Here is a 143,123-nt window from a genome sequence, read left to right on the forward strand (position 1 = left end):
TGATTCATCCCTATGATTTTAATAGGCAAAAACTACACCTGCAGATGAAAACCTTGTTAAGAACTAGGGTGATTGAGACTAGGATCTATATTTTGCGGTTAGGCTTCCATTTTGACATTTTAAATATTTTACATTGGCTTATCTGAGTGAGAAAATAAGCCCCTTGGACAAGTAAGACGATACAGATAATTTGGTTTAGCTTTTTACAAGATGAGTTGCCCATGTATATTCTCTGTTTCCTTGGATACTAGAGATTTCATGCCACAGTTCATCCACACATACATTTTCTATTCTGTTACAGCACCTGGAACAGGAATGAAAAATCCTCAGAAATTCTTAAGACATGAACAAGATTTTCAGGTGTAACCTCAAGCAGGAACCTCTTAGACAGGGTCAGATAGAAGAGGACAGGGAAAGCAGAAAGTTCATCATCCACATAGGTTTCTCAGTGGTAGTCTCTCTTGCTTTTCTAAGCAGGTAAGACTTGCATGGGAATATTCTCCTTTCTTCACCATTCTGAAGCTGCAGTTGTTTTTGCTTTTGGCATCTCCCTGACTGACAGCTCAAAATATAATGAATTAGACCATGTGCATAGTTTGGACTAAAAGCCAGTCCAGGGCATTTTCAAACCAGATTTCATAAGCCCTTGCACAATCATACTTACATGATAAAAATCATCTTCAATGCTGCACTTAGGTATTCAGGTGGATTTACTAATCTTACAAACCAGTTCACAGACAAATTCACTCTTTCCATTCACTTGTTCAGCCTCTGAATATGTGCCTAGCATTTTCTAAGTCTTTTGCAAGTCATGAATATTTTTGCAAAAATTGACAGAATTCTGACTAATTCCAAGTTAGGTGATAATAATAACAACAAAGCTAGTTTAAATAGTCTTACAGAATTTCATGAAATAACCTTTAACAAGACTTGTTTACTCTGGATGAAAGGGCAGACCTAGAAAAAACCTGTTATGTACTTTCTAAAGTGTTCTTCCACCTGTAGGTCGTGGTTTCTTTGTGTTTAGCAAACCGAGATGGACTTTTCCCATGTATTTGTTGAATTATTTTGGAAACCCAAACAACTATTATAATTTACAATATCTTGCAGCAAGGAGTAATACAAGTTAATTGTGTATTTTGAGAAGAGCTACCTCCTTGTGCTCATCTGGAACCTACCTATGTTTATTTCAGTCAAAGTTCCCAAGGTTTTGCGTTGGAAGAGCCCAAGAAAAACGGTCAACTCCTTCAAGTCACTCAAGATTTTATAGGTGCTTGAGTTCTGCTCCTTTCCAGACTGAGGTGTCTTAAATTGTTCAAATTTTTATCATAGGGAAGCTTTTGTCTAGCATCACAAATCTTGCCATTCTTCATTGTGACTTCTCAGTTCTTTGACTTTTTCTGAGCTGTTTCAAACAAAATGTGGTGTCCAAAATGCATATATATCATAGATATATACACAGTGGCATAATGGCATTCCCTGTTCAGTCCTTTACCATTTTTTTGAACAATTTTTTAACAAATTCCTTCACTGCTGTGACCATTGCTGAGAACTCAGCTGATGTTTTCATTGGATGCACCTCACCTTCTACAAGCCCTTTCCTCTTCCTGTTGCCAAAGAAGAGGAGACACAGTTCCTAATTTAACTGCCTCACTTCAGTCTCTAAATTAATGTGATGAATTAGGTATTTAAACCTTGTCTGAGAGAAACTGTAAAGAAACTTTTAGGTAGAATATAGCAGAATGTCATTATTTACTTTCAAATCCTGGGAAGGCACTGGACATTTTGTGCTGTTCTCTGAATACTTTTGTTTTCTTCTTCCAACTGCCAGTTCAGATGCGCAGAGCTTTCTCTCCACCTCTTCGCATTTCCAGCTTCCTTCAGAGGGAGGGGAGTGTGTATGAGCTGTGGGGTGTCAAGTTCTGCACTGGTTACTGAATGGGGAAAGCAAAATGCCATACCAGGTGACACAGGATTTTGCTGAAGTGCTGAGGTGTGTCTTATTTCCTTTTTCCCATCAGTGACAATTGATGCTTGGTCTCAACGTTTTCACTGAGAGTCCACCACTGACACCTGCATGTCCCTTAAGCCACTTGAGGATTTCACTGACACCGAGGGATATTCCCGGGGAGGCAATTTGGCAGACTTGGAGCTACTTTGCAATGGCAACATCTGCCTAATGGGGGCAAAGGCCAGTGCAAATCAAGCCATCGTAGCAAAAGACCGTGGCAAAGGTTCCTAGCTGAATTCCCAGAGGTATTCTTGCCCACGATGCAGTAAGGTGGGCTGGTAGGGACCCACCAACAACTACGGCAGGTCTCTTGTTTCCAAAAGGCACCAAGCCTTGGAACGGCTCATGGGGTAGTTATACCCTAGAAAATGCTCTAGAAATCACTTTATAATTAGGCTTGCAAAATCTTATTTTTATCATTTATACCACAGAAGAAGTCCTAACAAGGATGACAGCCCCTGCTGCAATAGAAGACTGCGGGCTTGCGGTTGAAGAAGGTTCCTGCATTGAGAAGCCTGTTTAAAGGCAGGATCATTAACTCCAATTCCCTCTCAGGAGAGTGGCTTGTTTCATGACTAATGCTCAGCACAGTTAAGTGGCACAGCTAGAGTTCTTGGCAAAGCAACATATGGTGTTTTCAAGCATTGTAGATGTTTCATTGCATATGTTTCCCACTCTGTTACCTCGCGACACTCCAGGGCACCTCTTTGCTCTGTTTATTATTGCTGCACTAGCGCTTTTTACCTCGTTTTTCAAATGTTGATTATTTACAATGTTGATATTAGACTTGCATAATACAAAGATAGAAATACCTGTGTATACACCACTTGGGGGATTTCTTGTAATTGAGACTCCAAACTACGCAAAAGCTTTTCGATGCTGGACTCTGCCACCACTTTCCGTCATACTGTGCATGCTACTCGTGAGTCGGGGACTCTTTGTGTAAAGCCTTTGTTTTATGCCAGCTAGAAACTCAATACACTTTTTGACTGCTTGACAAGTGTCCTTTGGAACAACAGCATTTTCATTTGCACAAGTAGCCTTTACATAAATAAGCATAGTTCAGAGGCAGGAAGAAAGATACATAAACACAGAGAGCAATAAAGCCCAGCCATGCCAGGGGGACTTACCAGTTAGTACACAGTGTTTATTCAGGGAACCACATTTGTCCTCTCTGGAAAAGCCATTGTGATATTTTCTCCAGAGTCTAATGAGCCAGTCCCAGAACAATCCTGTGAGTCATCAGTTTCCATTTGCACAAACCTGGTGTTAAATGAAATGAGAGAGAGGCAGATAATCTGTTTACGTTCACAGGACTGATGCTAGAGTGAAATGCAGTGCTTCAGAGGGGATCTACAGGGGGGCAAGCTGCACGAACCTGGACTGCTGAGAATGGAGGTGGACTCACCAAATAAGCCAGGTGGCTGTAACATTAGCTCTCTTCGCAAATCCGTCCCCCATTTATTTCTTGGGGAACATTGAAAGAGGTCTTTTTGCTAGGGTCTTCTTGAATCTACTAAACTTTCCATCCTCTGAACGTTTAAAAGAACAGCTTGTCATATAGACCAAACAGGAGCCTATGACAGCAGTACTAATGTTAATAGGCATGCTGCCCTGGGGAAAATGAGGACCTTTGTTTTTTCAACAGTATGTGGCCAAATCATTGAAAAATGATTCATGCACAATAAGAAATCTGGCATGAAAAATGTAAATACACCTAGGCCAGCACTCTGTGCTGTAAGCTGGCTGCTCCACCCTGGTTCAGCAGTGTCACCCAGCTCACAGCAGCAGCGTGGCACCTCACGTGCAGAGAACCCCAGCTCTGCCTTTGCCTCACCATTCTTGCTCCCCACAGAGGCCATTTCACAGAGAAGGGCCAGAACAGAGGCACCCTTTTGCCCCAGAAATCTTCAAGCTGCTGACATTGTCCCAGGATGGCCCTGCTACCAGCCACAATGCGCAGAGACCTTGAGTCCGATCTACATTTTGGTGAGGTAAGACCTACCCAATAGTGAGCAGAAAGCAAAACTGGTCCAGCAAAACTTTGATCTCTGGGTTTCGCAGCATGCGTTCTGGATATCAAACCCAGGAGCTTCATGAGTTGGGACAGTCAGGACAGTGTCTCAGTCTGGGCCGCTGTGCGATGTGAGAACCTGAGGTTTCTCTCTAACCTCTATAGGGGTCTGGCTGGCCATCACCCCAACCCTAGAGAAGTCCAAGTGGCTTTCAGGCCCTCTTCTGATGACTTTTAAATCTCTCAGCATAAAATAAAGCAAGCAAACACTCACATTTGAGTGAAACAAAAAAAAATTTACATGTTGTAATGGGTCACTCTAGTCATATAGTGACTTCTACGAATGGATCCATTTCCAAGGGAGAACAGCTGAAGAGTAAATCATAGACAACTAAATCAAATGGAATCAAATGCAGTAAGATATCGCTATTGCTGGTTCAAAGTCAAACTGACCTGTAATTTTTGACTGCTTAAAAAAACCCATACAGTCCTGTTCCATTCGCACTGTTGCCCTTCTTTACAAAAACAACTTTTGTTGAATTTTCAAATACAGAAAAGGCGTAATCTAGATTGCTTAGTCATTGCAGTATGTGTTTCTGAAGTTTATGATTTTTTCTTGATTTATGTCCATGCTTGCAATGATTTGTGGGTTTAAAAAAACCCCTACCTCATAATTTGAGTTTGGTGTGCACTGTGTCAGGTCCCCACAGAAGAAAGAAAAGCTAGATAATTTATTTAACTTTAAGCTGATATGAACAAGTCCAGTACCTTGCTTATGTTCCCTGATATTTGACCGAAGTTCATTTTCTGCTCGGGCAACACTTTATGTCAACTGCTTGCTTCACTCACTAGATAAGATTGGCAAATGATGCGATATGATCAAAGCAAGGTAAATTGGGCAATGGTGATTGTCAGTCCGCATTCTATCTGATAAACATGTGTTTGTACTTGTGCAAAGTTCATTTTCTGCAAAGCTGAGCTTTGTAGCCTAACAGTATTTCATTCTCCCACCTCACAAGCACAGGCCTTTTTTCTGTCCTGCATGTAAATACGGAATGTATACGTGATATAAGCAAAATCAGTAATCAGGTCAAGAGCATCTTCATTTGGACCAACTGGTGACCCCTGTTTTGGCTTCAGAGTAGGAAACAGAGTAGCAGGTCTGCAGGGAGCACGTGAGCAGTTCAGCTTACTCTGGAGACTATTTCCGGGAAGGATTAGCTGTATATGTGCCCATCATAAACGATAAAAGTGTCTATGGTTTACTAAGTATCAGATGTTGGAGTATTACCCTGTAATAATAATAATAATAACAACAACAACAGCAAAACAACAACAACAATAATAATAATACCATAATAATAATAATAATAATGATACCACATTAATAGTAATGATACCACATTAATAGTAATGATACCACATTAATAGTAATGATACCACATAATAATAGTAAGGCCTATAAATAACAGATGCTGGAAGAAGCCAATACAAAACTGGCGCCCCATGAAAAAGGAACTGGCATTGACAGAATGTGTAATACCTATTTGCACGCACACATTCAAGCCTTGCTGGCTTTGCCTGGCTGATCTGTTTTAGCACATTGAACATATTTTTTTTCTGTCAGTGTCAACAGCTCTGTGGTGCACAGGTTACTGCAAGACCCGGTGATCTCCTAAATGGCGGGGGGTTTTTTGCCAGGTAAGACCATCAGCCTTCCAATGTGGCCCAAGCCACACTCAGCAACTTCTACACCATTTTAGAAAAAGTCCTTTTCTGGGTGGAAACACAGGAAAACACATACTTAAAACTAAACACTAAACAGACACTTAAGATCTTCTCCTGTGGAAAGTCTTCATGGTTTCCCCATTAGCTGAGAATGTTTCTTTTGTTGGAAAATTATTTTTTAATTCCTTCCTTTTTCTATAAAAAATAAATACATCTAGTGATGAGTAAATATGTAGTCACCCTGGGTAGGCACCTGAAATGTTCTTTACAGAGCTGTAAGCCTCTTCAGAACACGTACGGGCTAGACGGCAGGGCAGTACCTACCAACTTGCTCTCACAGGCACCATCCGTGGGGCTCTCAGAGGTAAGCTCTGCACTGACAGAACTCTGCTGGCCACACAGTCAAAATGTCTGGGCAGACCAAACAGGCAGCAAGCATTTACAGCTTTACTACCATGAAATTTCAGAACTGATGACTTCTTTCTACCTCTGTGACTTTTTCACCAGTGGAGAGTAGTCTCCCAGTATTTATACTGGAAAGGGTATTAAAGGTATATGGGAAACACAACCTGTACATCTCCTTTTTTAAGTTGTAAGTTGGTCACTCTTCATTATCAAAAAGACATTTCACCATAGTCTGGAGCTGCACAGGCAGCTCTAATAGGTGAGATCGTGTCTGTAGCACCGTAGGCTTGGCTGTGTGTCATTTCAAAGGTACAGCATTAAAATGCCTTTCTAAAGAGACATCAGCATTCAGCCCTTAGAAATGTTGCAAGACTGAAGTCCCAATGCAGTTGCACTCTTAGCGATTGCAAATTAATTGGCAAGTATTTTCAGATTCATTTTAAAGTGTCTTCCCATTAGGAACGGGACAGAACAGTATGTTGCTTTGCATTTGGGTCCAGGTATCTGAAGGAAAACTTTTTTTTTGCGTGTGTTTTCTTCTCTTATTCTAAGAAATGGGATATCTACAGACTTTTTGAGAAGAAGAAAGTGAAATTTTCTAACGAGAGAAAGTAATATGCAAAATCAAGAAAGAAATTACCATAACAATATACATTTGCATTTGCAAATATTGTTCATTTCAAGTTGCTTTATAAATCCTAGCTTTTTCTCAGGCTTAGTCTTTGTATGATTATGTCTAAAGCTTATGCACATATTTCCAATACGGTCCCATGAATTTATTTGCATAGGAGATGCACAGCGCGTATCTTTACTCAGCACTGAAATCACAACTGCATAAGGGGAAGCCTGATATGAAAACAAAGGGATTATTATTATTACTCTTTGTCAAAGTAACGTTTCTCAAACATTTCCAAGCTATTACTTGTGTCTAAGGATCTGTTGCAGTAAAGCCGTGAGATGACCATCATTGAGTCCAGAGGGTATGGGATCAAGCCTTCCTAATACGTTCTCCTACACCACAACATTTGAGGCACCACTTAAATAGCCCCAGCTCTTTTTTTTTTGCCCTGACACTGCATCTGCCTATCTAGTCGTCAGCTTTCTTTGTGGCTGCGGTCTATCCATTCCGCAGCTAACATTAAACTAGCTCTACACAAATCAGAGAAAAAATTGTTAGTGTAACACATCACAATTCAGCAGCTGAGCCTTTAAATAGGATTTCTGGCAGATCTGTGATTGCCTGAGACACATCCTGCAGCAGCTGCACTGCTGTAGGTAGCAGAGCCTTTAATCGTATGGTTGCTAGCTAGTTGCTACCAGACCAACTGTGCAGAAGTCGACAGAAGAACATCAGCCAAAAAAGGTGTTGATTAAATCAGAGTTAGCCCACTGCATGCAGGAAATGCTGGGAGACCAGAGAAATGGAATATATATCCAAAAGTTAAAAGCATGATACTGGCTGGTCAAGCTGGAAGGAGACACTCGGCCTATTTGCAGCTTCCTGGGTCAGTATTAAAACTGAGCTGAAGTAAACGATTATATGTCTGCCATGAACTGCACTCAATCCAAAGAAATAAAAGTAATCCACGTGAAACTAATGCTCTTTTTTATTCGCCATAAGTAATTTATATTTTACTTTGGAAAGTTCGGTATAGTGTCCAACTTTCTGCCCTGCTGGCCCTCAGGCTCCGAGCTTAAAGAGACAGCCTGGGCTGCTCCCTGCAGCAGCGGACAGACCCTCTGTGTAGAAATTCCCCTTGATATAGAAATCCATTTTTTCCCGCCACTTCTTTTCAAAAATTGAGTTGCTTCTTGATTTAACTTCTTTTTGTTGTTGTTGTTGTTTTTTGTTTTGTTTTTTTTTTTTCCGAAAAACAAGTCAGGAAGCCTGCTTCCTCTTTTCCTTTTCTTCCAGATGTTCAAAAACGCTTAGTAATTTTTACAAATTCAGGCTTTCATAGTTCCTTTGGAAATGCTGAAAATAGCATAGGAACAAGAGATACAATAATTCTCATTGCTTCCATTACAACTGTTAGAAATGCATCAGAACTTGCGTTACTGTGGTGGTGCAGAAGTCACTTGTCAGCCGGTTAGCCAAGCCCTCACAGAAAGTAATAGCAAAAAATTATTTGCTGTTTGGAAGGGAGTCAAAAAGAGAAATTTTTTTTTTCCAAAATCTTTTCCCACAGAAGCCCCAGTGAAAGAAACACGCATCAAAGTGCAAAGGGCTTGTTCTCTTTTCAAAATTTCAGAGCTCCAGTTTCCCTTGGGAAAATTGTCATTTTTGCAGATTAATTAACCCTTTGGTAAAGGACCTGCATACTTTATCTGCAAAGTCAGTCCAACCATCATTTAAGTTAAGGGGTTTACTACTAACATTAGAAGACATGCAGGATCCAGGTGCCTGGGCTGCAGTAGGGTGAGAGCAGCCTGAATGCTTCCCTGGGTTTCCCATGGACAGCCCTTGGACAGGCCCTCATGCCCTTCTCAGTCCTAATTTTCAGGTTATTTCATGTTTGATGTAAGTTCTGAGGGCTGAAAATGCGCTTTCACTTGACCAATACCTGTGCCTTGTCTCTCTCAGGAAATTTTACCATCCAAACATTGGCTGGTCCACAAGCCCAAGCAGAAAAAAGCATACCTTCCCTGGCAAGACTTGCAGCATAGACCAGCTCTATGCTGGTTTGTTAGAGCCTCTGCTCGTTGCTGCATTGCAGATAAAAGCAAGAAGAACAGCACGGAGCTAGAACTAATGGTATTTGTGTTCCTCCTTGTGCGCCCAGCTAAAAAGATTTCACACCTCATGAGAAAAAATGCTCTGAACAATCAAGGATAATTTGAATAGGTTCTAATTTAAAGAATTCCTACTCTAACTTCACAGTTGACTATTTTTATTATTTTCTGCCCACAAAACGGAGTATTGGAAGTATATGAGGGCACTGACAAGTTTACGCATTTGGAGAATGTTATCTCCCAGAAGAACAAAGTTTACAGGGCTCCAGATGGTAAAATAAAAGCTAAATCTTTTCCTGTTAAAGAGATCAATAAGCTAAATTACAAAGATGTCACTCATAGCAGAAGTTACATGATGCAGAGGACAACAATGGAGTCCTTTTCTGCAAACATCTGTTAGATGCATTGGGCTGCAAGGGGATACCTGTCAAGCATGTGTACTTATCATGTCTGCAGTCCATTCATCAGCTTTGTCAGCTATTTTTGGCTTTGCAGGGGGGCATCCCTGCGTCTACAGGTGGTCACCATCCCAAGCACAGATTCCCACCACACTGCAGCCCTTCAGCAGCCTCAGGGGCAACTTCTGTGTTTGTCCTGGTGTAAGCTTCCAGGTGACAGTGGGCACTCTGCTGCACGGTGGTCATTTCCCCATGAGCTTTGTCTGTGTTTTACCAGCAGCCTTTCCCTTTCTTATTTCCCTCTCAGCTAGCCCCTCAGAAGCTTGTTCATGACCACTAAGGAATTCGCCACATGCAAGAGCAGAGAACAAGTCTTGTCTTTTCCTATGAACTACCTCACATGACCCTAATACCATCATCTTTCTGGGACAGTAACTTCTGTTGTTGACACATTTAATGCATTTAACATTTCATATATTTAAATTGTGTGTATTTAAATTTATTTTAGTATATTTTTAAACTCCAACAATAAAAAAAAAACAAATAAAAACTAGAAAACAGAGGTCCATGTATTTATATAGATAATTTGAGCTGCTGCTCAAGCATTGTGATATTTGATGTATTTTAGAGCAGACATTATAGCGCCACATCGATTTTGTCTAGATGCTGTGGAAAAACAATTAACTGCACTAATATTATTCTTTAAGAAAAGTTTCTGGAAGACATTTAATACAGTGACAAAAGCCAAGAAAATTATAATGCCCTCAAGACTACTGAAACGGATGCCTTGGACAGCAGAATTTAATGTTCCTCTTCCTGATTCACATTGTACTAGTCCAGGTGTTATATTCTTTTAGACAGAAAGAACTTTAAAATGTATTTAGAAATGCAACTTTTGCTGCTATCAGCAAGAGTGAGAGGCCTGTACATTTCTGGATTGTGACCAAAACTTTCATAAGGTGAAAATACAATCTATTGGTCCAATTCGACATTAGATGATTTGATTACTTTCTGTATCAATATCAGATTACTTCTTATTTTTATTTTCCAAAAGGGAGCTAGGATTTTTTTTCAGCTTTAATTTTTTATGTTAATCTTTATGTTGGATTGTATTTTATTCAAAACATAAACACCGTTATGCTCTGGTTTGCTAATAATTTAAGAAATTATGAAGATAACAGCAGCTAAGCCCCCTAATTCCATATGCACCAAAAGTGTTTACTGTCTGGTTTATGGCTATGTCATTAATATTTTTGGAATGCACGGTGTTCTGGAGCAGTTCTGCAAGCAATGCATAAAACCTCTAATACTGATCCATCTCTGGCTTTTAGACAACTGGCTTTTGCTCAGTCATTTCAAATGAAAATGTAACATTAACCACTTTAAACCAGCTTTTCAATTATACCCACTATGAGTACTGCTGCAAATGTAGGGAAATTCATCAGTAGTGCTATTACTAGTCTTTATAATTAGGGGAACATCTACTTTAGTTTAAATGGGGAGCATCTGGCTTTGGAACAAAAGAGCCTAAGTTAGTTGTACCCTCTACGGTGTGGGTTTAGGTAGAAATGACATCCATGATTCAGCCCCTGATTAACATAGGCTTTCAAAAGACTTGCACATGACAATATGCCCAAACCCACTTAAAAACTATATTTCTGTACTTGGTAAGGATATTAGTTGTTTAAGAAAAAGACTTTCGATCCTCAGATGGTCTTAGCACGTCATGGCATATCTGAGACTCGGTGGCCGTTTTGCAAGTAAAGTGTGAATACTTCTTTTACAAATAAAGCCCAAAATTTTACCTCCCAATAGCTCTTAATCACTGTAATAAAAGATATTTGAATTTAATTATGTCTCACTTTCAGTAGCAGGCCAGTTCTATAAAATAATGTAACACACTGAAATGTATATGAGCTTAATGCAGACACAGGTTTGTAAAGACAGATGTTACTTCCATTATACAGGTGCATGCACAGATATTGTGGGGAAGGGCACGTTCTAAAATGCTACAGAAATACTGAGAGTTTGGTGCAAACACTTGACAAAAAGGGCAGTTTAACAGCCTGTCCATTTTTGAGTGGTTTGTGCGTAGTTTTACAATCTGGTACTGGAAAATACGTCTGAATACTCAGGGCATCCATCTCTGGGCGCTCAGCTGCCACGCCGCCGCAGCAGCTGTGTGCAGGGTTGCCCCAAGCCAGGACAGCATGGGGGAACTGCACAGACAGTGCTCGTGCCTCCCGGTCAATACTCAGCGGATGGCATACAGGTGTGCAGATGGTCAGAATGAAAATGTCCTCAGGACCACAGCAGGAGAGAAAATGGCACTTACTGACACAAAACAGGTAGGTTTGATGCTTTTTGGTGAGCTCTGACGGCAGCTGCCATCTCTGGTTCTTCCCTCAGAGAGCTTTGCATACGCGAAGAGGAACGCTTAAAGCACTCTGTGCTGAGAGTGTCACATAAGGCAGCTACAACGTAGGTCTGGGGTTTGCCCATTCAGTACAATTTTGTATCACATTTACTTGCAGACACTGTCTTTTATGCAACATCTTTTTGGTCAGCTGGAGGTTAAGTCAGAAGAAGTGCATATTGAGAGTGTAGCCTGATTCACTAACAAGCACACTTAAAGCACGCTATGATTGAAACCTTCAACATTTTTGTGTTATGAATAAAAAGCATTTGGAAGAACTTGAGGTTTGTGTTTTGGATTAATATTAATTCCTGTGCATTCAGTCTCAGGAGCTGCACTAGGGTTACACAAGCAGCTGTAGATTCCCCTGCTGCTCTTCTTTCCTCCAATTGCTGACTGTGACCCAAGCAGTTATCTTTCTTTTTCTCCGCTTGCTCCTCTTTATAGAGAGGATTTCAGTCTTTCTGGTATACCAGACATAGCATTATAAGGGAAGCACCTTGATATTGTATAATAAAGAGAGATAAGATACAGCTGTTAGATAAGGAATGACAGCTAAGCTTATTTGAAGAGTGTTTATAACCAGAACATATATATGTATCAGTAGGTTCCCACAAGAATGTGTCTTGAGGCTAGCAATCAGTGCTGGGATAGGGATTGTGTAACATTTTCCTCAGCACCTTGGAATCTGAGCCCACAAATATTTGTCAATCGTGACAAGTTATCTATGCATGTACCTGGTTATGGGATTTGGCACTTGGACTAGGATTTAATTTTGATGGAGACTGCATGTGACATGACACAGCAGACAGGCATAGGCTCACTGGGTGTCTCCATGGCCATCAAGAAGCTCCTGTTTCCTGCAGGTGGTCCAGCAGCAGTGGTAGGGCACTGTCAGCACCTGCTGCTTCATCCACCCAAGTAAAATCTCATCTGATAAGAGCAAAGCTATGTAAAAGCTGCATGAAATGTAAGGGTTAAAATACATTTTGGTCACTTTTCATTTGGATACTTCTGAGACTAAGTTGTGATATGGCACTTAGAGCCAGATTTGAACGCCCAGCATTTCCTTTTGACTTCATGGCTGTGGATGCACCTCTGTGCCCGTACCTTTATCCTTGCAAGAATCTCTATTTGCGCAAACATGATAGAAGCACTTGTGGTGTGAAAAATAACCTGTCACACAGATGCTCACATTGCATCGATTGTACCCAAACAGAGACTGAGGGCAGGATGGACAGGAGAACCGCAGATGCTGGTATGTAGGTAAACCATGGTCCCTGTGGGCTTAAGTCATAAAGCTAGATCCCCATCAAACTCGGGTGTTTCCAGGTATGTGGCCTCCTACACTTCCAACAAGTTTCTCCCCGAGCTATTTGCCCTAAGCCCATAGCTGGGGAAGAGGAGAGATATTAGCTGTTTAGCTTATATAAGTAAGTTTTAACTAGAATAAATTACTTAAGAGTTATAACATGGTGCGATTTATGCTGTTTGCCTAGCTTTACTTAGCATGAGTAGCCAGATTTGCTGAAGCCTTTAGGCCACCATAGAGTTAATTTTCACAGCAGCTGGTCCAGGGCTGCGCTTAGTCTTTTAGTGTAAGAAAAATGTTGATAACACACTCATGTTTTGGTAGTGTTTTCCCTAAGTCTGGGACTTTTCTGCCAGGGAGCACAAGTGCACAAGAAGCGTAAACCAGGAGATAAGGAGGCGACAACCCTCAGCAGAGACATCAACAGGATAAGAGCAGTCAACAGCCTGCCTGGACACAGAAAAAGAATTCCAGACATGTCAGAAGATTCCAGAGCAAAAATCACCATTGGACTAAGAGATGCGCAAAGAATGGGTGAGGGGTGGGTGTAGAGATCGCAAGGGTGTCATTGCCCAGGGACTTCTTTGTTCGAGGTCCCTCTCTGGAGGCACCCAGCCCAGGCTGACCCTGCTGCTGGACCTCTCAATTAAATTACTTATTTTATAAAATCTGATGACTGAGACTCTGCTGTGGGAAACCCAGAGTGGAGCCTGAAGAAAGAGGGATCTTGCCCGAGAGTGAGCGTATGTGTGTGTGAGGAGTGGGAAGGGGCACCTGTCAGCTCCTGGGGGTCACCCGCTGCAAAGGGACCCTGGTCCGAGATGGGAAAGACTACGGTGGTGTGTGTGCCCCTCCTTGAGTGTGGTGGGAGTGCTCGGGCAGTGGCTTCTCCTTAACAGGATGTCAGCTCTTTGCCACCAGGGATATGGGTGCATTGAGAAAATCCTTTTGGGTCATTTCAGCCAGCTTCGGGAAAAGACACGAAGTGACCTGAATGCATGGCAGGATCCAATGCCACAGGCACAAAAGTAGAGTGTTAGAAGGATTGCTTTTGTTTTGAAGAGGTACTGAAATGCTAGTATGTATATGCTGATGTGTTTAGATGCTTCCAACACAAAGATCATGCTAAAGCCACGCATCTCTCTGCCGTAGACTTCTCCAAGAGGGGGAACTTTTCACATCACCTTACATCAGCATCGTCAGAGAGCTGGTGTGCCTAATCACAAGCTCCTTTGCCATATGAGTTTTCCCTGGGTCCTAGCAAACAGCGCGCTCATTTGAGTGCTCAGTGTATTGCTGTGACAGAAAAACATCACGAAACAAACAAAAACCCCAAAAGGTCAGGAAAGGTCTAGTCAAAAAGAAGGACAACTCATCTTATGCTTAGCTGGGATCAGACAACTCATAGCACCCTGCCATAAACACTATCCTCAGCGCTGGAGGATACAACTGAGACACTAAAGGTTCTCAATAGGGTGGCATGCCCTGACAGCAAAATCTGACTTGCAGGACTGGTCAGGATACAGATTTGCTCTCCCTAAAACAAGACATAATTAAGGGGAATAGCTCTTGACAGATGTCAAAAGGGGATGGATGGAAGAGAGAGAGCATATCAGTCCTACTGGACTTCTCCAATAAAACAAAAAAATGACTCTGAAAAAAAAAAATTAACTTAGCTTGGAAATGGAGAAAATTGCCTGAGAAGTTCTATCAGAGCATATAACAGTTTGCTTAATGGTGTGGTTGTGCAGCGAAATCGTTTCCAAGGAGAATGTTGAGCTTGAGGGATGTTTTCCAGCTTTATCACATACCAATCTAGAATGTGCTACCAAATGCACTATTGTATGCTCACGGGTTTGATACTTCTCTCAACATAGATTCAGCTAAATATTTGTAAAGGGTGCCAATCTGTATTTTATTTTGCTTAAGTAGCAATTGCCATTTGTTTACTTATAGGGCACTGACACTGTATGTTCATCACTTTAGAGACATGTGCCTTTTGACAAGAAAAAAGCCCTGACGTCCTATGGCTCATTGTGTGTTCCCTGCCCTGGGGGTACTGAAGTGACCACTCAGCTCGAAGGCAAGGAGAGTGGCAGGGGCAAAAGTGTCTTTAAGCAATCTTTTACGCTGCCTCAGTTCTGGGGGTTACCCATCTGAGTGGAGTTCAGAAGTGTCCTGTGAATATTTATGTGGGGAGTGGATGCTGCCTATGACTCGTACCCACTGGAAGCACAGGAAAATGTGGAAACCTGTGGATGTTATTATCAGCAGTGCTACAGAACAGCCTACACCATCACACACCTGTTTGGCACCTGGCTTTGTAAGCATACTACTCTTAACAGCATTTAAACCACCTGCAGTCTCACCTTGACCTTTAGCTTTTGGACCATGCTTATACACAGCTAAAACCACCTAATTATCCTGGGCTGTCTGCTGATGAATTATCCTTGCAAATTCCCCTACTAACAGCACTACCTGTTTGTATTATTCTGGAACTATGCAATATACTGCGCTACATATTTCTCCCCAACCTGACAGAGAGCTCTGTAACATATAGCCAGGCCTCTCACCTCATGCCTCTCATCTTCCAAAAGTATGTATGGCAAGCTATTTCCTCTCACAGGAGTAATCAGCAGCATTACCCTTACTTGCACACTTCAGTAGGGGAAAAAGCTCATTTTATGGCTTCCTGCATTTTCTTATCAATTGCCTGAAGCATGGCACAGTCTGCTACAAGTGCTTGTTTGTGAGGGGAAAGCAAGAGCACCTCATTTTCTCTTCTCATTTCTGCCCCACAATGTTGGGTTTTTCAGCCAAACATATTTCTGTGGATGATCTAAGGGTCTGCTGTGACTTGCAGGCTTGCAGTCCATGTTACCTACCAAGGACAGGATATAATACACACACTCTACGTATGTTTGCATGGGTTTTTTTCTAGATCATATATTTTACAGGTGTGGCTAGCAGCAGGACAAGTACAAATGCAGAGATGATTATTTATTTGATCTTGTGTGCTGCAAAGTGAACAGTTAACCAAATGCTGACGACGTGCAATTCTCAACACTGTCATTCCTATGGCGCGCAGCAATGCCGCAGCGCTACCCATGCAAGGTCCCCAGGCACTACACCCCAGAGTGCCTGGTCCACGTTAGGGACAGGCGACACCTTTGTGACCTGCCTCAGGTCCCCCGAGCTGGAGGCTGGAGTGCTGAAGGCAGGAGTGGCATCCTCTGCATCCCTGTCACCGTTCCAGGCCCACTGCATCACCATGCCTCCACCATGAGCTATTTCACTCCAGCTGTCTCCAGCGCCTTGTATATTTGATATCACATTATGCATGTAAAAAAATTCTGCACCTACATGCAAGTGACTGTTTCATACATCTTGATAGCCCATTCATTGCCACTGAAAATAACAGCTTGTTATTTTGCTGTTCTGACAACAGGCAGGGACTAATCAAAAGTGCTCTGCTTTTTATTTCTACTTTGAAAGGGGCAAAAATCTGATACCCTAAGAAAAGCAAAAAACCCAAATAGGAAAGAATAAAAAATACAAGAACATAAGCTAATTACTGATCACAGTTTTACACTGGGATACTTACTGATTATGGTGTTTTCAACCCCTGTTAGGACAACACGTGTCTGACACTGAAGGTTTCCCACAGAAGAGTACTTCTAATGTTCCTGGGTCTCATTCTCACTTTTGGCTCATTTCAAACCTTTTCTAATTTCTGTCTACTGCAGACAAAAATCAATAATGGCCATGCTGATCCTTCCAAGGTAGTTACGCAGTGATAGTAATCCAAGGAAAAAAAAAAACCTGTTGTCACTTTATGTTCCTTGTTGGCCAAATATATACAGAATCAGCGTCTTCAAACACATCTGCAAATCATCTACACAGAGTATTTTCCAGGTTCCCATCACTGCCTCAGCTTCCTGAAGCTATGCTGACAACCACAACACTGGTGTCATGGAGGGCCAAAAGGTATTGCCACAGACACAGTTCTGTAGGGGTGGTATGCAGGCTACCAGATCAGTCCCTCCATATGTAACAGGTAGTTTGTCCTTGCCCTGTTGTCTCATCTGATTCTGCTTCTAAAGTTTTTACACTGGGGCTCTTCTGGCTCAAAGTATTGTTTTAAAAACCAGGAAAATTAAAAATGAAGACAACAGTGTAAATGAAGGACTTCGCAGCCTTGTGAGCTCTCTGTTTTCTCTCACACTGCTTGTAAATGCTGCTTCTGTAGTATTTGTGGTTGAGTCCTGACCACAAGAAGTCCTAAAACCTGAAGGCAGTGTTACAAGCCTGAAAAACCTGTCCAAAACTTTAGCAAAAAGCATCAAGTTAGACTCAAATGCTGTTTGTGTCAACTTGTTCAGACAGCAACATTTCTACTAACTTCACTGGGACAAACGTTTGGCCAGGACTGGACAGAAACCAGAAGTACTTATCCCAGCATCCTACACCTTTGAGACTGTACACTCCAGATGAGAGACATCATGCAAGCCAGCAAGACAATGTGTTGAGGGTCTTCCCCATATCCTTTCCTCTAAAATAGTACCAAGATCCTATCTTACACCCACAAAAATTTACTGCATTTTTGCTGAAACGCTTATTTGACCTAATATTGTCACAGAGAGCTATATTCTCACACACATAGTGTCATGATTTACAGTAAACTGTTCTGAGACCAGGTGTGAGATTAGAGGCAACGTTTAATATGGAGGGTGTTTCTCTTTGATAAATGGCTGTTGGTCAAAGAATGCTCAGTGAATGTGAATAAAACCTGCTAGCCAACTGCTAGTTTTCACTGCAAGAGCAGAGCTGTGAAACCCACAATGTTTACCTCAGTGCTACTGAAATCTGGAATAATCTGTGAAACTGGGGGTGGCTTTACTGTGGCCATGAAAATAGCAATTGTTCTCACTATTTCAAGTTTACTTTTCAATCTGAATTTGCTGTAAATTGACTGTTTGTTTATATTTTCTCTTTTTAAACTACAAAGATTTGTTTCCATGTTAACTAGCAGTGAGGGTCTTGCATGTTTCAGCCATATATCCAGAATAATGGATGCAAAAATTATGACTGTGATTGATTGACATATGTGTATTGCTGTACTCATTTGGGTAGTTACAGTCCCAAGTCACACACATGCCCAGTTAGCTGCTTAAGCATAAGGACTTACAGTAACTACAAATAAAAAAAGAAGTACAACATTCAAAATGGTAGCTTTTTCATTATGATTAAACATTTAATTCTGATTACTAATTTAATCACTTAACTCTCATAGCTACCATAGTGAGCTGTAGGGACTAGAATTGAGAAAAATAAAAGCCATCATAAAAATTTAGAGTTTGAATGTGCCCACTATGAAGTCAGTGCCAAGGCCTTTAAACACTTCCAACTGTAGCAATGCCAGGCCATACACTTGTGACAGGCCCAGTGATTCTCTTTCTTTGTCTATGGCAGCTTTGCTTTCATGCACAAATATCCTTGCACTTGCTCCTAGCACAGGTCAGCATTGACAGCCAGCCATTTTCCTCATGCACCTAGGAACCCCGGTCTTTTCTGCAGGGCACACTTCCTTAGAGAACCTTCATTATGTTGGTAATGAATACTCATTTATCTGCCTCTGACTTATTTGAGGTTTTTGGAGTACTGCTGGGAGTGGCTTGAGTTAGTAGACTCTCGGCTTTTATGTGACAGGAGGAAGGAAAGTTCCTGACAGCCTGAAGCAGGCAGCCAGTTTTTCACTGAAGCCACAGAAAAGGCCCATGAAAGGAAACGCATAAACAAGTTAACAACACTTGGCTGCATTAATAACCCGTTACGGAAAAGTAGTACAGGAGCTGATAAATTAAAAACTCATGATGAAAAAGAAGTGGCAGAGACAGCTGCTGAGTAAGGTCTTGAAGCCCCAGCACGACTGATGCTGTCAGTAGTGTGACCTATGCAGTGTGCCAGTTTCAAACTCACGCAGCTGCTAAGGTTGTTGATTGAATATACAAATGTGTACCAGGGAGAGCATCCAACTTTTTGCTGTGTTGAGGTTTGGCCAAGCCTAGAACTTTCTGTGATTTTGCCAGAGCACATTTCTGTCCTCTGCTTGCCAGATCTAAGAAGAAAGGTATTTTGGAAGACTGGGAGTTGAATTTAGGACTATCACCTTCATCACATTCAGAATGATTTTAAGAAAACCTTTGAGGCTTAAGTAACACATTAGGAAATATTTGTATTTTGCTGGCAAGCCTGCTATCTCTTTGTTTGTTTGTTTCAAGTACAGTAATGGGAAACATTTTCCTTTTATAACAGGAAAGGGAGATGAACAAGGAGAGAATTACAGAAAAGCCAAGAATGGGAGATTATGTGAAAATACGTGAGGAAATTTTAGAGAATGAGAAAAAGAAGGAAAGAATTGGAGGTAAAAAGGAAGGATTGGGATGAATAATTCAAGTGATTGGATTCATTTGTCATTTACACAGTTATAAATCAGGAGAGAGTAAAGAACACTAAAATGACGTGCTCCTATTCATTTGGGACCCTTGGATTTGTTACATGGATTTGTTCAGTTTTTTTTCATTTTCCTTTTGGTCTTCCACTTTACTCTTGGTGTAAATCTAGACTAGAAATGTAGACTTCAATCAGGGTTCAAAGAAAGGTTTATTTTCTTGAAAGATACAGGCTGTGTTTTAAGGGAAGGGAAGGGAAGGGAAGGGAAGGGAAGGGAAGGGAAGGGAAGGGAAGGGAAGGGAAGGGAAGGGAAGGGAAGGGAAGGGAAGGGAAGGGAAGGGAAGGGAAGGGAAGGGAAGGGATGGCTCCGGTATGGGGGCAGATCCTGTAAAGAGGGATAGAGCCAGCTAAAGGTCTGAGTGCAGGCTATGTTACCTATAGACAGTAAAAGCTTGCTGTTGGTTTCTAGAAAGAAAAAATACAAAAGCTATGCCTTTAGTAGCTATCAGGTGCTTCTCAGATGACACCTGGTGGACAAAAACTAAAGAGATGAAAGCAGTGCAGAACTGTACCATCCCTGCTCACATCTGCACTACTGCACTTACTCTTGCTGTACCTATTAGGTGCCCTCCCTACTCTCCTTGTCCCCTGCCCCCCAAGATTGTATTATCACAGTGTCTCAGAATAAGCACATATCATCCATCATCCATCAACCTGTAATAGTGCTTTTTTTTTTCACCTGCTTCCTTTTTGTTTTTTTTCCATATTCTGGCTGAGGCCCTGTGTTGGTTTAATTCTAACCCATGAGTCTGAGGCTAGACCAGAGCGAAGACATTGTTTTCAGAAATAAAAATACAAGGAAAGCCCATGTTGTTAGAAGCAACTGGGTGCTTCTATAGTCTAGGATATGTAGGCAATTTTATAAATGCCCTCATAAGTGGATAGTTGAACCCATAGGTATAAAGGCTTTGATTTCTTCCGATCATTAATTTAATCTTTCTCTTTTAAACTACTTCCAGTTTGCTTCTCTAACACTGGGTGTCTTTTCTGCTTGACACTTTACAACTGCCCTCATGTGTTCTTGTTCATGACCCAGAGATAAAGTACCAATAAAAAAAACCTACTGAGTTCACCTGGAGAAAAACATCTACTTAGGAAAGCCTTTCTTCTGGGGATCCACATCCAGTGAGTGGATGCTTACATTTCCTGATAAGATAGGTGGTTTCCTGAAGGATCTCATGGATATGAATACAACTACTGTGCGGTCTTTTTTCTCTATTTGTATCTCTTTTCCTGTGTTTCATGAAAATGGGAGATACTGCTGAACCAACACTGTAACAGATGAGGCCTCTTCCATAAAGAAAAGTGGCTGTGATCAATTCTTTGATTGCTGGCATTGTATCTTCCAGGTTAACAGGTTTTTCTCCTGACATTTGGGCTTTTTTGTTCTGTGTATCCCTAGTTCCTTTAAATTTTAACAGCTTTGGTTTTTTGCGGTGTATTTCCACGCTTTATTTTTGTGCAAAATCTTGAATGCTTTTATGAAGCAAAACACACACGGAAGGCAGGGATTTGCTAACTTCAAACACGGAACTAAGCTGAGAAAGAGAGAGTGTGGGAGAGGTCAGGATGTAATTACCCTATGTAATTATCTAGCTTGTTTCTTCTGGATCTAGATTAGCTCCTTACAAAAAGCACGCAGAGGCTACCCAAGAGCTGTGGCATTGTATTTGGTCTGGCTGGGATGGAGTTAACATTCCCCACTGCAATCCACATTGATCTGGGCTTTCTGTTTGTAACTAGAAGGGTGCAGATGCCACCCCAGTTTTTGGACTACTGCTGACCAGTACTCGCACAGCATCAGGGCTGTCTCTCCAATACTCCCCCCTAAAGGCCACTGGGCTGGTGTGGGCCAGAGGTTGGGATGGCACACAAATGCGACAGCTGACCAAAGGGATATTCCCATCACCAGCATATCCTGTCTTAGATGGGTTCTGCTCCATACAGGGAATTAAGTAATGACCTAGCCAAGCTGAACGCTCTGTACCACAGTACCACAACTTGATGCCTGAACGCTGCAGGTGCTTAGAGCCAGAACTAGCCAAGCCTAGCTCTGCTCCAATACCTGAAATACCTCTGCACATGGTTTCCAAGGCATCTTTGTAAAGTCCTCAGGCACTTTTGTAAAGTGCCTCAGTTTGTGGCAAACAATAACATAGATTGACCACCCAGAAACTGGTGAAATAGCAAACAGTACCTGAATTACACTATGACCAGAGCCACCTTGTTAAAACGCTTGCTGAAAACAGGTGTTTGCTGTGGAGCAATCCCTGACCAGTTACCAGTTTGCTGATCCTAATAACAGAAACCATGAAAGGGCTGACAGTCACCAAAGAAAAGCAAATACAAACATGTTCTAGAAAACACACTTTTTTTCTCTTACATCCACTAGTGAAGGACAAGACAAAGAAGACTTTGAAACACTGCTGTGGAGGGAATGCTTTTACAAGCCATTTCAGGTAGCAATGTGTGAGAACAATCCTCCTTAATTTATGCTGATGGCTATTTTCAGGTTTTGAAATGTTCTCCTTTACTTGTTAATTCCTATTCAGCAAATACAAAGAAATCAAACGTAAGCACAGTCATAAAACATAAAGAGGAAAAATATATCAGGAAAGTGCTCCTAAAAACATCAATTAGGCAATAAAATGTCTTCAGCTTAGGCCATTTGGTTAGCATCTGTGAACACTTTTGTGTTCTGCAGCTGGGAAAACACCAGTTCGTAAAATCTCTTTAGCTAGCAAAGCCACTGCATGAATAGATTATTTCTATTCTGCAGAAATGTTAATTGGAAACTCCTTAAAAGTTTGATTGGTATATATGAGTGAAAAACAAGATCCTGAGAGTCCCAAAAATCTATTGAATAATGTGAAACTCTTTATGACCATGTGACCCAGCTTCTGGATGCGGGGAAGGCTGTGGACGTTGTCTATCTGGACTTTGATAAGGCCTTTGACACCGTCCCCCACAGCATTCTCCTGGAGAAGCTGGTGAATCATGACATAGACAAGTGTACTCTTTGCTGGGTTAAAAACTGGCTGGATGGCCGTGCCCAGAGAGTTGTGATTAATGGGGTGAAATACTCTTGGCGGCCGGTCACCAGTGGTGTCCCTCAGGGGGCCAGTTTTGGGGCTGGTTTTGTTTAATATCTTTATCAATGATCTGGATGAGGAGATTGAGTGCACCCTCAGTAAATCTGCAGACGACACCAAACTGGGTGGGAGTGTTGATCTGCTTGAGGGTAGGAAGGCTCTACAGAGGGACCTGGACAGGCTGGATCGATGGGCCAAGGCCAATTGTATGAGGTTTAATAAGGCCAAGTGCCAGGTCCTGCATTTCGGTCACAACAACCTCAAGCAACGCTACAGGCTTGGGGAAGAGTGGCTGGAAAGCTGCCCAGCCGAAAAGGACCTGGGGGTGCTGCTGGACGGCCAGCTTAACATGAGCCAGCAGTGTGCCCAGGTGGCCAAGAAGGCCAACAGCATTCTGGCTTGCATCAGGAATAGCGTGGCCAGCAGGAGCAGGGAAGTGATGGTGCCTCTGTACTCGGCACTGGTGAGGCCTCACCTCGAGTCCTGTGTTCAGTTCTGGGCCCCTCTGTGCAAGAGGGACATTGAAGTGCTGGAGCGGGTCCAGAAGAGAGCTACCAGGCTGGTGAGGGGTCTGGAGACCAGGTCATATGAGGAGAGGCTGAGGGAGCCGGGCATGTTTAGCTTGGAGAAGAGGAGGCTGAGGGGAGACCTCATTGCCCTCTACAACTACCTGAAAGGAGGTTGGAGAGAGGTGGGTGCTGGCCTCTTCTCCCAGGTGAATAATGACAGGACCAGAGGAAATGGTCTGAAGCTGCAGCAGGGGGGGGTTAGATTAGATATTAGGAAGAATTACTTTACTGAAAGAGTGGTCAGGCCCTGGAACAGCCTGCCCAGGGAGGTGGTTGAGTCACCATCCCTACATGTATTTAAGAAACGTCTAGATTTGGCACTTCAGGGCATGCTCTAGTGGCAGAGATTGTAGGGGTTGTTTGCTTGGGGTTTTTTTTGTGTGTGTATGGTTGGACTTGATGATCTCAAAGGTCCTTTCCAACCATGAAGACTCTATGATTTCATGATTTTCTGTCAGGATAATGACAATATAGTCTGGTCTTCCTGAAGGAAGCCATCAATACAAAACCTTAAATTCCAACATAAATGAAACCGGAGACAGTAACAAGCGTGCTCCACGAGTTGAGAAAGGAAAAAAAAAAAGTGTCAAATCATATATGCAAGACAGTTAATCAGCCATAGCCAGACAACAACCACGCATGGCTCTTCCCAATGACCACCAGCCACTGGGGGAAGAGCAGGACATAGTGCTACCCCACAGCAAGCACCACTTGCTGCCATACATGTGATGGATCCCCATAGGCAGGGCTCCCCGGCGGCCCACAGCTCAGGCCAGTGCTGCCCACCGGGCCTTCAGCATGTCACTCTGTCGGGACACCTGCTTGTTACACCCAGACTGTGGCCCCGGCTCTTCAAGCCACCTCTTAGGATTTAGAACAACGCCGGAGAATAGCCTGGGCCCTCTTGAGGCCGCTGTCTTCTCCAAACGCTCACCGCCTCAAGCGCACTCTGGGGAGAACCTTCCGCAGCTGCCGGCAGTCTGGACAGCACCTTCCCCCTCCAAGACGGCGGCACCTCTCACAAAGGCACCGCTTGTCTCAGGCATACGCGGGGCAGACCCTCTGCGTAAAACTCCTCATTCTTTCTGTCGAAATCCCAGGAATTCGGGAGGCTTAAACCGCCGGCGCACGGGCCGCCCCTCAGCGCCGCCGCCGCCAACATGGCTGCCCTGGCAACGGCCGTCGCTGCGGCGGCCGCCGGGCAGCAACAGGTAAAGGCCGGAGCGCGGCGCGGAGCCGCTGCCCAACCCTCCGGCGGGGGCAGCCCCTCTCTGCGGGGAGCCCACCTCAGCAGGCAGCCCCTCTCTGAGGGGACGCCCTCTCTGCAGGGACCTCCTCTCTGAGAGAAGCCCTTCTCTGACGGGACCCCATCTCTGGGGGCAGCCCCTCTCTGAGGGGAGCCCCTCTCTTCAGGCCCACCGGGCGGCAGCCGCTGAGGAGTTCCAACCTCGTACGAGGTGTAGGGATAAAGGTTAAAAAGAAACGTGTAAGAAGCAGTGCGGGTTTGCCGGGCTGGCTGCAAAATGGTAGCTTCATAACCTGAACGGGGGATTCCATCATCGGCGTTCCTAGCAGTGGTTACGTTAAGGATGTTCAGGGTTGCTATCACTAAGCATTGGCACTTTGCAAGGGACATTAAGCGCATTTCGGAAGTTAAGCTAGTGCTTTTCTTGAACGAGATGAAATGGGGGTAATCTGCCTAGTGTAGATTACCTGCTTATGGTCAGGTAGGGAGTAACTCTGACTCATCAGACTGATTGCCATCAGCAGCAAGGCAGTTGCCTTGATTTAGTATTGCAGTGCGGTGAGCTGCCTCCGTTACAGCAAGCTGATGTTGCAGTCTTTCAATTTTTCTGTTGAAGAATACATTTTTTTGTACAGTCATCAGCTTGCTGTCACTCATTGCTCCAGTTTTATACCTGTGTGACTTAAAAATATTTAAAGTGTGCCAGTATAAAACTGAAGTAATGCTGTTACTCTGCACTGTGGTGTTGTCTGCTTTAAAATAATGAATGAACATTTTAAAAAGAAATATTGGTTTTTTAATAGTATTTTATTTTATTACATACAGAATGACAGCTGTTCCAGTACTGCAGGTGCTGGTCGACAATTTCAGAACTGGAAGATGAAGGATGAACAATCTAAGAAAGCTGAATTCATAAGAACTGCAGAAAAGCTAAAAACCCAGTAAGTTAAGCACATCATAAATATATTTTCATGATGTTCTGGAGGTAATATAACTGAAGGTTCAAGGCAAGAATTTATGGTAGTGAAACCTCTAGGCTACGATTCCCTTTCCAGGAGCTCTGGCAGATTATTGTGGCTGTTAAAATAGTTCAGGATAGGCTCGTGAGCTCCAAGTATACTGTTGCTGTAATTACTATTTGGACTTTGGTCAGTCATCTTCTTTGGATGACTAGATGCAGGAAAAAGAAAGTGCACGTGGCATAGTTGAGTTTTCAGTTTTACCACTCAGCTGTGCTTAGCCTTCTAAGAACCTAAAGCCCTTAAGACATACCAACAAAAGGGGAATTGCGGCAGCATTACAACAGCTTCCTCAGAGGAGATTGAAAGCACTTTATCTAGAATATCCAGGCCACTGCTGTGGAAAATGGGGGTTCACAACATCTCAGGCACAGATGTGATTTAAATCTGTTTCCTCACATCTTGAGTAAATGCTGTAACAACCACACTGGCAGTTGAAAGAACAGGAAGGTTTCTTCTTGCACGAATGAGCTTTAGTAGACAGAGCTGATGCAGCCACACGGATGAAAGAGAGGTTTGTAGTTGTGAATCCTGAAGGAACAGTGACACTTAAGTCTCACAGGAGTGTTTATGCTGTCTGACTGAATCAGCTCTTCCTTGGTTGTTCTGGATCCTCAGTTATGGCTCAAAAATTGACTGCTGGGTAATGTAGATGTTCCCAAGCAGCTCCAAACAAGGCATGCCATTTAACTCTGGCACACTGTCCTTCTGTAGTTGTTGTGCTCTAAAGGCTTCTAGTGCACTGTGTGGGGAGATTTGGTACTTGGGTCTGGTCTGTGAATTCTAGTGGACAGCAAAGCATTTAAACTGTGAACCATAAACTGCACTATATAGGAGTTTGAACCATGTAGCAACAATAGTCTGCTGAAGAACTAAGCTGCTGCCAAGAGACAGGCTTTCTTGGGCTGTCAGTAGTGTTGCTTAGCATTGAGAATCCTACCAGATGTTTCTGTACCTTAGTAAGAAGGCAAAAGTCATAAAACTCTCTGTACTGTACATAATGCATAGTTTAAGTTATTTAAATGCTAATGAACTTGAATTTGAATCTTCAGTTACAGTAGCACTATTGCTAGTGTTAAGGCTGAGAGCATGTACTTGTTTTGTTTGTGCTGGAGCTCCATCTATGTGTGCAACTGCATTAATACAGCCTGACTCTGTCCCTGCGCTTTCCAATGAAAATTCTCATGAGGCTCCCTGATAGTGAGCATACAGATAAAATTTCAGGCTATTTCAGTGTGTGGACCACTGCCTGTCGGCAAGGTAGTTTCCTTCTTAACGCATTTCTCTTGTTCAAGTTCTTGCATTACTTCAGTGTGTAGTCTTATAACTGCAGAAAGATTTTCCTTGAAAACAGCTGTAGGAACAAACCAGTGATTTGTATAAAATCTAAGACAGTCCTGTTGACGCATCCTCAGCTGGATTCTAACCTTTGAAAGTCTTGGGGCTTTGCTAAGTATTTGTGTCTTACTCAGTGTGGCAACCTTTTTTTCCAGGCTTGCAAATACAGAAAAAGACAAAAATGGACATCTTTACAATAGGAAGAGTGATTTCAGGGTAGAATACAGCATACTAGAGGAACTGGAACGTACCATGACTGTCAGCAGGAAAACTGAAAGTAAGTGGGATTTTATTTGGGTTTTTTGTTTGTCCTTTTTTTTTAACTCTACTGTTGTTTATTTAAACAGGAAATACTACTGTTGTTTGTTTGTTCCCACAAAAACATGCAGTCCAGGTCTTGGCTGCAGGGAGTGACAGAGCTTTTTGCTGGTAAAGGATGGCAGTAGTGAGAACAGCTGTGTGAGGTGTGACCAGGTGGACGATCTGCTCAGCCTGGTGGCAGAGCTACAAGTAGAAAGAAAGTAGAAAGGTTAAGGAGCATCAGGGAGTCCAAGAAAGAGATAGAGTAGTGAAGCCATACTCTGCCTTCCCTGAGACAGAAACGGAATAATCACCAGGAAAAACCCAAGATCAAGGGGATCTTGTATCCTGCCCCCCATACCCCGACAGGCTGAAGGCTTAAATGAGAGGAGTGAATGGAGGCAAGTAGCAAACCCCCTCCTTGCCCACCTTGCCTTCCCAAGTGCCTCTGTAGAACAGGTACAAGGCTCTGGATGTAGAAAGACAGTGGATGATGATGTGGATGACAGTCCATCTTCACCAGAGGTGCTGCCAAGGCCTACTCCCTGTATCACAACCACCTCCACAAGGAAGAAAAGATGGGTTATAGTTGTAGGTGACTCCCTTCTGAGGGGAACAGAGGGTCTGATATGCCAGTCTGACCCTCCTCTTAGGGAAGTGTGCTGCCTCCCTGGGGCCTGGGTTAAGGGCATCACTAGGAAACTTCCTAGCCTGGTACAGCCCTTGGACTGTTACCCATTGTTACCCTTCCACGTGGGTGGTGATGAAGCTGCAGGGACAGGGGAGCAGAACAGAGCTGGTAGATCTTGAAGGATGCTTCCCACAGAGTGCAAGAGCTCTCAATCCCCAGGTGTAAGAGATCGGGAAAGGAGGGCAAGAGACCATCATGGCTGAGTCAAGACCTGTTGGTCAAACTAAAGGGCAACAGAGAGATGCAGAGGCAGTGGAAGCAGGGCCAGATATCCTGGGAAGAGTATAGGGACACTGCCTGGTTGTGTAGAGATGGGGTCAGGAAGGCCAAGGCGCAGCTAGAGCTGAACTTGGCAAGGGGTACAAAGAATAATAAAAAAGGATTCTACAGGTATGTCAGCCAGAAAAGGAAGGTCAAAGAAAGCTTACTCCCCTGATGAGCAAGACTGGCGAACTGGTAACAACAGACGAGAAGGCTGAGGTCCTCAACAACTTTTTTGCCCGAGTCTTCCCTGGCAACCTCTCTCCCCACACCATTCCAGTGGTCAGGGACTGGGGGGAAAAAAAATCCCCCCACAAGTCAGGGACTGGGGAAAAAAAAATCCTTCCTACTGTAAGAGAAGATCAGGTTCAGGACCACCTGAGGATTGGTGACATGTGGTGTCCCTTGGGGGTCCGTGTTTGGACCAGTACTAGTCAATATCTTCATCAATGACATAGTGGGATCGAGTGCACCCTCACCAAGTTTGCTGATGACACCAAGCTGAGTGGTGCAGTGGTGAGGGATGGGATGTCAACCAGAGAGACCCGGACAGGCTCAAGAAGTGTGTCCATGTGAACCTCATGAGGTTCAACAAGGCCAAGGGCAGGGTCCTGCACCGGGGTCAGGCGACCCCCTGTATCAATACAAACCGGGGGATGAAGGGATTGAGAGTAGCCCTGCTGAGAAGGACTTAGGGGTGTTCGTGGATGAAAAGTTGGACATGAGCCAACTGTATGTATGTTTGCAGCCCAGAAAGCCTACTGTATCCTGGTCTGCATCAAAAGAAGGGTGGCCAGCAGCTCGAGGGAGGTGATTCTGCCCCTTTACTCCACTCTGGTGAGACCCCCACCTGGAGTACTGCGTTCAGCTCTGGACCACTAAGCACAGGAAAGACATGGACCTGTTGGAGTGGGTCCAGCGGAGGGCCATGAAAATGATGAGAAGGCTAGAGCGCCTCTGCTATAAAGAAAAGCTGAGAGTTGGGATTGTTCAGCCTGGAGAAGAGAAGGCTTCAGGGAGACCTTATTGTGACCTTTCAGTACTTAAAGGAGGCTCATAAGAAAGATGGGGACAGGCTTTTTAGCAGGACCTGTTGCAGTAGAACAAGGGGTAATGGCTTTAAAGTAAAAGAAGGAAGGTTTGGACTAGATACAAGGAAGAAACTTTTTACAATGAGGTCGGTGAAACACTAGAACAGGTTGCCCAGAGAGGTGGTAGATGCCCCATCCGTGGAAACGTTCAAGGTCAGATTGGATGGAGCTCTGAGCATGTCTCAGCTCATTGCAGGGGAGGTTGGACTAGATAACCTTCAAAGGTCCCTTCCAACCCAAACTATTCTATGATTCTAAGTGGTTCAGTAATCAGTAGTACAAAGAGATTAGTTTAGATGGAATGTGGACACTGATACAAGTGTGGTATTTCAGCATGTGTACTGATTATAAAGAAGACTCTACAATTCACTTGCAAAATTCAGTAGCATAAACATTTTAAACCTTCTGTGTTATTAACAGTTTTCTTTTAATCTTGAATGTAGCAGACAAAACCTTTGGTGGAAAGTTACTGGTTTAGAAACCTGGAATCCATTTTGCGTGTGTATTGCAAAATCTAATGTAGTCTAGCTAAGGTACAATAAATACATATTTACCACAACATAAGTTTTTCACACACTGATTGCTGCCTTTCAATATATTTCTAAACAGTTCTGTGTCTGCATTTTTCAAATTCTTGGATAATGAATTCTTAGTTTAAATAGTGCTGTGAGATGGTACACAGTCTGTCCTACAATATCTGTTCCACTTATGCATTAATGAAATACTTCAGGAAAAAAAGTGACTCCCTGATCACAGTACCTAGATTCTTTCAAAAGTAATCAAATAAATCATGCTATGCTTCTGATATAGAAGATCAAAACAAAATAAGTCCAAGAAGGGAAAGGACCCATAAAGACAACTAAAAATATGCTCACCTTACAAATTTGGATGTGTTTTAATGTTTGTCTTCTAATTAAGGAAATATCATACCCTTTACATCTTGCAATCCTTAAGAAATTTAAATATTTCTGAGGAATGACTAAGCCAAAACGTTCAGAAAATTTTCCAGGATAAAAAGGGCGCATGGAAGTATGGATGGAGATATTGTTGTGAGATAATAAAGAGGATAAAGATGAGAGGTGTAAGGCGCTACTTGTGAAGGAGTGTTACAGTATGATCTTTTAGGGTGTGTACTAGAACCCCCAAACTTGCCATTTTCTATGTTCAGGTCTTTCAGTATGACCTATGTGCTTTTACACTTTCTGTGGTCTCAGCAGGAACTAGTAGGGTCATGTCTTAGCTACATTTTGTTACATTTAACTCTTGGACTCTGTTTCCCTTCCTTAACCCAAATCTTTTAGGATAGAAGATACAACTCCTTAGTGCCTAAGATGTATCCAGAACTTCATTCTCCTCAGAATTGTATTTATGGACTGATGAGGAGCCATGTGGTAACAAAGCAAATAAGCGGATGCATGCTTGGAGTACGTGAAAACACCGATTCTACTTTAGTTAACACAGCAAATAAGTAAATCTTGTTGAAGTAGTACTGTGCTTACCAAGTTTCATTGCTGAGTTCCATTGCGCTTCATTGCTGAGTGTTTTGACGCCTAGGTCAAAGTCTCCCTCAAAATTCTAGAGGAGGTTTCATCTGCATAGGCAATATTCTCCAAACTCTGGACACCTGATTAAAGGTTTGGGGGAAAAAAAAACCAAACAAACAGCCTCAAACTGATAGGTAGGACTGTCCTGTTGACCCCTTTAAAAATAGGAGCTACTAATTTAAAATCTGTTAACACTGTGTGGGGCAATACATGGCCCATGCAGTTACAGTCGTGTTAAAATGCTTAGTATTATGGCAGTTTCTTATGATAAAACAGAATTTGTGTCCCTGCTTAGATGAAATTGCCAGTTTATTTTGCACACTTTATTGCTTTTGTTCTTGTATTGAATTTAATGTGTAAAGAAACTGTTAGAACTATCAGCAGTTTATTTTAACAGAAGCAAAACTCCTGCAGCAGCTATCAAAAATACAAAATAATGTGAAGAGACTTCAGCGACAATTAAAAGATGTGAAGCCTACACCAGAATGTAAGTCGTGATAACAGATTTAAAAACATTTTCCTCTATAGACAGGTTTCCTGCACAGTTGGGCTTGTGATTCTTCTGCAGACTTGGAATATTCTTTCTCCAGTCTGTTTGCTTTTGCAGGAATCTGGGAAGAGAAGAATATAAAAATGTAAGAAATGGTGAAAGATGGTGCCGTTCTGCATGGAAACAGAGAAACTGTCTCTGTCTTAGAAGTGGTGTGGGTTTGTTTCTTTTCTGTATGTAACTCTTTGGCTTAGTAAAATTAGTATTCTAGTACCTTTCATCTGGTAAGAGGTCACAGGGTAGGGTCTCCAGGTAACTCATTTTTGGTTGTACACATGCCCTTAAGGGTAAATTGGAATATTCTGTGGAAAATGCTGAAACAACTCATTCATTTGGATATTTAGAAACTTTTGGGAAATAGGCACTGAAAGAACCGTTCTTCTGTGATACTCTGCTGCCTCGTGTGAAGCTCTGGCTGAAGACTTCCTATTAGATGAGAGCCAGATGCACCTCACTTCATTTATTCAGTGTCTGTTCTATAAAAAATGCATTATCTTCTTAAACTGTCTGCAAAGATAACAAGAACTAACAAGGCATGAAAGCTGAACTAAGAGTGTACATACAGATATACATATATATATACAGATATAACTGTACCAATTTAGTTTATTATTTTTTAAAGCCAGGTTAGTTAAACTATGCGTTCAACATGTGTCCACAGAGATGTTGAGCTGATTTAAAACAGATTCTAAAACTTTTTTCTACCATTGCAAAATAGATCTTCTCTAGACGGCTTCTTGCTGTCATTCTCCATATCAGGACTATAGCATGGTGACTGTACAGAATAAAGTCTTACTTTGATGTTTCTTTGTCAGCTTTGTGAAAGTAGTGACCTGTAGGTTAAATAGGGTTGCTACAGCCTGGTATAAATCAAAGATTTGAGTGTACTTCTTAAGTCATTAATTGCATTGTTATAAAAAACAAATGTGGAAGCTTTTTAGGATAAGGCTGGCTTTGTAAATTGGTTGAAGGTTACTCAGAATGAGACTTGTTTAATGGAAATAAACATTTACGCTGGGATTTGGATCCAGTTAGCTAAATCACTGTGAAATCACACCTTTTGAATAAACGAGAGTCTCTCTTTTAAGGCTGTTTGAGATGGAAATGCATACTTTTTTGTACAGGGAAATAAAAGCGTCCCAGAGGTCTCTGCAAGTGGCTACATTTCTGGGTAGTGCTGAATTACTGGTAAATACTGTAGACTTCTTAAATGATATGCTCTTTTCTTCTTTTCCTTTTTAGTTGTTGACAAGCTCAAGGAAATGATGGAAGAAGTTGAAAATGCAATCAATGCTTTTAAAGAGGAACAGAGACAAATGTATGTTTATACATGCTTCAGCTACAAGAAAATGTGCTTTCATAAGACACAGTGAAAACTTTGCATTAATCAAGTAAACAATTCTTTTGATTTACTCCTTTGGTAGTGATTCCTGTGGTATGTAAGTCAAAACTCAAGCTATCAACCTTAGAAGCTTGATAAGCAGCCTTTTAGAGAGGCTGTTTATATAGCTGTTGCAGTGATACAATGTAATAATCATTTCCCTATGAAAAGGCTTTTCAGAGAAAGGCTGCAGAAGAGATTAGATTGTGGGTTTTTTGTTCTTGCTATTGTTTTGTTTTTTAAGTGGGTGGGTTTTTTACTTCCCTTTCTCTCTGCTGGTGTCAGGAGGGGATTGAGTTAGTTGTTAGTTGAGTGCCATAAACACTTTCAGTAAAAGGGTAACAAATCTGATTGTGTAGTGCTTTATTATGGGATCATTACAACCGTACTGTCATCTGTGTTACCATTTCAGTTTTAATCTTTGAAGAATAGCTTTTCTGTGGTATTGAACAATTCCAAAATTCATTTTCAGTGAATGAACAATGAATACTGGACTTATTTTCTTACATTTCAGTGTTCTCTTTTCAGATACGAACAGCTTTTGAAGGAGGAAAAAACCGCCATTAATGAGCTCAGTGTCTTTGAGAGAAAAGTGGAACTGTGGGCGTTAGGCAGCTCAACAATGGAAAAAGCTTTGAAATTACCATCAGCCAGGATCTCAGTTGATAAAACACTGGAAAATCATCTACCTGAAGAAGTAGTAGAGTTTGAAAGATTTCTTCAGCGAACAGGAGGGAGGCAAGGAGGCTGGGATGATTATGATCATCAAAATTTTCTGAAAGTATGGACAAAACACAGAGGAAGGCTGTCTTACATGGATGAAGCCCTTGAGTATCTCTGTGGTAGAACAAAAGAAGATATTGAACAGCATTGCAAATGGTATCAAGAGTTTCTAATTTTAAACGAACGAAAGAAAGAGGTAAAATAACCCTCTAGGGCTTTTAAGGCTTAAGAAAAAGTACTTATTTTTAAAATGCATGCATTTCTTATTTTTGTATTTGCGCCTCTGGTGGTAGTGCTAGGTGGATTTCTGTTACAGCTCATGGTATCTAACTTTAGCATCCTCAACTTTCCAAAAATACTTGTCTTAAAGAATTACCAATAAGAATAGACCTAACGACACACTGAAGTGGGCTGCTGAGACGAGCGAGGGAAACAAGCAGTCGACTCAATATGAGTGATAAAGCAAGCTTCAGCTTTATTGCAGCTTCATCAGACTTTTATACTCTTATACTTAAATATGCCTATTTGTCTTACAACTATTGGCTGTGCGCTAAAGATTACATTATTCATCATACTCCTACATGCAGTTTCTTGGGTCCAGGTTTGTTCCTGTTCTCTCACAGTCTACTTTCTCAAAGTTGTTTATCTGACTTAAGGAAGGTCAGCACGGCCTTCAGCATCTTTCTTATCAGCGTGACTCGGAATTCTCCATGCAGGCAGGCATAACTTACTTCTGACAGTCCTGCATGGTGCCGTGCCTGTTCTCATATAGCCATTCCTCAACAGGCTGCGTATTGTCAAAGTATATTAAAAATGCTTTTGATGGCAGTGGTCCAGCAAGTTAGATGCCAATCCCAGAGCAGTAAGTAAGATCCTATCTGAAATTGCAGTACTTGTTACATCTGTCCCTAAGAGTGTCTGTCCCACCATATAGGCAATATACCTATGCCATACTGACATAGAAAATTACAATTCCTTCAAGAACTATCCATCCAAGTAATAAAAGATATGCTGACATAAAAACCAAATTATAAAACCATAGGTGAAATTGTTAATTTGAAGAAAAAAATTAAGACCTGAAATATGTTTGCATTAAAAAAAGCATATTACACCAGCATTCATAACTACCCAAAGTTAATATGAATGACATAATTTAAATAATTTTAGCAGGCACATATTAAACCTGCCTGTGTGACCCATAAAATAGAAAAACAAAATTGTGAGAAAGCAGATATAGGTGCTTCTTTGCCTTAAGTTTTGCCTTTAGTAGACTTCTAATTCCTATCTGCAGTTTGTATCCTCAGAACATATGTTTTCATCAGACCAAATCAATGGGAATGCGTAAAATTGTAATGAAAACTTGTTTGTTTTTTTTTTTTTTATTTCCTGATGTTCTCTTGCAGTCAATTAAGCAGTGGAAAGAAAAGCAGCAGCAAGAAAAAGAAGGAAACTTGAAGGAGAAAGAGAAAGCAGAAAAAATGCTCAACGAAGAATGGCTACAGCGTGAAGAAGCACAGAAGCAAAAAGCAGAAGAAAGAAAAAAACAACAATCAGTAATTGAAGCATGGAAGAAACAGAAAGCAATAGCATTTGCAATGGAACAAGCATCGCAATTAAAACTAGAAGAAGAGAAGGAGAAAAAACAAGGAAAAGAACGCCAGCGCCAACTCCATATGAAGTTACTGTTGGAAAGCTATACCTTGCAGAAGAAAGAGAAGAATGAACTTGAAAAGCTTGAAAACAAGAACAGAGAGGAAGCTGAAAAGGAGGAAAGGAAAAGAATTGCTGCAGAAGAAATTACTAAGTTTCAAGGGCGTGTGCGTAATTACATCTCCAGTTATGCATGTTGTTGTTTTAAATTCGCCTAGTTTCTCCTACAATATAATGTTAAACACTTTTAAAAATCCATGTTTCATTCATTTAAATCTATTTTGATTCACTATAAATAACAGGATCTGTTACATACAAGAAACAGTATGAAACTTTATTTTAGATAAAGATGTTCCTTTTCCTCAGTATCTAAATTCTATGGGATTATTCAACCCCGTATTTCTTTCTACATATGGAAGTAGTTTTATTTACTTCAATGTGAAAATGTTTGGGAAAAACAGCCTGGGCTCTGTTGCACTCTGTGCTATAGAAAACATCAGGAGAGTTGATCGTTGTATGCAGATACGAAATAAAAAGAGATGTTTGAAGATCCTGCAGGTTTCAGTAGCTGTAAGGTTAAGTCAGATCCCTCATCAATGTAAATCTCATTACTGGAGAACTGATAATTGTTTTCAGAGTTAGAAGAGGCTTAGCTGAGAAGTAAAATTACTGAACAGAAGGTTGCTTCTGTTCTACCTTAAACCAGGACAACACTAAAGTTCATTTTTATAAACAGAGATTAAACTACTACAGTCCATTTTTTTCAAAACTGCGTAACTATAATTTGTGTGTGCAGGACAAGCTATAGCAATTATCTACCTGGTGTAACTTTATTCTGTACTATGACAAAATAATTTTTAAACAAAAAAAAATTAACTGTGAAAAAGCTACATATACACTTTCATACAATTTGTTTCACTTCCAAAGAAAAGTTTGCTTTTCCATTTGTTGTATGTTTCAGGATCTACATAAACTGGAGCTAAGGATTCTACAGAAACAAGCTAAAGAATTAAAGAAAGGAGAAAAAGAAAAAAGGTTGGCAAAGTTAAGAGAGAAGGTAATTTACCATTTTTTTTCCTTGTAATCAGAGGTGTTTGCAGCTTGGTTGTTTAAACCACCTTTTTCCTCAGTGATCTAAAAAGCAATTATTTTTATGTACCTAGATGGTTGTAAAGGAAAAAAGAAATTTAAATAGTTACCATGCTTGTTATCAGGAAACAAAAATACAGCAGGTATAGTTGTTCTTTTGTTTAAAATAAATTTTTAAAAAGTGCAAGAGAGATTTAATCTTCTGGCAATACTTGTTCTGGGCAAAGCCTGTAACTTGCACAAATACGCTGCAATGTAGGTGGGGTTTTTCCTAATTTTTAAATGGTTTTCTACCCTTGGTTAAATAAGGAGGCCGTCTGTCAGAAGAGTTTTGGGAACATTGTCTGGGTTTTGAGGCTTTAGCCTTTTAAATTACTTGATTTTGTGTTTCTGCTGTTGCCTGTGATAGTGTGGAGGGAGAAGTCCCTTTCTGGCTGTCCAGCCACATTCCATTTACTCTGCAGCTATTCATACAATGAAGATCTAATGAATGGACACAATTCATTCTGTCATCAGTGAAAAAGAACAATTTTTTATGTTCTTTTGTTTGATTCCGAGGTGGAGATTCGTGTCACCAGTGACCGCAGACGTACCAAGGGCTGGGAGGAATGCACGAAAGGGATGGCACCAGCAGCCTCTGAAACATTTCTACCTGTTCCCAGTAGGTGAGGGGAGAGTGATGGGATGCGCAGCCGTGACAAAAAATAGTTACCTATGAGTGCATTGTGCTTTTTTGCCCTGTTTTTAGAGCTGCCCCAGCCTGGAGACAACAGCCGTAGATGAGCACCTGTCGCAGGATGACGACTGCCTCGCCTGCACAATGGCCAGCTGTCCTCAGGACTTGTCACAAAATTCGCTTGACACGATCATAGAATCATAGAATCTTCATGATTGGAGAGGACCTTTGAGATCATCAAGTCCAACCATACACACAAAAAAAAACCCCCAAGCAAACAACCCCTACAATCTCTGCCACTAGAGCATGCCCTGAAGTGCCAAATCTAGACGTTTCTTAAATACATGTAGGGATGGTGACTCAACCACCTCCCTGGGCAGGCTGTTCCAGGGCCTGACCACTCTTTCAGTAAAGTAATTCTTCCTAATATCTAATCTAACCCCCCCCCTGCTGCAGCTTCAGACCATTTCCTCTGGTCCTGTCATTATTCACCTGGGAGAAGAGGCCAGCACCCACCTCTCTCCAACCTCCTTTCAGGTAGTTGTAGAGGGCAATGAGGTCTCCCCTCAGCCTCCTCTTCTCCAAGCTAAACATGCCCAGCTCCCTCAGCCTCTCCTCACATGACCTGGTCTCCAGACCCCTCACCAGCCTGGTAGCTCTCCTCTGGACACGCTCCAGCACTTCAATGTCCCTCTTGTACAGAGGGGCCCAGAACTGAACACAGGACTCGAGGAGAGGCCTCACCAGTGCCGAGTACAGAGGCACCATCACTTCCCTGCTCCTGCTGGCCACGCTATTCCTGATGCAAGCCAGAATGCTGTTGGCCTTCTTGGCCACCTGGGCACACTGCTGGCTCATGTGAAGCTGGCCGTCCAGCAGCACCCCCAGGTCCTTTTCGGCTGGGCAGCTTTCCAGCCACTCTTCCCCAAGCCTGTAGCGTTGCTTGAGGTTGTTGTGACCGAAATGCAGGACCTGGCACTTGGCCTTATTAAACCTCATACAGTTGGCCTTGGCCCATCGATCCAGCCTGTCCAGGTCCCTCTGTAGAGCCTTCGTACCCTCAAGCAGATCAACACTCCCACCCAGTTTGGTGTCGTCTGCAGATTTACTGAGGGTGCACTCAATCTCCTCATCCAGATCATTGATAAAGATATTAAACAATGATGTGTACTACCCTTGTATTTTGTGAATGACGGATTTAAAACGTCACTTGCGTCAGACCGGCGGGCTCTGAGTGACGGCACATCTTTCCCTTTGCCTTCAGAACTCCCTTCCCGGCAGGCTGACACCCGCTGGCGGCCACGCACGGCGCCGGCAGCGACACACGTCGCGACCACCGACCCTCCTCCTCCCCCGGGACCGCGACCGGGGCGGGGACCGGTCTGCCGTCACGTCCCGTCGCGGGGCGTGTCCGGCGTCGCGTGTGATGTAGTCGGTGCGCGCCGGGGCCGGGAGGCGGCAACATGGCGGAAGCGGCGCCGCAGCTGCCGTGTTTGGGGGAGCCGGAGCCGGAGCCGGAGCCAGAGCCGGAGCCAGAGCCAGAGCCGCAGCCGGAGCCGGCGCCTCAGCCGCAGTCGCAGCCGGAGCCGGCGCCTCAGCCGCAGCCGGCGCCGCAGCCGGAGCCGCAGCCGGAGCCGCTGGAGTTCCTGCGGGAGCGGCATGTGCGGTTCTTCCAGCGCTGCCTCCAGATCCTGCCCGAGCGCTACTCGTCCCTGGAGACCAGCAGGTAGCGGGGCCGGGGTCCTCCCACCGCTGAGGGGCGGTAGGTGGGCCGGACCGGGGGTCCCCCCCTTGGGATGGGGGCCGGGGTCGTGGCGCTGCTCGCCCTCGGGCCGTGCGGTGGGAAGGCCGGACAGACCCTGTTGCCTTTCGCCCGGCGCCCGTCTCGGGGAGGCGGCGGCTCTTCCCTCCGCGGCGTTGCGGGGAAATGCCTCCCGGAGGGCTGCCCGGCCTCCCCCGGCTGTGGGCAGGCTGCGGGACCGCACCGGGCGGGCGGCAGTGCCCGAAAGGAGAGCGCTCCCTGCGGTCTGCCCGGCAGCAGGCGGCCGGCAAAAAATACGAGTTGGGTGTAAGGGTTTATTCTGTGCTGGCGTAAACTCCCCCATATCCACGAGGGAAGACTTGTTTAGGCTTTTAATCTATTTCCAGTCTTGCGCTTCACTCTCTTAATCCTCACTGCGAGCCAGGGAGTATTAAAATAAGTGACTTAAACCTTTTGTAGCAGCATGCCGAAGACTCTTGGTGGTGTAACAGGAATAGTTTAAATCTTCATTAGCTAGTATAAAAGTTAAAATACTACTGAAATACATTCCTCACTTTGAATTAGAGGGACGTTTGTCCCCATAATGGCTTCAGAATGCATTTACTTCAGATTCTTAGAGCCTTCATGTAAGGTAGTCAGTTGCATCTGGGGCACAAGGGGATCAATAATTTGATCGTCAAGCTGCACTTGAGAAAAACTTGGAGACATGTAGAGGGTTCAATCTTTTACTCAACCAATATAATCATTAGATGCTTTCACTTTGTAATCTCCTGCAGGTCATGCTGTGAGGAATGCTTAATTTGTTTGATCAAGTCTTCCTGCTAAATCAAGTTTCTTTTTCAGTTGAGAGTACAAATGCTTGGCAAAAATGTGTGAGGACTAGTATGGATAGTGCTGACCTCCGTGTGGAATAACACATAACTTTATATTAAAAAGGAAAGTTAAAAAATTTTATTTCAGATGTAAATCATTTATTCATTAAGAATTAGCAAATATTTCGGTGTACGTCATCAGTTATTTTAAATGACAGCAAGAGGAAGCCTAGGCATGCCGTACTTTTAACTCTTTCTAGGCATTAAAGTTACAATAACGTGTATGGATGCATTAGAATCATAACACAAAGGGCTAAGCTCGGCCACACGGACATGGAGGAAGGCTAAAGAAATGGGGTTTGTTCAGCCTCGACAGGGGGAGATCAGATCAGTCTTCCAATACAGAGAAGCAAGTTACAAAGAAAGATGGAGGTGCACCCTTCACAAGGGAGCAGGGTGACAGGGCAGGAGGCTATGGGAATGAGTTGCTTCAGGCAAAGTTGTCCGGATGTAGAAAAAATGTTCTTCACCATTGGAGCAGTTAACTACAAATAGGTTGCCCAACGAAGCACTGGAGTCACCCTTGAAGACTTGGCTTGTCGAGGTCCTGGGTCATCTCGCTTAAGGCTTTGCATTCTGCAGAAGGTGGGACCAGTGATCTCCAGAGACCCTTAGCGACCTAAACATTTTTGTTCTGTGATTTACATTGCCAAGCTGTCGCAGGTTGCCACTGAGCTGAAACGGACACTCTAGTTTACATGGGGTCTTCCCCAATTTTACTGAGTAATGCTAATAATAACGCTAATTGTTTTGAGAACTCTTGAGAAATTAATGAGCTGTCTGAACTTAAATTTAATGTGTGGTCATCGTAGCCACAACACATTAAACAGCCAGTGCGGTGTGTTGTACATAATGGCGGTGCAACACTGAAAATACAGTTTTCTGAAAATTGGAACTGCCAGTTTGGAACTATTTCTGGATGCCTTAGTTTTTGGCTGATGAGCAAAGTCTAAACCTTCAATTAGAATAAAAATTGTGGTCATCTATTCATGCATTTTTTGAAGTCATGCTTTTTTTACTGAGACAGAGGTTTTTTCATTTCTCTTACACTGTTTTTTTAGATCAGTGTTCTGCAGATGTACTTACATGTCTGTTAACAAATTCTAAATGGGATTGAACCGTAAATGTTTCTTCCCTGGTTTGACCTTTAGGGTACTAAGTTTGCCTCTTAGACAATTTTCAAGGTCACTGAGTTCAGCAAGCCTCCTGAGCTGGTACTTCTGCAGAAAGAAGTGCTGTTACCCTTTTATTCTTAACCATTCTTGTTCCTACATTTGTGGTGTTCCATGGCTAATTACATATGGAAACTCAACTAAACGAAGAACAGGCTTGTAAAAAAAAATAATAAATCATCAGTGAGTTAGTTTTGGTTCACGGCACTGCAACAGAAACAACTGCATTTTCCACACAGCACTGGTGCTTTTTAACCGAAGCTGCAGTTTGTCAAACACTAAAGGAGTAGGTACAATGATAAATCTGTTTTCACATTATTTGCTCAACTTACTGGCTCAGAGCCTTCGTAGTTATTTTTGTCTTTAGTTACTGTATGCAGCATCAGCAACGGTAGTTTTTAAGCAATCTGGTTGATAGTGTTTCATACGTGGTCAGTCAGTACTGTGAGGTTTTGCAGGAGAATGTAACTCTCCTCGTCTCTGAAGTCTTTCAGATTGTGGTACTTCAGGGTGCTCTTTAGGCAGTTAATGGTGCTCTTCATGGGGCTCTATTCAGGTGCATGCTCATTCAGTTTTTCGAATCAGTCACTTTAGAAATGTTTTCTGAATTCTGCTGAGAAACTGGAGTCTTTGTCCATGTCTGAAGATGAAGAGTTATGAATCTGTCATCAGAAATGTGTTTACTTGCTTGTCTTGGGGGCGGGGGGAACTAAGACAAGTGATACGTGTTTTGTAAGCTTTCAGTAGGTCAGTTAACAGATAAATTTCAGCTGTAAACTTTCATGGTTTACTTCCTAAATTAATACACATGCAGTAAGGTAGTAGAAGGCATCAAGAAAAGATGCAGGGAAAGTGATGCCAAACTTGGGGGCTTGTCTTTCAAAGGGCTACCCTGTGTGGAAATTGCTGTACGTGAAGTTTTTATGCTATGTGTCAGCTGAGGTGCTGCTAAGAGTTGTCTTTGTTAGTCTCAGAACATGTATCTGTTAATTTTCTGTGAGGCAGGATGGCATACGGAATAACAATTCAGTATTTAGATGGCTGTATCAGGACCTGTCTATGTCCCGTGGTGCCACATGTTCTTGCACATCATATGTGAATTCCAATACACTGCACAGGCTGTTCCTTAATCATGCTGGTACTAATAACGCAGACAATCTGCGCTAAATAAGTAAACTGAAACTTAACTATATGTAAGAACACTTTTTACGTTCATTTATCTGATATATGTATTTTTAAGTATAGTCCGTCATGTATGTACAGCCTTGTGGTTTTGGGCCTAGTTTGCAACAGTTTCTAGTGCTGGAGTTCATATGTTGTTTCTGCCTCATTGGAGGTAGCTTAGCTGTGTAACATAGTGTCAAAAGGTCTTGAAGTAGTTACAGTAAAAGATTGTCAAACTTTGTGAAAATCAGAAAATATATGCACGGTTTCAAAGAAATAGTTTAGTGTAACAGAACAGTAAATTCCTTGGTTTTTTTATAAAAGTAGTGGTTTTGCTTGAAATAGTGTGCTGTTATCCAGAGTCAGATTTTGGGTTACACAGATTTGATCAGTGGCAAAAGTTGATGTAAGCCTTGAAGTGTTGATTTTACACTTTGAAAGACAATTTTTTAGTCATCAGATGGCTTAAAAGATACTCTTGTTCCACACAGAAATACCTTTGTGTGCAACAAACTTTTTTTGTCTCTATCTACTCAAAAACTTTATTTGTAATAATAATAGTAGAGAGACATATTAAAATCCAATGATTAGAGCAAGTTTAAACTTTATTTTGGCCGTGAATACTTGCTGTGATGGAGCTGTACACTATTCCATGCTTGATATTTTTTTTTTTTTTTTTTTTTGTGAGGACTTTAGAGTTGCATGGAGGGATTATTTTTGAAGGAGTGTTCATGTTCAATATTCAAGCAGATCATAGATTAAACCCTCTTTTTTGTAAGAGCGGTATGAAAGGAAATGCAAAAGCTGAGGGTCCAAGTAAAATCAAGTAACTTCATCCTAAGTCACCATTATTCAACTGAGCTGTGACCACTGCTTGTGCTACGTAATCTTAAATGATAACAGTTTTGAAGCAGAAGTTGTTGACTTAAATTCGGCTTGTGAATGGCTACACGATGATTGTAGCAGCCGGTCAGCCCACTGGTAGGAATGTCACCCTTTGAGGCCGTGCCATTTTATTGACATCAGTGTCTGCTGCATCATTTGGCTACTGTGTTTTAATTAGAAGATTTCTTCTGGATGCATGTTTTGGGCTGACTCACATCACCATTTTTCTTTGGTCTTACTGTTTGTGGTTCTGATGCAGAACCACAGGCAGACATTAAGTGGCTGTAGAGGCTTCTGTCCACATCTGTCTCCTCATCTTCAGAGGTGCCTACTACTGATGACCAAGGTGGTTCAGCAGCTTGTGAGGTAACTGCAAATTATAACTTAGTCTCCTAAGGAAAGCTGGCATTAACTTTTGGTTTTCCTTAGTATGCTGAACTAGCTTCTGCCTGTGTAGCAGCTCTTTCACAATCCATCATTGTATCTCGTGAAAGGAGAGCAGGAATTTCTAGAAGGACAGGCAGATGCAAGTGTGGGTGGCAAAATATACATCCAGCTAATTTTAATCAGTGTCAGAACATCCAAGGTACCATTACATATACATTTTCTCTCATAGAAAGCTATCTCAAGTTCCTAGCCCAGTGCAGTTGCTTTGGTGCTTTGTCAGAGCAAGTAATGCAACTGAGGAGCCATGCTGTAAGCTAGGTGACTGCAATGATTTGAGGCAAAACCAAAAAACCTCAAAAAAGGTTTTGGTTAATGGGTATGGTAGCAGGTATTTATGGAAGGAAACAAACTGTGGGCAAGAAAGACATTTGGCATGCTAGATACTGCACTCCTTTATTTTATACTTAGATTTGACGTGCTTAATTTTAAATGTTTAATTAAGTTAGTCATCAAACCTCCTTTATACCAAAGGACAAGAAATGAAGACCTCTAGATGGTAATTCTTCCTGTATGCCTCTTTATACATTGATTGATTACAAAGGAGGCCTTGCTGTTTGACTCCTAACTTCTAAGCGTCTGAAATTGGGTTTGGGACACAATGACAGACAGCTTACTGCAGTTCTGGGTTACCTTGCGCTTACTGCGTATTTAGGGGATTGTTCATGTAAGAATTTATCACAGAGAACTAGTGTTCCGTATGTTAATAACCTAGTTTACTTTCTAGTGTGTTTTTTCAGGTAATCAGGCCCTTAGGTTAATGTCTGAATTGGCGTATCATTACTATATAAAAGGAGGGGTGGCTTATTTGAAAAGCCTTGTTGAGACAGAGAAATGTTTACAGCACAAAGAATATAATTTTGTCTCGTAGATAAATTTCATGTTTTCTGAGCTAAGCTCTATGTGTTGCACCACTGTCAAAGGCTGAGAATTCATGGATATTTCTGTTTCTGCAACCGTTTGTTAATTTTCCCATGATATTTTTGGTGGGAAGTGTAAGTCTTATCTTTTTCTTTTAGGTTGACAATTGCATTTTTCGCGCTCTCTGGTCTGGATATGTTGGATTCCTTAGATGTGGTGAACAAAGATGATATAATAGAATGGATTTATTCCCTGCAGGTCCTTCCCACAGAAGACAGTGAGTGATTTTTTTAGTTTTTTTTATTGGTATTAACATCTTTACTTTTGCCTTTTTTTCACCTGGGGAATAGTGGATGGCTCTTGGTTTTTGTAAAATACAAAGTTAACCTTCCTGAAGTGCTGTCCTGATAATTTCAGATGGCAATATCCAGCAAATCCTAGAAATAGTCCCTCTAAAGAAATAAAGGTAGAAAAAGTGATTAGTTTGGCTCTTTTATGTATACAAGGTGAAGCTGTGAAACTAATTTGAAGATAAGACAGTATAGAATAGTAATGAAGTTGCATCTTTAAGCATCTTGGAGGAATGTTTCACCTAGTTCTAAAAGAAATTCATATGTTATATGTATTACAAGTCTAATAGTGATTATTATTGACTTCCATTAATTGTAGCTATGCCAGGAGCTCTGAGCACAGGTGTGGTTATTTGGTATAACTTTTGGAAAATGGGAGGTGCAAGGTTAAGAAGCAAAAGGGATAAACACAGTTCCTGCTTTAAAATGAAAAATCTGTTCCTTAGATCTGCGAGTATTAAATTTACCTAAGGTTTTTAGGAGTAATGCTGTTGCTGCATCCCAGCTGTCCTCAGATTGGAAGGTGCATAGCAGATCCAGGCTGGGGAGAGTGCACATGGGAAGCATCCCTTTCCTGCTGACTTGGCAGAAGTCATGGAGGTTCTGTTTCTGTGTGCCAGGTGGTATTGGCAATTTTTTCCGTGTCAGTGCAGGTAAATGGCTAATAGCAGTCGAGGAGGTGGAAGGGAGGGAGGGAGATGTGGGCGAGGAGGCACTGGTGTTGTATGACAGGAGGTGCTGGCATGTTGAGTGCTGGTGTGGGATTAGCCCCAGGCTGGTCTCTAGAGAAGAGATAATTCCAGTGCCCATCTGTAAAATCATGAACATACTTTGTATGTTGGATAGCTGTAGAAAGAAAATGGTACTTCTTTATAATATCTAGTCTAATTATATTAGACTAGATATTATTAGACTATTAGACTGCAAATTAGGTCTCTTTCCTCAAAGCGGTTCTATAAAATAAAACCAGTATTATGAAGTAAGCATATGAAAGTCAAGATTGCTGATGCTTGATTTTTACAGTAGTAAAAAGATCCCTTTTCTTACTCTGGCAATTTACAAACCATCAGGTCCACCCCAGGCATTAGCTCTAATAGATTTGTTTTTTCTTGTGTTGTACTCCCGACTGATTATGGAAGATTAGGCGTTTGGATCACATAATTATTCCCACAGTGTTTTTAATGCTGGGAATGTTCCGGTCCCTTAGCATTAAAATATTTCTAGGGTTTACATGCTTTGTTTTTAGGAATTGCACACTTCCTGGTTTTTATTCCAGTTTTCATGAGTGTAGTCTGAAAGAACAGTGGAGTTTGCAAGAAGAGAGATTAAAAGAGGCATCTTCTGTTTGTCTTTGATAGCATGCAGTAATTCTCAATAAGGCTTTTTTCTACCTAGCCAATGTTTGCAATAGTCTCATTGCCAAGAGCTTCCTAGAGAGGGCAGTATAAATCTCAGCATGCAGGTGTGCAGGCTAACAGTCAGGGCGTAGCTGAGATGTACTCTGCCTTTTTCTAGCTATCATCCCATCATAAGATTACAGGACAGTAGTTTTGCAGAGAATGCTTTTGACAGTGTATCCTGTGCTTTTAGGTAATAAATCTCTGCTTTTTACTGGAAGAACAAACTTCCCTCCAATCCTGCATTTTTATATCACATTGTGAGAACTCTGTTGTTCTTAAGCTCTCTTGCTTTTGGCAATAACACTACTCTATCTGGTCACTTAATCCCCAAAACTTCAACATTGTTTATATTCCACTTTTACTTCATCTAATGGACAACAAATTATGTAAAATGTAAATGATACCAATAGCAGCAAGTTGGATACTGCATTACTAAATGTTCAGAAAGGAATGTATACCTTCCCGTGATGTCTACTTGTAATAAAATGCATTGATTTTTCTAATTTTTAATCCTGGGTGTGCAGTATTTGTTAACTGGCAGCCTCCCAGCAGTATAGCTCTGACTCCCTCTTTTGGCTTTTTGGAAGAAGTGGCATCTTTACTCTGCTTTTAAAGAAAAATTCTATTGCAACTTCTTTGACATGCATGCTGATAAATCCCTCTTTCCTTGGAAAACTGATTTTCAGATGTTTATAGTATAATGCTGTTTTATTACGTAGTGTCTGGAATGGTGAATTCCAGTAATCTTGCCTTAATTAACTGCATTGTACTCTATAAGTCTTCATTACTTTTGGCTCTGGGGCTGAAAGCCTATTTAAAACTTACATTTTAAATTGGAATATATTGTTACAGAATCTTGGTTCTCTCTTTTTGATCGCATTACTGGCTTTAGGCTTATTCCTAAAATGAGCAAAATGAGAATTCCTGTCATTCTTATCAGAAAAATAAAAATCTATTTAAAACTTACATTTTAAATTGGAATATATTATTACAGAATCTTGGTTCTTTCTTTTTGATTGCATTACTGGTTTTAGGCTTATTCCTAAAATGAGCAAAATGAAAATTCCTGTCATTCTTATCAGAAAAATAAATTTCTCTGCTGATCATGTTTGTCTCTCCAAAGCTTCCATATCCATAGCATTTTAGTTCATTTTTATTTAAACCAGTTTTTTAAGATGGCAAATTCAAATTATTTTGAGACCTACTGCTCCCTTACTGTCGTTTTTCCAATGGACAGGAGGCAGAACAGTTGATGCTCTGCAAACTCAGTATCTGTTCATTTTTATCAATAACTGTTCTAGTAAGTATACTGGCTGTGCTAGAATTCATTTTTTCCATGTGGCCCACATGCTGCTGTGTTTTGTTTTTGTGACTAAAACAGCATTGGTAAGACACCAGTGTTTCAGCTATTGCTGAGCAGTGCCTGCACAGTGTCAAGGCTGTCTCTTTTTCCTCTGCACCCCTTCTGCCCCAGCAGATGCAGCCAGGGGATGCAGCTAGGACACCATACCATCTCACACCATGTTCAGCAGGAAAAGCTTGGAGAAAGTAGGAAAAAGGGGGTGATGGTTGAGGTTGTGGCATTTTTCTTCTTGAGTAACCCTTAGATGTGCTTCTGGGAAGTGGCTAAGCACCTGCCTGGTTGATGGGAAGTAGTGAATGAATCCCTCCTTTGCTTTGCTTGTGCCCACAGCTTTTGCTTCACCTATCAAACTGTTTCTGTTTCAATCTGTGAGTCTTCTCTCCTTCTCTCTGTTTTCTTGCCCTCCCATGGGAGGGGGAAGCGAGTGGGCACTTACCTGCTGGTCAGCCCACTACAACGGGGTGTTACAGAACCTGATAGAAAATTCAGAATTCGGTGATTTAGAATACTACTTAGAGTCTCACAATAACATACTGTGATAGTTTTAGGTAACATGCTTACATTTATTGATATGTGATATGTCTGGATAATGAAAGCTTCAGTTCAGAGGTTTGTAGCCTTTGAAAACAAATATATTCTCTGTGAGCCTAATGGAAGCTAGGATTAAGGTCTGTTAGGATAAGATTCTTCTGTGGGTTTTCTTGCAGGTTACATTACAACACAGTTCAGCACTTCTGAAAGATAGTGAATCCAGAGCTCTGTACTCAAGTAAACTAATTACACAGAGACAGTGGAGTCACACTCCTTGGCCGTATTCATCCACCATCCTCCCTCATAGCGACACTGTCACTTGTTTGACCCAGCTTGGGAGCTGGTTTGGCTTGTTGAAGTGGCAGAAAAGCATGCATTTATTATCTAAATAATGCATCTATTATCTAGTGTTAGCTTTGTGTTGTTGGTGAACTTTGTTGGCTGGGAGTGCTAGTGCCAGCCCAGTAAGGGAAGAAGATTGTACTTTTTGACAGCTGGATGCTTTGCTATACTAAGAAATGGCACCAAAAGGAGGGCTGAGACATATTTCATTTGTGAGTCTGAACCCCCGGGACCCCAGGGCATAGCATTATACTACATCAGGGACCTAAAACGATCTTCTGTCAAAGTCTAAATTTAGATTTGTAATAATGCTTCTTTTTTCTTCACTTGTGTGTGAAGTATTTTTCAGTACTGAAAAAAATGGATAAAATGTCATCGACTGTTTTTGAGGTTATTGTTACATGTGAGCTTTCTGATCATGAGTTTCCTGAGCAGAAATATGGATTTGCCTCCAACATAACTTTCTTTAGTGGCTAAATTTGAAGGATTTATCTGGATGTATAAAGCACTTTCATTTTAGAGAATGCAACTTGGCATTTTATGACATATCGTAGTGTTTTGATTTATAAGAATAATTCTTTTTTAGCTCTAGTTCAATAAGAATTGCTTATGCTTACTTTTATCTGCATGTACTGACTGTTTCAGCCTATGTTAAAGCTGTGATTATTTTTTTTTTATATTAAGATTTTGGTGATGTATGTAAGGTTTCTTCTGTACTTGGCAAAATGAGAAAAGCCTTGGAACCAGAGTAATGCTTAAGTAACCTGAATGGGAAGAAGTAGTGGTAAGAGTTATCAATCTTGCCATGCAAGACAAATCATAAAATATAAATAACAAAAATTTTCTGTCTGTAACAAAAGAGCTCTCAGGATAAGCCATCTGTGGTCACCACGTGGAGCTCTGTTACATGTCTTAAGGACTTTTCTAGCTGATGCGCACATAAGTAACGTGGTTTTCTTCACAGGAAAGTCTCAGCTCTTGGTTGAAGTGTGGGGTCTTTTGGTTTGGCAAAAGGGTCAATTTTCTTAAGTTCTGTTGTTGAATGGGAAGAGTTTTTCCAGGCGTGTTTTGTTCAGCTTGCAGTAGTCATGCAGTGATTGATGGAACATTTATTACCTTTTGCTCTGTCTTAAGCGCTTTCAGAAAGTGGTTAAATATGCATAACTCTGAAAGCGAACACTAGGTGGTACCATTTCATAACTGCAGTTATACTTGATGCTTTAGGAGACTGCTGGAGCTGAACTGGTCACTCCAGTAGTTTTTTACAAGGGACATGAACTATGTTTATATCCTTTTAATTAGGGTATGTTTAATTTCTAACTCTATTGCTGCTTCTGACAGGCTGTTTGTGGTTCAGGAAAGTAGGCAAGAGTCTGATTAGCACTACTAAGCTACTACATAAGATAGGTAGTACAAGTACTTTGCAATGAAATAGTAAAACCAACCTCACAGAATGTGAGGTGATGTTCATAAACTGAAAGACAGTGTTTTTTCCCTTATTCCTCTTTGGTTCCCATTTGGTTTTGAACTCGTATGTTCACAGGAAGCTAAAAAAAAAAATTGAGACATGACACCAATGTGCCATAGTCATCTGGTTAGAAATGGGCTGTTTTCACTTCCTGTTTTATCACTTCCTTTATCAGCTCAGCATTCTATTTTTTAATTCAAGAATTGGAAACTGGAAATTTAGCAATTCACTTGTAACGCTGAAGGTCTAGGAAGCATCTATTGCATGCACATTAATGATGTGGTTTTGTTTGGAGGAGGGGATAAAACTCCCTTTAAAGATTATGCAGTAGTAAGGACATCGAAGAGCTTCAGTTTCTCCTAGGAGCCAGTGCATAAAGTCTAGGATGGTAGATCAGAAGTCACTGACATAAAGGCTCAAAATAGATTTTAAATCAATGGTAGCAATAAAGTTAGAAATCCAGTATTTTAAAATTACCAATTCTGGGTTTTAGTTGACAGCAGTTTAGTAGTACAAGAAAAGTTTTAAAATATTACATGAAAATTGAACACCTGAACGGAAAAATAGATCCTGATTTCATTCATGTACTTTACTCTCTTTTTCGTAGTAGCTGTCAAGTCAGAAGCCAAAGTGACCCACTAACAGCACACTGCATGTGGGTTTCATACCTCCATTTCTACCTTGATAATGAATTATAAGCTACAGTCTAAAAGGCCAGTGGTGGGCATCAGTCTTTCTGGGATGAATCCTTCCGTCTAACAACTGGCAGCTGAGTTCTGTTTGACTGTAGAGCTGTCCTAATTGTAGCACTTTCATTTGCAGCAGGCCAGAACAGCTGTGTGCCAGTGGGCTAGCAACTGTTTTCTGCATGAAGAGTGTCTATATTAGTGCTATTTCAAAGTGAATTTTGTAGTTTACTTAAGCATTTAAGACACAGATTGATTTTTTTTTTTTTTTTTTTTTTTTTTTTTTTTTTACTGAAGATGGACCAAGTGAATGATGATTTTTTTTCTACAATGTTAGCTGGGAAACCTGGTATTTAAGAAGTAGGAATTCTGTTTTTCCTCTTACTGATTCATCCACATTTCCTTATTTTTCAAATTGTGGTGCTTTTTGGGCAGTGCCCTTCAGGACCTTAGATTAGTCCTTAAGACTTACATTTATTGTGCATTCCAGAACCTGTTACAACATGAAATACAAGTATTTGACTCCAGGAGTTAACAGACAAATGTCCTCTGCTGAGAAGATGTAGATTATAACAAAATATACCAGTTATGCATTTTTATGTCTACAAATACAGTGACTCTTTCTGTTTTCTTTTAGTGGGTAAAACTGTAGCAGATACCAGTTTTTGATGCAGGCTGAAATTACTTCCATTACACCTGTAGAATCCTTAAAAAGTACTCTTAATTGAAAGGTAGAAGAAGTGGAGAATAGAGGTGGGGTTGTTTTTTTCTGTTAAATAGTAGTTCACTCCATGTAAATTACATCCAAAATCTTGTCTGATACAGCAACTTGCATACAACCACATTGAAGTACTTAGACTGATAACAGCTTCTAGTTTAAGTGTTGCATACATGCAGAGTGTATTTAAAGCTAGAAGCTAATGTGATGAGAAATGATAGCAGAACTGGTAGACCACATTGCATAGTGATCTTTTTTAGGACTTTCAGCTTTATAGCTATTCTTGTTTGGTTAGTCTGGCGCAATTTTCCCTAATCTCCATGAGGATTTTCAGATTAAAGGCTGAAGAGCTAAAAAAAAAAAAAAAAGCAGGTGAGAGATTTCTAAGAACACCCAAATGCAGTTGAACTAAGGCACTCATTAGGCTTTTACTTTCAGAGGCTGAGGAGTGAAGTAATTGAGTTCTTGCTGTGCAGAAGCAGATCTGAGTCCTGCAAACCTGTACTTAGCTCAGCTCTAGACAGTGTACAGTGCACGCTTCTGTGTACTGCATGCTCAGGTACTCTGACACATTTAAAACAAATTATACTGAATCACTAATAGAACTCTTTGATAACTACAGTGTTCTTCTACCTGTGTTTTGGGTGAGAGAAGAATGACTCCAATTAAAAATTTGCCTTTCACATCATTTTAACTATTTCACTCTGACAGTACTGAGTTAGATCGGTGCTAGCTTAAAACTGCGAACAGTTTGTTTGTCCTGTTGCATGTTGTACATGTTGCAAAGGATCTTAAAACAATTCTGCTTGGGAACAGACGGTATTACCAGGCAGGAATCCAGAGAGGGAAAAAAACCAAATCTGTTAACTCTGGGCACTTTCCCAGAGGAGTGATTTTTTTTTTTTTTTTTTTTTTTCCTTGTGAGCATGTAAGACAATTCTGTACTGATATGAACACTATATTTCCACCAAATCAAAAAAATCTGTTGCTTTTTCATTATAGCAGAACTGAATTTGCTTGTGGTTTTCTTTGGTTTGTGGGTTGTTGGTTTTGTTTGTTTTTTATTAATCAGACTGAGGTTGGGAACATATTGAAAGGGACATGCAAAATTTAGCAACCCTGTGAATAGTGTTGAACTAACAGGTCTTGATCTGACCTAGAAAATTATGGTTTATAATGAGTGTTTCAGCAAAGCAAGTTAGTTGAGTCTTTCTTTTTTTATCTTTCCAGGTTCAAACTTGAATCGCTGTGGCTTCAGAGGCTCTTCATATTTAGGGATGCCATTCAATCCCTCTAAGGTCAGTTAAGTGTGTGTGTGAGAAGTATTTTCAGTTAGGCAATAAATGATCTTGTGTCTTTTGCATAACATTAACCGATAATAACAGAATATCTGGGAAGCAGGAATTTTTGCACTGTTATTACACTGAAATGTTTGCAGAACTGTTAAGAAACATGCGTAAGAAACATACTAAAATGATACTGCTCGAGTTTCCAGGGCAGTGAAGAAACTGGAATACAAATTGTGGCTTCTCTCAGTGCACTCTGCTCCCTCTCTGATCTGTTACTGAAGTAGGGAAACTCAAGAACTATCACCTGGTAGAGAAGGGCAGAATTGCTCTGTATAAAGTGGTGCAGCACATGCTCTTCCGTATTCTTCTTCCTGTGATGAAACATGCATTTTTGATTGCAGCTGGTATCCATTCAAACATAGGCAAATCTCTGCCCATCCAAGTTCATCATGATGATAAGAGAGGATGCTTTGAAGCCTGTGGAACTGAGGTTCAAAAGAGTTAAATCTACATACAAAAAGAATACAAGAATCCCTTAATACAAGAGAGAGGGGAGGTTAGAAGAGGCTACTAAAGATAGAATCATAGAATGCTTAGAGTTGGAAGGGACCATAAAGATCGTCTAGTTCCAACAGCTCTGCCCTGGGCAGGGACACCTCCCACTAGACCAGGTTGCTCAAAGCCCCATCCAGCCTGGCCTTGAACACTTCCAGGGAAGGGCATCCAGAACTATAGAATCATAGAATGGATGGTACAGAAGGTCTGATATGGTTGAAAGAGGGAAATAGAGGCCAGCGTGCAAGAAGGACTGTGAAAGAGGTACAGTAGTTCTATCCTGTGTTTGAGAGCAAAGAGTCAAATCTCACTAAAGAGTGGATGAAAAATCTGTGAAAAGCACTAAATTATCACCAAGTATTTGATTTTTGTGGTGGACAGATAGCAAGATTTTAAATATAAATGAATTAATCTTGGGATCTGAAATTGAAAGCAAGGATGGACATCTGATACACTATTAACTGTAGTTGAGTGTAAAAATGGTTGAACTAATGAATACGAAGGTAGTACAGCAGCCTATTTGGGCTTTATTTGTATTTACTCTTAAAAGCATGACTTTATGCCAATTAAAAATCAGCTGCATTGACTACGGTATCTTTAATGAATTTAGGACAGGCTTCTCCACAATGCCTGAGTTACTTTGTCCTTCATAGCAGAGGCAGTCTAGTAACGCTTCTTCTCAACCATGCGAACTTTAGAGGTGTTAGTAATTATCTTGTGAAACCTTTGAGACTTGCTGTACTCTTTTGCATTTGTAAAAGCCATTCCAGCCCTGCTTTGTCATAGCAAATTACCAGAGGGCCAGTTTCTAAAAATTTTATGGATTCTCAGTGTTATGCAAAAAACTATTGTTTTCTTGGGTGGTGGTGTTTTGTTTGGGGTTTCTTTTTTGTCTGAAATGTCCAATTATTCTGATTGTTGCCCCCTCAAAGACATCCTGTTACTTGGGCTCATGTGTTTCGCTGCATTAGTGTGTGAAGTATACGTTGGTGTGTGTAGGTACAACATAAAATTTTATAAGTACTGTCACAATGAGCTTGAAATAATTACATGGAATTTAGAAGATAAAGTGAATAAAAGTGCACTTCAAATTTGAACAATTATGATTAGTGTACAGAATATATTATTCTTCTATTCTTGTTCTTCTGGTGAATATTTTTTTTTTTTTTAAAACCACATGTGGTGAACAAACATCTGTTAGGCTCCCAAAAGGTTCCAGAATTCTAGAGTAATTACACGTACGAAACATCATGTTGGCCTTCGAGTATGCCTTGTAGTAATTCCTGTATGATCTCATATTTGATACTGATCCTTCTGGTTTAATTTAATTTTATTGAAATATTGGCTGTATTTGTTGGGACTTTTTGGCCCTAAACCAAATGTTCTCCAGGCATTGGACCCTCTGTCACTTCCACTGGCTTTTTTAGTAATTGCATAGTAAGGTATCCAGCAGTACACCAACTTATCGTATAAAAAATTTAGTTACTTGGCACATGATAATCCTGTGATAAGAGAAAACTGTTAGTAGTTAAGGTAGTTGTGTGACCTACAAGCAGCTGTTCTTGAATGCTGAGACCATCTGCCTGATTCTCTGTGTGATGATTTTTGAAAATCGTGTATCTTAACAGTCTTTTCTGTGTTACTTGTACCTACATGTATGTTTGTTCAAGGACAGAAGCACATGGCAGTACTAATTTAGCTGTGAACTTCACAATTGTGTGTACAGGCAGCATACACTATTGTTTGCTTTATATGCATCATACAAGTATAGTTTGTGCTCTTTATTAAAACTACCAGCTTGCAAAATTTTGTACAGCTCTGGTGTTGCTGAAACTCTCTATTTGGAAAAGGAGTGTGCTACTGGTACGTGTTGAAATGTTTGCACAGAAAAGGAAGTACACATAGAATTTTTATGTTGTCCAGGTACTGTAGTGATTGATACAATTTGTTTGGGCAGGATGGTATTATTTAGTTTCAGGACCATACAGTATATGTGCTTATAATACTTCGTCTGCAGCCTGTTTTTACTGCAGTGAGTCATAGTGGAACAGAAATGCCTTTATTCTTAAAAAGTAAGGGCCCAGTCATTTAACCATGTTTGTAGGCTACCAAAGCTGTACAGGCAATATGGAATTAGCATGCGTATAGAAAAGTACAATTAAAAAAATAAATCTTGTGAAGAAGGAATTTTCAGTTACTTCATGTAGACACTGTGTGGAAGATTGTCACTTGAAGGAGAATGTTGTTTGAGAACTATAGATACCTTAGAAAATATCCTGAATACCTGAACACGGTTTTAGTAGTTGGAACATTTGGATAGAGTTTTTGTAAATACGATTTTAAAAAGCAAGTCTGAATATCCTTACAATAAACTTTCCTTGCTTGGTGAATGTAGTCGTCCTCTGGAGAAAATATATTCAAAAGTAAAGGTGAACTGTTTCACTGTATCTATTACTGATCTGTTATTCCTGATGTCAGTATTGATATGGAGTTGAACTACCTATAAAAGTGTGTAAACAGAGCAGTGGTGCACAGTGAACATTGATTTGCAGGCTCTGGCATTTTCAGTGTATTGTATGAACTGAGCAGAAGCATCTTCTGTACCAGGTTATTCCAAGTAGGGAGAAATTAAGTGTTCTTCTAATTCCAGTTTAACTCCAATGACTTAAGTGTTTGTAAACTTAGTTTTCTTTGTAGTTGCTGGTGGGAACTGCTGGGACACTTTGTAAGGAGTTGGTCCTAATATTGGAGAAGCTTTCCACGTATTTTTCATTGGCGTGTGTGTGTCTTGTATTTTGTTTGACAAAACATGTGAGAAGCTTTAGCTTCAGAGCTGGGATATTGAGAATCCTTTTAGGGTAAGAACTAGTTCAAATTTGGCTTTTTAGAATAGAGAGACTTGCTTTGCTTATAAGTAAATTAATGAATTACATTAAATGAATAGTTCTCTGTGCAGGGCAAATTTGTGGCACCCTATATGTCTGGATTTTTGGAGCAGAAATTTACATTTGAAATAAGTTGATGCATCACAAGGGTCAAGCTGGTTATAATAATTTTTTTAAGGGGAAGGTATTCTGAAAGGAAGATTTTTGGTTCTGTTAGATTTAAAATGTTTAAAATTGATATCATAGGCCAGGTTGCTCCTTCTGAGATTAGAGCCACTCAAGTTAGAAAAACATGTTTCATGACTGCAGTAACCTGTTTTTTCTAACAGGTTTTTCTAACCTGTTTAGGGGCACAGCTGTCCTCCATCTGTGGATTGCCCCATGGGGAAATCTGGGACTGGGGCACCTCTCCCACAAGGAAAGGCTGAGAGAGCTGGGACTGTTCAGCCTGGAGAAGAGAAGGCTCAGGGGCAATCTCATCAATGTATATAAATGCCTGCAGGGAGGGTGCAAAGGACAGAGGCAGGCTCTTTTCGGTGGTGCCCAGTGACAGGCAATGGACACAGACGGAAACACAGGAGGTTCTCTCTGAACATTAAGAAACACTTTTTCACTGTGAGTGACTGAGCACTGGCACAGGTTGCCCAGAGAGGTGGTGGAGTCTCCATCGTTGGAGATACTCAAAAGCTGTCTGGACATGGTCCTGGGCACTTGTCTCTGGGTAACCCAATTTGATTGAGCAGGTGGGGTTGGACCAGATGACCTCCAGAGTCCCTTGCAACCTCAGACATTCTGTGACTCTGTGTGTGTGACTGGGGGGTGTGCAGGGCAGGAGACAGTCATGGGGACACTGGCAGCTCAGGGATAGGAGTGAGAGCTGTTGAGATTTGTGCCCGCTTCTCAACAAAGAGTCCAGGGCTGGAAATGAGGGAGAGGAGGTGGAGCTCTCAGTACTCACTCCCATGTTCCCCTTCTCTGTTGCGTAGCTAGAGCTTTGTCAGTGCTGCTGCAGCCACTTTCACCTTGTTTTCTGCCTCCCTTTCCCAATTGTGTTTGATTGCCTAGTGTGAGAACAGTCCCTTGCTGCCTAGTGGGTAATAAATATTTTTCTCCCAGCTTCTTATTAGAAACAAAGCTTCTTGGCTTTGGAAATAAGCATGGCTTGCCTGAAAAAGACCATGTACATATAATATAATCTTGTTTATACTGCTTTTTGCCTGTGTTTTTATGGTGAATTGCAAAATAAAAATGGCAGCTAACTTGGTAAGAATCCTAGTAAAATGTGGTTTAAAAACTTGCTTGTTTCTACTGTTCAGTAGAGACAAATAACTTTATCTTCTTTAAAAATTTGTCTTCCAGCTGCTCCAAATTGAACCATCCCGAGTATCCAAAGTCCTCTTGTTACATGTGGTTTCTGTTGTCATGAAGCAGTACAGTCCGGGATGTGCCTATAAAATATCAGAAGGAAAAAATAATAATTTTAGCACAGTTGTATTAATCCCCACCCACCCATTATTGTGACTTGTATTGTGTAACTAGTCAGCATTTAACTCTCATTTTAGCTTCTCAGTTGACATTATTTGCTATATAAATACTTTGTTTAAGCTCTGATTATTGTTTTGGAATAGACATGAAAGTAGATGTGAGGCTAATTTGGTATTGCTTCAATTGACAGAGAGATTACTAGTAATCCCTCACGCTGCTTTCTGCTTGTAGATCATTAGATTGTAAAGCCTTTGTGGAAAGCACCTCCAGAGGTTTGGCTGATTAACAGTGCTTACCCAGCTGCCAGGAAGCTACTGCCCAGTCGTTTGTCAGGGTAAACTTAGGCACAATTAAGCACATCCCATCTTTTTGCTTAACTTGCATAAATACCAGTCTTGGCAAAACTTTTTTCCAAAGCTTCCTGCTGACCAACTGTTTACAAGGGTAGCAGAGCTGTGCAGAAAAGTTTCAGAGAAGTTGAGTGGGATGCCTTTATACCGTAATGATTGCAGGGAAAATAACTTTGTTTACCTCTTATTTTTTAAAAATGAATGCTTGACTGTAATATAAGGTCTTACGATGTTTCAATATTTATTTCCCGCCCCCCCCCCCCTTTTTTCTAGGGTCCAGGTATACCTCATCCGTATGATAGTGGGCACATAGCAATGACTTATACAGGTCTGTCATCTCTGGTCATTCTTGGAGATGATTTAAGTCGAGTAAATAAAGATGCCATACTGGCAGGACTGAGAGCTCTCCAGCTGGAGGATGGAAGGTAAAAGATATTTTTATATTCTGCAACTCTCCAGAAGGTTAATAGAAAACTGAGGCGCGGAATGAAACATAAGAAACATGTCTTTTATGAAAGTAACTGTATAATATTTTCTTACTAGTAGAAAATACTTTGATGGGTTATCAGTAATAGAACACAAGCGAGTTTACAGGACCAAACAGCATTTTGTGTATGGATTTGCTTTCGTATTCTAGAATGACAATGTTTGCTTACAACTGTAGATACCTATAATTGGAAAGTTAATGGATTGGTTTATGTCTTGGGGATAGTAGTTTTTCTGATCTGTCCTTCACGTAAGTGAGGTTTTCTGTGTTATTCTCTGTTTTTTGCAAGGCCCTGGAACAGCATTATGATGATGTTTGCTGTGCTTTGTGGGAGGCTGAGCTTTGTTTAATTCTGAGAGATTCAAGATATCAATATACAAGATGAATTAGCCTATATATTATTTCTAACAGGAATATAGTATTATTAAACTTCATCGTGAGAGACATTCTTTTTGTATGCATCTTTTAATAGATGGTATATACCCCCTGATCTACTTTAGTCGGGGGATTATTTTGTTTGGTTTTTTTAATGCAGGTTGAGACTGGTAGCTAATGAAAACTTCTGCTAGAACACATGATCTGTCAGTGGTGTTAAATTTTACTGAATGTTATTTTTGAAAGAGAACTTTAAAAATGCAGAATTATACCAATGTTCTTCCTGAAGGAGTTATGTTTGACCTCACAGTGAAATTGCTGTCACAATTTATGAGTTAAGAAAGCTTTTGTTTTGGTCAAATGGCTTTGTATCATCTAGACACTTTATATAATCAAAACTTTTTTTAAACACAGGTATTAAATTGCAGTCTTTGCATGTGTTTTTTAAAAAGAAAAAACAAACACAAGCCACCAGAATGTTCAGAACGTAAGCAGTGAATATGAACTAGATGGTGTACAATTTTCTGTTATTTATAACAGCAGATTGACCTTAATAGGCCAAGTCCTAATGCACACGTACAGATGTATATACATGTATTTGTTGATCTGCTGTAGTTTCTTCAAGCACATGGAGGTGCCTGTTCCATTGCTCTTAAGCATTCCTATTATAAGTCGGACCATTTTTTGTTGTTAAAATATATCTGAAAGGAAGGAGTTGCTCCCTGGCATCTTAGAGTAATTACTTGTCATCTTGCCTGGTTACAGTAATAAGCTACATGCAGTTAACCTCTTCTACGTGTTTGTATCACGTAATGTGCAGTCTGATAACTCTTATACATGGTTCTGTGTTTTGTAGTCCCTGCTGAAGAGTGCCAGCTAGACCCTAGAGAGAAAGGAGAGTACTTTGCAGGTCTCTGGCATAGAATTGTTACTTTGGCAGGAGTCAATTTCCACTGTAACAGACATTTTCCACTTAGAAAACTGCTTTTACTGCCCCAAAGGGGAAGGATGTGTGAAGGCTAGAACTTGAGCTAACATCTTGTCCGGATAGGAACAGCAAGTGAGCTGAATGAGGGAAAGAGACATTTTTCTGTTGTTACCCTAGCATAAGTATGCTAGTCTGAATGAAAGACATGTGTGAAGTAACAAAACCAACCAAACCAAAAATTAAAAATTGTAGCTATATTGCCTCTTTTTACATTACGAATAAATGTGTGTATTTTGATTTCTGTCCTACCTTAGCTGAATGTGATTTGAAGTATCTGGATAACATACAATGCAGTTATCACTTGAGGATGGAGTGAGATTGTAAACCACAGTACTGGTAAATCTTAAGTGTCCTGGTTTTCCAGAATGTCCTGTGCCATGTCCAGAAAGCCACAGAGGTCATCCCCATCTCAGCTGTAAAGAGCAAGGCATGGCACTGTTGCAGTTAGGAAAGATGAAAGTATCTCCCACTAAAGGGAGATGAAAGTATCTCCCACTAAAGGCTTTTCTACGCAAGAGGATAAAGGGGTACATACTTGAATTGCAGGGTCAAAGAGGGAGTGTCATAGTGGTGATGGTCATGCTTAAAAGGCTGTCTTCAAAGTCAGAAGTACCTTTTTTTTTTTTTCTTTATTTTTTAGAGATCTGACAGGGGGACTTATTAAGATACTCTGTTGTGCTGGCTTCTTGCAAATGATTAATTCATAAGAATATTCCAACTAGCTCTTTGAACAAAAAGGAGGCTTGTCAGACAGCAAATCACAGCATTCATTTTAAGGGTCTGTGAGAGAGCACAGAATTGTACGTAGATAACCCAGATAAAACAACTTTAAAACGTTCATAGAGTTTGAAAAGATTGTAGCCGTAAGAAATCAAAAACTGGATTGAAGGTAATTTTCACCATTTATATTAGAAACTTTAGTAATAACAATTACACTTATACATACATGGAAAACTGATCCTGAAGTTGCATTCAGGAAAGAAGCTATGAAGTTTTCTAGGAAGGCAAAGAATTCTGCTATACATCAGTCTGTACTGTGATATGTGAAAGAATGTAAGCATTAATGTCTTTGAATAAAGACACTGTCATTGTATTGGTGAAAATAAAGTCATCCAGGACCCTAAATGTTAGCAATTGTATTCATCTTGCTTGGCTTAATTAGAATCATACCTTCTAAAAAGAAAGCTAGCATAGTTTAGGGTTATATTTATAGGAATACTGTAAATAGAAATAACTAATTTTGAAAGGAAAAAATTACGCAATTCCTTGAACTGCTTTTTGTATTTTCTGATGTAACAGGCTGTAAGGTGTATAATGACAGAAAAGTTTCTTTCAGTTTCTGTGCAGTGCTGGAAGGAAGTGAGAATGATATGAGGTTTGTGTACTGTGCTTCCTGCATCTGCTACATACTCGATAACTGGTCAGGCATGGATATGAAAAAAGCGATAAACTACATTAGAAGAAGTATGGTGAGTATTCACAAAGTGTTATTTCTTACTACATTTTAAAGTTACTAGCTGTATTTCTTTACTGTGATTAAAAATCTCTCCATCCAAACCAAAATGTTTTAGTAATTTCTTTCTCTTCTGTTCCTACTTCACTGCGTTGAAAATGCAAAAGAACATTGTTTTTGCATTTTTATTTTCATTGTAATGTGTGTAACACCACAATGCATTTATTTGGTATGTTCGCTGCAAATTAAATATGATATTTTTTTCTTCCAAACTCTAAAATTGAAAGCAAGGTTTTGAAAACTGTTGCTTGCTGTTCCTGTAACTTGAAGTGCATAACTAAAGCACTGCATCAATAAAATCCTTATATTTCAATTAGCTGTAGTCCTGCTTTTTAAATGATATACAGAATCAAAGGAAAAACTAATAACTGACATCAGTTCAAGCTTAATAAATGTTTCCAGATATGCACTTCATTATTTATTTATTAAGTGTTTGGAATGAAGGAAAATATTGGTATATACATTTTTTTCTGTGTCTTTGCAAGCTGTCTTCATATTTGGTTGGAGCAAAAGTGTTTTCATGTTGTTTTTTCATGTTTTCATTAGTTTAATTGAGTTTCATTTTCCGAGATTAAAACAAATTATTTTCAAAGAAGCTGAGTAAGCTTGAAAACTACAGTTCCCTGAATGTGAGTAAACACATACAGTAAACTCTTCCAGTCTGGAAAAAAAAGAGGCAAATTTATGATGACATACAACTTCTGTTGTAAATGAGTATGTTTTAGTAGTTGCTGTCAGCAGTGAGATTTGTAAAATTTAAGTGAGAAACAACTCTAAAAAAGACTTAATATTCTACCTCAGACCAAACTGGTTTTTATTCTATGTTTATTTTTAAAGGAGGTGGGTAGATGCATAGGCATTTCTTACTGTACATCACAAGAAGCTTTCTGGCACACTGCCATAGACTAGTTGGGAACATAATTTTCTTTGTAAGTTATTTTTTTAAAAAAATGTAAAATCAGTCTAATTCATACATTGTGCATTCAGGACATTAGCCTGCATACTAGAATGGAGAGTATAAGCAAAACTTTTTACTGTCACACCTACTTGCTTTCAATGCCTTTTAATACGTTTCTACTCTGCTTACTCCCCTCAATGCCCCTCAGCAGGACAGGGGAGAGAATAGGAAGAGCAAAAGCAAGAAAACTCGTGGATCGAGGTAAAGACAGTTTAATCTAAGTGAAGAAAAGGGGAAGAAAATAAGTGATGCAAAGGCAATCAGTCACTCATCACCTCCCACAAGCAGACCAATACCCAGCCAGTCTCCAAGCATCAGCTGCCTTGGAAAGACGCCTCCTTCCTGCTCACCCATTCTTCTGCTACCCCACTTTTATTGCTGAGCATGAGGTTACAAGATATGGAGTATCCCCTTGGCCAGCTGGATTCAGCTGTCCTGGCTGTGTCCCCTCCCAACTTCTCCAGTCCCAGCCTGCCCGCTGGGGAGTGGTTAAGTGGAAAAAAAGAGAAAGCCTTGATGCTGTGCTTGGTGCTGGTAGTCCATCCAACAGCTGTCCCCTGCAACCTATGTCTCCCTCACTTCTGGCAGGTCAGACTGCAAGCCCCTGAGATTTGTGGTCCCACTACAGTTGCTGGTATTCAGACCACCTGTCTTACCCACCAGCTATTTGGGCCTGAAGTTTGCTAGTGTTCACATACACAGACACTGAATGGATAGCACGCGTCCACTGAAGATTATTAAAAATAGGATTTAATAAGTCTTGTACTGACTGAGGTGATCAAGGGCAGGACTCAGTGATACAGCACACAGACCAGCAGCCTGGTCATGCTCTACTAGCACCCGTTATCCCATTTTCCCCTCTGTTTTCCCTTGCTTGTTCCTCCCCAGTCTGCTTTGATCTTTGCCTTTCTCACCATTGGTCCTTTCCCTAGCCATCCCATAATAAGCTATGCACACCCCTGCATTCCTCAGAAAACACCCCGTAACTGGTTTTATACAACCCAGAATTTTCTTCCCCTGCATCCTATAAGAGCCTCTGTACCCCAGTAGTTAGCAGCCCACTTTAGTTAGTATGAGTTTCCGCGGTGAGGAGATGCATGCTGGCTCCTCTCTGTGGGTTTCATCCAGGGATGATGATTTATCTGTCCTCCTTTCACAGTCTGAGGGAGCAGCCAAGTCAGGGCATTCGCTTTTCACTGATTAGGTCAGGAAAGTTCTTCCTTCTCTGATCCTTGATGGGCCTTTGTGTTAGTACTGAGATTGGCCTTTAATCAGATAGTTTAGCAGAGATGCAAAAGGAAAATCAAATACTAAGAAAGAATAGAGAAGAAAATCAAAGAGCAAAATCCTCATTGTGTTCTATACATCACATGAACTATTAGCATTTTGTACACGTGAGTGCAGTTTTGGTCCCAAAGGAGATGGTAGAACTAGGAAGGGTACAAAGAAAGTTGAGTTGAATTGTCAGAGGTATGAACCAGCTTGTGTAAAAGGACCATTTAGTATACTAGGACTCTTCATTCTGTAAATGGGATGATTAAGTGGAGTGTGACAGAGGTATGTAAAGTAATAAGTAGCAACTGAAAAGATGAAGTGAGCAGGGAACAATTATTTCTTTCTAAGAAAACAATTAGAGGGCATCATATGAGGCCATTAGTAGAGCAGGCAAGTAGAGATCTTCTGAAAGTTTAGACCTTTGAAATGGCACTGGAGATTTACTGTCTACAGTGATCTTGAACCAAACTTATAGTTTGCTTCTAAGCCTTAGCATTCATCCTTGTATTTGCAAATTCAAATTTCTATGTTCCTGCTGGGAAAACTGACACCACTTTAAAAAAAAAATAAATAATTGATGTCGCCACAGAAGAAGACCTCTTGAAAGGGCTCTTAATAATAGTTCAGTTGACCAGTGAAGTAAAACTGGGATCTGGGCATGGTTGAAGTCCAGAAGATGCTGTGGCTTATCACAAAGACTGGGTCTTTTCCTGTCTAGCTCGGAAGTATCTTGAAGAGATCCTGTAAGCGGTGTTCTATAGGCAGCAGCCTTCTTAGCATGTGCTAATGTGTAACAAGAGATGCTATATTTTTGTCCAGGTTTACAGTGAGTTGGTATATTGACTATACACTGTGTTCAGTAGGACTTCTTTAAAAGCGTTGATATACAGTTAATTCACTGCAGAGCTGTTATGCACACGTACAGTAGTTTTGTCTGGGTTTTCTGGGTGTGCACTGTTTGGTCAGACCAGTATTTCAATGCACTAACTCAGTTGCAAAGTGTCTGGCATTTCTAGGCAAATAGACAAAATCTTTGCATCCTGCTTGGTCATGTTGTAGAGTTGAAGATGTGTTTGAAGAAGTCTTAAATGATCAGGGAGTGGCCCTTTGAAAAATCATTTCACAGTGGTGGCTGTTCCTTCCTCTCATTCATCTCTTTCCACAGCCTTTCTTGAGATGTATTCCAATTCATGTACCTATCACATGAACCAAGTATTTCTTAAGGTGTATTTCTTAAGTACAATGAATGTGAAATGTGGTACCCAAGAATGTTAGCTTGATTTCTCCTGTTAAGATTTCATAGATGGTGCTAAAAATAACCTATATATATTACAATTCAAAGTAAATTCTATTGGAGATTCTTTCATTTTTATTCCTTCTTTAACTAATTATACAGTGAATATCGCTATAGACTCTCTGGCAAATGCTTATCCCTGTTTTGCTATGATGTTACCTCGTTCCGGTACTTCCATTAATTATAAACCAAAATAGATCGCATTGCTCAGTAGTTAACTGCTGTGACAGAAAGGTGTGGTTTTGTTTTACTGTCATATGCCATCATTTGCACATAGATGAAGCAAATGATAGTTCACAAACTTTTTCTCACTTACTTAAATTGGCATACATGTGAAGTGGAACTAATCTGGATGGGAGAGTAACGTGACTGGTTAAACACTAATCTTTGTAGTAAGCTTCTGGATACTTTAGCTATTCGTTGGAATTTATTTTCTTTACTGAAGTAGCATAAGAATTACGACAGAGTTCAATACAGCTAAAGGAGGAAGCAGGTTTGTGTAGTAAGGCATGTCAAGAACAGCGCAAGATTGGAATATGAAACAATGGTGTTGCTTTATTCAGAAAAGTAACTCTGTTAAAAAGAGCTGAATCTTCATACAGAATGGATAGTCCTCTTGTTATCACATGACTAAAAAGTGTTTGTACAATATTGATGACAAAAATAATTCTGGATGAGTTTTATTGTCAGTGAAATAGTCAAGTTCCAGTCACACAATTTCTATGAGCATAGGTTGATTTTTGGCTTTCACATTCAAGTCAGGTAGATCACTAATCAAAAAACAACAGACACATACAACGCTGAAATTTCAAATGAATTCCATAGCTTCTAAAATACTGCTTTTTGCAACATTGTTTGGCTTATCACAAGTTTGTTTTTTAAGTAGAGATATTTCAAGAAGCTTTAAGTATAGCATCTGCTTCTAGTATAGTAGAGTCCTCTTGAAACGCAGGTATGTGAGTCTGTTGATATAATTAAGCTGTTGTGAAACTTTCAGACTGTGAAGCAAATGTACCCAACTGGATTTACACATTTCCTCAGGATAGTATTTATTTATGCAGTTTCCATGTTGCAGTAACCTAGAGCCTCTTTTGCATATAATTTCCTGGGTCTTTTCAAAAAGACAAAGAAACAAAAATATTTCCCAGGTTCCTTAATGCACACAAGTCCCCAAAGAGCAGCTGCTGTCTGTAAATAGGCACCAGTCAGCCAAAGGTCAACTATTGTCTATTAAAATTTCAAGCTAATTGTACAGCCCAACATAGTACGCTGTCTGGGATGCACACTTAACAGCTTTTCTCCAGAGCTAATTACTTCATCATACATAAAGCAAACCACCTCCTCTTACAATTAATGTTTGTAGAGTTAATTAGCTTTGCCAGCATAGCTTTACTAATCAGCTTGCCTTTGCTTAGCAATTACTGGGCCTGCGGAGTGTGGCAGCACAGTTGGATTGCATTCTCAAAAGGCAGTACAAAGACTTTAAAGTAACTTTACACTGTGCGTTTCAACATTCAGATGTTCATAGGGATTACTTAAAATTGACTGGTTCAAACTTTAGAAGGTCAAGCTGCAGCTTGAAGTGTATGCATCAGATGTTAGTCTTTTTAGTTGCTTCAGCTTTCAGCAGCAACTTAAAAAATGAGGAATATAGTTTTAATGCAGCTTCTTTGTCTGCTACTGTTTCCTTTTTTTCTTTCCAATGTCAACTTTAAAAACAGATCTACAAAATAATCCTTAGGTTATTCCTAAAGACATGCTAGGTCCTGTAGCCATTCTTTGGTTAGGACTATGGGAGTCATTAGGGGTCTATCAAGGTGTCCTGTATCTAATAGCTACTGTTAAATGTTTCAGAGAAAACATGAGAAATTCATAGTCAGCACTATGACTGGGTGTGGGGAGTGGGGTGTGAGTTAAAATTGTTTTCTAACTGTCTGATCAGATATTGAAACAATCATTAATTGAGCAGTTAATATAGAAGATGTAGGACCTGTGTGATTCGGTTTCAAAAGTTAAACTTCATTTCTGTTCCTGCTAAACAGTTTGTTAGTTGTCCAGTGATAATTTATTAATTATTCTATGAACTCTTGTAAAATAAACATTTTCCATTTTATGAATAACTCTGATGTCTTTTTTCTTATCATGCAAAATCATTCAATGAATTTTTAGGGAAGAAAGATCGTTATTCCTACATACACAGTATCATCTGCTCCTAGACTGCTTGTAACATACCTGTACTATATTCTTGGTGCTTTGTTTGTCAGACTCGAGTTTCTCCTTTTTCTTTCACTTAAAGTGATTTTTCAGCATTGTTAAGGTGTTTTTTAACAGTAATATTTTATAGGGCAGGTTAATTTTAGTCTAATAGTATGCTTTATTATGTTGTTGCTTCTGGTTTCCTGCCCTCCCCAGTCTTCATTTTGTTAATGCCTGATGTTCTTGTTCCTTACTAAAGCATTTCTTATACTTGAGTATTGTACAAACAGTACTACCTTGTATTTTGCCTTTTTGTATGTTAACCAGCTTGTGGGTTAGAGACAGATTTAATTTATCCATTTAATTTTGTTTGAAATTACATATCCATTTTTTCTTTTTATAAAAAAAGTTGGGTTTTTTCTGTAATGGTTACCTGCATAACATGCTTTTCCTTCTTGGCATAGACCTATTTACCCATTTTCAGACTTCTAAGACACGTCACAACTAAAATGAACTCCATGACATGAAGTTGTAAGAGCTGCCTGCATTGAAACAAGGCTGATTTGTTAACTGCTTTGTGCCAAGAGCTTTTTTGAGACGCAGTTCGGTTAAATGGTCTGATGATAATTTTGCTAGTAAACTGAGAAATTGCAATGTCTGTGACAGTGATTTTGTTCTGAAGTAACTGGATTGTGGTTTTTTTCTTCAGTCTTACGATAATGGCCTGGCACAGGGAGCTGGACTGGAATCTCATGGTAAGAATGATAAAATGGTCTACACCTATTTTTAAGACTGGGATTGAAAACGCTGTGAGAGGTGCAGGGTATGTCATGCCTTTCCTTCTTTTCTGATTTTAAGGAAGTGGGATGAGGAAGACCAAATCCAAAACATGCCTCGGGATATCATCTGTCTTCTTCCCTTGGTTCCAACTTAATATCAGACCAGATGGCTCTTTTTATATCAACTCCATTAATCTTACCACATTAATGTTTTGTTGAAAGGTGTTGGCTGTGGATTTATCTGCAAGAGACTTTGTGCAATGCACCTGATAATCTCCAGTTTCAGCAGCTATTAGTAAAACCTAGAAATATTTCCTGTGATAGATTACAGCATCCATTGGGGGCTCAAATCTTGAAGCAGCAGTTAATTTTGGTAAACAGTTGATAGTTGTGAAGACAGGAATTCCCAAGAGACTGGTATTTTTAAGCAAAGTGTTTCTATGACATGAAGTAGTGGTCTGCTTGTGACAGAAACTATTGACTTTTATGTGACTGATCCTACATCTATCATATGTTTGCTATCTTTATCCTTAGTATTGAGTTTTGATAGGATTTCATCTTTTTTCTTCCTGCAGGATGGGTAAAGTTGAGAAACTTAAATTATACCCCTATGTATTTAAAAAAATAGTTAACTAAGTTACTGTAGAACACTAGTAGTAACAGATAGCATTACTTCGGCATCCTTCTCCTGCTACATGTCAGCTTCAAAATGAAAATAACTTTAGGGTTCCTGGGGTCTTCTAGCACCACGATAGTGTAAGAAACTTCGGGCCCAAGTCATGTACCAACAGCCTTATGATGTTTCCTAGGCTGTAATTTTACCATATTGGGTAATAGACTCAGGATGAGTTTTGATGGGCTTTAAAAACCGATGGCCGCATTAGACAGACACAGAACATGAGTTTCTCTTCTAATTCCAAATTTTACCGTGCAGTTTCCTTGACAACAAAAAAATCCTTAGAAGCATAATTTTTGTTTACTACAACCATGACAGTCTAGCACTCTTTTCACAGTATTAACCATGCTTTTAATTTTATTTTGGCTTTCTGCTCATCAGACACTCCTGTCTGTTTATATCCTCTGGGGGATAGCGTCTGAGACTGCCTTTGGCATCTCTGCTTCAGTCTGATTGCTGGCATACCAACAGCTTTCTTTTTTAAGTTACATATGAAGAAACGTTTTCTGTTGCATTGCAGTTTGCCTATTTCGAGACTGCTGTGTAATGTAAATTGCACAGCACTGAGAGGCAATCCAACTTTAAGAAAATTAATTCAGGTTTATTTGTGCAAGAGTTGGATTGAGGCTTTTTCCCCCTCTTTGACACACGTGCTGAACTAAAGTGTTTTTATTTATTTGGATTTTAGACTTAAAATTAACACTTTCATACTTTTAGAAATCCAGTGATTTAATTGTTACCACCATGGTTAAAGTTCTGACTGAGATCATACAGGCTTCAGTGAAAATCTGGGTGTCAAACCATTGCAAAAACAACTCTCTCTTCACAGGTGGCTCTACGTTTTGTGGTATTGCATCGCTGTGTTTGATGGGTAAACTGGAGGAAGTTTTTTCAGAAAAAGAACTGAACAGGATAAGAAGGTGGTGTATAATGAGACAACAGACTGGCTACCAGGGACGACCCAACAAACCTGTAGACACTTGCTATTCGTTTTGGGTGGGAGCAACATTGAAGGTAGAGTACAGAACAGCTACAGGATAGTTACTGACTTATTTTGATTTCTCTAAGTGTCTTACCGTTTCTTTGCTTGAAAGAGTTACATGTTTGACACAAGTGCATGTACATCCACAGACCACTATAAAGGTCTCTCATCCTGCAAAAAAGCAGGATATGGAGGTTTACCAGATTAGCGTTATATCTGCTGTCACTACTTATCTCATAAATAGGGCCTATATTTTAGTATTAAAAATATATTAATATTTAGCGTATTACTGTAATGGTCTAATTTCTTTTCAGCTCTTGAACATATTTCAATACACGAATTTTGAGAAAAACCGAAATTACATCCTGTCAACTCAAGATCGCCTTGTTGGTGGATTTGCCAAGTGGCCAGATAGCCATCCAGGTAAAGTTAACTTTCACAGTTACGGTGAGTGTGTTCTCAGCTAGAAATACATTCCAGCAGTCAAACATCCGAGAGGTGTAAAGCGAGTTTTCACCTCAGTCTCCTTCCAAAAATCGAAAAAAATTAAAACAAAAAAAAAAAAGTAAAATGTAACGAGATTGTTGTGATTTAAGTGGAAGGAACACAGTGGTACAGTTTTTCCCTTTGCAGCCACAGAGCAAGTGAGCTGTTGTTTAGACTATTGCTAAAGGGGTATCACTTTCTGTTTAGAGCTGAACAAGCCTTTCCATATGTGTATAACTGTCGCAGTTAAAGGCAATATTGTGCAGTGGGTATCTCTGTAAATCACCTGAGTAAAATATTTCAAAAATTTTGTTTCCTTAATAAAGGAATCTTTAACACTTATTTGGAAGTCATTGATGTATGTAGAAACAGGCAAAGTTTACATAGTTAGATCTTAATGATTTACAGATTGTAGTTACACGTAGCAATTACAGAGAGTATATCTGAAAGTTAATTATTATCCTTTTGGAATTGGATAATTTGAAGTAGTGAAGAACTTGAGAAGATGCTAAAAGCTTTTAGTTTGAAATAATTTTAAAAGATGCTAGAAACCAATGAAGGCATTGCAAGCTTGTGAAAACAAAACTTCTGCCTCTAGTGTTGCTCAGTGACATTTTGTACAGGGAAGATAAACAGTCTGTAAACTGACCAAAGAAGATAAAAATGCAGTCATAATAAAGGATGAATCTGTGCTCTGATATTTCATCCTTTCATCATTTTATTTTGAACAACAGTTGAGAATTTTTCAAGGTGGACCCACAGTGAAAACACAGTGCTTGTGATAAATGTGCTGCACCGACTCCCCTGAAAGCCAGTTTAGGATTGCTGAGGACTTAACTGAATTTACTCTGCATTATATAGCTCAGTCAGTATCACTTGGAGAAAATATTTCTGTTTCTTTTGATGAACCATTTACTTAGTGAGCTAGTAATTAAAAAAAAAACTGCTTAAGAGCCCATTAATGTGCAAAGTTCCTTAACCTGTCTTTTGACATAGGTGTGACTGTTTGAGACAAGATTTGAGAAAGGCAAGTCTACTAATAAAGCTGTTTTCCTTTGATTTGTGGTGTTTCAGCCTGAACACTGCTGTTGCCTATAAAGCAAGCTTTTGCTGTCTCTTTTGTTTGTTGTGTAGGTGGGCTTATTGCCGCGTTCTTTCCTCAGGCAGACGGTGACATAAGTCTGCTCATGTTTTGAAGGAGAGTAAAAAAGTTTATGCAGTTCTAATGTGAAGAATGACTATAAATGCAGCATTGCAGAGATTGTTTTCTATGGCACTGTGATTTCTTTGTCACACATACAAAGCTGAATTTCCTACAAGCTAATATCTGAAGGGCAAACTGCCTTTTGATCATTGTATGTCTCCACAATAAAGATCTCAGGTGTCAGCCCAGCTCGAGTGCTCTCAAAAGCCTACTGTTGATTAAGCGTACAGAGTCTCGACTTCAGTGTAAATGCAAAATGTGAAGGTAACGAGAGTGGTATGGGTCATCTTGCAAAGGAGTTAATAGTTCTGTTGAGACTCAATATGGACAGAAATTATTAATTCTCCTTGAAGCATTTAGCATTTGTAAAGCTGATAGCAGTAGCCTCAACTTGGTTTTCTTGCAAAACTCAGATGTGACAGAATATTCCAAGTGAAGTTGGCAAAATAAGAGTGTGCTGGTTTTTCCAAAGGTGTTTTCTAAGATAGGTTCAGAATTTTAACTTCTGCAGCTCCTACTTAATAAAAAGCTCTGTTTAAATTTGGATAGTCAACCTGCCTTTGCTGTGCAATAATGTTCTTAGTAAGAAGACTAGAAGAAATTGCAGAAAACTGTTAAGGGCTTGTGATAATCTATGTATTACATGGTCTTCCAAAGTTGCAAATAATTTTTCACAACTCATGTTTCAGGGAAATATTATTTTGTAGTCCTGATGTTCCCATGCTAACACACATCCAACATTGTTGGTTCTGGAGGCCAGTAGCATTATTTAACACTTTGTCTTGATTTTAAAATACTGTTTGGACCAGCGTGCTTACTGAGCACTCAGCTCAGAAAACTTTATTGCCTTTCAAAATGAATCTAAAAAGTCAGAAGACTCTTAAATGCTAGTAATTCTCATGAAAACTTGAGCTTCTGGGTATCACTGTAGTAGTAGTATTACTGTTTTATAAAGCAGGCACTGAAGGTAGTAGGGAGACTCAAACCTCAAACCAGAGCTGAACACGTACTGTATTTGTTGTGTTCTTTGTTTACAAGTGACTGATACATATTTCATGTTAAGCATTTAGATCCACTACCATGTGTTAATACTACTTGTTACAAACATTAAACCACATTAATGGGATTTAATGGAGTTAATTTTCTCCCTAGCAGCCATATGGTCCTGTCTTTTGGATTCATGACCAAAGCAGTGTTGATAAGGCGCTGATGTTTTAGCTGCCATGGAGCACTGCTTACACAGTGTCAAGGCCTTTTCTGTTCCCTACACTGCCCTACTAGCGAACAGACTGGGGGTGCACAAGAAGTCGGGATGGGACACAGACGGGACTGCTGACACCAGTGACCACAGGAGTACCTCGTAGCACATGGCATTGGCTTAGCAATAAAAGCTGGGGGAAGAAGGAGGAAGGGAGGGATTTTTGGAGTTGCAGTGTTTTTTCTGGGAAGTGGCCAGATACCTCCCTGCCAATGGGAGGTAGTGAAAGAGTTTCTTATTTTGCTTCACTTGCACCCGTGACTTTTTCTTTCCCCATAAACTGTTGTTCTCTCCACCCATGAGTTTTCTCACATTTACTCTTCCTTTCTTCTTCTCCCGGTGGGGGCGAAGTGGGGGAAGTGAGCGAGCAGCTGTGCAGTGCTTAGCTGCCTGCCAGGATTAATCCACAACGTTTTGCTCAAACACATACCTAAGCGATTTGGGTTTTTTTTTTCAGACTAGTGCATAGGTCATGACGAGATTTAAATAAACTTTTCTTTTAAATTACTAGATGTACTGCTGCGTGCCCCAGGAGGTTGCACTGCAACTCTGATAGATCTTGCTTGTTAGCTTTAAATGATACGCAGTATAAAAGAATTGGGAGCGCGTGTAAATTACAGCTTGTGCAAGAGAAAAATCAAGAGGTTAATGTAAGAGTGAGAGGATGAATATAAGTGTGCACAGTTACTATGTGTAAAACGCTGAAGTGAGATGTACTCTGGTAGAATTATAAATACAGTGTGCTTTGTTATGTTTTTAAGACAGCAGCCAAGAGGTTGGGAGGTTGCATGCTGCATTCTGCCTTTGAGTTACTTATGAAACAAAATGTTTGGACCTATGTTTTTAGACCTTGAAAAGCTTAGTGTATTTCATGGCTTGAAACAGAGGAGTACACAGGCTGCATATGTGTTCTGGCTAGAACTAACTTGAGTATTAAGTTAGAATGGATTTGTACAACTGTTGAACCTTGTGGTTAAACCCACAAATAGCCGTATACAGGTAATTAGGTTTGTATATGGTTTTTAGTGCATATCAACGCATCTGTCCGCCAGGGTTAATATATGGTATTTTCTGAAGTTGAGGTCTCCTTGCCTGACATACTTTCTGCAAGGTCAGTAGAGACTGTATGTGCTGAGCATGCTTTTGTCTGCTGTTTTGTCTGTTAATGCTGAGAAGCAGAAGTCTTCTTCCAGAATCTGTCTATCCAGATACGTTCTTGTAATACCATTTTAGTCAATATGAATTTACTGAAAAGATTACTAAGTGTTGAGAATTTGTAAGGGCAGTTAGGCAATTGTAAAGGCATATTAAGTTCGCATCCTCTTTCCATCTTTAGCTTGTGATTTTATGGGCAGATAATCCAATCTAACGGCTTGCTGCTGCCTGGAGGAGGCATGCTCACTTCTCTCCCTCCCAGCTTCCCCAAGTACAGCTGCGTATCCTTTCCCCTTTTTTTGCACTAGCTTTGGTGTATATCAAAACCTTCTGCAAACCACTTTAATTCACTAAAATGTCAGCAAACTGTCCATTTTTTCCTGCTTGGGTTAATTTTCTTCCATCTTTTTTCAATTGCTTTAGGTCATGGAGGGTGCTCAGCAAGCTGTAGTGCTGGTATAAGGTAGGCAGCAGGAGCAGCATGGGATAGGGGAGTAAGAGCATCCCTTTCTTCTCGCAGTCATCTGTTATGGCTGATCAAGGCACCTCATGAATTCCTATCCTTAGGGTGTTCTCTCAGGAAGGGGAGAAGTTTAGGTAAAGTAATAGCTTCTTTCATACTTCTAAATCTAGCTGTTTGGCAGCTATTGGCACTAACTTTGGTGTTTCGGTAGTCAGCTGTTGACCAGGTAATCAGTCAAAAAATTTTTCATGTTTGGGAAAAAAAATAATTGCTTTGTGAACAGAAGTTATTTTCAGCTCCTCAGATTTCCATTGCTGTTTGGCCTGAGCACTCAGAAGAAATAAAGTAGTGGGCAACAATTGTTATAAAACAAAACTAGACTCTAGTTTTAGACATTGCAGACGATCAGTTCATGCTGATGGCTCTGGGCAGAAATTGATTTCTTCTGTCAGAACTCAAATTTAAAATGTAGCACCAGTTTGTTTCCCTTGGCTGTGATAATTATGGGGTGTTGGAACACTTGGCTGTGACAGCCTGATATAAGTTTCTTTTTATTTTCTGTCCTTCTTTCAGATGCTTTACATACATACTTTGGGATCTGTGGTTTGTCATTAATTGGAGAATCTGGTATTTGCAAAGTTCATCCCGCCCTGAATGTAAGCATAAGAGCCTCAGAGCGCCTTCATCACCTTCATCAAATCTGGAAAACAAGAAATCTAAAGACGACATACACCTCTCTACATGACTGATTTAGACTTGAATTAGTTCCGGTAGCATAATTGTAGCCCAAGGTTAAAAGCCATGTATAACCAATGTGCTCTTTTAAGTGCTGGAGTCATACAATCAGATCTGTGTTGCTGGCATCACTTCGATAGGGAGTTGCCTTCAGCAGGTTATTCTGCATTGTGAAAAAAGGAAATATTTTGATTATATAGAATTTTGTCTCCGCAGACTGTAAATGGCTCTTCAAATGGCTTTACTTCTAAGAAATCCCTTGAGGCGTTTAAACTTCATTTCTTTGAATTTGTGCATACTGTGTCAAAATATATAATGGGGAAGTATTTTCAAAATCTGTTTACATATCATACAGTATAGCACAGAACCTTGTAGTTCTTTATGATCATAAAGTTTGACATATTTTTGGGTAGAGAATCTCCCATATTAAGTCTCTGTTAAAAACTATCTTTTATGGTCTACTTTCAGATTCCATAAACTTTGTTAAAAAAATAAATAAAAAATAAAATTATTTTGTGCAATATACTGGACTTTTAAAGTTGTGTGGTCTTAATAAATGAACATCACAGTTCTTCTGAGTAGCTTCTACATAGATGAAGTGAATCGTTAGTCAGACAAAGAGTTTTTATCTGAAATGCTCTCCATGTGGAAATCAATGAGAGTGTAGCGTATTGATGTATGTCAGTAAGAGATATTTAGCACAGTCTTTTGGAAGAGTAGGTGTGTTCGACAGTAGTGTTAGAACCTTGTTTCTGAAGCCAAGTCTTTGCAATACATTAAAATTTTACAACTCCACTCTAGTTATTTTTTTTAGACGTATTTCCCTTTTAGTTTGAAAAAATTCCTAGTTTCTTAACCACTCTGTGTAAAGAATGAAACATTGGACTTTAAGTGTCAGGGGCTGGCTGTTGGGGATATGATGAGCATTCTCAGCTTATTTAGTCGTCGTAGTGCCTTACTTCCTCTGCTTGCAGTGCTGCTCAGAATCAAAGTAGTAACTTCACAGCTGTTGGCAGGACAGTTTGTGCATTTCAGGCATTCAGTAGACACCAGGATGTCTTTCTACTTGCCAGTCATTAAGGCACATTCTTTTTTCTAAAGGACTTTCAAACACAGGTAGCTGAAGATCTCAAGCCAGCTGAGGTAGCTTCCCTGAACAGAAGACTGAGGTTTTGGGGGCAAGAGAATCCATTAGAAAACAAACAAACAAAAAACCACCCTTGGGCTAAAAGTCATTCAAAATAGTATTTGCTTGTCCTTGACATCAAATGGTGGCCACAAATGGACCCATGGTAGATTGGGGTGGGTTTTTTTTGGAATGTGGTGAAGTTACAATGAAGATGAGATGCGATTGTAGCTACCCATCACTACCTGTGCACCTCTGCCTTGCTGGAGAACTGTCTAACAGTTTATTAGCATTTAGTACACCCCTGTTAGAGGAAGTAGCTGTGAATTTTAAGAGTTGAATAAGATGCCCTAAGTCTCTGCTGGGAAACAGCCCAAATATTGATACTTTCTTACTTTGCTTCATGAGGAATGATGTATTTGATTATCTTGAGACAAATCTGGACTTGCAAAATCCTGAGCTTCCTATCTGCGACCAGGTTCTCATCTGTGAGGGGCATCAGGTATATGGACAAAAATGAAAAATCATATTTTGTGAACAACTAGATAATTTATCATGGCAGTATTCTGCTTCAAAAAGCAGCTCATTTTTCTTGCGTTGGTCTCTGTGTCTGTAAGCTACCTCGAGTTGTTTATATGGATTTTACATTTCACATCTTAGGCCCCAGTTACTCTACAACTTCCCCCCCTAGTCCCTGCCCCCGCCCCAGCTCAATAACAGCATCTTAAAGGCTGAATGTTGGCAGCGGTTCTCCTTTTCCAAAGGTTGCAGAAGGCATATTTGCTTCTTATTAACTCCCATAGCTTGTTCTGCAGCCAACAAACTGTGTATGCTGTCACCCCACACTGAGGCTCTAATTCCTTTAATTGGTTTGAAATATTTAATCTATTTTAAGTTGACAAAATTCTGTGATAATAACCAACTGTGCATGCATGATTTGCCATTCTTAAGTCCCTAATTGATGTTGGGCAAGCAAATGGTGAACATCGAATGTTCCTGTGATTCTGACTGACTTGTGCAGTTAATGCTAGATTGCATTGCCTCTCCTCTTTTTGTGGTTATCACGTGTTCTGACTAGAAAAATGTCAAATGATAAATTGATGAGCAACAATTTCACAGATAAGAAGAACAATCCATAACCTAAAATCTCGTTTAAAAAGGAGGCGTCCAAATGCAGCTAAAACTTAAAGGTGAACTGCAAAGCTTAAATGTAGATAGAAAAAGCAAACCACACGATTGCTATCCACCTGTAATAATGCCGTATTAACCACAGCTTTACATAGCTGAGGCTGAACCTAAACAATAAATTAATAAATTTAATGGTTCTACCATATGCTTGAAGGTGTAAAAAACATCTTGGCTACTGGGGCTTGCACTGTGCAGAACAGCTACCCTGCCACAACCTTTTGATGTTCTGGCAATGGTGTTGTACAACAGACCAGCTCCCTAATTCTTCCTGTTTATCAAAGCTGTGTTTATAAAATTGATGCTTTATATAATCCTCAGCAGCACCCAAGACTTGCGGATTTTGGCTTAGTCTGACAGACGTACGCCAGCTGGGTGCCCCTGTCTTATCTGAAAGGCTCACAAACTATGTCTGTTGCTCTACCTCCTCTTCCAGGAAAACAGCTGTGCTGAGCGAAGGAAGTTAAATGTATCCTTTCAATAGGATCAGAGGACTGAGGTTTAAAACATCATCACTCGGTCTTTCGCAGCAACTTGATTTGTACATAGCTGCTGGCAGATTCGATAACACCATTTTGGAAGACTGTTGCTGAGTATGTTTGTATTTATGAACTTTTTTTTCATCTTGGGAAGTTTTGTTCTAGGTGGAACAATCATCAGCTGTGCAAAAAACTAACAAGTATATTGGGCATTGAAGAAAAACATGTTGAAGCACATACTAAGCCTACATTGCTCCGTGCTCTAATACCCTGTAACAAAGTAAAAGACAACCTAAGAAGAGCTGAAGAAGCTACATCAACTATGCCATTCACCACGGAAGCCAGTCTGAAAAATTAAATATCCCTTAGAAACAGTAGTGTTCCCAGAAAAACACATTTCACCTTTGTAGTGAGTCCTCAGCCATTTAGTTTGGGGTCACCTTGTGAAGAAGGGAAGGAACAGTGATTTCCAAAGTCAGAGCTTTTGTGGACAGCCCATCTCCCTGCATTTTGGAAGAACCCTGCTATTGGTGACCCTGTGGATGTAGAAGACTGGCTGTCGGGACATGAGAAGGAGAGAGACCCCCCACGTAAGGAGATCCTATTGCTGCAACTAAGATGTGAACTGTGTCTGAAGTTCATCAGCTGAATGAGTTTAGGTTGGTGTCAGAATCCGTATTCTAACAAACTCTTGTTTTGCTGTTGCAAGTAGAGAACATTAAGCAAGTTTTCCTCGCTTTAGACAAGCACTGGGTGAGAGAGAAGAAAGTCTCATTATCTCTACACTAAATGACTAATAAATTACTCCACTGAGTGGTTACAGTATGTCAGAGATTTACTTTCAGCCCACCATCTTAAAGCTTTTGTCTTCCTGGTCTGTATTTGCCTTATTAGTTTCTGAATTTAATAAAAATCAATGAACTGTTGCTTTTGGAAGCAGGAAAACTCTATTATTCCTTGTGAGCTGTAGCTGTTGTGGGGTGGGTTTTTTTGCAAGCCAGTCAGATCTCCTGGGTGAAGAACTGCCCACACAGCATCTTCTCAAAGGCACAGAAAATGACAACCTCCAAAGGTTTTCAAGAAGAACCCACTAAAGGCAGCAAACCCCGCACTACTGGTTTGGTTTAGAGGCACTGAAGCAGTGCCTTGTTTGGTAACTTGCAGTGCGAGGATATCCTTTAAAATGTCCATCTGTAGGTACAAGGTCTGTACTTGGGTTTGGGACTGGACAGAAGTGGCCATTATCACTAGAGAACGAGCAGGATCCCAAGGAAGGAAGCAGTCCTGCCTCTCAATAAAAGGGAGGTTCATCAGGGAATAGAAACTCCGTGTGAGAACAATCTGCAACCTCTCGCTTCGAGAATTTCAAAATGTGCACAGGAGGGGAAATGTTTGTGGTGAGGAAAGAGCTTCCAGCTTGCCAGATTAGGTTGTTTATGTTAAACTCACAAATGAAAGGAGGGAGATAGGCATGTGGAAGTCTGTGTTTTGACAGACTTCCACTTAGTCATGTAGATGCGTAAAGGTGGCTTCTGTGCTGACGTGCAACAGTGATGATAACCAGGCTCTGGTATGAGGACCGGGAGCTCCTCTGTACACCAGTTAAACCAACCACCTCGTATGCTTGCAGTCTGAGTTGAAGCACTCATCAGAGCGAGCACGGAAGCCTTCATGAAGCTATTTCTGCAAGAGCCACCCCGGGGTTTCCATCCAGACCTCTCCCCGTGTCCCTTCTCCTACAGCACGTCTATCAGAGGCTCTTCCTCACCCTGGGAGGGAGGATCCCGCCTTATCCTTTTATGGGGAATCCGCAAAAGGGCAATTTGACGTGAAAATGACAGAATAGAAGCCAAGGCCCAGCTTTCTGTTGTTTGTCACCCACCCTGAGTGCTTTGGGAAAGGAGTGGTGCTTATCCTGCCTAGAAAGCTAAATAGGCAGGACTGCTGTTGAAATTACAAGCTGCCTTAGGGTATTTTAAAGGTTTCCCTAAGCACTGAGCTATATTTATTTGCTGGTATGCTGTCCAGGAGTCTTCATTTAGCAACCTTCTTTAAATTATGACTACGCCTTACAAAAATAGGCTCACTTCACAAAATTACATTTAAATCTCGAACCCAGCCTTTGTACTGCTTATTGTATGTACCATTAAAGCCTCCTTTAACTTCAGACCTGTTGTGGAGGAGCATCACGCTGAGCGAACCTGCTGCCCCCGCTCCCCCAGGAGCTTTCGCCAGGGGTGCTCTTTCACACCAGGTTACACTAACAATTGTCAGGAAAAAACATAGGGACAGCTGACCCTGCCTTGGGGCAGTTTGGTAGCCCAAAAGCAACCCCAAAAGACCCTCCTGGACTGTTTTTTGCAGTTCTTTGGTTATACTTCCACACTGTAATTTTTTTAATCCACCCTCTCCCCCCTCCAACCTGCAAACTCTGAAATTAAGGATTAGAATTTTTCTGGTGGGACCGTTTAACGTAGTGCTGATCTGCAAGGTGCATAGATGGGAATGGGGGAGGGGATGTTTCTATAAATAGCACAAAGATACTTTAGAGGACATCGTAAGTTTTAGAAGGACTCCAGCCTGTACACTTGTGCCGTACGGATCAGCTGTCCCCAGGCGGTGCTGGCTGCCCAGCATCCTTCTGAAATATGCAGCTCCCTGGCTGGGGCCAAAGACAGGATTCTGCTGGAGCTGTGTCTGGGTGAGGCTTTCCAACACAACCACGGGGCTCTTCTATATTTTTGTATATGGGTCTATATATAACTCCCTGTATAAGGCCAGACAGAGTGCGTCCTGCAGAGTGGTGATAGCATGTGCTCTCTGTGGCTTCCCAGTTGCTATAGATAGCTTCCTACACGGACCACGCAAACTGCTACTGCCATCAAACTTGTCTGAAGGCTCCCCGCCTTGACGTTTGTCTTCAGCGTAAATAGACTCCAGCCTCAAGCAACTTCCTTCTGCAGACGGAGGAGCTGCTTGTAAGGGCGAGGGCTGGGATGGTGGGCACCTGAAGAAAAGGTGTAAGCTGTGTTAATGAGGTGAGCTTCCCTGGACACATGCAAATCCTGTCCGCTTCCCCTCGGCTGCCCTAGGCTTATCCCAGTTTTTATTAAACGCAGATACGAAGCACCAGCCGAGGCACATGTTCTCTGCTTTGCCTGAGATGCACACCACTCTGTGCTGAGGGGGGTTCCCAGCTTGGAGGAGGAGCTGGGAATGGCAGGTGCGGTGGGAAAGCAGCTCCCCAGCCCTGTACTGGCTGCGGTGTGTTCCTGTGCTCGGTGCCCCTCAGCACAGGAGCCAGGCAGGCACCAAGCCCACGCTCTGCCCAACGGGTCTCCATGCACAGCAGCAGGAAGGCTCCCAAGGAATTTCTCCTCCTGCTCCCAGGTGGCCCTAACTCTGCATCTCCCTCACCACCCACCCGTAGCCCCTCCGGGCTGTTGCAGGCTTTCTCACCTCCTGTGACTCCAAGCCGTGGTCCAGGAGCCACAGAACAGGGAGGCTTCGCAGGTCCCCACACGAAGCAGAGGCAAGCACGCTGCTTTTGGCTGCAGCACAAACCGCAGCAAACACGCAGACCGGCATTTGGGATGTGACGTAGCGCGCGGTCCCCGGGGAGGGCAGCTTTTTAAGCTGAAGACTCCGCAGCTATGAAGAGCAACGGTTCCCACGGTATCCCTTCTATAAAAGGAAATTAAAGTCTGCAGCAGCTGTTGATCTGGTAGCCAGTCTGGATCCCCCTCCCATCCCCTTGCTGGATGCCCAGCCTGCTCCAGCGACCCACGGGTGACTCTTGCCATCAGAACAAGCTGAGCTTTCTGGTGCTTTTTGATGGCAGCCAGATATCGTTCTTTTCTTTTTTTTTTTTTTTTCTTTCAAAAATAAATGTTCCGATGTCAGTCGCTCTGGTGAAGGGCTGTACACTGCAAACACTGGCAAAGGAAGATTCAGACACTTCGGAGGTGCCTTGTCTTGCAGGCTGAGACAGCTCTAGCCTACACACTACTGCTCATCTGCTGGCATCGGTCAGGAACAGATTGTTCTTGATTGCTTTAAACTAATTGTAAAAAAATAAATAAATAAAACCAAACAAGGCTAAAATGTCCTTTTGCGAACATAGTTTATTTCACCCACCCCCACTCTATGCGAATACAGTGAAAAGGTCATAAATAATGTGATATTCCTAGCTAGTAGGAGAAGGGTTTGTCTTACCTTTAACCAGTTTTAAGTCCTTGGCTGGCAAGTTATTTAGGGAGGACTCTGGGAGGAGCTGCCCCTGGCAGACCAACATGCATTTGACTTTCCTCTCCCTCCCAGCAGGGCAGAGCGAGTGTGCCTCTGTGAAGTACAGCGGAATCAGAGGGAAATCTGTCCCACTCAGTTAGGCTGCTGCATCAGGGAGGCCTCTGTAAGTATGCCGCGGAGAACTGCTGGAGCTGTCAAGAGGCCTGTAGAAGTCAAAGGAATGAAAAGAAACTTGCACAGGAAACCAGGGAGATTTCTTTTTCTAGAAACTCCAGAATAGTCCATAAGTGCCCATGGTAGTGCCCAGACTCCCATCATCAGGGGCCATGCTTCTGCATATCACCCACGTGATAAAAGCCACCAAGGTCACGCAGCGAGGTTTGTACTAGCTGACTCTGCACCCTGTATGGGACGGGAACGTCTTCCAGAGCTACAGCAAAGCCCTCGGGGTTGTGGTTTTCTTACGCTACACCCTGTGGCTGGCTCTGCACCTTGTGGTGCTCGGCTCCTCCTGCACCACAACACACACGGGGAAACAGCCAGAACCACCATTTTGGGGATTTGGCCCCAAACAGTGCTCTCCTTCCTCCCTGGGCCCCTTGGCCAGCCTTGGCATCCAGCTCACGTCCAGGACAGATTGCTGCCCCAGGTTCTCTCTGCGCCCCAGACAATGGGACCAGGAGCAGGAATGCTGCTGAACTTCACCCTCGGCTTTTTGTTAACGCTACAAGGAACAACTGGCTTGGTTGTGGCTTCAGATGAACTCCCCCAGGTGACATTTCTGGCCTTTTCCTCAGCACTGCACGTCCCTTTATATACACAAGCCAACTCTGTTTTAGCCAGCAGTTGAGTGAGGGGTCACCAGCACCTTGGTGGGTCTTCAGAGGGGCAAGGAGATGCAGGAACCACCATCAGCACCATGTTGCCCGCCCAGGCCAGCTGTGAGAGTCCCCCCACTGCACTGCAGCACTGCAGGTAGGTACTCCAACGGCACAACATCTGCCCAAGTGCTGATCCCAGCTGGATGCTAGTGTTAAAATCAGGTTATTGGGATTAAAGGTCTGGAGAGCCTCAGACACCTGCAGGGGACGTGGGTAAAGGGTCAGGCTCGTTCTGGTGCAGTGTGACGCCGGGAGGGTCAGCACTTGTCTGGCGCTCTCAGAGTCTGGCGGGGTCCACACTGGTCTCGCTCCCTGCAAATTCAATCCCCAGGGAGCTTAATCCACTTTCAGTGGGGATTAAAGACTGTATTAACCCACGGGTAAATGCAGGGGAAGAATTTCATTGCAGGAGCACAGGGCATGCCATTTTGAAAAAGGAAAAGTTAACTGAAACCTAATCCTGCTGCAGTTAAGCTGAAAGGAAAGTGCAGGAGCCCAGCGGATGCATTTAAACCTTGAAGGCATGAACTGGACGAGCTTTGTAGAGCAGTGTAATACCCTCTGAGGGCCAGACGAGTCTGAAAAGCTTTCGGGTCTATGCCGCCTTCGTCAGAGCCGTTGCTGTTACAGACGTACCTGTTCTGCAAAACACACAAAATCGCTAAAACATACATCACCACAGCCACATGCAGACCTCAGTAGCGCTCGCCTTTCCCTTATCTTTCCCTGATTTGCATGTCTCTGATTTCTTCATTAGGCACATTCTTTCAAGTAAATGAATAGAATCAGTAAATTAATAGACTCGAGCCTGCTGTGTTTTGCTCAATTAATATTTGTTAAAACTCTAGATACCCAAAATTCTCTTTATATTGTCAAACTTGATTAACTGTAGTTGTAGCAAAAAATGGCAATTACATTATATATTCATGGTATGCATTATTACGTACTTTAGCTGATTCCTTATAAATATCTAATAACATACTCAATACATTAAATATTAATAGCACTCTACATACTTAACCCATATTTCTTAAATGAGCTTGTTCCCGGGGGCGTGTGATATTGTACTAGTATCACATGGGACAGGCTGGGAGGAAATCATACATAAAGATAATTTTTCACACAGCACAGATGCAATTTTCACTCCGTACTTTTTTTTGAGTGGTTTTGCCTCACAAATATTGAATGGATGTGTTTACAGTATTTGGACGGAGGTCTTTAAATGGAGCAAGACTAGAGGTAGATACCTCTGGTGTCAAAAAGGTCTAAGCATGCTAGAACAGAGGTCTGGCACCAAAATATTGTGGATTTGAAATTCACCTTTTAGTTTTACTACTTTTGCGTTTGCCAGAGTACCTACATCCAGAAGTAAAGGAAATGAGAGGTGCAGGCTAAGGGTGAGACTTTTTCTTCTGGCCGTTGGCAATGGGTGACGACACCACAGAGCAGCAGCAGAACCGCTTCAGTATCCCACGTTGATTGTTGCTCTTTATTTGCCGTATTTAGTGTTAGCAAAGCGTTTAGCAACATTGTTGTTTTGCCAGTACATATTAGAACAAAGTATACAAAAATAAATAAAACCCTGCTTCGGTCTGTGGTGATGGGGAGTAAAAATTTCATCACTGAGGAAGGCTGGAGACATTGAGGAGGTAAAAATCAAATTCTCCAACAGAAAGCGAGGATGTGAATTGGCAGCTGCATCGCAGGGAGAGATCTGGGGATCCCAGGGAATCACAGGCTAAATGTGAATCCTGAGTGGGGTGAGTGTCAGGGGGAAGGTGCAGGAGTTTGCTTGAGGCGGCCGTGGTGGGACCTCAGCTGAATGTGGAAGGGACGCAGAAGCAGACCGCTCCCTGACCACTCACCACGAGACTCCAGATAGTTGTGCTCCTTTTTCTTTCACAGAGCAGCACAGGTGGGAATGGGGAAAAAATGAAAAATCCCCCTGAGGTGCCTGAAAGATCTAGAGGGGATGGGGTTTATTGCAGGGAGTGGGTTAGGTCTACATGCTTTGAAATACAGTTCGGTCTCATTTGTTCTGCTTGTAAAACCTTTACAGCCATCAGAAGGTCTCATCTGTTTCGTGGCAATTTTTTTTCTGCTAGTGACAGTTCCCATCTACATCACTCCCTGTGGAAGGAAACAGTTTATATAAAATTCATAAACTATTTACACAAATTCTCTTTAGTATTGCTCAAGCTGGATGCAGGCCTCTGAACATTGTTAAGAGAGTAAAAGCAGGTCATAATCCTTACCAGAGACACGCACATATGGCTATGCATCAGTGGTGGGGTTTTTTCATCCTTTCAAATGTTTGTTCAAATGTCCAGTTTAACACTGAAGTAGGCCATACTGAATACTGGCATGATTTTCCACTACTAACATCATCTTTCTTGCCATCTCCATGGCTCTGGCATTGCAATTGTCGGTGACATCAGAGTCTGAGATGGAAGTGCGTCTACACAGATCCATTTTCCCCATGCATACCGTAAAACGGAAGCGTTCCCCCTCCTCCGTACTGAATTATTTGTGGTAGCCCTTTCCATATCCCAGCTGCAACTGCTTTCAGGCACTTTTTGTATAGATTTCCTCAGGTAATGGTAGCCAACAACTTCAAGTGTGGTGTACAGCTGCACAGTGGGGGAAAACCCCCGCTGAGGACATTGCATGGGTGCCAACGGTGCATGCTTGGGTGGATTCCCTGTATAATGGAAATGGGAAAACACCTGACCATCCTAGGGGAGCAGAAAGAAAAAAGCGTTTAAGCAGGCCCCACTGCTCAGATTTAGTTCAGAAGTAGAAACTAAGGCGGAGAAGGAGATCAGCCAGAAAATCTAGGGCTGTCATTGCTGTCCTCAGAGAATTAACATAATTCACAGGTCAGGAAACACAAATTCCCTTCATATTTTAATTTTTATACCAATGTGCCAAGACAAAGCCCTGTGTTGCATAACATTTCACAGGGCCAGATTTTCCACTGGTATAAAATTATGCAAATTATTTCATATGAGTGGATAATCTAGCCTGGCATCCTTGCTTTTTTGTATACCTACTTGAAGCTGAAGTGATATAAAGCAAATTAAATCCTTCCACTGATTCATTTTAACATAATATGGCATGCGCTGAGACTGATAATTTCGTGACAACCCAAGGTTTGAATTCGTTTTCAGACATCCTGGTTCCACAGAAAGGAACCGACCTGAGAGACAAAACAGAAGGAGGAAAAGCGTGAGAAGCAAATTCATATCCATGATTTATGCAGAACAGGTGAGGAGCTCCCAGCTATTTCTGACATACAGCCTTACCTCAGTAAAGGTTGTGTAAAACACAGCGGACGGTTACCAAGAGGGGTGAAAGTCCCTGGGCCACCAGCTGCACTGCGAAGCTTCTCCCTCTGTCTCCGGCCTTCCGAGCACACATTCCCCTGTGAGCCCGCAGCCCCCCAGGACAAAGACCAGCACAAACTTCCTTCCGTCTGAGGGGGGGTGAAGGGGATCCCTCAGAATGGCTACAGGAATTGATACCTGCTGCAGAGAATAGTCCCAAATTCCTAGCTACCCTGGATCTATGGAGACAGCTCGTGTTAATGATACTGAACCGCCCACAAGGCTCTGCCCAGCCTCGCAGGACTCTGTGGAAACAAGCTCTTCTGCAGGGCTGGTGGCAGAGAGCGCGGCCACACAGGGGCCAGGATCATCCCAGCAAGAGCAGCTGGGGAGGGTGCCATTGCCAAAGCTGGGAAATCAATGCAGAAAGTGGTTTGTGGCATCCCCCTGCTCGCCTGTCGCTGGCAGCCACCCAAACCTGGCGTGGTGACAGAGCTAATGCTGAAACAAAACCACTCCAAGAAAAGCGCATGAAAGAACCATCAGCTTCTTCTGCCTTCTCCTGTATCCTTCTTGCCCTGGCTGACTTCACGACTTGAGCTACATTTACATCTCTTTACATATACGGAACGCTCTAACGAGGAACCGTAGCACACCCCTGCTCTGGAGGACCGCACAACCCAGCTGTGACTGGGGTGTTGATCAATTTATGGAAGCAGGACATGAGGAGGTGAACGAGGAGGGGAACCAGGAACTATATCCTTTCTGTCCCAAGTCCTTGAATTTCTGCCCAGACTGGCCATAACCTACAGTCTGTGGCAGAAAGGGAAAAAAAGAAAAAGAAAAAGCAGAAAAAAGAAAAAACAGAAAAAGAAAAAAGAAAAAACAGAAAAAGAAAAAACAAAAAACAGAAAAAGAAAAAGAAAAAGAAAAAGAAAAAGAAAAAGAAAAAGAAAAAGAAAAAGAAAAAGAAAAAGAAAAAGAAAAAGAAAGAAAAAGAAAAAGAAAAAGAAAAAGAAAAAAGAAAAAGCGAAAAAAAAAAAAAACAAAAGGAGAAAAAAGAAAAAGAAAGAAGAAGGAAAAAATCTTATCACACCAGTGCAACAATAAAAATATGAGATAGCAGGCAGAAATTCAGGGCACATAGTTCAAAATACCAGTGTGATTCGTGGCCAAAGAATGCCAGACAAAACGGCCGACTCAGGGGAGGTTCTTGGTGCCTGCACCAGGGGAGGCCTTTGTCTCACAGGCTTTGGGAGGTGGTTGTTGGGGGATGTTTAACATGAACGTAGCAAAGCTGCAATGAGATTCAGGTGCAGACATGCCTCCAGCTGAAAGGGTTTCAGTGGAGTAAACCACTGCACGTTGTCTTGCACTGCGGAGCGGAAAGGGTTGTAAATTCCTCGGCTTTCCCCGCAGCCCATCATTACTGAGCAGTAAGGTCAAAGGTATGTTTGCTGCTTGATGCTGGTTATCGTTTGGAGACTCACATTGATACCATGGTACAACCTTCCTTGACATGGGAACGCCGCTGTCGCTGAGGCCACCACCAGCGCAGTGTCCTGCAGATGGCTACTGGACTTGAGCAGCTTGGGAGAAGTGAGGGACTCCTTCAGGTTGTCTTTCATGCCAGCCTTGGCCAGCCCTGCTCTCTGACAGTGCTCAAAACCGACCCAAAGAAATTAGCTAATATTTCCTACGTGAGTGCCATTTGGTGAGCTGGAACTGGATTAGAGCATCAAAATATCTCACATTGAGTTAAATTATGTATCGCGGATCTCTGAGCCACATGGGTGATGACAGCTGACTGTCCTCTGCGCTGCTGCCCATTGTTTATTCCTGGGCTGTTTGCACAAAAGCAATACGTGGAACGCTGAAAGCCTGTCTATACCCCAATAACGAGATATTTGATTAATGAGTCATCTGATACATATAATTGTACTGTATCTAGTAACAGAAAAGTCTGGTAGCTATTCATGAGTCCCGTTTCCTGAGAAAGGAAAGGTTTATTGTTTCGGTGAGTAACCTGTAGAGAGAGTCTGGGATAAGGTTACTACCGTATCAGTACGCTTAGGAAACACAGCCTCCAAGGGGATACACTATACTGTTACAAAACACCCTTTGCTATGTTTTCACCACACAGGGGTGATGCGCTCCATGGGCCACCTGATAGCTACAGCGTAAGGGTGGCTTGTCCCCTTCCACCTCTCAGTTTGGGAGAGATCTGGTGAAGGAGCAGCGGAGGGGCCGCTCACCTGCCCCTTTCCCCCAGGTCTTGGGGGTGGCTAGGATCTCTGGGTTCGGGGCAGTCTGAGACCAGAGGAGGAAGAAATAAGCCAGCTGCTGGCTGAAGTGACCAGTGGTGCCTCCGCCAGAAGGAAGCTATTGCAGTGGCGTGGAGTGGACACAGGCACAGAGCAGGGGTGCGATGGTCTCAAACACCATTCCCCACCCGTCCTGTAGGGACCTCTTGCTCCCTGTGTCGGAGTTTTGCAGTGCTTGTCCTGGTGGCTGGCCCTCTTGACTTGTGTGAATGGTTCAGCGAGCCCTGAGGGTTGCCTTCCTCAAGCAATGCAGGGTACTTGAGTTTGCTGCGACCAGTTTTTCTGCCACAGTTGTACACAGGCATGGTGTATCCATCCCATCTCAAGTGGCAGTATCAGGCCTGGGATGCAGAAAAGTAGGTGAAGTAGACTTCCTGTTTGAGTTACCCCGCAGACATGCCACCAGTCAAGTGCAAACTCACAAGACAGATCATACACGCCATCATGTGCATTACATTACCAGGTCCTCTTCTCTGCAGATGTGTTTAGACATGTTTTTTCACCTAGACAAAAGCTTGGAATTTAAGAAAACTAGATGGAGCCTGGGGACAAGTGCATCATGGTGTACCTCAGCATCCATCCCACTTCAAGCTGTGCTTCCCTCTCTTTGGAAAGAGGCATGCCCACCTTGCGTGCTGCCCTGGGCAGACCCGTCTGTGGCATCAGCCCCACACCACGGGCTCAGTGAAGATGGAGAGTGATTCATATGGTAACACTCAGATTTGGCGAGACCATGAGTAGGAATAACCTCACCAGCTTTAACCCAGGTCTCGCAGTCATCGCATCCGAGCAGAGTCGGTGTTTGTGGGCATCTCGCTCTGTCCCTGGACGGTCCACCCGCCCTGCTGCTGTGTGGGAGGTTTCCACGGGCATCCACCTTCCCGTCAGCATCCTCCGCGGGGGCGGGGAGCGGAGGGCATCTCTCCCACCACGCCGGCTCCCCCCGCCCCAGACCGGAGAGAACCGAGTGTGGGGCGGGGGGGCGGAGGGACCGGCGGGCCGTCTCCCTGCCGCGACACGGCGCCACGCGTGGGGCCATGGAGGGGGCCGCGGAGGGCGGCCGCTTCGGCTACATCTTGGACCTGCTGAAGCGGGAGAAGGTAGGGGCGGGCGCGGCCGGGGACCCGGCGCTGCGGGGACCCCGCGGCTGCCGGCGGGGGTGCCCGGCGGCGGCGTGTGGGTCGGTGGGGCTGCGGTGAGGCATCCGCGGGGCAGCCGGCGGTGGGGCATCCCGGGGCAGCCGAGCAGGACGGGCACCGGCGAGCCGCAGGGGATGCGCTTGGGCTCGGTCCCCTCCTTCAATTCTTTTTTCTTTTTTGGGGAGGGGAACTTGTCTTCAGAGCTGATGCACTTTGCAGGCTCGCCTAGTATTCGCCGCACGCTTCTGAGGCTGTCGGATGCAAAAGTTTGGCGGTTTGTTTTTTTTTTTTAAATTAAAACTCAGCCCGACATCTGGTATTTTTGCAGCCCCCTGCTCCGTGCGTGCGACAGTTTGTCCTTCTGCTAACCTGTGGATGCGGTACGCTTAACCTGCCCCCCACGGCAGCCTGTTAGGGGGTGTGTGGGGGGGTGCTTTTTCTGTTTTCCGCAGCTGGAGTGGCTGTGGGTGATGCTGGGGTGAAAAGTGCCGCCCGCCAGGAAATGATTCAGAATTTGCAAATATTTTGAGGGAAACTAGCATGTGCATTTCGTAGAAAAAGGAGAAGGTGGGGGGTGGGGTGGGGGGGCAGGGAATCCAACTTCTTGTATTTGTGAGATGCTGATACATATGAAAAACAGGGAGCACTTTTGTGCCCTTCCCCCAAAGACTCTGCTGTGGTGGGTTTAAAAAAAAATGAAGTAGTCGCCGTATTTTCAAACTTAAAAGTAAGTGTGGCAAACAGTGGTGTTATTCGAAAGACTGTTTGTTCTGAAGACCTTCCAGCCCACCTCCAGGGGCTGCCTTCACACCCTGTTTTTTGTGCCTACCCTTCCTCCCCCTCCCTCTGCCCCGCTGCCTCCTCTAAAAATCATGGATGAACCTCTGGAGTGGACGAGAGAGCAGTTTTCTGGGTGATTTTCTGCTTCTCCTTGCCCAGGAGTAACCATGCCTGGTGCTCCAAAGGAAAATTCAGGTGGCCACATCTTGTTCCTGTCCATTTTATGCAATACACAAAATCGTTAAGGGTTTCAGGCAAGAAACTCCTTTTGCCTGCGATCTCCCCACAAGGGAGTGATGATGTCTGTCCCTTCTCTCACAGTCAAACAGTCTGTGCTGGCAGCCTTGAATCAGACACCCTCTGCAAGAGCATATGCTTTGGTAGACAGCCGAGTTAGCACATTTGTGTGAAATATGCGTGTTTATTACAAACAGTGCTGTTCTTTATACATCGAGCATCACATTGCCAAGTCCCACCCTCAGAGACACTTGATGTGCCTGGAGAAAAGAGGAGCAGTAGCAGTTGTCTGACCTTCACAGACTTTCCATCGTGGCGGTCACTGCTTGAGGCTCTCCAAGGGCCAACTCTGAGACCTCTCATGCTCCACGTTTTCCTTTTGCATTTCTTTAACTCCGGACAGGGGGTTTAGATTACAGCCCCTTTGTAATTTATTGATGTTATCCAGGAGCTTGTGGGCATTCTGCTGGGATAATTAAGCTTCTTTCTCAAGTGACATAAATCATGCCAGCAAAAGGACTCTTCCGCACGGTAAACTGTACTTGCTATGGGGAAGGGTATTACAGCTTACAGGTCCCAGCACTCCCGTTTTCCCTTTTTTGTCCTGCCATGTCAATATAGCTTTTGCAACAAAGCCTGAGAGCATTAACATGCTCTGAATTAAGTGCTAAGCATCTGGCTTTGACTGAACAAAGAACTATCAGAGAAACTGGATGTAGTAACAATACTTGACACTCGCACACTGACCTCACTGCTGCATGGGGTCCCAACAGGTACCACACATCAGCTCGTAGACCCTGGGCATGTGACATCTTTCGGTGCTAAAATGCTGTTTTCATGCTGTTTTTCCCCTTAGTTTGCAGTTCGAGAGTCAGGCCTCTCAAACAGGGCAAATCGTTATATATCACTTTTCCCTGGGGGAATGTCACTTCAAAAACCTGTTATCTCTTTTAACGATTTGTAGTAATTACTCCCCTGTGACTCTGTTTCACACACACAACTGGCACGTTGTACCTGGGACAGAAAGATGAGTGTAACACTTTTAGCCCCAATAAGACAGTCCTCGTGTAATCCATATATCCGTAACATCTGTTTAGGCTCACCACAATACTCTGTGAGGTATTCTGGGCCTCCGAAGCACCTGTCACAAACGTCACAGCAGCATCTGAGCACTCCAAAATAACCCTGTGAGATAGATTAGCAATTAACTGCATTTTGGAGCAGAGGAACCGAGGCAGAGGGAGATTGTATGACCTTCTTTCAGGACTCTGAAATCCCAGCTAAAATCACAGCAAGGACAGACACTCAACTGTCTCAAAATGACACAATATTCCACAAAGGGTTTAAGGCTTCTTTTTTTTTTTTTCCCTCTCTCTTCTTCACTGTCTGTAAGTTTCCTTTTGCAGTAGTCAAGCACACAAATATCCCTACAATTATTCACCCTCGCTCCATCCAAAATTGTTTTACTTGCACAGATGTGTGTTTTCTTCATTGGAATGCATCTGCTTCTCTTGTAGTATTAACTTAAAAGAATTTTTAGAAAATTCTATAAAGAAATATTTGTGTCTGGTGGGGTAACTGATACCAATACGTGTCATCCATTTTGTAGGACCATTTTCAGGCATTTTCCTGCAAGTGGAATAAAATCAATAAACTGATATAAACCAATGTGAATGTCAGAGAGAGGCTAGCAACACTGACACTGTCCTTGTGCAGTAGCTGTTGATTTTGTTGAAATAAGCATCTTGGCATGCTCCATTTTTTTAATCAAATCCCTGGTCCTCTCGGTTTTTTCCCTTACTCGTTTGCTTTGTTTTACCCTCAGCATGGTTTGTAGAAACTAACATTTTGTGATTCAGGAACAGCTTTAAAAATACTTCTCCAGAAAAAGCACTTAAAGAAATAGATACTACTAAAACAAAGCCGAAAACCCCATATGATGTGAACATGAGTACTGCATAGAAATAATTTTCAGAGCATTTTAAACTCTGCGTGCTCTCCACCTGGACGCTGCAGGTGACACTGATTTATTTCCCTCCCTTCTGCCAGGTTTCATGTAGTGACCAATGCACAACTCTCTTGTGGTGGCATTTCAGCTTTTCTCCAGGCGAGGGTAAGCGACAGAGCTATGTGGGGGTGCAAAAACCGAATCGCATGAGGAACTGGAGAGAGGAAATACAGCAAAGTTTACTAGTGGTTGTGGGGGCTGGTGGGTTGCTCCAGGCTGCCTGACTCAGCTGAACTGAAGTTCTGCTCCTTATCTTTCAGAAGATAAAGCTTTACGTATTTCTTGCTTATGCGTAGGAAAGCGCTTGTTTGGGGTTTGGGTCCCTATGAGGAGAATAGCCTGTCACTTTAAAAGCAACTTTCTTTTGTTGATGGAGTATCCAGAAGCATGCCCAGATTATGTCTCTATTATGAGGTGTATTTGCGTAAAAAGGTGACTTGGGTTAAAAGAGCAAGTAAAGATAACTTGGGAGTTCAATTTCAGGTAACAGCTTAAGTTAGATACTGCAGAGGAGTCTGAGTTTGAAATCTAGCAGCTAAGAGGAGTTAAAATCCAACTTGCCTGTCTTCACAGTTTTTAATCTGAGTTACTCAGCTGGGTTAGTCAGCCTGCGTGACAAAGGTGTGTTTCCACAGCTTAGATGTGTCCTCATCACTCCAGTGGTGGCTTCTCTGATGATGGGATGTGACACAGCAAGGGCGAGCTGCCAGCCTTGCCCTCTGTGACAGGGGTAGCTACCACCAGCAGCGCAGGAGAGAAGGCAGCGGGACAGAATAGCCATTCCCCGTGTGCTACGTGTGTACTACTCATATTTTTCATGCCATATCTTTATGTTGTCAGAAACTTGAGTCTGTGGCTGGGCTTCCTGTAAATTTTATTTATTTATTTTTTTAAATTTAAATCCCTTATATTCCAAATCCTTTTAAAAATAACCACTCCCTTTCATTTCTACTAAGCAGTAATAATTTGTTTACAGGTATGATTCTTTCTTAGTTCAGAGCTGGAGGGTATTTTGGTTTGAATGTCATTTTGGGGAAGCTTTTTCATTATAATTCTTTCACGTGCTTGGCAAGTGGTTACAATGCATGGAGGGAAACGGCAGAGTCCTCTGTATGGACTGTTGTCTATAGCTGCTCTTTGGATCCCCTGCAACTGCAGGTGTCCAGGGGTGAAGCAGAGTACTATACACTTTCAGTAAGTGAAAAAGTAAAGATACACTGGGCCAATTTATCACACTTTGAGATGTGTTAGCTACAGATCCTACCCAAAGCCGATCGGCATCCCAATATTCTGGAAGTTCGGTGAGCGTAGTCTTTATTGGCTCAGTGCTCTGTGCATAGCAGTGGCTGGTGTGACCTTCAAAACTTGTTTGGTCCAAGCTGATCAGGTTATGGGATCTGTTAGGAAACCCATCTGACCATGAGGGTTATGGGCCTGTAGCACATCTCTGCAGAGCAGATGAACAACCAGAATGAAAGGATTAAGCTTTGGTATTTTTGTTTTATGACAAGAAATCCTCAAGTCGTCATTTTAATTTTGAAACACCCAAGGTCAGTAGGCCCTCGCTGGCCGTTCAGGGTGATGCAATTGAAGGGTAGCCATCAAGAAGACAAAGATGAGCCTGTATTCCTGAGCCCAAACAGGCACGCTTCTCTCAGGCAGCATGAATTCCTGCCTTATTGCTGAGTGAACGATAGAGCTTTCAGCCTGCATGACTGAGAAAATCCTGGGGAAAACAGTGATCTTCAAGGTTCAACTTTTCAGGGCTAAGTAGAGAAGCAAATCGTATCACTGACAATTTACAGAGAGTGAGGTGCAGGCTAAAAGCCCACTGCATCCACCCTGACAGAAAATACTTCCATGGCACAGGGAGAAGGGCATCTCTCTGGTAACTCAGTCCCCAGGACAGTCACACTAGCACAGGAACAAATCTCACTCTTCAACCTGCGTATCTCCACGTCATCTCTGCTCCGACGGGAGCCTCACACCAGGCTGGTAGCAGCAGTTCAATTGGAAGGGTCTCAGGGTTGAGCCACGGCTGCAAAAGCCACATGGAAAAGAAAAAAAGTCTTGGAAAGCTTTGGTTCTGAGGACCTGACCCCTGAAGGCAGGGGAGATGTTGCCAGCCTGTCCCGAGCGCTTTGGGGCAGGGCTGTGCTGGTTCGTGCAGCAGGATCCCCACTGCTCTGTAAAACCCGGTGTAGGACTTTTTTGGCTCTTTGAAAACCAGTGCCACATCCTTCTGTGAATTGTGCTGGTGGTTACCGCAAACAAGTGCTTGGGAGACTGCTGCGCAGCGCTGATCAAATTAACAAGCACATCTAACCTGAGGTAGGAGGGAAAATAGGATGACAAATTCCCTTCCAGTTTCTGTCTTGTGCTGCTGTCTTGGGAATGCAGAGCATGCCAGCAATGCCCTGACAGACCCTGCCTGCTGAGAGGGCAGGAGTGAGTTACAAAGGGTGTGTTGAACTATCTTGGCACTTTCCAGGTATTACTTGATGTAAAAGGAGTGCCTCGTTAGCAGAAGGGGTGTCCAATCGATGCACGCATGTGGCTGGAAACAAAGCAGCAGGGTAGGTTTGACTTCCATGGCCAGGCTGGTCCTACTAACCCTGTCTGCAGAGGCCAACAACAGCAGTCCCTTCTGACCGTGGTTTGTACTCTTATCTTTCTAATGTACCAGTGATTCCTGACACTTGGGTTTTTTTTTCCTCACGGTACCTTAAAGCTAATGTGGATTTTGGCACTGTGAATGCAGTTGTCCTAGGCAGAGGATGGGTCAAAAGGCTAGTAAAAAAGTGTGAGTGCAGAAGGGGGAGTTTTGCCATGCAGAGAACCTTCGAGCACCTCGTCATCCATGTAACACCTCAATGTGGTGGATGAGGAGGAGGTGGTAATTAAAATCCTGCTCTAAAGTACCCCGAAGCCTGAGCAAACAGGCACACAAACAAGATAATACCTTAACGATCTATTAAAGGATTGAACAAAGAGTCACTCACAGGTGCTGGCCATAACAGCAGTTGGCACTGTGGTCCATCCCAAGGCTGTGGGAGGGCCAGGGGAGAATGCATGCTTCAGGTTTGTCCACACTAGGTGCCTCTGCTGGCACCTACACCCCTGGCATGAAGTGCAGAACGGTTCACCTCGCTGTGCCACCAAAGAGAAAATTTCTTCATGCTGCTTCCAAGGTGGCAGCAGAGGCAAAGGGGCTTTGTTCTGGTCTGCAGCTGATAGTTTATTTCGCCCCAGATCAACCACTCCCGGTGTCAGCAATAGGTAGGTAGCATGCTTAATGTAGACAAGGGCTTATCAAGAGCTACATCCTTTAAAGTCTGCCTGTAACATCAGGAAATGTGGGGAGACTAGAGGTAGTTAAGGAATAATATAGTTATTCAGATGCTTGCAAATCATGACCCAAAAGGTAGTTGGAAGGATGACAACTCTTGCCCTTACCAACCCATTTCCCCCACCAGCTCGGTTAAGCGATTTGTTTCAGTCTGAATATACATAATGTGCATTACTGGCATTATCAGAAGCATTTCAAGCACAGCACTCTGTATTTTATGAGGGTGGTTTCTAAAATAAATGTGAAATAACATCTTTACACGTATTCTCTAGAAAGTTCTTTGTAGTGCTGGACATGCAAAAACATCACGTCTGTCTTCATGATTTCTGAGTGTATTTTTCCATTTAAATTTCATGTCCAGGCCACTGAAGCCCAGATGTAAATAATGACCAAAACCCAAATAAGACGTTTCAAGCGTGCTTGTTTTATTGACTCATATGGAAGGTAATTCTGAGGGGAAAAAGGAACTTCTTATTTTGATGTTAGTCTTTTAAATAGGCAAGTAGGTCAAATTTAGGGTTAGTCAAACTGACAGCATTTCATCATTCATGTAGTACAGGCTCCGTCTGTTTTAATCAACTAAACCCCCTTCCGTTGTGTGATGTAAGGACACTGTATGCTTTCACTCTGAATTTCCTAACTAGTGATTTTTCTCCCATAGCCTAATGCTATATTAACTACAGACAGCGTCGTGTCTCTGCCCTTGCCAGAACCTGAGGAAGCTGGAGATTTAAGAGTAATTTTTGTTTGCCCTGGCTGGTGGTGAAAAGGGAACATTTGCTGCACCTTTTCCGATGGAAACGTGCTCCAAGGGGAGGGTAGGAGGTGCAGACAAGCAGAATCACCTCCCCAACATCTTTTACACCCTAGCTGCCCCCAAATCTACCCGGAGCCTGCCTACTGTGCCCTCAAAGTGCCGCGTCCCGGCTCGCTTTCCCGTGCCCAGCGCACCGTGATGTTCTTCTCTCGGGGGACAGCCGCGCGCCCGTGTGACACCTCTGTCACCGGGAGAGGTTATTAAAGAGCGGGGGGCTGAGTGGGAAAGTACTAAATACCCCCGCCGCCGCTGGGCTGGGCGACCTTTCCGGTGCCCCTTGGCGAAAGAAAAATTTAAAAACTGAATAAATTTAAAAAGCGCGCCAGTTTTCCCTGGGGACCGTGGCGGTGCGGGCTGCAGGGGGATGGGGGGGGCGGCTCCCGGGGGGTGAGGGGGGGATGGCCCCGGGGTGGGGGTACGGCCCGGGGGGTGGGGGTGGGGGGGACAGGGCCCCGCCCCGGGGGCGGTGGCAGGGCGGTGGCTGTCCCCTGCCGGCCCCGCCCCGCGCCATTGTGCGCTGGGCGCCGGCGTTGGCCCCGCCCGGCGGACGGCAGCGCCCCCCCACCAGCCCCCGCCCCGATCCCCAGACACACACCCCCTCCCGCACCCCCCCGCCGCGCCCCCACCGGCCGGCAGCCTCCCGCCGGCCCGGGCGGACGGCAGCCGCTGCGGCGGAGGAGCGGGGATGGAGAGCGACCGGCTGGAGAGCTCGGTGAGCGCGGGGGGAGGCGGACGGCGGGTCGGGGTCGCCTTGTGCTGCGAGGGGTGGTGGAGCTGCGGGGGGGGAGCGGGGTGGGGGGGTGTTCGTGTCGTGTCGTGTGTCCCCCCGCCCGTCCCGCTGTACCCCGGCAGCCTCCGCCCTGCGCGGCCGGCGGCGGCAGGGCTCGCAGGGAGACCTTGCGGGGCTGGCGAAAGCCCTCCCCGGGAGGGACATCGTTAAAATCGATCTAATCCCGCGGCTTGCAGAGACCAGGGACCGGGGAGGAGACGAGGCGGGCGCCGGGCCAGCCCGGTGTGCCCTGCGCTCGCCACTTGATGCATCTTCCTCGGCCGAGGTCTGGCTGGCCCGTGGCTTCCCCGGCGGGTAGCCCGTGCCAGGTGGCCGCGGGGCCAGTGCGCGGCTGGGAGGGCGGCACGGCTCCGCGGGCTGCACGCCCTTTGTGCGGGAAATTAATAAATAAATTAACAAATTAACAACGCCCCCGGCTCGAACTATCAGCCCCATGAAGTCGAGGCAGTTTCAGTCCTTACATGTGGATTATTATACGGCGGGAGAGCCTGTTGTTTAACCAGCCTGACACTTAATTTCTTTTTTCTTAGGTGTTTTTTGGTTTGTTTGTTTGTTTGTTTTTTTCCCCTTCTTGAAAAGTGAGCGAGCAAGCCGAGTTAAACGCGTGGATTCCTATTGTTAAGAAGTATGGTTGCTTTCATTTCACTAGGTCCTTGACTGGGAATTAAGACTACTCCCCTCCTCTCCTCCCCTGCAATGCAGACATGACCTAAAGATGAACTGAGTTTGCCTCGTGGCAGCCTTCGCTTCGGTTGAAATGAACGTTGTCAGTGCCTTCATAAATGTTAATTGAGATTTGTTTGCAGTGTTAGCCAGAGGAGTGCCTCAAACCGGCTAAAACTGTGTGTGCAACGATTATTCTAACAGAGCTGGGGGTTTGGTGACATGGTGACACAGTGACATACAGCTGTGCGGTGAAGTCTTGCTGGCTCACGTTTTCTGCGCTCACACTTGTTTTTCCCCTCTTTCTGTCATGAAGGTTGCCATTAAGGGTATCGAAAGAGAGCTCATCTGCCCAGCATGCAAGGAATTATTTACCCATCCACTGATCCTTCCTTGCCAGCACAATGTCTGTCACAAATGTGTGAAAGAAATACTCTTTACGTTTGAAGACTCTTTTGCTGATGCAGGCTCTGAATCCTCTAATCAGAGTAGCCCTCGAATTAAAATCTCTTCTCCTAGCACGGACAGAATTGACAGGATTAGTAGATCAGGTACGTATCAGAATTTTTGTGCGTTTTCCTAATCTTATGTGTTAGACTGACTTGAGCTGAATGGTATCTGCATTGGTAAAATGTCTTCCCAGTACTCCTGACACGGTCAAAGAGATGACTTAAGATAGTGCAACTCTTGTTCATTCTGTGGCAAGAACAATGGGAATATTTTTAAGGACAATGCACTTTATTTTATATATAATAGATTTGTCTTTGTGGCATCCTGTAAATCCTTGTAACCATTGTGGTTTTTTATCCCCATATTTCAGTTACATCAGGATGCAATGGCATCATGTTCAATAGCGTTTCAGATGTGATTTTCAGTAATTTTTTCTTTGACAGGCAAAAAAATTGCCTGTCAGTAGTACTGTTGAGGTGGTTCTCTCAGGTTTGGCCAGCCTAAATTCAGTAGTTCCAGCTTCCTTCTGAGCCTCTGCAGACTTTACAGTTGACGGGTTTGTCCCACCCATTTCATTATGCTTACAATAAATCATTTTCCATAGATGTTGATCATTGCACGGTTGCAGAATTGGAGGACAGGCAACTGTAAGAAGACTGTGCCAACAGCCCCTTTCAGTGTGGTCTGCTCGAAGCTTGAGGAGCGCTTTGCTGTAGGACTCCTCATGCTTTTTGTGATACCACACTGGAAAGAGTCTGACAGCCGTCTGTGTAGTCCACGGGTGAGCTGGCCTGCTTTTACAGAGGCACATCAAAAGTACTTTGTGCATGTTACACTTCTTGAAAGAAACCTCCTCTTGGTTTTTAGGCTTCCTTCTGACATAATTATCCACTTTAAAACCACAGTCCGCAGCGCTCGGGAAGATTCACCCACAAGACAAACCCTAAAGCTGCATCTTGCATTTCATACGTTACTAACTTTCATCCTTCTCAGTCTTCAAGGTTCAAACAAAATCACAGTCTTCCAAGTTCAAAGGTTTTGTTTCACCCGCTTCTTTTAAACAACTCCCGAATTGTTAGTACTGGTACTTTTTCAAATTGGTTTGATAAGCGAATGCCCATCGAAGAGCGTTTACTGTAGCTTGGCCGGATGAGGTTTACATGATTTGAGGGACTCCCCAAACCAGATGGCTAGTTGTCTTCATTACAGTCCCGTTTTCTCGATGTGGGGTGCCCAGCCCCACAGTCAGTTTTTAAGTGATGTACATACGTAGGCTCCAGCTGCTTTCTGAGTCCTCGTGAAGTTTGAATGAAGAGAGCTCACCGGTGGCTGCCTTCTCTCAAGCCCAAGTCTATTCCCTTTTTTCCTCAGGGAGCATGGTGTTCTGGCACAGCATCGACTGCTCGGGGTGAAGCGGCGGCCGGTTTCCACTGCAGCTGTCCCGCTTTGGGTTTTCACGAGGAGATCTGCAGAGCTCATTTCGCAGCGCTGCCGTGGTTGCTGGCTGCCCTTCTCACAGGGTTCAGCCTTACTGCTTCCTTCCCCCCTTAACGACGATGGGGCAAGAAAGTTCTAGTCCTTCTGCCCCTCACCCCAAGATACAGGCACGCAAGTTGCCTCAGGGGTTGTAATCTTTAAATCCATAGTAGTCTGCCCCCATCCCGGCAAACCAATGGGAAGTTATGTACACATGTGTTATCTCCTCATCTGACGTGCTGGCAGAGGGAGATGAATGCTTTCCTGAGGACTTCATGCCAGGTTGATGAGTAGCAAGATAGTGCTGAGGCTTGGAAGTAATGGTCTTCCCGCTCTTAACCGTGCCGCCCTCCCCCCCAAAGAGCACTGGGTCGATGCACATCGCAGGAAAATTATGATCTCAGACACTTCGAATTTGCAAAATGAAAAGCATATGGAAATGGGAGCTTTAAAGAATGCATTTGGACATTCAGGTTATACTGTCTTTTGCTTCTAATGTTCGAGGCGTTCCTGCTCCCTTGCTGCGTGGGGTGTGAGGTTTGCTCTCAGACGTTTGGTACGGGTAATGTTCAGCCAGCTTGCAGGTTGTATTCGTACAGTTCTCATCTTGCGTCTGAAGGGCCCACACTGTGCACTGCCTTCCCTAATTCGTTTTGTGATCCTTAGAGGAATTTGTAATAAAACAGCCCCGTAAGAGAGAAAACATACAAGAAAACATCCAAAGTGGGGCCTCACACGTGTAACAAAAAACCCACTAGAATTTCTGGTAGCCTTGTGCAGGGCATGTTGCTGTCAAGACGTTACTGTTAAATTTGAAAATGCGTATGACACCTTGCTCCCTCTGTGGTTTTTTTTTTTTCTTTTTTTCCACTTACGGGATCTCTGCTATCTCCACGAGGAGCGTCATCTATTTAAAATGATTTTGGGATTTAAATTCTTGAGATGCCAGAAGGAACTGGTCCACATTCTGTATTTGTTGTGTGTGCACAGCTCGCATTTACAAATACAATTTATGTAAAACGGCTGGAACTCATTATTTTTCAGTTGAAATGGAGTGTGTGTGCTTCTTAAAATCTAATGTGTTTGTTTAAAAAAAAAATTAAAAAATTATGTTGCATGTAAATAAAAAAAAGGATATTTCTTATTGCTAGTCCATTTTCTATAATGTTAGTGTAATTACCACGTTGGTGTAATTAGAGTAAAGGATATAATGTGGTTATGTTGACAACTGTGCAGCACTGATGGATGATGCAGAAACTGAATGTTTGCAATATCTCTCCCTGCCCCCCCTCAAATCTCTTCTTTCTCCCTTTTTCTGTTCTGCCTAAATATTACAGTTGTTTCATGCGCTAGGAAATTAAACATTCTTGCCTTTCAGCCCTGCAGTAGTTTAACAGCCACAGGAGAGAAAACAGTTGATGCTTTTCACTTGAGCCATTGCCAACCAATGGTATATCTCATTTTTTGATTTCTAAACAGCTTTCTGTTCATTGTTCGCAGCCTCACAGAGGAGGTCTTTTGGGTGGAGAGGTAGAAATGCTTCACTTTTTGTATTGGCTAGAGATAGTCTAGCATTTAGATCTCGAGTTAAATATTGTTGGTTAGCATATAGCTTTTTGTCAGTGGTCAAGTCCACAAAATGGCTTTTGCAGTGAGCAAAGGTACAGCAAAGGACTTCTATAAGGAAAGCTTTTCATTCTGTTTAACACTGACTTAAAGGTCAACTGGACTGGAATTCAGTTAAGGGTTGGATTATATTTTTTTTTGTGTGTATGCATGACCGAACATATATTGATGGGTGCAAAAATGCCACCTTCTCTCTTCCCTTTTAAGAAAAATCCCAACAGTCACCCCCCCACCCCATGCTTTTTAATTTTCAAGAGTTTACTTGCTCAAGTTTCAGTAAAACCGCTGTCTTACTGGTAGTGAAGTGTAATTATTAGGTTGATCTTTGTAACATTGAGAGGTCATGATTGGCCATCACTTTTAAATGGAAGGTAATACCTGTTCTTCATTCTATCTGAGCCCGCTTAATTTGATAAAGAAGCAGATTGAAATTTACACCACGTTAATCTTAGTAGGTAGTTCTGGTTCTGGCAATTTATCACAGCACATGAATATATAAGGAAAACTAAATATTTTAAATTCATACACTTGGCAAGTGTATGGCAAATTCATACACTAAGCATGGCAAGCTTAGTGGCACAGTCAGGTCGAAGGATAGCCAATGCCTCCTTGCTTTGAGTATCTGTAATTTCAAAACTGAGCTAATCTGAGCATCGCAGCCACTGTGTGGGTTTGATAACATAAATACTTTTTTTGATGTGATGCTCTGTCAAAAAGGTAAAAAAAACCCCAAAGCTCTGTGTTGCCATAATATTGGCAGGCACGTCAGCAGTCCATAAGAATATTGGGTCTTTCAAGAAAGATGTGAACTGAACTAAACACAAATCTGAATTTTACATTTGGTGGAGGACAAAGCAGCTAATCGGAAGGGGAAGTTTAAATTTCTCAGCTGAAGACTGAAAGTGTCATAAAACAAAGATACTGTAGACACCCTCAGAGCTCTTGAAAAGCTGTCTTTATCTGCTCTTTCTGCAGAAAGTACCCTTGATTTTGACAAAGATTAAAGTATCTGAACATGACATTTTGCAGCTACTGACTTCTCGCATGTTTTTTTTTTTCTTTTCCTTCTTCTTAAAAATCTGTCCAAAGCATTAACTGAGTTTGGGGGGGTGGAAATACACGTGGATATTTTTGAAAAGAACTTTTATGAGAATCCAGTTGACTTTTAAAATCTTTATTTTTTTTAAACTCTCACGCATTTAACTTCCATGTCTTCCATAACCATAGAATTCTGGTGATACTGTTTACTTGGAAAACACAATTTTGTCTTTAAGATGTCTTATCCCTTTGCAAACCATCAGCTGCAGGTTGAGCTTTTCAACATTTTAAGTGCTGGTACCTCTCCTTGGGAAGAGGACATTTGAACACTGTCTTTAAAAGACATACCTAAGATTGTTCTTTGACTTGAGTCTTTGCAATCTGTATCCTAATATGTGTGAGCTTGGAGTCTTGAGAACGAGCATATGTTGTGCTCATTTTTTAGTTACTGATTGAGTTTTCATTGCAAGTGGAGCAGTCAGTTTACAAGCCACACTGCAAAATTCATTGTGATGATTCCTGATATTTCACAAAATAGATATTTGTTTATTGTAAACATGATTGGCAAAGTGTAAAAGGGAATATAGGGAGGACCTAAGTTTCTCTGAGCTGCACATCTAATATGACTACAAAAACCATGGATTTTGCTGCTCTGTTTCTTTGGGGGCTTTTTTTTTAAATATAAGCAGAATTCAGTTTTAGAAAACTGGACACAATACAGATAGGAAAGGTAGTGCTTGAAGTAATTTATCACTTCATCAGTGCCTTCTTTTTAAAATATGAGTGTAGAAATCCTATAAGCAGAAAGCAGACTAATTCTTACTGCATGTTAATATTTTAACACTCACTGGGCAAAAAAAGAGTATTTCCATACTTTATGTATTGAAGCGGCAGAACACGCCGAGAAGCTCAGCAAGTAAACTTCCAGGTTTTAAAACAAAGGGGGAAAAAAGCAACCTTGAGCTCTTGGGAGTGCTGACAGTGAAAAGGGATAAGACATCTGAAGGTGCCCAGGACTTTCTTGGTGCTGGGCTGCTTTCCGTAAGCAGGGTGTCACCAGACTTGGCAGAGCATGGCTCGTGATGACTGTCTGGTTTCGGTCCACCACGGGCAGAATGAAAGGCCTCCATTGGGATGGAGCTGAACTCACCTTTGAGTCAAACACCCCCTCCACGTTTGAGCCGCTTGGGCCAGACTTCAAAAGCATGCTACTGGATACGAATTTCAGATTCTATTTTTAAACTTGACCACTGCACCGTGTTTGGTTTTTGTTATTTTTTTTTTCTTGTTATCTTGCTTTGTCATTGCTTGCTTTCTGGTATAGCATACTGCTTGTAGGCAGTCCCTGTGCATACGACACTGTGCCATTATTCATTTTCTTAGTTTTAGCAAATGTAAGTACTGCAGATGCCTTTCTGTAGCTGTTGACTGCATGGCACTGCATGCGGAATCATCTTTTCGTTGCGGCCATTGTAGACGTGTGCGTAGATCTCCCCGTGTTCCCGTGTGCGGTGCTGGCTCGGGGCACACGTGGGAAATACAGTTTGCGTTTCACTGCTGCTGCTGTGCATTGCATGCGTGTGTTGCTGTGTGTGCCAAGTTACAGGTACTGCAGGACGTACAGTTTGTGTAGTTAATTAATGAGTAAGTACTTAAAAAAAAAAAAAAAAAAAATCTCTGCTTCCCTTGCCCAGAGGGTTAGTTGTGCTGCTCAGAACCTACAGAAAGGCATGAGACCAGCTGAGTTTGAGACTGCCACACATTTCAAAGATTTTTAAAGGAACTAGTTCCTTATGGGAGTGTTGGTTGGTTGGTTGGTTTGTTTGTTTGGTTTTTTAAAGAGACTGGAAAGGCCAGGATAGAAAGGGAGGTTTTGGATTGTTGGGTAAAGCAGCCGTGGGAGAGCAGCACAAGGCAAGTGTCTTTTGGGTATCATCAAAGGACACCTCAGAAAGAAACGTAGCATCAGCATTTCTGATCGGAAGATACTGACTAAGAAATAGATGAGAACAAATTTCCCTTTCTGACGAAGAACCAATTTCAACACTAAGAATTCAGCTTTAAGTCATACCTCCATTTACAAATTTGTTAGTTATACCAACACACGGTCCTCCCAAAGGGATCTTACAACCACGCTCCAGCTACAGAGGATGTTTTTTTGTAAGGGGAGGCTGAGAGAATACATGTTAAGGCTAAACACTGGTTTAGCCTTCTTCAGAAATATGTAAAGGACTCTTTTTGGTGGTTGTGCAGTTCATGAGTGAGACATGGGGATGGACTACCTGTTGGGTAGCCTCAAAGCATTACCCCATAAGTAGCTTTTGGGTCTGTGTGAGCCGTCCCCTTGAAGAGGCTCCATAGGCTTGTGGCTTTACCATGGGCTTTGGTCACTTTATTTTGGAGAGGAAGGGAAATTTTCACGTAGCTGTTTGGTAGGAGTGCAGCTTCTCTGCTGTCCCCTTTTGGAATGAAAAGCGATAGGTGTACCCTGTATGACTGTCCAGATCTGTGGTTCCCCAGTTCAGGGTAGAGGAATCTCTCAGATAGAACCATCTCAGCATGCCCTTTGGTATGCAGGGCTTACTGAACAGCTCTCCTTTATTGAAGCCATTCAGCCAGGGCCAAGTCAGTCTCTGCATATTTTGACTGAGTGATTTGGCTGAGATTTCCTACTGGTAATACCTAGTTCTCTTGTTTTCCTCTTTATTTTTTTATGATGCCTCTTGGGATGGGCCAGATAAGTTTGACTTAGCCAAAGCAAACTTCAGGGAGCTCGAAGTTGGCTATATTTGTCTCGGAATAACTAGTCTCATTCTGGGAATAAGCATCTTTCGCTTCAGTATGGTATGAAGCTGTTGCTCTCTATATGGGTAGCCACTTAACCTAAAACCAACTGGTTTCTGGAAGGTTTTGTGTTTGCTGTTTCGAAAGGTTGCAGCTTGACTGCATCCAAAACTAGATGAAAACTATGGGATTGGAAGAGCTAAATTCATCTTAACATAGAATTAAGTTTTAGAGTAGTAGTTTGTAATGTCCCATGGACTCAGACATTACACTGCCTTGTCATGGCAAATGTATTCTCTTTGGCTTGGCAGACTGCGTATGAGTTGGTATTGTACTGGTTTGGATGATGTGCTGCGATAGTTTGGAATTGGTTCACGAATTCCTGTGCTTCTCCCTTTAAAATCTAAACATCTTCTGTTTATGCTCCTCCTAAATCAGGTTCTGCTATCTACACGGGCAGAAAACGCAATTCACTGACTCCTAGATCGAGTCTGTTTCCTTGTCCTGGTTGCCAGCGGGATATCGATCTTGGAGAACGTGGCATCAATGGCTTATTTCGCAACTTTACTTTGGAAACCATCGTGGAAAGATACAGGCAGGCAGCCAGGGCAGCCATTGCTATTATGTGTAACTTCTGCAAACCCCCACCTCAAGAGTCCACAAAGAGCTGCATGGACTGCAGCGCAAGCTATTGCAATGAATGCTTCAAAATACACCATCCCTGGGGGACCTTGAAAGCCCAGCATGAATATGTGGGACCAACCACCAACTTCAGACCCAAGGTAAGCAAACCGTATCTTACAGAATTTGGGTTGCAGCATTCACATATAGCTTCAGCCATATCTGTGCAGTGGCAGTTGCTTTTTAGGAGTGTTGTTGCTTTGTTGACTATTGCTGTTAGTTATTGAGTGAACACAAGCTTTTGTGGTTTGTGATGCTGAAGTGAAGTTCCCAACAACAGTAAACTGATCTTTACTGTGCTCTTACAGAGAATTTTTTGGAGGACTGTCTGAGCTTAATATAAAGAAAGAAGGGTGCATATTTGCATTGTGTTGCATTGTTAAGACCTGAACTGAACGCATAGAGTATTTGCTGGTCTCCTAAACAATGCTCCCAGTCATCGCTTTAATTTACAACCAGACTGGAGAGCAGTTTGTGACGTGTGTGGTGGGGATGGGCGAGCTACATACTGGGCTGGTTGTTGTTGACTTTTGAGAGAACTGGACAAGGTGATCTGCTGACCTCTTCTGTCTCTAGCTTGCAGGCTGTAATTCTTGCTTATCGGCGGAGATGAATAAAAATTTGTGGTTTCTGTTAGGTGTGACTGTGCACTGCTGTGGAAGAATTACTTCCACAGACTAACAGCAGGACTGTGGTTTTTGGAGATGTCTGCCTGCACAGCTGATTTTCCTGAAGGCTTCCTGTGTCTCTGGGCTTTTCGTCATAGCCGAAGATAACATTTGGGGCTTGAGAGTTGGTTTTGGAGATGGTTTGCAATTTTAGCTTAGAGTGTCTGTATTTGTGCTATTTATGTGCCTTTTAAATGGTTTTATCTCTTGCCTAATCTTGGAGTTGAGCAGCACTTTTTTTTTCCTTCTTTGAGCAGTTATTCCAACATGCTCAGTTTTTGAAAGATGAGTTTCAGCAAACACCAGCTTTTTCACAATGCTGTTTAAGCTGATGCTGGAATTAGCGCTCAGCATGAATAACTTGTAATTGGAGTCAGAGAGGAAAATTGAAACACTGAAAGCCTTTTGTCTTTAGAATAACTGTGACCGGTGGTGGTGGCTACATTTCATTTGTTGCTCTAGCAGCAATGGCTATGTGGCTCATGAGAGTCTAGCTTATGCTTAAAAATCATTACAGTATTATGTCAGGTCTTGCTTTAAGGAACAGTTCATAGCTGTTTCAAGAGATGCTGGTGTGGACACAGTTAAATTTGACAGGGTGGATGTGTTGTATATTGCGTTTACAGCTCTGAACAGGAGTGTAGGGAGCTTGAGGCATGCCAACAGCTTCAGGGATTACCAGACGGGTTGGTTGCAGTGTGGGGGCCGTGTGATGTGTACACAGGCATTGCTACAGGTTTACTCACTGTAAACCTCGTGAAATTGTGTGTTTTCATCTGCTGGCTTTCACTGACACGGACAAATATCAAATGTGGAAGATGAACTGAATATATAAAAATCTGCTGATGAATCAGTCGCTGCTGTGGGATAATTGAGTGTTTTGATGGTTTGTTGAGCACCTCAGTTTTTGGAAGTACACCTGCATTCTCTCTGCTCTCTTTTTTTTTTTTCCCCCAGATTTTGATGTGTCCAGAACATGAAATGGAGAGGGTAAACATGTACTGTGAAATCTGCAGGAGGCCTGTTTGTCATCTGTGTAAACTGGGTGGATGTCATGCAAACCATCGAGTAACCACCATGAGCACCGCCTACAAAACCCTTAAGGTAAAACTAAATATTGTCGGACCTGGCCTTGAGAAGGGGAAGAGTGCTGAGCTGCTGGTGCAAGGGCAAACTCCCTCTGGCAGGAGGCCAGGACGTGTGTTTAGAGGAGGCTGAACCAGTCATGGGCCATGCTGTTGTGCAACCTCTGTTAATGTACATGTATCAGTGTGACATAGTGCACGTCTGAGAAACCAAACTATATTTTCTATGAGGCTTGACCCCTTAAAAGTACTTCTACCTTATTTTAGTCAGCTTCACAGCAGTACTGACCAATGCAGGTTCAAGCAGTTAATAGTTTACAATCTAACTTTTTTAAGATATGTGTCCTTATGGCTCGGGTGAGCTGATACTTCAGAAGCACTCCTGAAGAACCGACATCTGAAGTATCTGTTGGGACCTTGTATGTTTCTGAAGTTGCGTAGTTGTTAATTCCCCTAAGCACAGTGGAACAGGGCAGACTTGCAAACGTTGCTTTGTTGTTAAAGAATGATTGCCACCACCTCCTCTTCTTCCTTTTCTTCCTCCTTTGCTCACAGGAAAAAAAAGAAAGACCAGGCCAGCCTGCCTTGTGCTCTTTGGCCTCCTCGCCTGTTTGCAAGGCTTTTCCTGTAGAGCTGTTAACTCTTGCAACTGAGGAAGAGCAGAGACACTCATAAGCTTGTGTTTCAAACCTCTCATTTTTCTAGCAAATCTGACTACAAGTGAGTTAATAACTAATGAGGCTTTTCGGTAAGTTTTCGTAACGTCTCACAGCCTCATGTTCCCAGCCTAAGAGAGAGGGCGACTGCTGTGGCTGGGGAAGAGTGAGCCGGCTGAGGCTGTTACCTCTTCTCCTGAGGGCCTGTGCCCCAGTCCTGCTCACAGCAGTGGCCTCATGTCCCTGGCCAGTTCGTCGAAGGTCACCCAGCATTTCTCCATGGGGTTGCTGCTCATAACCGGTGGCAGGCTCTTGTCCCTGTAGCTAGATAAACCAAGCGCTAGCTGGATGGCCTGCCTGTGCTGGTTGTCAGTTTGGGTGGGATGCCCTTGTTCTGCCTGACAGCTTGGCTGTTGTTTTTTTCTTTTAACAGGAGAAGCTTTCAAAGGATATTGACTACCTCATCAGTAAGGAGAGCCAGGTGAAAGCTCACATCACACAGCTGGATCTACTGCTGAAAGAAACAGAGGTAAGGCTGGCTTGCGGGTTGTCTGGGGATGGCCCTTGCATGGACACACCAAGGATTTGAACTGATTTCAGTGAAGTGTTTCAGATCCTTGGGGTTTTTTTTTCAGTTAGCCAGTAAAACAATTTCTGAAGAGTTTTTGTTAGTCCTGAATCGCACGGGAAGACCTAATCCCGAGAGCATGAGAAATCTGGGCAACATACACAGGGGAGTTAAGTTTTGGGTGCTGCTGTGAATTTAACTGACATAAAGTTTATTTGATACCTTAACCAAAGAGAGGTGGGTTAGTCTTACAGCTCTTGTGTATTAATGGTGCTGCACAATTTCCGCTGTCTGTTTGCCTTGAGGATGTTGCAGTGAAGTCAAAATTAAGGGCAAAATCTCCCTACGGAAGAATCACAGAGCTGGGAGCTCACGTAACAAGCCGAAAAACACGATGGTAGAAGTTGTAGGAGCTCCTGGCCCTGCCTGTATCTTGATACAGGTGGTCTCCATGCTTTGTAGTTCCTTTCAGCCAGGGCACTAGTCAGAGATGGCGCTACAGTTCCGAGGGCGTACGTGAGAAGGTGAGCTGGACCCCCAGTTCAGGGTGATTGTGGAAGGTGGAAAAGCACCTAGCTCTTGGGTATGAAGACTTCAGAGACTGACCTGCTTTTACAGTGCTTTCCCATGAGCTGTTTAGACAAATGCCATGCATAACTCAAGACATAATCAGAGGAATACTGTCCTGCTCTTCATTTTCTTTGTTAAGATAGTAGATGCTTACTAGCTTGGGTGCAGTGCTGATGGCATTTTCAGTGCTGAAGTGCATAACAAAGCTCATTAGTCTTGTCTGTCAAACGGATGACTAGATTGTTCTGATATCTTGAACAACCCCGAGTATGTTTCTGTACACAGCCACAGTGCTGTGGAATCTGTCTAAAACGTCTTTTGTTCCCTCCTAGTGCAACAGTGAAAGAGCTAAAGAAGAAGCATCTCAGAGTTTTGAGAAATTATCTCATGTCCTGGAAGAGAGGAAATCTGCAGCTCTTAGGGCAATTGAAGCTTCTAAGAATTTAAGGCTGGAAAAATTGCAAACACAAGCCGAAGAATATCAAGGGCTCCTGGAAAATAATGGCCTTGTAGGATATGCTCAAGAAGTGCTGAAAGAAACTGATCCGTCTTGTTTTGTTCAAACAGCAAAACAACTTCATGTCAGGTATCTTAATTACCTTCTGTTTGAGGTACAGCTACTGTTCCAGGGTGTCTGATCAGCCCTATTCTTTTGACACGGGCTAGCAAAGCGCTAAGTGCAGTACGCTGAGCCTCGTTCAGTGGGACTGCAGCGGAGAGGTGGCCCATTCGGCTCACTGACACATTCCCTTGCTCAGAGATTGCATCAAATATTTGCAAGCTAATCTAACAGGTCTATTCTGGCTTTAAACTCTTTGATCTCAATAGCTGTTCTCCATTGGTGCTTCCAACCTATTTTGTTCTTTGAACATAATGCCCTGAATGGTTAAAATGTTCTGCCAACTGAACGATTACCTGTTCATTATCTTTATGCTGATGTACAAAAGGCCTTTAAAGTTTGCATTTGAATTCTGTCTAGAGAGACAGAAATTTCTGGGAGACATCAGTAAGTACATGAAAACAGAAAACCTAGCATTTTTACTTTAAGGAATGCACACATGTGAATATCCTTTTCTCTGTTCTGCCATCCCTTTGCTTCTGTGCTTTCAGAATCCAAAAAGCTACTGAATCTCTGAAGAGCTTCAGGCCAGCAGCTGAAACTACTTTTGAAGACTTTGTGGTGGACATAGCCAAGCAAGAAGAGATCCTTGGTGACTTGTCCTTCCATTCCAGTGGTGAGTTGCAAGACCTTCATGTCTTTCTCGAGTTACAACTTTAAGGGCTTCACTGGAAAGAGGCATAACTTATGCAGGGCTGCAGCTGCAGAACTCAGTCTTGTGACTTTCATTGTCCCTTCTGTTTCCATGATCCACAAGGCAGTACCTGGCAGCAGTGTTAGCTTCAGCTTTGGTAAAGAAGGGAAGATGCTGTTGCATTCAGTACCGGTTTACACTGGCTTCCAAAATTGTAGTTAAGTAATACTAGGTCTTTCTAGAAGTATTTTGTTGTATGACAGAAAAGAATAGGTTTTATATGTTTTTTTTAGTTGCCAGCAAATATAAATAATACAACTTTCAAAGTAAAATCAGAAAGTAAGGTATCTATTTTAAGTGCATGAACAGAAACATCCCCATCTGCACTCTTTGATGGAGTGAGTCAGCTATCCCCGCCCCAGTGCTATAGCCACTCAACAAAGGGCTTGTATGGTTAATTCTAAAACAACGTGTGTCTAAATTTGAGGTTTTTTTCTCCTGAATCTCTGGCATTCCAGGTCTAGAAATACCAGAAATCAATGAAAAGCAGAGCAAAATGTACAACAAAGCTCTGATCAGTTGGGAATGCCCTGGGAAGACAGATTCAGCTGATATCTATGTTCTTGAGTATCATAAACTGAATAGAGAAGAGGAGACAACGACGTGGCAGGAGGTCGAAGTTTGCAGCAAGAGCAAAATAATCTCTGATCTTGATGATGACAGCAGCTATGCCTTCAGAGTTCGAGGATATAAAGGGTCCATCTGTAGCCCTTGGAGCCGAGAAGTTGTTTTGCGTACGCCTCCAGCTCCAGGTATTGGTTTTTCTTATGTCCACAAGCTGCTGAATCTGTGTCTGTCGGTGTTGAGAGCTGTAGGTGGTTTCCAGTAGCTTCCAGACTTCTACTACACTGTTACCGGTTGCATAAATTAGAAGCACAGTTAACAAACAGGTTAAGTAGGTAGCATACTGAGACTGTGTTCTAATGCCAGCGTGACTTAAAATGTAGTTTATAAGCACAGAAGGCCAAGCACTTAACTAAGAGGAATCTTTTTGGATACTGTTTTTCAGTTTTCAGTTTTCTTTTTGATGACAAATGTGGGTACAACAGTGAACATCTCCTGCTGAACCCAGGAAGAACCTCTGTGGAAAGCAGGGCTGGATTTCCTCTGCTGCTGGGATCTGACCGCATGCAGGTCGGATGCTACACAACCCTGGATTACATCATCGGCGACACTGGGATTGCTAAAGGAAAGCACTTTTGGGCTTTTCGTGTGGAAGCTTATTCATACCTGGTGAAAGTGGGAGTTGTTTCTAGTAACAAGATACAGAAGTTGTTCCATAATACCCATGATGTGACCAGCCCGAGGTAAACTGCAGACTCTTGCTTAATACATGTTTTATATAAGGAGATGGCTTTTTGAAAAAACAAATTAAGAGCGAGTCTGGTCTTGATGAGTACACAAGGTGAACCTAGCCAGTCAAAAGTGATTTGAAGGATATAGTGTAAGCAGGTTGTCCTGTTCATCCCCTACTATTAGTAGAAAGATGTTCTACTTATCCAGAGTTCTGTTTTCTTTCTTTTTGGGAAATAAATCAGGTTCCTGTAGATATTAAGATATGTCAGTTAAAGTAAGAAGGTAAAAAAAAAGAGCATCAGTTGCAAGATTGAATCAATGCTTCATTGCCAGTAGTCAGACTCTGCCTTAATTCCCTTAGCGTACTAGGTTTGGCAGCCATTCAGGGGTACAATGTTCACTGGGCGTTATCTACGTACCTTTGCTGTAGCTTGCGTCAGGGTAGATGCCAAGTCACTGGCTTGTTCCAGGCTATACATTTGCATACAGTACTGGAGTGGTGCTGAGCACAAGCCAAAGTACAATGGACAAACCAGCAAAAAGATTTCCAGCTCTCACTTACAGTCGTAGTAAGCCTGGATGTGTCTAGGAACAGCTGGCTGGGAGGATTATCCCCTAGGGGCTCTGAGCTTTTTCATGAATCTAAATGTGTTGGCTTTCTCCTGCATAACGTACTGCAAGTGTGAAAAAGCCACTGTCTTGGGCTTCTGAAAGTCAGAGGGAGCCTTTTTGAAAAGTGAGAAATTAGATCTTGTTTTCCTGATTTCTTTCTCCTTGTCCACACAAATATCTGGAAGTCTTTAGCTGACACACATCCAGCCTCTCCCCAGATACCCCAAAAATGCAAACCTAGCTAGGGATGAAGAATGTGTGCTTCTCCGGTCTGTCTTCATTTGGGAATGGAAGTAGAGGGAAAAGCAGGTAAACTGGTCAAATCTGTCTACAGACTTTCCCCAGTAACGATCTGGGAAACAGGGGTTCAGGGAAGCCTCCAGGCAGAGCACTTTTTTTTTTTTTTTTAAAAAGCAACCAAACAACCCAAAAACTTAAGTCACTATTTTTTGTGTTGTGCATTTTAAAGACAATGTAATACAGCAGTAGTGTGGAAAACTCATGGGACAATAGTAATGTTAAATGTATTTACTGCTGTCTTGTTGAGTCATGATTAGTCATATGCGCTAAATTACTTCTCAAGTTAACTAATTTACTGTACTTCTAGGTTCATTAATGGTTGCCTAGCATGAGTACACTTAGATATATTTGCTCCTTAGTAAAGCTTCTGTGGTCTCATCCTCATTAGTGTTTAGCAGTTACTAATCGGTTGAAGTGGCCCAAGTGAGTGTTCTCCACCTACTAAGTGCATCTTCCCTCCTGGCTTAGGTATATTTTTACCCAGCAAGGTTTTGTAGGTGACCGTGTGGTGTTACCTAGCGTACAGAAATGTTTTCTCCAGTTCACATCACTGATCTCACTTCAGAATTTGACAAAAACAAATAGTTGTTTTTTCTATTCTAGATACGAGCAAGACAGTGGTCATGACAGTGGGAGTGAAGATGCCTTCTTTGACTCATCACAGCCTTTCACACTGGTCACTTTGGGCATGAAGAAGTTCTTTATCCCTATGACACCTGCTGCCCCCAAAGATCCAGCGAGCAGAATCCTTCCCTTGCCGTCGTGCTTGGGCATCTGCCTCGACTGTGACAAAGGCAAGCTGGGGTTTTATGACGCAGGCTGTATGAAATGCCTTTATGAGTGCAACGTGGACTGCTCTGGCGTAATGTACCCAGCATTTGCCTTAATGGGTGGTGCGGCAGTTCATCTTGAGGAAGCTGTGACAGCGAAGTACGGCGAGTACCACGACGACATCTAGTGCATGAATCCCTTCCGATTGCTGTTCTGAGATGGAAAATGAGAGCAGAAAAATTCTACCTTAGTTTTCAGTCCTGAGTAGTTACATTCTATTTATGTGTTGCTCACAAGCCTCTGGGCCATATGCTTTTTTTAAACAAATGGTGGAACTCTCCTGCCTTTCTTGTGATCTGTGCAATGCTCTTCTCCACAGACTTTCTTCCCAGGGGGGAGCAGGGAAGAAGTTTGACTAGCAACCAAAATTACTCTTCAGGGGTAGAAATCTGCCTTTTATGTAACTTAAATCCTTACATAGTCAGTTTTGCATTTAATGAAGTCAAAGCTGACAGTGTGTGATTGCCATTCTCCTTTTAAGAAATCTGCCTGAATGCCTCTGAGGGGTCAAATGCTTTCCAATTAACCCCTGAGCACCAGGGGTTGGGCCTTTCAGTGTGAAATAACTTGCAAAAATACAACAGAACTGCAGCTGAACGTTTACGTTGTTGTCCTGGTTTGAGGTAAAACAGAACCAAACTATGACAGTTGCATTTGGAAAGAGGAGCGTAAACTAGAGTTTGATGGCATGTCATGTACCTTTAATATGACTGTAAGCTAAAACTAATTCTGACACCTGGTGTCATATAGTTGGTGGCATAATGACAAGTTTCTTTACTCTTCCAGGCTTTTACTGTAGGCTATATAAAATATATAAAGTGCAATTCTACCTTAAACATCAGACTTTAGAGTCGAAAATCAGAAGTGTTTGCATGCGTGAGTAATAGTACCTGGTATTTAGGCAAAAGGAAGTGAGTTATTGACATGAGTAATAATATGTGAACTGTAAAAAAAAATCAGGTATTTCTTTTAATACTTATTTCTATAAGTTAATTTTTTGATCTAGTAGCAGCTTGTTTTTTTAGTAAGAATCTTAAAAATGCACTGATTAAGTTTTGAGACCCAATTTCTGCCTTAAAGGATGTCTCCCTTCAAATTTCTGTTCCTCTCATGTTAAAAACTGTATCACATAGTTTTTCATAGAATCATAGAATCACGGAATGGTTTGGGTTGGAAGGTACCTTTAAAGATCATTGAGTTCCCCTGCCCTGCCATGGGTAGAGACCCCTTTCACTAGACCAGGCTGCTCAAAGCCCCATCCAGCCTGGCCTTGAACACTTCCAGGGATGGGGCATCCACAACTTCTCTGGGCAACCTGTGCCAGGGTCTCACCACCCTCGTTGTTAGAAATTTCTTCCTTGTATCTAACCCAAACCTGCCCTCTTTCAGTTTAAAACTGTTGCCCCATGTCCTGTCTCCACAGGCCTTGGTAAAAAGTCTCTCTTTGTCTATCTTACGATTCTCCTTTATATATTGAAAGGCCGCAATGAAGTCTCTCCGGAACCTTCTCTTTTCCAGGCTGAGCAACGCCAACTCTCTCAACCTTTCTTCACAGGAGAGGTGTTCCAGCACTCTGATCATTTCTGTGGCCCTCTGGACCCACTCTGTCCTGGTGGCCTCAGAGCTGGATGCGCTACAGACCAGGTGGGGTCTTGGGAGAGCAGTGGGAGAATCACCTCCCTTGCCCTCCTGCCCACCCAGCAGCCCAGGATACAATTGGCTTTCCGGGCTGCAAGTGCATGTTGCTGATTCATGTCCAATTTTTCATCCACCAGGATCCCCAAGTCCATCTCTGCAGGGCTGCTCTCCATCCCCAAGTCTGTATTGATACCGGGGATTGCCCAGACCTAGGTGCAGGACCTTGTGCTTGGCCTTGGAGAACCTCGTGAGGTTCACATAGGCCTGCTCCTTAAGCCTGTCAGGGTCCCTCTGGATGGCATCCCTTCCCTCTAGTGAATGAACTGCTCAGCTTGGTGTCATCTGCAAACTTGCTGAGGGTGCACTCAATCCCACTGTCTGTGTTAATGAAGATACTAAATAGTATTGGTGCCAGTACAGACCCTTAAGGGACAACACTTGTTACTGGTTTCCACTTGGGCACTTGAACTGTTGACTGTAACTCTTTGGATGTGGCTATCCAGCCAGTTCCTCATCCATTGAACGGTCCATCCGTCAAACCCAAATCTCTCAAATTTAGAGGTAAGAATGTTGTGGGGGATCGTATCAAAGGCCTTACAGAAGTCCAGGTATATGACATCTGTAGCTCTTCCTTTGTCCACTGGTGCAGTCACTCCATCACAGAAGGCCACTGGATGAGTCGCATGGTTTGCCCTTGGTGTACCCGTGTTGGCTGTCTCTAATCACCTCCCTGTCTTACATATGTTTTGATGTATCTTCCAGAAGGATCTGTTACATGACCTTACTGGGCACGGAGGTGGACTGCATCTGTTCATAGAAATCTATGTAAAAAACCATTTGGGTACTTGCACTGTTAATTTGTGTTGTGGAAAAATAAGGATCTAAAGTGAAGGATGGTTCTAATATATACTTGGTGCTTTCTAATTTGGGGATATGCTTTCTAATTTGGGGATAGTGTTGTACCTTGATGAGTGTGTGTGAAGTATGCTTAGTAAGTACATGTATACAGCTGTAGAGCTATGAAATGGGACCTGAAAATCACATTTAAATGAATGTAGGTCATAATGCAAAACATTTGTGTGCTTTGCTGTCTGAACTGTTTTACTCATCTGACCTGGAGTCTTGCCCTCCCAGTGTCCTCTCTCCTAAGCCTCTGGTAGCAACTGTTGGGAGAAATTGGCAGAAATGTAATCTGTGCCAAGGTGAGCATGTAAGCCTTTTCGGGGCTAGAAAGGCCCAGCAAGGGCAACTTCTTGTCTGGGTTTCACTCGCTAATGTTTCTGCCTTGGTAAGGCTGATGGAAGTGTGTTCCACAGCTGCATTGTGTGCTTGTTGGAGAAACACTTTGATGTCCCAGGCAGCAGGTGTGAAGCATTGGGTGTCTTCTGAAACTTTCTCCTGCAGGAGAAATGGCAAATTGTCCCTTGCTAGTTATCCTTTAGGTCATTTCTTTTTGTAATAATTGGTTGTGAGAGCCTTACTTTTCCATTATGCTCCCTTCCACTTCATGTTTCCTCTCACTGGATGGAAGCCATTCTGTACTGGTGAGCATCCTGCTGCATCTCTTTCTCCTCTTGCCTTGTGAGGCTGACTGAAGGAGCCCTCCATACAGACACTCTGTTGCTGTGAAGGATGACAAAATTCTAGGTTATTCTTCTTTCTATAGTCCTAAAAACGTATTTGCCGTTTTGGTTAATACCGAACACTAAGCTGACGTTTACAAAGTTTCTTATGCAGTGTTTTCCACAAAGTCTTGATGGTTAGGTGTAACCAAGCTGTGCACATACAGGGCTTCCCCATCTTGTGTGTTACTATGCATTTGTTAATGTTGAGTTTCATCTGCTCTTTTACCTAGTCACTTACTCCTGAGGACCTTCTGCAGCTCTTCAGTTACTTCTAGACTTGAATGTTCCTCAGTAGCTTCAGAGGTAACACAAACGTGGTCATTTTTTTGTTTGCTTGCTTTTGCAGATCTTGGAGCAACTTAAGTTGTTGTGAGATGCAGCACATCTCTTTCTGCTGTTAAAATTTAGTGTTCCTTCCACTTTTTTTTTTTCCCCTCAGTCATTTATTAAACCATGATTAGCTAGTCAAGCACTGAAAACTTCTACATGTTAGTACTTTCTGTAGAGTAGGTGACTCATGTTATTGTGTGTGTGAGCCCAGTTGTCAAATAGAATCAGGAGAAAGCATTCTTTCTTCGGTAGCTGTGACTTCCCCCATTGTATAATCACTATTTGTCTGTTCATCTACCAAACCTAGTGTGGCCTCAAAGCTGTAGAATATATGGTTGAACTTTCTGGTTTGTTGTTCCCAGACCAAATCTCCTTCCACAGGCGACTATATCATTTTTGATTCCTCTGTTTCAGAAACTGTTTTAAATTAGAGGTTTTATGTCACAGTTAGCACTACACACTTCCACATCTGGATTCTTTATAAGCATCTGGACCAGTATCACCAGGCTTTGGCCTTTCATTACTTTCTGGAAATACTTATAAATTGAACATTTGGTCTTAGATATGAAGACAGTCTCTCACACTCATTTATTTAAAAAAAATAAATTTTACTGTTTTAAGAATATGAAAGTAAGAAATTAAAAATGTAGGGTTTCTCTTTCTATTATAGCTTTATCTTACATTCATTTAAGATGTGCTGTGCTATGCAATTACTTGTTTTACGGGACAGAGACTGACGCTACTTTAAACATTTATCTACCTTTTGATATGTCTGTTTGTATTTATCTCATTCTGAGTTTAAAAATTGATTTGGCTTTTGGTGTTACTTGAATACTTAGGATGCATTCATTACAGTACTCTATGGTGCTTACTCCAGCTTATTAAATAAAAAACCCACACTGTTAGAGGCACTGACAACACACTGTCAGATATTTTCCACTACAATGGAAGTGTCACCTTTCAGAAATACAGTTCAGCGGTACTTGCCTATCCAGATACTTACTTTTCCAGAACAAGTTTCTTCCTACAAAACAGCACTTTACAATGTAGACTAAGCTAAGAATGGTGTGGTATTGTGTGGATCTTTGTGCAATATAGCTGTTTGGTGACTACTGTGTGATTTGCAAAGCTCCATGCAGGTGTGAATCATGTAGACACTTTTTAGATATCTAAAGCTTTAACAAAAAGGCCTTGTTTAAAAATATTCTGATATGTAAATGTGTTGTCTTTTTTTTTTAATAAAAGCTGAAAATACAGTAGCTTGGTTGTTCACATTATTACATCCCAGCTCTGAAGTACACCAGCTGAAGTACTGTTTCTTACAATAGATGACAACAGGTGACTTGCAGGGAGAAAGCACTGCTTTTCATTTCCAAGTCTGCCCATATACCAGTACCTCTAATTTTAGGAGGACTGAAGAGTCTAGTTTGGACTAACTGCCACATCAAGCTTTTACTTAAGATGCTGATATTAGGAATGTGGCTGCCTGAGGCTCCAGGCAGGGGAAGAAAATGTGTGTCCAGAAGGAACTTGGCTCTTGGGCATTTTCAGGGGAACCTACCCATTCCTTCAGGGAGGAAGCAGATGCTGCTCAGCTCTCCAAGAGAGCAGCCCAGCCGAGAGACCTGCCATTCTCTGCAATTCTGAAAATTGGTGCCGCTGCTTAAATCTGCATCCCTTTGAAAATACAGTGTTTACCCGTGTACTGTACAATGCTGCTGCTTTCATGATGTTTCAAGTTCCAGCTTCTGGTGGTTGCTGCCTTCAGGCATGCTGTGTGTGCTGTGCGCCGGCGAGCACTGGAGGCTGTATTCACGGCGAATGTCCTCTCAGCTGTGCTCCCGCTGCTAAAGCAGCCACACAGTCAATTTACGTAGGTGTGTATTTTAGGAGAGAAGGGCTGACGCTGCTGGGAAAGCAGGAGTATTGAAACCCGTGTGCAGTATCCTTCTGAATTTTCTCAACTTTCTGATTTGACTGCCATCCTCAAGTATGTTGTTCAATGGTGCAAATAACGGGTTTGTTTATTGCTCGAAGCTGAGTAAAACCGACACTGTGGAGACAGAAGGGTGGCTGAGGAAGTGCTTGAAAAGGGCTTGGGCTGAAGAATATTCTTGGCGCCACGTCAGCAGATGAATGCAGAGCTGACTGGCACTTCCCCAGGTGTGTGCCATCGGGGGAAGACTGAGATGGTGCGTGGTCTTTGGCTGAACTCCTGCTCAGTAACAACTTTCTGGAAGCTTATTTTTGATGTTCATAAAAACAAACTGTGCGTCTATGTGAGAGAGAAGTTCAGTTTGCACCGGAGTCTCAAATTAGAAAGAAGCTGCTATGACTTGGCCTGAAGGATATTTCTAGCTCCTTGGCAAAATAATAAGGCTTTTTGTGTATTTATTGCCCAACTATAAACATTGCACTGGGCAAATCCAACTTAGCATGAAAGGATCCCTTTGTTTTAGCTAGCCTGCCTGGTTTGACAGGCTTAGTCCTTGTTCTTAACCCTTTTATTCCCCCTGTCTCCCCTAAGACATTTGTAAGGGAAAAATGGGAGGCTTAAACACTATCAAAAAATATTTCTTTAAAAAATGTATCTTTTCCTGCTTGGTTATTAAATTCTGCCTCACTTGATCCATCACACCCATATCAGCTCAGCTTTGGTGCAGCTACTGGATTTCCTGCTCTTTTCAGCAAGTGTCCTCTGCTCCTCCATGCACTGCAACTGATATAGGAAGGAGGAAAACAAATGTGGAGCTATCCTTAAAACTATCAGTAAGAGATGAAGAGAAAATGCTCTAGGTAGACAGAAAACTTTTAACTTGGCAGAAAAAAAAAATAGTTTCATAGGAGATTAAAAATGACTTTTCTTCCTCAGGGCCTGCAAGTGACCATTCTGCATGGGTGGTCGAGCAGGTTCCCGCCAGTGCTGCTAAACGTGTACAACGCGCAGCACAATTTGGCATGGTGTCCAGAAATCGCTGTTTCTGGGGCTGGTAGCCCACTGCGACGTGGTGGGCTAAAACAAGGAAGTTCAGTGCATACCGCCCAGTTTCTTCCTATATGGCATAATGTGCAGACAACTTTGTTTCTGTCTGAGCTTAAGTAAAAAGATTATGTTTGGCCTCTATCTGTGTCAGTTGTTTTAAAGGATGCCCATCTCCAGCAAAAAAACTTGTCTGAATATCTATCCATCCTTCCTTAAAAAGAGAACTGCAGTGTAACATTTAAGAGTAGAATTTATATTACTGCAATTTAAATGAGTCATCATACTTAGTTATATAGCATGCCACAAAACCAACATAACTAAAACAATGGAATGAAAAAATTCCCTTTAAGAAATAATCTCCTAAATACTCCTCAAAGCCAAGTTAAGTGATGAATGAAGATTAAAAATTAAGAATTCACCTGAGAAATCATTTCATAAGAGAATTGCAGGGATCTAAACTAACTACTTGACTATGGAAAACAAGCAGCACTTCCATTTCATTCATCACTGAACCTACCTATATATAGACATGTGGGTGTATGCATTTGTATTTGTATGTATGTGCAGGTCTCTTTTTTCTGGAAAGTTACTTGAGTACTCATGAAATTGTTAGGCAGGTCAGAAAACACGACACTCATTCATATAATACTGACAATTGTTCTTAGGACCATCTTAGGATTTTGCATATTGCTGGGCCAGGTGTGCTCACCACCTCCAGGTATTTAGTCTATGCGAGGTGACAGAGGGTGGTCCTTTCCTGTGCACCTGGGGATGTACAGGCTGAAGGGACTGCTCACCGTGAGCCAGAAGGACCCGGGATGGTGCTGGTGGTGCATCTCCTGTACACGTGAATGCTAAGCCAGAAGAAGGTGTGAAAGTGTGACATTGCACCCCAGCAGAGCTGACCAGATGATTTTTCCTCAGCTTTTCTTCACTGAACCTCCACAGACGCTTGTCACCTCCCTCTCTGCTGTTTCTTGGGACTCACAAGAAGACTCTGGAGTTGGGAATGATGCTGGGGATTACTTTTCAAGCCCGATTCCTGCAGCTCTGCTCTGGCAGAAGTACTCCATGGCCACGTTCACAGGACGCCCTTGCGGGATCTGGGCCCCCACAGCATCTGCCTGTGCAGAAGAAGCCTTCTCTGATGACCACCTGGGAGCTAACTGGCAAAGGAAGCTGGTTTTGCACAGTCATTCCAGACTTCACCTGAATTTGTCACTTCTTCCCTTATTTTGAAGGTACTATGTATCAGGCACACACTAATACTTCAGGGTATTTATGCAGGTGTGAATTCATTCATGCTGATTTTTTTAAAACTTTTTTCTGCCTCACAAGGGAACAGGCAAACCCTTACACAAAGTAAATCTAGCTCGGAATGTTAATTAATTTCCTTTTTTTTTTTTAATGACAATAGACTCCATTTTAGAGAACTATTGAGACAGAAAAATAAAGATGAATAAGACTGGGACTTGTTATGAGAAAAAAATCACGTATAGTACATATAGGCTTGTGCTATTTTAATTTCATTTCAGAGCACTTCCAGGCATAAAAAATTACAAAAAAAAAAGCATTTTCAAGACACTAGCGAGGAAAGGATGTACTGGTAAGACTTCTCTCTGCAAATCCTACTTCATCTCTAAATACCTCAATTCATTTGCTAATTCACAGATTATTTTTTTTAACTTTTTGCAGCTTGTATTTTGTCAGGGTCCATGGAGGCAGGCTGGCATCACCCTGAGTCCCATCCAGTTCCCCGTGAACCATCCAGCACCTGGCAGTTGCAGCACCCAGACAGGTGCATTACTGCTTTAATCAAAGGGCAGTAACATACGGCATGCGTATTTGCAGTGTAAATGCATTCAAGAGAATGAGTGTATCTTCCAGCACCCCTTTTTTAACTTGCCGTGAGAGCAGCCAGTACAACAGGACACAAGGGCTTGGGGGGCCTTTCCTCAGGGCCCTGACATAATTTTTTGTTGGGTCTCAGGTGCTGATTTTGGAGCTGAGTAAGCAGACCCAAGTATGGGTAGGCTTCACTTTCACTGATTTTCTAGTGTCTCACCTTCTATTTAGTTTTTCCTTCTCCTCAGGTTCTTCTATTTAGCCAGGTCTTGGATTTCTAGTGTTAATGTAAGCAGAAAGGTTTTTTTAGAGAAGCAATGGAAAGAACACACTCTTGGAGACCACATAATCACTTGTAAAATTATATCTGGTAAGGAGAAAATACTAATATTCACTTGTTTAAAGTATTGACTTATTGCCTATTTTAGTATTTTATTATTTGCAATGATTTAAAAAAACCTCCACAACCTAGTTTACGAGCTTGATTTTTTTTTACTTTAAAGATGACCTATCATTACTATTTTTAAAAGTGTAGTCCATATTCATAGAATCATAGAATGGTTTGGGTTGGAAGGTACCTTAAAGGTCATCTAGTTCCAAACCCCCTGCCGTGGGCAGGGACACCTCCCACTAGACCAGGTTCCTCAAAATCCCATCCAACCTGGCCTTGAACACCTCCAGGGATGGGGCATCCACAACTTCTGTGGGCAACCTGTTCCAGTGCCTCACCACCCTCACAGCAAGGAACTTCTTCCTAATATCTAATCTAAATTTCCCCTCTTTCAGTTTAAAACCATTACCCCTCGTCCTATCGCTACACTCCCTCATAAAGAGTTCCTCCCCATCTCTTCTATAGGCCCTCTTTAGGTACTGGAAGACTGCTATAAGGTCTCCCCAGAGCCTTCTCTTCTCCAGGCTGAACAACCCCAGCTCTCCCACGCTGTCCTCATAGCAGAGGTGCTCCAGCCCTCTCATCATCTTCATGGCCCTCCTCTGGACCCTTTCCAACAGGTCCACATCCTTCTTGTTCTGAGGACTCCAGAACTGGACACAGTACTCCAGGTGGGGTCTTACCAGAGCATAGTAGAGGGCCAGAATCACCTCCCTTGACCTGCTGGCCACGCTTCTTTTGATGCAGCCCAAGATGCGGTTGGCTTTCTGGACTGTGAGCATACATTGCCGGCTCATGTTGAGCTTCTCATTCACCAACACCCCCAAGTCCTCCTCAGGGCTGCTCTCAAGCCATTCTCTGCCCAACCTGCATTTGTGCTTGGGATTGCCATGACCCAGGTGCAGGACTTTGCACTTGGCCTGGTTGAACTTCATGAGGTTCGCATGGGCCCATCTTTTAAGCCTGTCCAGGTCCCTCTGGATAGCATCCCTTCCCTCCAGTGTGTCAACCATGCCACACAGCTTGGTGTCGTCAGCAAACTTGCTGAGGGTGCACTCAATCCCACTGTCCATGTCACGGACACAGATGTTAAACAGCACTGGCCCCAGAACTGACCCCTGAGGAGCACCACTTGTCACTGTTTTCCACTTGGACATTGAGCCGTTAACTGCAACCTTTTCAGTGCGGCCATCTAGCCACTGCCTTATCCACTGAGTGGTCCATCCATCAAATCCATGCCTTTCCAATTTAGAGACCAGAATGTCATGTGGGACAGTGTAAAACGCTTTGCATAAGTCCAGGTAAATGACGTCTGTTACTCTCCCCTTACCTACCAATGCTGTAGCACCATTGTAGAAGGCCACCAGATTTGTCAGGCATGACTTGCCCTTGGTGAAGCTATGTTGGCTGTCACAAATCACCTCCTTATTTTCCATGTGCCTTAGCAGAGACTCCAGGAGGATCTGCTCCATGAACTTGCCAGGCACCGAGGTGAGACTGAACGGCCTGTAGTTTCCTGGATCTTCCTTTTTTCCCTTTTTGAAAATGGGGGTTATTTTTCCCCATTCCTGTCAGTGGGAACTTCACCAGCCTGCCATGACTTTTCGAATATAATGGAAAGCGGCTTAGCAATATCATCTGCCAGCTCCCTCAGTACCCATGGATGGATTTCACCAGGTCCCATGGACTTATGTAGCTTCAGGTTCCTTAGATGGTCTCAAACCTGATCTTCTCCTGTAGTGGGCGGTTCTTCATTCTAATAGTCCCTGTTTTTCCCTTCTGTGACTTGGGTGGTGTGGTCAGAGTCCTTGCTAGTGAAGACCAAAGAGAAAAAGTCATTCAGTACCTCAGCTTTCTCCATATCCAGGTCTCCTATTTCCTTCCAGAGGGGGCCCATTTCTTTCCTAGTCTTGCCTTTATCTCTGACATACTTACAGAAGTTCTTGTTGTCCTTGATGTCTCTAGCCAGACTTAATTCTATTTGGGCTTTAGCTTGCCTAATTTGGTTCCTGGGCATTTGGACAGTTTCTCTGTATTCCTCCCAGTCTACCTGTCCTTGTTTCCACTCTCTGTAGGCCTTCATTTTTTGCTTTTGAGCTTGCCCGGGAGCTTCTTGCTCATCCATGCAGGCCTCCTGGCTTTTTTGCCTGACTTCTTTCTTGGGATACACCGCTCCTGAGCTTGGAGAAGGCAATCCTTGAATACTAACCAGCTTCCCTGGGCCCCTCTCCCCTCCAGTGCTTTTTCCCATGTTACCCTGCCAAGCAGGTCCCTCAAGAGGTTAAAGTCTGCTCTCCTGAAGCCCGGGGTAGAGAGCTTGTTGTGCACCCTCCTGGCTGCCCTAAGGGTCTTGAATTCTACCGTTTCGTGACCACTGTTGTGCCCTGCTGTGTTGTCCTTCCAACAGATATCCGGGTGGTTGAAGTCCCCCAGGAGGACTAGGGTCTGTGAACATGATGCTGCTCCTATCTGTCTATAGAGGGCCTCATCCACTCTGTCATCCTGGTCAGGTGGCTTGTAGCAGACCCCCACTGTAAGTCACCTGCCCCTGCATTTCCTTTAATCTTGACCCATAAACTCTGCTTTAGCTCTTCATCTGTCCCCAGGTGGAGCTCCATGCACTGCTGCACCACATCTCTGTGATGCCAATGAGATCATAGCCCTGGAGGCGTGTGCACATCTCTCAACTCCTCTTGCTTGTTTCCCATGCTACGTGCATTTGCATAGAGGCTCATCAGGCACCTGATGAAGCTGACTTACAGGCTAGAGTGGCTGCATTTCCTTCATGCTACTCTTCACACGGCCTTCCTTTGAGGTGTTTTATCTGTGACCCTCCGGTTCCTATTGCCTCAGGAGCCCCTGGCTCTTCTCCATGAGTCTTCGAGCGTGCTGCAGCATACCGAGCACATCTCAGACCAATAGGTTGAGGGCCTTCAATAGTGACCCATCCCTTGGACCTTGGAGTGTCATCCCTTGGCTTTTCCTGAGCAAGCCTGATAATATCTCCCTCCCCCAACACATCTAGTTTAAAGCTCAGTCAATGAGCCCTGCTAGTTCATGAGCAAATACCCTCTTCCCCCTTGCAGAAAGATGCACACCATCTGACGCCAGCAAGCCTGGTGTCAGGTAGGCCATCCCATTGTCAAAAAACCCAAAGTTGTTGCGGTGACACCAGCCATGGAGTCACGTGTTGACAGACTGAGCATGCCTGCTTCTTTCAGAGTCAGTGCCTATAATTGAGAGAAGGGAAGAAAAGATAACCTGCACCCCAGATTCCCTTATTAACCTTCCCAAGGTGCTGAAGTCTCTTTTGATTACCCCTGGGCTACGTGTTGCCACCTCATCACCACTCATATGCAGGAGCAACAGCAGGTAATAGTCTAAGGGTCGAACCAGGCTAGGAGTTTCCTAGTGATGTCCCTGACCCAGCCCCCAGGGAGGCAGCAGAATTCCCTAAGAAGGGGGTCTGCCTGCCATATTGGACCCTCTGTTCCTCTCAGAAGGGAGTCACCTACAACTACAACCCATCTCTTCTTCCTCATGGAGGTGGTTGTTAAACAGAGGGTAGGCCTTTCCGGTCCTGGCAACTCTTCTGGTATGGTTAGACTGCCTTCCATGTCATCCATGAGCTGGCCTGCCTCCTCAAGACCCTCATACCCGTTGTACAGAGGCACCTGGCTAGGGGAGGCGGGCAAGGAGGGGGATCGCTTGCTGCCGCTAGCAGAGACTTGCGTCCATTCACACCTCTCATTATGGCCACTGCCTTCAGCCTGGCAGAGGGAGCGTAGTGAATCTTCTTTAGCTTGCGTTTTTTTTGGTGGCTGTTCTGGTTTCTCTCTCAGGGAGGTAAGATCCGATTCCACTAATCTATTTCTTGTAGACTTAACAAATCTTGCTACAAACTTTCCCCAGTAACCAGCTCAGAAGCATCTCAGCGTTTTGAGAAATTATCTCATGTCCTGGAAGAGAGGAAATCTGCAGCTCTTAGGGCAATTGAAGCTTCTAAGAATTTAAGGCTGGAAAAGTTGCAAACACAAGCCGAAGAATATCAAGGGCTCCTGGAAAATAATGGCCTTGTAGGATATGCTTAAGAAGTGCTGAAAGAAACTGATCCGTCTTGTTTTGTTCAAACAGCAAAACAACTTCATGTCAGGTATCTTAATTACCTTCTGTTTGAGGTACAGCTACTGTTCCAGGGTGTCTGATCAGCCCTATTCTTTTGACACGGGCTAGCAAAGCGCTAAGTGCAGTACGCTGAGCCTCGTTCAGTGGGACTGCAGCGGAGAGGTGGCCCATTCGGCTCACTGACACATTCCCTTGCTCAGAGATTGCATCAAATATTTGCAAGCTAATCTAACAGGTCTATTCTGGCTTTAAACTCTTTGATCTCAATAGCTGTTCTCCATTGGTGCTTCCAACCTATTTTGTTCTTTGAACATAATGCCCTGAATGGTTAAAATGTTCTGCCAACTGAACGATTACCTGTTCATTATCTTTATGCTGATGTACAAAAGGCCTTTAAATTTTGCATTTGAAGTCTGTCTGGACAGACAGAAATTTCACCATCCCCAGCGCTGCCTTTTTAGGGGGTGTGGCCGCTGCTGGCCCTGGCACCGCCTCCTCAGCCGCTCTCCTGGGAGCCGATGGCTCCTTGCGGGTCCCTGTGCCTTTCCCCACTTCCGAAAATCTCAGGAAAAGCCGAGCAACAGCAACCAGTATTAGTGCCAAGTCTCAGCTCAAGCTGCTGCTGCAGCGTTGTGCCTACCCTCAACTTGCCCCCGGTCACCTTTCGGGACATCTTTCCTCATAGGACCTCTAGCTCCAGGTTCATCCCAATAAGGCCCATTATATGGGTTGGTGAGACCGGAACATGTAGCAGGGCAGCAAGGAAGAAATGTCGAAATATTTTTAAGACTGCATAATCAAGGTATATGGTCTGATAAGTAAAAATTAAAATAGCTAGGAGAGATGGTCTGTGTGGTTTCACAGCAGCCATTCGTAGTATTTCCCCGGAGACAGGCTAAGCACGCTTTGTTCAGCTCATGTATAGTTAGTATGTCCTTTGCTTTATACAATCTGCAGTCTCACAAATACCCATTTACTTCTCAAGGTAGAGGCACAAGATTTAAGATTGTGTGAAGTGCTCTTTGACATGGGACCATCCCAGGCTTTAATGTATTTTCCAGAGTTGCTGGTGGCATGGGGCTGCTCTCCACAGAACACATGCAAAGGCACAAGGGCTGGCTGCTTTGAAGTAAATCTGGGAAATGGTTCTTCTCCTTTGAAATGCAAACCTGATGGTGAAGCCACTGCTCTAGTGGCTGCTGTTCCCTTTGATATGGCACATACAGTGCAAAGAAATGCTAGACAGTGACAATCAAAAGGTTTTGAGAAGCAAAGGACCAGAGAAAACATACTCTTATTTTCTACAGCTGTTATGCTAAGCAATACTCAGCCTGTTGAAATAGCGCAACAAGTAATTCTGCAGAGACCAACTTGTTGGGAATTAAGTTAAAAGCTTGCACCTCCCCAGTGCGACTCAGTGGGGGATTATATTGTGTTTCACTGTTGAGATCAATGTTGCTCACATTTGCAATGTGTTTGTAACGAGAAATTTAGGTTTGGCTTTGCCATCTTCTACACAGATTACAGAGAAATCTGCTGGAAGTTCTTAAGTTGTCATTAGGGTGAACTCTGATTTAAGACAAATTTTCCCTATCAATATGAAGCAGATTTTTTAGTCTTGAGATGACATTTGTTCCTGTTGTGTATTTAGCAAAATGTGAATTTCTTACACTTGGTAATTTCTTTTTAAATGACACAAAGCTTTTTTCTTTTTTCCCCCTGTGGTTCCATCATTTGCTGAGGGTATTAAAGGAAAAGAAAGTTCTATTGAGAAAAAAAAAAAAGCAACTTTTTCTAATTTCTATACAATGTTAAATTTTATTTAAAAAAGACAAATGTCTAAAAAGTGACCATAATATCCTACGGGTTGCATCTTCCTGAACTGAGACATCACTAAGAAAGCAGATGTCTGATGCAGGCGTAATTATTTCTCCTTTTCAGTGCAGACAGGATTTTAATCATATTCTTTAACCAACATAGCTATTTTTATGTTCTGGATTTATCTAATTTAACAAAGCGAGCTTAGGTTTCATTCAAACCTGTTTATATCATGTGTGAATGAGTCAAAACATGTTCAGCCCCAAACTGGTTGAAGTTATAAAGTGGGCTTTGTTCCAAGGTTTGTTGAAGCAAATAAGAAATCAGAGAAGAGCAGCTTTAAGTTAAGATACTGGAAAAGAAAAGAGGATATGAAAATAAATTTTGCAGAAAATTTAGGAAGTGTTATAATCTTGTCATACAGGAGCCTGCCAATTTTTACTTCTCTCTTCCCTAATTGAGCTACTGACCAGAACTTTTATATCTCTCTGCCTTCCCCTTCTTGGAGTAGCTTTGCAAAATATTGTAAATGTTGACATAAACAGTGGAAAAAATATTTAACAGATAATTAATTTTAGGTTGTTTTGTTTAACAGCTGAAGCTTTCAATCTTGTCAAAGGGATAAGACCACAATACTGCAAATTATTAAACTATTTGTTGAAGAGAAAGGAAAACTGTGTTCTACATCTTCATTAACAAACTCTGATTTGATCCTTGGGTAGTTATCATTTGACACGGTTAACATTAACAAGCTTCAGATTCTTTTTTTGTGCTAAGTTTTGCACATTCAATTATTAAAATCTGTTGCTGGATTCAACAGAAGAGAGAGAAAATATGTATTAAGCCTCAACCAGAAAATATCAAATAATCTTTCTTATTTTGAAATACAGCTAATCCCCTCCAGGAAAGCTCAGCTCTCTTATATTTAAGAAAGTGCACTCTACTGACGAAACATCAACTGATCATTTGCTTTTGCAAAACATTTTCCATACAACACGGTTGTCAAAGACAAAGCCAAGCAAATGGAACAGAACAAGCTTTGAGAAGGTAATTTATACCCATCTTGCTTTCATTAGCTTCAAGACCTCATCACAGCTTTTCAGTAACTTCATAAATTCCAGAACAGACCCTGAAAGAAGCCAAGAACAACATATTTCCTTCAACTCCAGATTAACTTTCTGCTGGAGGGATGTGAGTGTCTGCCCACATGGATGAATGCCCACATCACGGAATGATGAAGATCTTTACTTAACAACAGCCATGATCTATAACACATTAAAAATAAAAACTAGATTCTTGCAAAGAAATAGTCTTAGACTCCTTTGTGTTCCAAAAATGTCTGCTGTTTCTCTCCTCACTCACCCGCATGTTTTACCTCTCATTGCATGACGATTTACACACAGTGATGTCAGGTGCCTGGACTTTTAATCTCTGAGATCATGGCTCTGGGCAATTAGCATGTTCATCTCTGCTTCTACTTGAACACTCAGATTCAATTTGAAATAGGTATTTCTTCAGCTGAAAAGCCAGGTTTCTGTGGCACTGTGCAGTCTGCAGCCTTTCAGGTCTGACAATGAAGTCATGAGTTAAGTTCCATTAAGTTGCTGTCATTAAATCATGCAGCTGGCAGTCACAACACCTCTTGTGAACTGCTGTGGGTACAGGGCAGTCAGAAATCTTCTTAAACAGAATTTCAAGTGAAGCAAAGGATTCAGTCCCTTATTTTCATTAAATATATTTTTGTTAAATACTGGAAAGCAATAGGTAGAAGCTGTAAGTTAGTGCCTTGCTATTTATCTATTTTTAAGAGAAGCAAGCAGCAAAGCCTGCTACAGGAGACCTGCTGAAAGCACGAAGCAAGTAAACTACGTCGCCAGAGCCCATTTTCTGGGCCATTGGCACTGTTCTTGCTCATTGCATGTTGCACACAAAAGTTGCGGCCCTGTGTCTGGTTTGGTTTTTACTACCATTTTTACTACCAGCCTGAAGGTTAGTAGAGGGCAGTGCTGGGCAATGGGGATTATACTGAGTGCCCTCCCTGTGTGTCTACAAGGCGGATGCTTGGGGTGTATTATTAGGGAAAGGTGCGTTGAGACCTCACGGGGATCTCTTCTGCAAGGGTACCAGTGAGGCCCTGCCTGCATCCTGGCCCTGGCACGGTTGGCCAGCAGCTGAGGGACGCTGCTGGTCTGGGGCTGCTGCCCTGTTGCAGCTCACTCAGTGTCCCCACAGTGGCCTCCTGGACATCCAGGAGAAGGCTGTGGATTTATGCTGACAAGAAACCGAGGTTCAGATTTGTCTCCTTTTGGTTTGAGCTGATTACAGACCATAATGCCATAAAGAAAAATGTGATTAGATCATGTGAAAGGCTAGGGAACATGCATTTATACTTGGGGTGCCATGATAGGCAAGGGGGCTGGGGTATGAAAAGGGAACACTGAAAGGAGGATGCCTGCTTAAATTTAAAACCTACAGCTACAATCAATATACAGCACTGTTCAAACTCAGTTACCGAATTGCTGCAGGTGGTAGAGGTATAGATATATTAGTTTGTGATATATGGATAGAGGAAGCTCTCTGTTAGGGTATATATAATTCAGTACAAATCAGCTACTGTAAAGGCAAAGCATTTCTAAATGTCAGTGAGGAAAAAAAGGAGCATATACCTAGAAGACTGAAGGCTAGCAGTATCTGAACGGTCTGTTCCAAAGGGTGTCTGGTCTCCAGCACCCACAGTCGTTTGAGGCTGGTGTGCTCTGCCGCGGTGCTGTCGGGAGAGGGCAGCCCCGCACCGGCGATGCCGGCGGCTCGGTGCAGGGCTGTCCCCGGCAGCACTGCCAGCATCGCCCGGGGAGGGTCAGCCACGACCAGCCTCACGGGGAGCACCCGGGAGTGCTGCAGCCCCTCCAAGAGCTGAGATGTGGCAGAGAAATCGCTGTACTGGCACGTTCCCACCCAGATCAGATGATGGCAAAGGCAAAGTCACCCCAGGACTGACGAAGAGCTCTTGAGGGTTTCCTTACCCATGTCTCCCACGCAGAAGGGCCACAGGTGAATCTGCATCATAGTGGTGTGGCCATCTGCGGGCCATCTGTGGGCCACAGATGTGATAGGAGGTGCAGGATATGTAATCCATCTGCTTTTGTTGCACTGGTACTAAGAAAACTCGTTCAAAGCGCAAGAACAAATTGCAGGATGTATACACTAGGTATTAGGCAGGATATACACATTAGGTATATGTTTTTACAGGGGTAAAAATGCTCCCTAGTTCATTTAGCTAAGAGACATTTCAAAGGCTACCCAGCAGGCAAACACATAAGACAGATGAAGTGAAGACAGGTATAATAGAGGAAAAGCGTATGTGTTCACTTGTCAGTGCTGAGGAGCAGGGCTATTGACAGCAGAACAGATTCCTTCCTGAATTTGACCAACCAGGCTTCAGGCCTACAGGTCATCTCTCTTTAGAAATGCCAGAAGCACTCAGCTTTGTGCCACCATATGCAGGAGCAAGCAAAATGGGGTGCTCGCACTGTGTGGTAAGTCTGCTTTCTCAACTGCTGTATCACCAGGTGATCAGGGGTTGCTTGTATGAGTACATGAGCCAGCCAAAAAGGATACACACCTTGTCGCTTGCCAAAAGTGTGCAGAGTTGCAAGCAGGTTTTCAAAATCCCTTTTTTTTTTCTCCACTTGGGAGTAAAGTTGAAGAGATACTGACTTCCCTCCCTTCGACACCCCTCCCATGGTCATGTACAGAGGCAGTGTCCTGTTCACAGTGCCAGCTGTTCCCTGCAAACGCCTACCACTGCCTTTGCTCCCCCAGCCCTGAGCTTGCCGAGCGCAGAGGGAACAAAACAGTCTGTGGGCAGCAGCCACCCCAGGTGGGACGAAGCGGAGCCTTCCTCTGGCTGAGCAAGCAGGATCTGTGCTCTGGTTGCCCCAGCTGGAGGCCATTCTTGGCATATGTTCATTACATTTCCAGAAGGACGTGTAGCTTGTTCTAATACTGAACACTCAGTTTGCAGTCACTGTGTGTCTCAGAAAATAAATAACTGTAAAACCAAAGAACTTGGAGAAGACCACATTACTATTTCTTAAACTGCTAATGAAAACATAGCCGGGAAGGGGACATAACACCCATTTATGCTGCAGCATCATCAGTTCAGAGGACAATTTCTAAATTTGTTGTCCAGATGGGCCTGTAGCCATCTAAAGCAGTTCCCTGGATATCGGAATCTCTTAGAATCTCCTACTAAACAATACAACTCTTCAGGGTGGGAAAGGAAACCTGCAGGGTGCTGCCAGCTGGCAAGTATACATGCAAGAATATGTATTAATTTTTTACTTTCTTTTTTGCAACACATAAAAGATAAAAAATTTTCCAAGATCAGCTCAGTGAATGATTGCTCCATAATAAAGAGACAAATATAAGGAAAATTGACCCAGAAGGGTCCAGAGCCATGCTTGGAGGGGGGACCATTGATAACTCTGTCCTGACAAAGCGTTGCCTAACGTATCCTTAACCCTCCCCAGCATGGGAGTTTCCACAGACTCTCTAGACAATCCTGGTACTGTCTCCTTCTCTCCTTCTCCTGCAGCAGCATGGCTTCCCTGATTAAGTTTTATGCATGATGGACTTGAGCAAATCACCCCTTTTTCTATGCAGAAGTCTCCTGAGTTTTTTCAGAGCTGTAGCACATCCCTTCCTCCTTTGTCATTTCTTTTTCAAGTACACCCCCCCCCGCAACTTCTTTAATCTGTCTCCAAAAGTCATGCTTTCTAGCTTGCTGATTGCTTGCCATCCTCAGCCTGTTTCTGGACCCTCTCAAGCAGCTTCTATTTTTATGGAAAGACAGCCCCAAAACTGAATCCATATCTGAGGAGAACAGAAAGCTGCTTCATATGTCTCATACATGCAAGCCTGTGAGATGAAGTCTGAATTACCGATGTCTCTTTTCCCACACTCTCAACAAATTTCTGTCTTTAAGTTTCAGCAGACATATGTATTTTTTCTTAAACAGGAAAGAAAACGAATTTAAGAAGGAAGTGCTTCTCTAGGGGCAGACCAGAAAACTTCCAGTTAGTTAGACACATGGAAGTTATAAAACTAGTGTTTTTGAAGGAGTTGACCAGAAGACTGTTATTTCACTTGGCATTACCAAGCCAGTCTCTCGACATCAAGGACTCGATACCCCTGTTTTATAGACTGTATGGTTGAAGAGCGCTGTGGGAGAGGAATGGACTGTTTTTGACAAGTTCAGCTGTTGCAATGTCCCTCAGTCTTTCGTGGCTCACATTTCTGTGGGATCCAGGGTGCTAATTCTGTATTTCCCCATCTGTTTACCTGCTTTTCCTGTCTTTGTGCTTTTGTTGTGGCTTATTTCCTTAGCCCCACTCAGGAGCATCATGAGTCTACTCTACAATTAGCACAGAAATTGTTGTAGTCATCTCTTCCTCTCTGACACATGCATGCTCATTTCTCTGAAGCATCTGTGACTTATTTAAGGACTATGCCATCAGCACTGCGACATGAATAAGTGAAGAAGGGATCTGTTTCTGGTCAAGGCTGATAAGTCACATTTTCTGTAAAGAATACTGATGTAATTCTGTATCATATTTTTCAGCTGCAGAACTGTTTTAAGGTGTTTCTGGCCACACTGCCACCAGCTTCCCCTTCCTCACACCCCCAGCCTATGGTTTTCAAAAGGATGGTGACTGATACTGCATGGATGAGAATAAGCAACATGCAATGGGAAGGGGGTAACGTCATTTTCAATGAAACCACATTATGAAAAGGTAACAGGCAATTACGTGCTAGATACTCTATAACAAACTACCACTAGAGGCATGCAGTGATCTCTTCTTTCTCGTTTCTTTTTTCTTGTATGATTTATTTCAGTCCTGATCTCTTCTGGTTGGCACTGACTATAAATGATGTTGCCAGGTTTGTGGGATTCTGTCCATTATTATGCTGTAATTTAATGAGATAAGCAATTTCCTGATAGCTACACTAAGCAGCCTACTGGGAGCCTGAGAACTAGTGATCAGCACTGACCTCCAGAGCAGAGTCCCCTCTAGCAGACTGAAAGCCCAGCGTCTTATTAAAAATAAGTATTTATATATTGCATAATGGAATGGGAATTGATTTTACTCCCTGAGCTGTTTCTATAGGTGTTTTAGAAGTCTCTTCTGGCAGTGATTTTGAGCACTGTGTTGCTTACTCTTTTGACCTGCTGACGCTAACTCATCAAATAGTGGAGAGCCTTGTTATGGTCCATGCCTGCTTCTGAATCAGGGTGCAACAGAGAATTTCCTCCACAGATGGCTGAGTAGTTATTTTATGTTGGAAAATATAGCTAAAATAATCCTGATGGGGTGGCAAAAGGGCACACAAGTCCCTGCAGGCTCCCTCACAAGGAGTCCTGCCTGCTCATGTGCATCAGGGTAAGCTGAGGCAGCCGGCTCTCAGAAGTGGTGGTGGCCAGGTGGCTGCATGGGTGCTGGCTGGCCAAGCATGGCTGCAGGAGGCCACCCTGTCTGGGAGCACTGCTGGGGCCCCAAGGGGGTGAAAGCCATGGAAAAGGGCTGTGGGGAACCTGGCAGCTGCAGTAGTACAATGTCACATGGCAGAGATTTTTCACTCTCCACAGAGGGAAGTGTTCATCTAGACTGTATGTGTATGCGATGGCAGGGTAAACAGCAGAAAACTTTTGTTAAGTTTGATCTGTAACATCTCAGTCTGGGACTTTGCAGAGAAATGTGGGGGTTGTTTTTCAGGACAGTTCTGAGAGCCAAGCTCCCACATACCTGAATCCCGAGTGGGACCTTACAGCCAGATAACAGCAGGAAACAATAAAATATTTGCCAGGTTCCAACTTTGCCTATACAGCTGTAGAGATTGTACACAAATGCAGATGTTTAATGTGGTATATGCCTTTGTGTAAGAACAAGTGGCTATCGCTTAAGAAAAGCATTCTTAGAGATCTGTTTCTTCCTGGATGTTTATAAAGATGTCCTCATAATGGTCCTTAGTTTATAAATTGCTTCCTTTAGCAGTTGGGTTTATTTGCTATCATTCAGTTAACATTGGAAAATTATCTCTAATTCCAGACCGATAGGCAAACGAGACTTTATAAACATCACATTATTCCTCTGCTTCAGGACTTGATGTTATCACAGTTACTGCTCTGTGAAGGTAGTTGGTTAGAGGAATAAAAATGGATATATTTTTTTAAATTCTTGTGTCATGACACTTTGGTATTTGTTTTGAACTGCAATAAAGTGTCCCAGCCTCAGTCAGTGCTGTGCTGCTTCCACGCAGTGCAATCTTCAATGAAGATTTCATGAAGATGTTGCTTTTTTGAAGGACAAATATGCAACTGTTTCCAGCCGGTTTCTTCATCAGTATATTCACAGCTCAAATACAAGACACTGTATTTCAGACTACACAAATACTTGACTGTAGTCTCATACATGATCACTCATGTACACACATGACCTGTGTGTACCAAGCACCTGTCTACTCGTGCTCAGAAATGGGCTGCTACAGTGCTTCTCAGTCCCTGCTTCTTATCCACTTCGTGCTGGTGAACTCAGCAAGGTATCTGTTGGGTCCTTTTTAGCAAGGTCAATACTTTTTGCATAGAGCAAGATGCATGGGATGGTGACACTTGCTTTGCTGAGACGCCTTTGAGGTATTTAGTGTCCTGTGATGATTTTTCATTCTTGTAAAAAACCACTGTGGAGGCTGAAGTCCTTCCTCATCATGCTATACATTCACGTTGGATAATGAATATGCAGACTTCCCTGTTAGTCATCCTGGCCCTAATGAATGCCTTCTGCATGAGGAATGACAGAAAATTTTGTGGTACTTTCATGTTCATGCTCGTGCCTCAGTTTCCCCACCTCAGAGGGTCCTGTGATATCACTCCATGGTAGGTGTGATATACACTTCCTGGCAGTGAAGGTGATGTAAACTCTCCATTCCTTTTTGCTAGTGTCTATCTTATGCTACTGCGTACGTGAGTCTTTGTACAGCTGCACTGAGGACTCCCTCAGACTTAGGGCTGATCTACAAAGCTTTCTACAAGTTCAGAATATGCCTAAAATTCAGTACCTGCAGTCATAATGGCCAACACAAATTCAGCTGGTGATGGAGTTGCCAACCCACCTGGGTTTTTACTGCTAGTGTGGGAGAAATCCTCGCATAAAGTGGAGAGTATAGTGGTAAGGGTGGGGAGTGTGCTCCCATTGCTCTTGACCTAGTCCATGAGCCCCAGTGAGCTTGGGGCTTGCCTGCTCCAGTGCTAGGCCTGTCAATCAGAGGAGGTTATCCAAGGGGTGATACTGAAGGATTTGGGTCAACAGTCCCATTAGAGGAGGCAGAGACCTTCAGTGCACTGAGCTGTGATACCTTCCCCCTTGGAAGAGAGATACCCGATTTCTTAACTTTGATTGCTCTTTGAAGACTGACACACACACAAAGGGTGCTGGAGGGAATGGTGGATTTGTGAGCTGAGTATTTGTCCATGATGCTGAGGAGAACATTTTGCTGATTAAAGGAGAAGTAAATCCCTGAGATACAAAAAGCTGTGTCCACTTACATCAACAGTGAACCTGGCCCTGTTTTATGAATGACTGTGTGCCTCTGCATGGCAGATCTTCAGTTCAGATGCTGATGTTCTCTCTAGATTTGGCAGTACTCTGGGGCTCCTTTTTAAGTAGAGAAAAAAATTAGATTCTTCTCTTACTCCTCATTCTGCCTAAAGTGAAATTCTATGCTGATTCAGGGACTCCTATTTCCTGATTCAGGGACTATCTCAATCCATTATCAGCAAATGTCATTTCCCTCAAATAATGTTTCTGCAATTTAACTGGCCAAGACAAAGATGTGTGTCTGAATACCCAACCTGATCAACTTCAATAGTTTTGCTCCTTAGCTTGCTTCCTGGCACAACCTGGATATAGGAAATTCATTCTCCTGGCAGTCCGTACATTCCCTTGCTGATTGAAAACACAGGAATGAATATCAAGAAAAGGAGAAGACCTCCTGCAGCCAGGATGACAGCCATCAAACAAGCAGACAGAATCAGTCACTACTGTCTTGCCAGAAAAAAATCTGTGCCCTTACAGCACCCAGCCCTGCTTCACACCTGGCCACTGTCTTCCACTGCTTTTGCTTTTGAATCTGCAACCTGGATGAAGGACATAGTGGCCTAGTAGATGAGCTAAAAAGAAGTGAAAAAGCACAGTGGAGGTCAGTTCAAGAGAGAACCTCACCAGTCTGAAAGGCCGCTTGTGTCATGATATTTAACTAGAGGTCGAGTGCAGAATAGTCAATTCTGTTCATGTCTTTAAATAGAGATTGATAACTAAATAATTATAAACCCAGTAAACCACCTGTTTTCTGCAATGAATGGCATTGACTAAGATGCTGGAGCATGGAGTAAGCAGTGATTTACCTTGAAAAATACATTTTATTTGCAGCTACCAGATACTGTCAAAATAAACATGAAGTCGGGGTGTTACAGGCCTCAGCAGAGAGCTTCACCTCTGACTTTAATGTGACTGAGATGCTCCTCACTGTTCTCCCTCTGGCCTTACAGGATGCAATGGGCCCTATCATGCTGGGGCCTTGTGATCTTGGTGCCAGGATTCATTTATTTCTTAACATGTCTTCACTGGAAATACTACATGACTTTGTGCATTTTTGCTTTCACGCTGCATAACAAAGTGAGTTTGACTTGTGAAAACTCTCTCTGAAGACACCAGTAACACGCTCAGTTTGCTGGATTGTCCTGAAAGTCAGAGACAAGTCTGTTACATGAGGAATCACTGCGTAAGGAAATGTAGCAGCTATGCTCATCTCAGGGATATCTATGTCTCTTACTTTCAGTCACTTTCATTTAATGATTGGAATTTTCAAGCCTTTTTCCAGTCTAACATGCATGTTGTTATAAGTGCTAATTATTTTATAGAGACTAATTACTATTCCAGTCTATTCTTCACTCCCCAATATTCTTTTCTGATACTCTGATTCTTCTGATTTTTTTATTATTATCATCATCACCATCAACTCTGGAGAAAGAAGTGATTTGATGGGTGTGGTTTTTAAGGTACTCATAATGAAAAGGGCTATTTTGAAAGCAATGAGATGGTGTTTGGAATGAAGAGGAGAAAAAACCCAGCGTTCTGAAAGAAAAATTATTTTATAAGAAGTCAGACATTTAGGACTACTTCAGTCAGAAGTAAGAGGTATGGAGAGAGGTAAATCCAAGAACAAACAGCCTGGCAATGCTATAAAATGTTAAGATTTGGGTGTTGGTACAGAAGAGAAATATGATGTCAGCAGTGTATAATCCAGGATCAGGACAAATTATATTTGAGAGGGACTTGCTTATTTTACTCAATGGTTTTGCATTCCTCCTAATTTGCATCACACCCTATGGGGCAAATCCTCTTCCCTCCCCTGGGTATATTGACTCATGCTGCTTTCCCAGCACCCAGGCTTTTCTTCACAGGGACAATGGACAACCCTGAGGAATTTTGCAGAAGTACCTATTGCAAATTTCTCAGCGTAGGACTGACCGCACCCTAATGTGCATTAAGATTTTAAGAACAGAATGACCAAGAGGGGTGTACGAGAGCAGGTAGGGATTAATGAGGTACCATCTTCAGCTCTCAAGATGGAGCAGACAAACACCCTCTGGCAAGGAAACACACAGGTTGGAGGTCCAAGTTCCTCCAGTTTCTTCCATCCTTTTGACTCCAACAAGGGTAACAAGATGATGGAAAAATGCTTGTGTTTGTAGTAGACATCTCTGGGCCATGTCTGCAATTTCTTGTAAATTTATAACTGTATATGTTCCAAGAGACTAGGGACAGCATGAAAGTCATCACAATATTTTTAGAAAGGTAAGTAGAAATGACCTGAGTAATTTTAGGTCAATCTTGCATTGATTTGTGGCCAAAAGATGGAATGGTTAAAAGATTGAAGTAGAATTAATGTCAGTCAATAAGGCTTAAAAGAAAATAGGTCTTGTCAAATGTACTTAATTTAATTGCTTGAGATCACAGGTTTGGTTGATAAAAGTATAATGGTTTTCTTGGGCTTCATTTTTCTGGACACATGCCAGTCTGCTGCATTGCTTCCACAGCCTTGGCGATTGCCTGCTTTAGGATTTTGAGATTTCAGGTGTAGTCCCTAGTTTGGTGGCCTTTACTTGCAGCTGCCTGACCCTTAGCATGCAGCTGACCAGGCAGCCTTGCCTGTAAATCACAGATACCTGCTCTGAGAACCCCAGCTAGCTGAGGGGTCTTTTGGAGTACAGCAATTCCCACTGTGTCTGCAGCATAGACGTGTTTTTTTTCCTTCCCCTTAGAAACTATGCTTCATGAAGTTGTCACATTGTTCTGTCGTCTAGTGTGGACGCAGTTCTTCATGTAAGTTGTTCTGGTGACTTAGGTTAAACTGAGTTTAGGTGCTTTCACATTGAAATGGATGGTGAAAAATATGTGGGGTTAGGAAAGTTCCACAAGAATGTGTTGAAGTCTGATCAATGGCCCTTCAAAACGTGATTTAGCAGCTTGGTCTCTGGCTTACTTTTATGGTACAAAAGGGCTTATCTAGGGTGTTGTATCTAACTCTTGGTATTCTTATCATTTACTAGCCAAAATTATAATGAGGAAGCATAAAATTCAAAATGAGAAAATAAGTGCCTTGAGCAATCTTATCAAGGGCTAAGATAAATGGTCAGTAATTTGGGAAGCTTATGCCAGTTGACTGATGTCTTTCTACAGGATGTATGTAGATTGGCCCCAATATGGGGGCTTCTGGAAGAAGATACTTAGTGTCATTTTGTAGCTTCTGCTCTTTTTGCTTCAACACACATATGAACTAACTGAACCTACAGCAGGAAGCACCTACCATTAATTACAGAAGTACTTGTCTTCTCAGGTCTGATTCTTGAATGAAATACCTGAGCTCATACTAAGATTTACGCTATGCTAGATCCTCAGCTGTTAAGAATTTATTTAGCACTATCAATTTGTCTGGGGCTACACTCATTAACACCAGTTTAATTTTGCTTCTGAGAATGCCAATTAAAGAAAGGCAACACTTGAAATTCACATATCTCTGGTATCTATATTGAGCATCAAATGGAAAATTTTTATCAAAGCAGACATATCATCTCTTGGGAACAAACAGAATTCTCAACTTCCCTCTAACTTCAGTAAACTTTTCACTTACTGTTTCATAACATGGCAGATGATTCATTTGCCATACTGCCCCTCTAACTCAATGTTCAAATCCAAATATGACAAAAGGGAAATAAATAGTATACCCAGTTTTATGCCATAAACCTCCAAGGCCTTTTTTTAACCACTACTTTGACTATACCAACTGCTTTGATATAAAATAAAAACAAAGATATATGAACACTGTCAGCTATTCTGTCAGCTCTACAAGGCCAGTATTTGACACAGACAGAGGAGTACAAACATACACAAAATTCAAACAGTTGAAAGGATAATCCTTTTGGAAGTGCAACTTGCAACATTTATCTAGGGCATGAGAAGTGCTGTATTCCAGTGAGATTTCCACAGAGATACTGAGCTGAAATTAAGATTCACTATAGTTTTTAAGGCAGTGAGAATTAAGCACATGCTTAAAAGTTTTGCTGACTGCAAATGTACTTGAAAACTTACCTGAATAGAAATAGCCAACTAAATCAGGGGCCTGTAAGATTTCTGCTCGTACTGTATCCATAGCAAAATGTGTTCCATGAAAAAAACCAACAACATAATATTCCTCTCTCTGTTCAGCATCTCTAAATCCCTACCTACTTATTTTTAGTGCAGCAACAAAACAGCATGTAGGCAAGTATTTTTAATAAATCATAGTCTGACTTTCTTATCTATATTAGCTAGACATGCAAGATGCCTAGTAATTTCTTTCAATAAAAAGAAACTCAGATTTAGAAAATTCTGCATAATTACACTATCATAAAATTTGCTAATAGCTAGAAGATAAAATTATATACTTTTAATATCATCATATGTATTATTACTACTCAATCTTGCAAGATGTGTCTGCATTCACTGTACTCAGGAGAGGGCCCAACTTCATTATGATAATTTTATAAATCTATATATTTTTATCTGAGCATTTTTTGTGAATAGTTATAATATCTATTTATTCACTTAAGTGGCTGTGTTTATATAGAGAAGAGGACACCAGAGATCTAAAAGATTTATCATTCTGCACCTGAAAGCGTGATCATGCAGGACTTCTCCTGTGGTCTCTTCCCCTCAAATACGCTTGCCCATTTGTCATGGCTGGCAGTTCTGGTCTTTTGGCCAGTCAGTTCAATGCTTAGTTCGGAGGCATGTTTTCTTTCTCCAAAGTTGTGAAAAAAACTTGCAGCAGTCAGCGAGCTGCATCTGTATCTCAGTCAGGTTCCCGATGGACAGCCCAGAGAAAACAAGCCACTGGGAAGAGCTCTGCTGAACTCAGAAGGCTTTGGATCGAGTCTTCAGTGAGGGGATAGCAAGAAAAGAGAAATGACATCTTGGTTCTAATTTTGAGTGAAGAAAGCAGGTTATTAGGTCATGCCAGTCAGCTATCTGATGGGAATTGTTCTTTCACGCTTTCTGGAGTTCCATACAGCTTTTTATCTAGGGGGCACGCACAATTCATGAGCAGCTGAAACAAATGAGGTCAAAATTTAACAAACAAAATGGAGAAGACATTGAAATAGAAAAGACTATAACACAGTAATAAGTGAAACATAATAGAATAACAATATAATAGCAGAGACAGCCATTCCCTGCTATTAATCATGGCTGTAGTTTTGAATATTAATAAACCCAAATAGCTGCATCTGTTAATTCAGTCTCTACCTATTCGAAAGGGATTTCTGTCACCAAAGATGAAATCAGTTTTCGGCTGTAACTCCTTGGTTGGTCTGGGGAGATATGTCAGTCCACATTTCAGTCTTTCCTCTGTTTTGTCAGCTTGATCGGATATGACTGTCGGCTTCTGTCTGAGGTTGTAGGGTGGAATCAATGAGACAATAATGGATGAACCCCACTTAAGGGTTCCTGAATTTCTGCCTGGTGGTTGAAAAACATGTATTGGTTTGCCAGAACTTGGCTTATAAATGTGGTATTAGAAGAGGAATGAGAAAAAGAACAGGTGGTGAAAACCTGAGCTTTCAAAAAAAATCCCATCACAGCAGAGGGAGGGAGGGGATGGGACTAGGGATTTTGAGAACTACCCGCGCAGATTACTGCAGAGCTCAGAGTCCTCTGGAAGATACAATGGCCAAATAAATTGCCCCACTTAAGGAGAGGACATGTAGGTCCTGAGTCAGTGTGTGTCTGTGGGGAGCAACTCGGGTAAGCTGCAGTCTATGTTAGGGTGTGCCTAAAACACATTTGTGATAAATGATACTGGAATCATGGGAAATAAAAAAGCAATGCTCCACAGACAGTCCAGTTCTGCACACATATCAAACCCTGAATTTTGGTAGATCCAAAACCAGCCTAGCCCATCCCATTGCCTGCTATAGGTAGGCGAGATTCATATTTATGGTTAGAGGCCCGTATAATTTATAATTTGATGGGCATCAAATAGATCCGTTGGAATGAAACTCTCTTTCATTTCAAAGAGTGAGCCTTGATAGCTGTGAAGACAATAAAAATCTAAACCTTGAGCTGAAAGCAACCTTTCTGATCCTCTAGAGAACTGAAACAATTGTAGTGGAAGGTGTCAAGTGCTACAACCATGCAACCTAAAAATGAACATTCAAATGTCTGCAACTATAAGCCAACCACTTTAATGGGAAAGTCTCGTTTGTCTCCTGGTAAAAATTTCCCCAATTCTAAAACTTCCTTTTCTTTCCC

General features: G+C 42.4%; 3 protein-coding genes and 2 long non-coding RNA genes across 8 annotated transcripts; 3 read left to right on the plus strand and 2 right to left on the minus strand.

Annotated features, from left to right (window-relative positions):
* The first annotated feature begins 24,272 nt into the window (after positions 1 to 24,272).
* Positions 24,273 to 37,240, plus strand: CCDC112 (coiled-coil domain containing 112). The gene is made up of 10 exons (XM_063320383.1): positions 24,273 to 24,402; positions 25,263 to 25,378; positions 26,950 to 27,071; positions 31,079 to 31,168; positions 32,474 to 32,549; positions 33,141 to 33,531; positions 34,739 to 35,152; positions 35,947 to 36,042; positions 36,633 to 36,735; positions 36,823 to 37,240. The coding sequence occupies exons 1-10, from the start codon at positions 24,352 to 24,354 to the stop codon at positions 36,855 to 36,857; spliced, it is 1,494 nt and encodes a 497-aa protein (XP_063176453.1). The 5' UTR covers positions 24,273 to 24,351; the 3' UTR covers positions 36,858 to 37,240.
* On the minus strand, positions 31,132 to 38,131 carry LOC134508573 (uncharacterized). The gene is made up of 4 exons (XR_010069089.1): positions 37,925 to 38,131; positions 36,052 to 36,144; positions 33,302 to 33,449; positions 31,132 to 31,292 (listed from the first exon to the last, which is right to left on the minus strand). It is a non-coding gene; the product is annotated as an uncharacterized LOC134508573 (long non-coding RNA).
* A 23-nt stretch (positions 38,132 to 38,154) lies between these two features.
* Positions 38,155 to 77,739, plus strand: PGGT1B (protein geranylgeranyltransferase type I subunit beta). Of its 3 annotated transcripts, none has more exons than XM_063320385.1 (9): positions 38,155 to 38,476; positions 44,069 to 44,187; positions 51,999 to 52,066; positions 57,606 to 57,757; positions 60,519 to 60,651; positions 67,128 to 67,173; positions 68,703 to 68,887; positions 69,170 to 69,278; positions 76,904 to 77,091. In XM_063320385.1, the coding sequence occupies exons 1-9, from the start codon at positions 38,214 to 38,216 to the stop codon at positions 76,918 to 76,920; spliced, it is 1,092 nt and encodes a 363-aa protein (XP_063176455.1). In that variant the 5' UTR covers positions 38,155 to 38,213; the 3' UTR covers positions 76,921 to 77,091. The 3 variants fall into 3 exon arrangements, with proteins under 3 accessions (XP_063176455.1, XP_063176456.1, XP_063176454.1); XM_063320386.1 differs by lacking the exon at positions 76,904 to 77,091 and adding an exon at positions 77,101 to 77,739 and having other exon boundaries at positions 38,156 to 38,476; XM_063320384.1 differs by lacking the exon at positions 76,904 to 77,091 and adding an exon at positions 73,995 to 74,681 and having other exon boundaries at positions 38,162 to 38,476.
* Positions 77,740 to 77,905: 166 nt separating this feature from the next.
* Positions 77,906 to 81,253, minus strand: LOC134508572 (uncharacterized). Its single transcript, XR_010069088.1, has 3 exons — positions 81,162 to 81,253; positions 80,406 to 80,630; positions 77,906 to 79,953 (listed from the first exon to the last, which is right to left on the minus strand). It is a non-coding gene; the product is annotated as an uncharacterized LOC134508572 (long non-coding RNA).
* A 7,431-nt stretch (positions 81,254 to 88,684) lies between these two features.
* Positions 88,685 to 118,239, plus strand: TRIM36 (tripartite motif containing 36). Of its 2 annotated transcripts, none has more exons than XM_063321020.1 (10): positions 88,685 to 88,825; positions 97,825 to 98,059; positions 105,321 to 105,664; positions 107,189 to 107,335; positions 108,406 to 108,501; positions 109,443 to 109,696; positions 110,221 to 110,345; positions 110,882 to 111,175; positions 111,433 to 111,730; positions 113,235 to 118,239. In XM_063321020.1, the coding sequence occupies exons 1-10, from the start codon at positions 88,763 to 88,765 to the stop codon at positions 113,587 to 113,589; spliced, it is 2,211 nt and encodes a 736-aa protein (XP_063177090.1). In that variant the 5' UTR covers positions 88,685 to 88,762; the 3' UTR covers positions 113,590 to 118,239. The 2 variants fall into 2 exon arrangements, with proteins under 2 accessions (XP_063177090.1, XP_063177089.1); XM_063321019.1 differs by lacking the exon at positions 88,685 to 88,825 and adding an exon at positions 96,731 to 96,767.
* Positions 118,240 to 143,123: the final 24,884 nt, after the last annotated feature.

This window comes from Chroicocephalus ridibundus, chromosome Z, assembly GCF_963924245.1.
Source record: "Chroicocephalus ridibundus chromosome Z, bChrRid1.1, whole genome shotgun sequence".
In the NCBI taxonomy this organism is placed as follows: Eukaryota; Metazoa; Chordata; class Aves; order Charadriiformes; family Laridae; genus Chroicocephalus; species Chroicocephalus ridibundus.

What these genes read in the sequence shown, in the direction of transcription:
- CCDC112 (XM_063320383.1), top strand. Translation starts at nt 24,352, where the DNA reads ATGGCTGCCCTGGCAACGGCCGTCGCTGCGGCGGCCGCCGGGCAGCAA. An exon ending in TGTCAGCAGGAAAACTGAAA is followed by an intron (nt 27,072 to 31,078) that starts GTAAGTGGGATT and finishes TTATTTTAACAG; the next exon opens with AAGCAAAACTCCTGCAGCAG. An exon ending in TAAACGAACGAAAGAAAGAG is followed by an intron (nt 33,532 to 34,738) that starts GTAAAATAACCC and finishes GTTCTCTTGCAG; the next exon opens with TCAATTAAGCAGTGGAAAGA.
- PGGT1B (XM_063320384.1), top strand. Translation starts at nt 38,214, where the DNA reads ATGGCGGAAGCGGCGCCGCAGCTGCCGTGTTTGGGGGAGCCGGAGCCG. An exon ending in GGTCCTTCCCACAGAAGACA is followed by an intron (nt 44,188 to 51,998) that starts GTGAGTGATTTT and finishes TTATCTTTCCAG; the next exon opens with GTTCAAACTTGAATCGCTGT. An exon ending in GTGGCCAGATAGCCATCCAG is followed by an intron (nt 69,279 to 73,994) that starts GTAAAGTTAACT and finishes TCCTTCTTTCAG; the next exon opens with ATGCTTTACATACATACTTT.
- TRIM36 (XM_063321020.1), top strand. Translation starts at nt 88,763, where the DNA reads ATGGAGGGGGCCGCGGAGGGCGGCCGCTTCGGCTACATCTTGGACCTG. An exon ending in GCAAAACAACTTCATGTCAG is followed by an intron (nt 109,697 to 110,220) that starts GTATCTTAATTA and finishes CTGTGCTTTCAG; the next exon opens with AATCCAAAAAGCTACTGAAT. An exon ending in GCGTACGCCTCCAGCTCCAG is followed by an intron (nt 111,176 to 111,432) that starts GTATTGGTTTTT and finishes ACTGTTTTTCAG; the next exon opens with TTTTCAGTTTTCTTTTTGAT.